This window comes from Corvus moneduloides, chromosome 5 (genome assembly GCF_009650955.1).
Source record: "Corvus moneduloides isolate bCorMon1 chromosome 5, bCorMon1.pri, whole genome shotgun sequence".
NCBI classification, from domain to species: Eukaryota; Metazoa; Chordata; class Aves; order Passeriformes; family Corvidae; genus Corvus; species Corvus moneduloides.
In genome coordinates, this window is record NC_045480.1 from 36,923,580 (window position 1) to 37,067,758 (window position 144,179).

The following is a 144,179-nucleotide window of genomic DNA, read 5'->3' on the forward strand; positions in this document are numbered from 1 at the left end:
GAATACATTAGCAAAGACTCAATCTCTGTCTTCCAGCCAAAAAGCCCTCCAAGCCATTTAGAAGGTAGTATTGTATTTTTCCTTGGTTAACACAGTATTTAGGGAGAGTATTATTCAAAAGGTGTCAAGTAGGAGCAAATGTCTCTGTCTTCAGGTCCCAGGAGATTGTGATGGCATTAAGAGAAATTTAACATTTCAAACTGCTCTGTTAAAATCAATTCCTATAAACATGTACTTGGGATTATAAGTGTAGAGAAACCACTCAGAACAGAACACAGGAAAGGACTGACAGAAGGAGTCTTCACAGCACCTGCTGACTTTACAGAATACCAAGTTAAAGATTCAGGGATAAAGAAGGGCAAAAGAATCACAGTATATTGTGGTATATCAGGCATTGCAGTACCTGCGGGATGCAGAGTATTGTTGCTTTAAAGCAAAAATAATGTAATTTTTATTTGACCGGATAAAGTAACTATCTTTGCAGAGATGCACCCTCATTTTTATTCATGCTTCAAACACACAGACTAAAAATCACAGTCATTCCATTCCTGCACAGACTTCGGCAAAACTGCCCTAGAAAGTTACACAGACTGATTAATAACCATCTCCCACAGCTGCCTTTGGCTGTCCCAAATGGCTTCTCTCCTACTGCAAATGAAGATATTTAAATCTGTGTTAGAGAGGGCCAAGGAGTCACTCAGTACTGATGTGGAGTCCTAAAATTCTTGTTTTCTTTCCTACCTTCCATAGGCATAGAGGTGGGAGGCTGAACTGGCCTGCAGTTTTAGGGTTTTGTGGCTTTCTTTTAGTGCACCATCAAATAATTCAGATTAAAAAAAGAAAAAAGAAGAAAATAAAATTTCAGCTGCTCTTATAATAGTCTCATTTCCTGGTTGACAGGTACTGAAAAAATCCCCTAAAAATCAGATTTCATACTACTGCTGTGTCATGCACAACACTGCATATCAGAATACAATCCTGTAAAGAGCAAAGACCAAAAATAGTAACTTTCTTTGGATTTAATGTGGAAAGACACCATACTTTATACATCCCAACAAAGTAAAATCTTGGAACAGAGTACATACCTACAACCATGAAATATTGCTGGTCTGGTGACGTGCATGCTTGTGCACTTACCTGTGCCAAGCCTTTGAGTTTGCTACTCATATGGTAACAGGCACAAAAGAGACTTCAAAATTGTTATGAATTTTATTTTATTTATATATGATCCTCATATTTTCCCATTGTTCTCATTTAGAAGATACACCTGTTTGCTTCTGTGTGGGTAGCATGAATTAAAGATGCTGAATGGAGGCTGAAATGGCACAACCGAGTGCTGAGACATGAAAAAAGCATCCTAATATTTAGTCCTGCAAGATTTTGTTCAATCCAGTTTCATCCAATGTCATGCATTTAGGAAGTAATTGAAGTTACACGTGAGCTCAGGGCAATTGTGGTCTAAGGGGAAACGGAATTTTCCGATGCCATATCCTTGTGTAGAAGTTACATTTATCATCCACATTCCCCTTGAGATGCACTGTGTCTTTGAAAACAGAGGAAAGTACATTTATTAATGTTGCTGTAAATAACCGCAGCCATTTTCTTTGCTGTTCTTTAGCAAGGAATCCTATCTTGATACTAAATTTATGCAAACTCTGTAAGGGAAGAAGAGCAGAGTACAGCAGAAACAGTAGAAAGTGCCAAGTTGGAGGAAAACAATTTGAAATTATCTTTCTAGCTTAGCTCAGAAAATCAGAAACATCATTTAAGCCTGAATTTCCTTAACAATATTAAGCAAAGATAAAAAATTGCAAACAAAACCACAGAATGTTAGACAGACTTTCCAAGTTGCTTCCAAAGAAGCATTTGCTAAGCTTGTACACACACTTCTTGCCTGAAAGCTCTCGTGTTTACACAGATCATGACAGTGCACACTCCACACATAACAGGAGCTAATTTTTCATTTTAAGCAGCCAGCACACAAGATAGAACTCCAAAATGACAAGTTCATGTAGGGTTTTTGGTTGGTTTTTTGTTTGGTTAGTTTTGGGTGGGGTTTTGTTTTTTGTTTTTTGTTTTTTTTTTTTTGTTGGGAGTTCTTTTTTGGGTGGGGGGAGTGTTTTTTTGGGGTTTGGGGAGGTATTTTTGTAACAAGAGAAGACATACCATTGAACCAAATATTTCTCACGTGAAGAAAAGACAACCATGAGGAAGAGTTGGCCAGGGAGGTCAATAAGGCTCTTTCAACCTCATTAAAGTCAGGCGCAGTTCACCCAAGATCTTAATGCTGAAGTGGTGTTCTAGAATAAGTATGATGCACAGGACAACAGACAAACATGATTTCAAGGATGTAAAAACAAATTAAATCCTGAATATGCTATTTTGTGAAAGAACTCATCATGTTATTTAAAAGTTTGGTACATAAATTGATTTTAATATCATAATTTACTATGGAAATTAGAATTATGATTGAAAAGTTGTGAAGGAAACACACTGTAATTCTATGAGGAAGCAGACATAAAATTTGCCCCATCTATCTGCTTTCATGGGGGTCTCACCTATTTTTTAGTAAATATGCTGTTTGGCCAATTGATCAAATAATTCTTTTTTTTACTGTAAATAGAAACTTATCTCTAGTTAAGACAGTCTCTCCCCTTTTTTTTGGTCCTCCTTTAAATTCTTTTTTTAGTCCCCAAAGATTAGGACTGGTTTCAGTCCAACCTTACGAGAATCCTTTCATGTTACTCGTACTTGTGTGCAGTAATTACATAAAGATTTTCTTAAACCTTAACCACTGAAGAATTAAGAGCAGCTTCTCCATGATGGAGGTCAGTCAGCTGTTCCTCCAGACCACTTTCTAGTGTCTTTTAACCTTGTGTCATTTGGACTTCCCTCTCCAAACAGATACATTTCAGTAAGTGGCTCATTAGCATCACACAGGAGAAGAATCCTTATTTTTTTCGTTTTAAAACCACCATATCCTTAGCTATCTATCTCTGGTGTTTGTACTGATATTACAGCCACTTCAGTAAATTGAAGCTCTTCCACAGATCTCTACTCCAAATCAGCGCCAGCCTCAATTCTTTGGCTGAGGCAAATGCCAGACGTTGTTTATACAGTGGTAATCAACATGGTAAATTTAGAATATACCAGAATAAATTATGATAAATTTGCTGCCTCAGGATAAAGATAACATACGGGTAGAGTCAGTGGTTATCTCTTTAAAAAAGGGGAAATTGATGAACAGACATTTTTTTTCCTTCCAGGCTATCAGAATAAATGGGTTTTTTTCCCCTCTGGGATCTGTAGAAAAAGAAGATGGGACATGTGGATCTCATGAACTCTGATGCTAAATACAGCTACAACTTTTGAAAAACTCTGTTCCCTATATTTCAAGTTGAACTCCATATTCGTTCCTTAGCATTAAGGGTTGCTTTCTTTCTTTCTTTCTTGTTTTTCCCCTGTCATCTCTCCAGAGGTCAGGAAAAGAACTGTGTGTCATCAGAGAGCAAAGCAGTATAGAACCCAGGGGGCCTGATAGCAGTGGTGCTTTTTTTCCCCACCTCAGCAGCTTGACTTGCTGTTCCCAGAGCGGGTTTCAGAATCATCAACCAGTGAAAAATCAGGGATGGTGTTGGTTTGGGGGGTTTTTGGTGTGTTTTTTTTTAACCTAAGAATATTTATTAAAAACAAATAATCCGTAACACATCTCTTCACTGAGTGTGGGATTTCACTTCACTTTCTTTCTAAAGCTTTGTTCCTGAGAGCCTTTTTTAGCAAAGTTTATTTACCTGGAGATGAGTTTCCAGAAAATATACGTTCCAAATGCAAGCTATCATTAGAATAGACTGAAATTTCTCTCTCTGCTAAATACTTGCACTGGGCCCAAAATTTGGGGAAGGAAAAACACATTCTTGTGCCTAGCATGTAACTTTGGCAAATCATCTGGGTAATGAAGGCAATTAGGATCTAACTAAATCCTAATCTACTTGTGAAGCATGGCACTCCTCTGCAGTAGATATTAGCTGTCTGTATTAGGATATTTGTGTAAGTAAAACACCTCAGCTAGAATCCACACACAGCGAGCGTACAGTCAGTCCTTTGTTAAACCAGCAGGCAGAGTCGCATTTCTTCAATTTCATTTTCCACCTCTGCCTTTCAACTCCACCAAACTTTAAGTATGTGTTTAAGTCCAACAGGCTTTAATAGGATTTAAACACATGCTTTGCCTCACTAAGGAGGAAAGGGGTTACTCATGTGCCTGCTCAGATTATGCACTTTGCTGGATGGGTGACTTCATGTCCTTCTACATCAGTATTTAGAGAAGACGTGGTGGAGGCCTGAAGCCTGGTAACATTTATTTGTCCATTCTCTCGGTCATGGTGAGGACAATGAACAGATCTCACAATGGTGAGGCAGCAGACCTTCATCTTCCTCTTGATACATTTTTTGAGCAGGGACTATCCCAGGCAGACGCCCATGAACTACAAAAACTCTGTGTTCCCCAGAGCTACCTAAAAGATAAACTGCACACTGCCAATTGATAGCACAGGCATCTTAGAAGCTGCTATAGTGTTAATTTTAATTTTCCAAATGATAGCAGAAGAGCAAAATTCCATCATCATGCCTATTTGTGTTAAGTAAAATAGTCTTTCCCATTTTCCAGAATATCCTAAGCCATTAAGAAAATATTTGCAGAACACAACATGGTATGGTTACGGTACCAGGGGGTGTCTGCTGAGGACTGCAGAGGACCCAGTCATACTGCTGTGCAGAGAAGCACAACTCCTGAACTTGCCTGAGTTCACCGCAGAGGGCTGCAGTGCTGACCATCTGCACCCATTGCAGCCCAGAGACGCAGAAAAACCCATCATCAATCACTGAGCCTGTTGGAGAGCAACTAGAAGCACTTACTTCTCTGTATCAGACTTTTCAAACTTTTCCCACATGCCTCGTTCTCTTTTTTGCTCACTCGCTGCAGACACACAGAACATCATAACGTTTCAGAAAGATATTTACAATCTCAGGCATCCAAGTGACCAGCATTTCCCTGTGACCTTCTCACCCCATCAGTGAGCTGTCGAGCTTTTCTATGTTATGTCCTTACAGAAATTTTTCTTAGGCTTCTGTTGCTTAAACAGAGCCATTCCAATGCTTGCACATGGAAAGTTTACATTTGTCTGGAGTGTGACTGCTCTGTGGGAGAAGAATAGCAGTTACCTGGCACAAGTGCCTAACCCTGTAAACCACAGTTTAATCTGGCAGCACAGAGCACTTGGGAAAAACAGCACATGACTGAGCTGTAACAATAACTTCACATATCCATTGATTCCCGTCTTTAACCAGGAAAATATTTCAGTTGGCTACTACCACTCCTAAAATTAAGGTATTTTTACTTTTCACCATATTGAAACACAACAGATGAATTTAAACATACAACTTGATAAAGTCTTTTTCTTGTGCTAATCAAGAAAAAATACCATTGCATTTGGAAGATGTGTTTCCCACTTAAAAAAATCCAAAAAACTAAAACAAAACAAGAAAAAAACCCCAAAAACAACCAACCAAAAAAAATCCCAGAGTTTAAATTTACTCAGAAAAATGGCTGAAATATGATATAAACAAACCACTTAAAGTGTGCTTCAAAGATAGCTATTGCATTAGCATATCCAGGACATTCAGCAGAAAAAAATGTCTCTGGAGATAATTAAAAAAAAAAAAGATGCAATATGCAAAAATCTAATATTAAATTGATCTTCTTACTATATCCTATAGGAGTGATGAACTTTGAAACACTTGAAGAAATAATGCAAGAGAACACTGAAAATTTTCCCTGTGAACCGGGAATTTTGACTACCTTTTCCTGATTGAAATGTTTGTGTATATACATATATATCTAGGTAGAGAGATCAATTGCATTTAAGTAAGAAAACTGGAATTGCAACCCCCTGATGGTTCTTACTGGTTCTACTTTCCCTCAGGAATTGCTGGAGATACTACTGTTCCTAGGGACATCAGCTTAGCTACTGTCCTGCAGCTGCCAAGCAAGCATGGGTACAGGATTGGCAGACAGCCCTGATACACTCACTGCAGTGTACTGTCTCTTCCATCAGCTGTGTTCATTTTTTAGGGTAGAATCATTGCAATTGCTCATTCTGCAATTAGAAGTTTCAGTGTGAATAAGCCACACTCAGTTTGAAGAATGACCACTCACATTGGTTTCCTGTTCTATTTTACTGCTTGAAACGTGGCAGCGACTCAAAGTCTAAACCCAGTGCGGGGCCTCCTCGTCTTAGCTGAGGTAGATCCTCTTGTGAGAGGACAGGCTGAACCTCCAAGAAGTTTCAGTCTTTCAGAGGGATTTGCAGAGACAAAAGCCAGGTAAGTGCTTTGCTCTTCCTAAATTCCCTCCATAAACAAGCACACGACAGGGAATACAAGTGCTACCGTGGAGCATGCTATTTTATCGGTGGGCAACTGAGGCAGAAGAGTATTTTAAAAGTACCTCTCAAAGTGTTTTAAAAGTGTTGAAAATCTGAGCCTAAGTGAACTGGTCAAGGTTACAGAGGAAGGCTGTGTCTGAATGTGAAAATTAATGCATGTCTCTGAGTTCCATGTCAGGCTCCCAGCAGCCCTTTTCCCAGCCAGTTTGTGCATTAAAAATTTTCAGAAAAGCCTCCATTTTTAGGAAGTCAAAGTTTTAGATGGGCAATTCTTGTGACTGAAAAACATACCAAGTCCAGGGGAATGAATCATTCACCAGAAAAGGCAAGTTAGCTGCATATTCACACAGTAAAGATAGAATATATATCAAAGCCTTCACACTTTTTTCCATTCTGTAGTTTGCTCCATACTTTTAAAATGTGTTTAAACTGAGTGACCACGTATGCAAAGGAAAACTTTACAAGCAGATAAGTCTTCTAGAGCTGAGTGTCTGCCAAGACAAAAGTGTGTGGTTTATTTTAAAAGGAGGAGTGGTTATCACTCAGAACACACTACTTCTGTTGAAGCAGTGAAGGCAAAAATTAATCCCTGCAATTTTTACTTGTCACTAAAATAGAACTTTCAAGAAATAAAATCACATTTTTTAGCCTATACTGAGATATAAAAAAAAAAAAAGAAAAAATTGCAAATTTTATGGAGGAAAGCTTTTAACACAAGAGGAAGCATATTTTGAAATAGTGTTTCATGGAGAAGCGAAACTCTGATACAAGGAGCTCTTACATACAGGTGTTATGTATTATAATCTACATTACAGTACTGTACTATCCACATGAGACCAGGTACAATGAAAAGCTTCTGGACTTCATTCAGGTTTGTGGGTTTCAGCCTAATTTAATTTACAGCAAGTCTTACTTCCATAGACATGAGTACCTCCATTGGCTTCAGGGAAACCTCAGACTTTATAGTGGCATAAGTATGAGGTATCGAGACTCTTACTCATTTCTATTTTAACTCTCAGATGTTACTGTGCAAGGGTGAAAGCCCAGAAAATCTTTTATATTTACCATTATCAAGAAAAAGTAAAGAAGACTGAAGACTTTATATTTCTCACAGTTTATCTCAACATACCAACATGAACTTCTATTTCTTTTTATAAGAGTATGAGTAGGTTTTTCTCCAGAGATAAAAATGTAGCAATTCAATAGCAATCAGCGAGACCTTCAGGAGATTAAAACTCAGGCAAGACAGAATCACATCAAGTCCATATCACCTGTTTCAAACAACAGCAATAACAAAAAGCACATTTGTATAAACCTCTCTTTTTCAGAGTAGTGCTCATTACTAAGTTACTGTATGGTTCTTAATTTATGTCAGCTGGGGGAATATCTTAGTTATTCAAAGAATTTTTTTTTTTTTAGTCCACATAATGAGGAAATTTAAATTAATGCTTTTTTTTTTTTTTTATGTCTAGAAAGTTTAAAAAATTGCACCTCTCTCTCTCTCTCTCATCAGTTAACAAAAACATTTGCTCCTGTCAACTGAGAAGCTTTCGGGAACAGGAGCTAGTGCACGGTAGTGCGCAGGGCAGGAGAAGGGCTTGGGAGCCACTAGGTGGCGATAGAAACCCCTCAAATAAACTACTCCTCCTCACTTTTTATGCTATTTGACAGCTATTAATTTCAACTAAGAAAGTGTTAAATCGAAAGGAAGCAAGCAAAATTTCATATTGGTGCTTAAACCACCTACAATTTCAGTACAATTTTCTGTAAAATTAATAGGAAACAAGTGATTTATCGTTGTATTATGCTAATTTCTTCTACTTATCTTCGTATTTTCTCCCAAGGTCATTATTTAACATGTCCTGCGGTAGAAAAAATATTTTCAACTATAATTTCAGCATTATTGAAAAGTTTGTGACAATTTCAGTTGTGCTTAATAAATTTTTCTCTCTGCCATCGCCACAGAAGTCAGATGGCTGAAATTATTACTTTTCTGAGTTTGGAAAGCATTAACAGACTTAAACTACTATTGGATTAGCTTCTGATTGTATTAATTTTTTTTTTCTCAAGGTCCAAAATCTTGGTGACCCTTACTGGGGAATTAAGAAGAAAACTAGTCTTCATATTAGTTTTGAAGTTACATTTTAAAAAGTACCGTAAAAGAAGAGGTCATTGCTTTGAATTTAGCACAAGTGTTTCTGTGCTGGAAAGTTCCTTGTTTGTATGTGTGGACCTCACCACTATGCTAAAAATTTCACGGTAGTAACTTTCAAAACTTGTGAGTTAGCAAAACTAAAAGTCACATGTTAATGCTGAGACACATTATAACACAATTAAGAGTGTGGAGTTCAAATTGTAGAAAAATATGAGCACATAAGTTTGGTGTTTCCATTTTCAAAGCCTAGATTTTTCAATTTTAACATCCCTTTAATGTTGCTCTTGTATACAATTTTCAGGATTTGTTTCTGTATGGGCAACAAAACCTACTGCAATGAACTCCTCCTTGCCATTATCATGGTGGTTCAGCTGCTGAGCATTGGAACTGATACCCTAAAGTGCCAGGCCTGCAGGGGCAGGACCAAGTGCTGCTTTGGGTTTGGTGATGGCCACCAGCTCTCTTGATTTAGCCTACATTTTTTTCCTCCCTGTTTCAAGGAGAAGGGGGGTATCTGTATATGTAGTGCCCCAAGACAGAAAAAGAAACTGGGAGGAGGCTGATTTGGTTTCTGTCCCTCCAAACCACTTTCTTCCCCAGCTCTCACTCATTCCCCTCTGCTGTGTCTCCCTTCACTGTGCAGCAGAGGGATCTTGGGGTTACCTTACTATGTTAACATTCCTGGATGCCAGCATTTCTCCAGGGGATTGCCAGACAGGGGAGGGAAAGTGTGATAAAACTAAAATTCACCTTGAATTCAATTCTAGAGGAAAAGAACAGAAAAGTAACTGCTCTTTAGGTACTCCACTGCTGGAGGGTTTTCTTAAATGAGTCTTAACAGACACAACAAATTGTCTCCAAAAAAATAAATGCACTGTGGAAAAAACTCAGACAGCCTGCCAGGAAACATAATTTCTTATAGAAGAAGTTCATCAGAACACAAATACAAATACCCCAGTCAGGGAAATTGGTGTGACAAGCTCAGGTGTCAATTGTGTCAAAATTTCACACATTAATTTAATCCCTAAAAGAGGATATTGGAAAATAAATTATCAACTTTTGAAAAAATTGAGTCCAAATCTGGATTTTGAAAGCTCAGCCTGGTTTCTGTTTAAAATGCCTTTTGTTTCACGTAGAAATACATCTTTTTCATTAATATTTTTGCCTAACTCTTTGGAATACTGAGAAGCAAAATTAAACTCTTACTAAAATAGAAATATATTCACAGGCATGCAAATGAACACAGCTTGACATCTGCAGACTCTCCCTTAAAAATGTGACTAAAATACATATGAAGAAAATCTGGTTTAAAATTTGAAACCATTATTTTCCTGTCTGCAAGTGGTACAGAATCATACACTTTTTATTCTTTACCAGAAAAACTAATTCTAGGGAGGCTATGAAGGTGACATAACTGAGTAAGGCATACTTTACATGAATAACAAAAACAGGTTAAGGGATGCAGTAAACGCAGGTATAACATTTTATTCCCAAATATTTGAATAAAGTCTGCAGTGTTCAGGGTGTAACTCATTTTTCTTGTATTCCTCTACATTTATCATTAATAAGCACAATGCAAGAAGACCTTTTACATATCTTTCCTGCCACTGATTTTTTTGTTTAGTCCCCCTGGTTTCCCATGTCTTGTGGTTATGGAAAGATACAGCATCTAGGGCTCCTGGTATTAACCAAGGCAAAAAATTATTCATCAAATTTACTGCACAAGTGATGAATATAATGATAAACTGAATGTTAGAAATGTTGCTTTACTGATAGGTTATTGAGACAAAGAGTAGAAAAACCCCATGAAAGCAACATTTTCTCAGATTTGCATCAATCAGTTTAAAAATACACATATCTGACAAGTGGACGACAAGCCACACAAGGAGCTCTTGTGGACAAGAACTCATTGAAGTCTTCAAACAGGCTTGTAAATTCACTTCAAGGGTCACCTATAAACAGCTTTTGTTCAGCCCATGAACCTCTCCTCTGTCTGGGAGCACAAAGTAACTGACCCTAAGGAAAGGAAGCTTCTGGATGCTAAACTGAGATAAGCTGATATATTGTAAAAAGATAAGCTAATATATTGTAACTATATGAGATAAGCTAATATATTGTAAAAAAAATCTTAGAATTATGCCGATTCACACAACTCAAAGAAAGAAAAAAGAAGAGCAAGGTAATGCTGACCTTTTATATTAGCATTTCTTTTCAAAATGCTTCAAAATGTAGAGCCTGTTATCCCATTTGCTGCATTCACTTTGTTCTCTACCAGAGCTCTTGGAGAAATAAGGGTAACGGGAAATAAACTCAAGTAGTTCTTCATTGTTTTATATTTAATCACTGTTCCAGTAGGATTTCATTCTTCCTCAGACCTGGCAGCAAAAAGCAATGGCAGGAAACAGAGCAAGAAACAGAGAAGCAGAAGGAGCAGCTGTTGTCCAACTACCATGTAAAGATGCTCCAGCTGTGTGACAATTGGAGTGATCTCAGGTGAGGAACTTCTTTCTGCAGGTAGGGATGCTGACTGAGTACTTGAAGAGTCCCTGGTAAATAGGAGGTTTTGTCATGGGAAAAGTGTTGGCAGATCCAGCACATCTTCCAACATCTGATGTTTTCAATTTTTAGCCAGGTTGTGGCATTTTCTGCGAGCCCAAATGGTGAGGAGCTTTCAAATTTATGGGAGACTTCTGTATATGTCTTCTCTCTGAAGAAGAGAAGCTAAAAAAACCTTCTGTTAAAGAGAAACAGCCCACAGCAGGTAGGATAGTGAAGGAAACCTGAGCTCTGATCAGCTCTGTAGAGCGAAACCCTATAGAACTCTATAGGTTTTGATGCCAAAGCTAAGGCAGTTTCAGGGGTGACCACCCACCCACCTGCTTCTCTGCTTGGAAGCAAACCTTCGTCAGAGCAGAGCCCACCTTATCCACTACTGCAGCTCACAGCCCCTCATGTTAATTAAAACTAAGATCAAACTGATAACCAGCTCCAGCACACACCTCTGGAGTTTGGCTGGCAGCACTATGGATTTCATAAGACCCTTCCTAAATTTAGATTTAGAGACCTCTTTGCTGCTAAGAGGGTTTTAAAGGTTTTGATTTCTTTCCATTAGAGTCTGAGAGTTGTCACAAAATAGAGCTGTGTTCCTGAAGGAGAGGTGTACAGGTGGTTTTCTCTCAACTCCTGCAGAGCATTTTGCTTAAATGCCTTCTAACCATGCTTTTGCATCTCTTGAAGTTATTATTGGAATAATATCCTGGCTGCTCTTAAAAGGGTTTGTTATTTTCTTCTTTGCACTAGGTATAAAACAAAAGGCTCTTAATGTTTTATTCTGTTTATTTAAAAGTTTATTAATTTATTAAATTAAAAGTGTTTTCTCACCCAGAAAACATTCAGAACATTTCTCCAGATATCTGTCCAATCTTCCATTCTGTTCTTCAGGGCTAGCCCAAGTAAAACATGCCCCTTTTCTTGAATGATATGACCTTTAGTTCCCACTTCTTCTCAAATACATTTCTTTTCTACTTTGATTTATGTGAAAAGTAATGGAATGACAGCTTCCAAAAAAAATTATCCAAAAATCTATTGTAAATAAAGGTTATTTTCAGCTAAAGATCTTGAGTGCATTCTTTATATTGTCATTCCTATCTAATACAGTTCTTTAAATAGATAAAATTAAAGAGCACAGTTACAATAGAAGAACAACTAAAATATGTTGTTGGTTTTCTGTTTATGTCGGAGTGAGCAAGACTTGGGAATTTATAGAAGTTCAGATATGACAAAAAGATTTTTTACCTGTGGAGGAAAGAAGACACCTAGAAATAGTTCATCGTCAGTTTTAGGTAACTTCTTTAGCTATTGTGGAAGAGCTAAAATCCCACATATACAGCATTCTTATAGTTTACTTTTTATAATATACCCATTAGGATTGGTTTCACATAGTAGACTGTATTTCCTGAAACACACATTTGGAGAAGATTTTGCAGGGAGAAAATGTTAAAATACATTTAATGTACCTCTTCTAATACAGGTACTTTCCTTTGACCAGCTTTTCATAGTTCCTCTGGCAGTTCCTCTGGGCTGATTTCCCTTCACATATGTGTCTTGCATTTTGCATCCTCACAGTCTTTGGTGCAGTCATGCTTGATTTACATCACTTGAGACCAAAGGTGGATACCTGGGTAAAATCCAGGCCATGTGGAAGCCAGCAGCAAAGCTTCCACTGACTCTGACAGGGCTAAAATTTCATCCTTTTCTGTTTAAAAAAAGGCTGTCCCCTGCTCCAGCTACCCGTCATACCCGGGAGAAGCTTTAGCACCAGATCATCAGTTTCACAACAGTTTCACAAACTAAAATAGTCTGAAATATTTTAAAAGTGCAGGGAAGAAAGATAAATTATTTCAAGATATACCAAGTAAGTATGGCCTGAACTTTAGAAAGGTAACATTTACAGGCTGGCTGTATGGAAAAACATCCTGACTATACATTAATCAGTCCTCAATAGGAATATTAAACAAGGCCAACATCTTCAGGCTCAGATGCTTAAAGTTCAAGTCTAAAACCACATTTAGGAATTCAGATTTAAGACTACCTGGCTTGAAAACTGTGGTTCTAATCTGAATTTTTCTCTTTGGTGAACTTCACAAGCTAAAGAAAACTACTGATTTGACTGAACTCCTTACCTTGTTATTTCAAAAAAAATGCAAGAGAACTCACGTCATTTAACAGAACTTTCTCAGACAACTGAATAACCACAACTGATTCTCCAAACAGCAACATGCATGCATCAGGACTTAGGAACGTAGATCACTTCTGAGAAAATACTGCAGGGAAGAGGGAATAAAGGAGAACTATATCGTCATTAAAATTTTACTTTTAATCTTAGCTATGTAAAGAAACTCAGAACTTGAAAACTTTGTGGGACTTCTCTGGAATGTCTTGATTCTTGAGAATAAATACTATTTTATATCTCCTTTTAAAAATATTTATTAAACATATTGCCATACTACAGTATATTAAAGACATTTCCCATTTTAATAATAAAAATAACTCATATTAGTTTGAAAGTTGCAAGATGTTAACATCAGATGGGAAACAGTTTAAAAGACAAGTGCTAAAAATAACCTTTAAAATACTGTGTACATCAATGTTTCAAAGATGAGTGTAAGTTACACTTGGCAAGGGTGTTGGATCCTTTCATACACTGGATATGTTTAGCTTTGGTATTTTCTTAACAAATGGTTAGTATTGGGCCCTATGTCCCTGGAGGAAAGACATCACCCTACAGTGACATGTTTCTATACAAACATACTCAAACCAAGGTCATCACTCACCTTCCTAAACCCTCAGTAACACAGGCCAACAACTTAATTTACAGAGAGAAGCTGTATGAAGTGTGGGACTAGCGGATCCCAGGGTCTGATCAAGGTCTGCCACTGAATTAAGGGAACAGATGGAGTGGCTCAAGCTAGAAGAGAATTTTTTTTCCCTACTTCACCCATATATTTTCACATGCATCCCTAACTCATGCTTAACCCTTTCTCATCTAGGGAGGCACATAAACTGAAAGACATGAGCATTAATTCACTTTGTTTCCACACAAGTCCTGACATTGTCTCTAAGTTGGCGCCCAGATACAACAATGAATTTAAGCAACTTCATGACAGTTTGAGGCTCTGACCTCCCCATTGTAATTTGCAGAATAGCTTCCTATAAGCAAACCTGCCTGCTCAGATTTTCTTAATCAGATCTTAAAAAGAGCAACAAGATCCAAACCAGATACAGTTTAGCCATGATTTAGATTCCTCCCTTTTTCTTATTTGTATCTGTCAGGTACATATTTGAGTTTCCAGGCTATGTGATACTGCATGATGACGGCCATTGGTCACTACTTGAAAGTAAAACTATCAATCTGAATTGTTTTAAGTTTACCAATTTTTCAAAATTATAGCTACTGACAAAGCAAGACCAGAAATATATAAACTACTAGAAACATATTTCTTATGTTCAACTGTAGCTAACACCAGTGTCTCTTCCCACAAGAAAGAAATGACAACACTCGGTAATTAAAAATACACAAAATTGAAGTGATTTTTCCTTCTCAAATTGAGTGTTACTTTTCCCTTTAATACTAGATAAAACTGAAAATCAAAGTTGTAATTTGCCTGTTTAATAAACATCATTTATCTAGCTGGGTCTGTGAGTTTTATACCCTGACACTGAACACAGCAATCTCAGCAGTTCCATTAGATATAATAGGAACAAATTCAGATTTAAACTTCGGTTTTTTTGCTCGATCCTGGCATTCAGCATACCATATCTTTTCTGAAGATGATATTATTTGGTCAGAAAATACCAGTGATATTTATAATCTCTTTTGGTCTTCTGGCAAGAGGCTGCAATCTTTCACAGCACGAAACAGAATTCTGGAAAATAGAATTCTGTAAATAAACAGGTAAATATCATCCAGTTGCTACCTTCTTGCATATGTGCCCTTCCACAGGAAAGCCTGGTGGTATAGATTTACAGTGTCTGATTGCACAGAAAAGGAGGGGTTGCAATGTCTTTCTTTTATTCCTGTAACATCTGCTACTGGTCACTGTTACAGGCGGGGGTTTGATCTAATCCAGAATGGCTGTTCCTATGTCCTATAACTGCTTTCATAAATGAAAGCCATAGCCTTTTCCCTTGTCATTGCTGTTAATTATGAACACCATTTAGCATTTTTATATAAAAGAGGATATAGTTATCTGAGAACTATTGTATACTGGTGGACATTGTTGGAAATTAATTTTGGAATCTTCAGTCAGTGTGATGTACTTTACAAAGGGCTATAACTTTTCAGTCCTATTAAAGTATTAATTGTCTCAAATTATTTTGTAGAATTACTTAGTCGTGAACATTTGCTGAGAACTCAGAACCCTGTCTATCCACTGTACTTTGTCAAAGATCAGTAATTTGCATTGGCAATGGTCCGGCAATCCCCTCTTAATTTACTCAATATTGCACACTAGTAAGGAGTTATTTACCTCTCAGGAACTGTACTTCTTTGAAATGTGTTATGCACATGTAGTCCATTCTTGGACTGTACGTGCTCCCTGTGCCTGAGCTAGCCATGAGCACGCGCACAGTAAAAATGGACTCCATGTGGACAATTACTCAATGAAAAAAAGAAAGTTTTTTAGGTAGTAAAGTCAAGGAGCAAAAAATTAGGAAATGCCAAATTTACCGTTGTCTGTGCAGTGGTGACATCAGTGGAGAAATGCATTATTTACTGTCACAGTGCAAGAAGTCTAATTCCCTTTCCCAAGGAACAACCTCTGTCTTCTGCATGTCTTCTTGCCAAGTGCTGAAAATACATGTGGCTCAGACAGTGCCAGGAGTAGCATTTTGAAATTACTATTGCAAACTCAAAGGAAGTAGCTTGTATCCTGTGGGGGCAGGGGGATAAAACCCCTGGAGTAACTTTCACTCCCTCTCTATAATTTATGTTGCCTTGATTTGCATTCTGTTGTTTTTCAAATGCATAGGATTCATTTTCTATGGCTTTTCCTTCCTTGCATCCTGCTCACTAGCTAGATCATCTGGAGCATTCTCATCCACTGAAAAATGGGTTCTCTGGCAGGACAGGAACGTGCCTCTCTTCATTCAGTATAATATTCCCTCTCTGCTCTACTAAGTGAAGCCCTTTTCTAGATAAGATGCAGTTTTTCCACACACGGTGTGTTTTCTTCTGCTCCATGTACTAGGATTTTCCCCTCTTAATCTTTAATCTTTTTTTTGTCAAAAATTTACCCAGTTTTTACTGCATTTATATCCCCATCTCCCTTCTCTCAGCTGATTCCCTCTACTGCTTGTTATCTAAAATTGAATCTATTTGCCTTTCCTTCTTGCTTTATTCCCATGCCTGGCTGAAATTTCTTGGAAATCTAATATTCTTTATGACAGCACCTACATAAAGAATTTAGCGTACATTTCTCATTTACTCCCTATTCACCACGTGATAAACACAGTGTGAAAATTGAAGTCAGTGGTAGCATCTGCCTTGCTACACTGGGTTAAAGTTTTCTGGCAAACTTCTTCATCTTTATCATGAAATAGAACATTCATTCATATATATATATATATATATATGAAAAGAAAGAAATATTAATCAGTTAGACCTTTTAGAGTAGAATATTCTGAATTTGGTCGTAAGAGTATCAAGAACAGACATTCATTCTTTGTCTTGATTATTTAAAGAGAGAATTATGCTTAAGGCAAAATTGTGATTTATCATGAAAAGATACAAAACATGAATTTTTGGGTTTAATAATTTATTTTCTTGGCTTTAGAAAAGTGTCCAAACAAATAGATAGCAATTATTGTCACCCTGAGTTGACACAACAGTCCAAATCCCTTGCATGTGTTCTGATTGTGTGACTGGTGCCATCCACTGGCATGTAAATTCACATGCACAGGCCTGTGATTCATGCCCACAGTTAAGGTAGATGTGTGAAAATGCCATGCAGTGCCACTTGTGCTTGCACCAGGGACATGTGAGAGAAGCTAGAGCTCAGGATGAGCTGTTAGATCACCCTGTCTAGTTATACCACTCTTAACTTTGAAAGGCACTGCATTTCACTCAGCTTCTTCTGAGCGGAGTGCAGTTTGAATTAAAGCAGCTAAATCTTTGCTAGGACACAGCCCCCCACAAAAGTTGGCTGGTTTTGGCTTAAGGACAGCAAGAAAAGAAACAAGTGCAGAAAACACCAGTTCATTTGATAGATTTTCCTACTGGTCCCTCTTAGAAGCTGGACCTCATTTTTAATTTGAATTTGTCTCATTTTGCTTAAACTTTCTTAAATTCATTTTGCATTTCTCTAATATATGAAGTATTAAAAAAACTGTTTTCTCTCTGTTTAGGATCTAGTGTCATATGATCACTTTGCCTGTCAATCTTTTTGTTGTTGTTTTTTTTTTAAAGTAATGCAGATTGAACATTATAAGTTTCACATTGTGAGACATATTCTTCGTAATTTTTATATTTTAATTTTCAATACCTTTTTTTTAAAGTGGAAAATAGGACTAATTCCATTCTTCCGTGATCAATATTGTCTCTGCACATACGAAAACCGAGTAGCTTATTTCATCACAATGTTCTTCTGGGAATGATATTCTTTTGTGTACTCATTTTGACTCCCAAATCTGTTTTGGGAACCACTGCTTTCCAATACCTACTGTCCTGTTCTGGAAATATGTCTAGTTGCTAGACTTTTCTTTTAAAATCTGCACATTCCAGTGCATTTGTATTGTGCAAGAAAAACAGATTATAGTGAGATGTTTAGCAACCATATAAATATATTTCCAGCATGGATCAAGAGAAGGGATTTCTTTCCCCTGTAATTTAGGGCCTTCACTTAATTATTTAACAACTATCTGGCCATCAACTTTTAGTTGGGTAATAAAAGGCATTCGTTGTCACCTTGTGAGACTTTCAGTGGATGAAATAGGGTTTTTAACTCTGAAATTTAAAAAAAGGAAGAAGAAAGCAGATCTAGACAATCTCATACAACTTCCTGTGACTATTGCTTTTCATGGAAAATTCGGCAGAAGACACGGCTAAGATCAACAAACACTTGATTTTTTTTGAACTTGTCATATTGCCTGAGTGCTCTTGGGGACAGCCAAACAACCGAAGAAGGATCCAGTCCTGGGACAATGTAAGTTCTCAGCTAGTACTGGAATCTAACTAACGAAGGGAGCAATGTTTTTTCCTAGTTACGGCTTTAAAGTACATTTATCATGCATCTTATACTCTGGCAGAGAACCCATTCCTAATCTGTTTTAAAACAAATAGATTGTGTACAGCTGTCCCTATATCCAAGGCAAAATGATGATTTAATGTTGATTAAGAGAGAAAGCCTTTGAAGTGAGTGAGGCAGGAGCCCGTAATATGTCTCTAGTGATCATTATCAGTCTTTCCCTGAAGGGTGACTTGGTGCCAAAAGCGCTTTCCCCAAACTGGCTGAGGTGGATTCAGGAGCAAATGCTTTGTAAATTTAAAAAGACCTTCTCATTTTCAGGCCTCTGATGTCTTATTCCTTTAGCTGTATTAATGTCTGAGAATAAGCAGATGCAGTCTTTTTCACCAGTTAACTACGAAAAGGGGCAAGGTCCACTGCTGCTCCACAGCACTGTGGGCATCACAAGAAGAGCTTGCATCTTGCAGTAAAATCAAAGAAAAGTTGCTGGGTTTGTCTATTTCCCTTTCTTTTTTTTTCCCATATGAATAACTACCTTAGCAAAAGAAAAAGCATTTGGATTTAGCTTTTTACAGCTAAACACTTTTGTGAATAACTGCATAAAATACAGAAAAAGCACTCAGGTTCTCTCTCTCTCGCTTTTTGTCTGACATTGCTGGCCAAACACCAGTCACAAAACGTGTGCATATGTGGGCCTACACAAAAGCATTGCACATTATGTACATGTACACACACAGGCTTACCTTGCCATCTGAAATCAAATGAGTGGGAGCTCATTCATGCTTGCATCGCATTCATCTGCCCATCTGTCTGTGATTTGGCCAAAAAACTCACAGCACCAACCAGTGACATATAAGAGCAATCCCATGTTGTTTCATGTTAACAGTTGTAAAAAAATGTATTTCTCATATAGCTGAAGGGATGACAGCAAGAAAAAGGAGACAGGAGGCATACTGTGTTTCATTGATTGACAATTACAATCTTCATTCATTTAGAAAAATGCTGCTTTTTTCTCATTAAAAAAAAAGGAAAAAAAGGATTAGTAATTAACCTGAAAAAACTCTTGTCATCTGAAGTCATGGGAGTTTACAGTTTTACAAAACCAAATAGCCATCATTGAATGTTTATTTCTTAGCATTCCATAAATAGTCATCCTATATGCTCTGCAGGAACTGTGCTTACCATCAAAGACTTCATAGCTACTATTTATAGCATCCCCATTACTAACATACTTTCTCAAATATCATAGTACTAGGCGAAAGCAAAAATATGATTTCAAGCATACAGTGCTCTTCTGTAAGCATAACCAAGGCACTTTTTCCCACTGTGAGAAAGGACATTTTGCTATTGACTTCAGGGGGAGGGTGGGGAACGAAACCAATCCTTTGATGGAGAAGAGTTTTGTATAATTGTCTGTAATTTAAAATTCAGTAAATATTTTACTGCAACAGCTGCCAGATTGACAATTCTGGGAATTTAAGTCAAGAGCAATAGCATGGGTTTCTCAACATTGCTCCTTTATTGTGTTGAAAATCATGCCAGGAGGAAGATATGTCTTAAATATACATAACCAAGTGCAGAAGAGCACTTCGAGACCCATATTGTAAAATCTTAATTCTTCCTCAACCTCCTCCTCCCAAATAACCAAAACCAGACAAGTTTTTGGCTGAAAATATTTTGTTTAGGGGCATTTTCATGAAAAGTTGAAATGATAAACCACAGAAAAAGGTTTTATATGAAATTTTCAGTAATTCATATTTAGAACTTCTCTATCTATAAACATAAAATTTAAGCTTGTTTTATCTTTTCTCTTTTTCATGTGATTGATTTTTCAGCTTTAGTTCCTAATCTGTAGCAAAAACCACCAAAACATGGAAAAACTTGCACTTTAACATTATTTTCACATTGCCTTTCAAAGCAGCTATTTTCTTAATGTCTGACTATTTCATGGCTGGGTAAAATGAGGCATGGATAATACCATACAGCATCAAAATCTGTTTTGTGGCAACCTCCTGTAAAACCTACAATTGTGAATTTGACAGCTAAAAATTTCAGTGGAAGCAGAATTGCAACGAAAGGTCAGATAATTCTCCAAGCCTGCTTAATCCTTGACCTTGCTAAAGCTGATGAAGGTGGCAATTAATCCCAATTATTGAGTTTGGTTTTGCGCAGCGTACAATATAAAATTTATTTAATGAAGTTTGTCTCATAAATTAGGCCTAGATTTAGTTGCTGACTGATTAGCCAGTGTCTCTAGCAAGGTGCCATTATTAGATTTAGTAAAGGGGATTATCTGGTTTAAATACATATCCTTCTGGTTGTGGAATGACAGTCTGTAAACATGCCAGTCAAAAGTGGGGTTTTTTCCTGAATCTTTTCTCACCAAAATATCAGGACTTTTTTAACAAGTCAATGAGAATGTTGGTTTTGACATTTTCCATTGCTTGCATGTTTCTGTTTTGTTCCAGAGGGCAATAAAAATGAATGACCTGCAGGTTTGAGGTTTGTTTCTTTTCAAAGAAATGTGGCACTCTGCAAAACATCCACAATTTTTGGGAAACAATTTAAAAATATGTAAGGACCCCATAACAACTTAGCTTTTCTACTTTACAGCTTTCTAGCAATTAAAGATATTTTGAAAACTTGAGAAGTTATTGTTTCAGCATCAAACATAGTAAAGTATCTTATGTAGGTCTAAGGTATAATTGGCAAAACTTAACAGAAAGACCTCAAACAAAAATGTTTCAAGACAGAAAAATGGGAAACCTGCAAACCCTGTGCAGTTCTGCCAAAAGACCTGACCCTGCAAAAACTGTTTTTGCCATTTACTGCCTTGATCAGTTCTCTAGTAGTTGTAGGACTACTTATCAGAGTAGTATACACAATTCTTGGACGTTTAGTGGATTGGATCCTTGGTGTCCAGACATTTTTCTAAACCTATGTTCAGATTCCTTTTGTAATCTCATGCATAATTAATTGATTTTAGTCTATTATTTTCTTTTCATGTCTGTGGCTGAGGAGCTTCTCATTCTCAAATTTCACAGTTCTTGGCTTGCTTAAAAGAATTCTTTTATTCAGCGTCACAGTTGTTTGGTATTTCAATTCTCTAAGTAAGTTTTGGGCTAAAAATTGGTCCCATATTAAGCCTATATGGTATGCAAATTAAAAATACTTATTTACAGAGCGGATCCTCACAACAGGAAGAACAGCATAATCACACAGAGTAAAAGCCCATTCACCTTATTTAAATAGAGCTAAAAAAGAAGATTTGTTCATGCTTGAACTAAGAATTGGCAATTTTGATGTCTAAGAAAAATACCTGAACAGATCATTGTAAATGGCATGAACAGCAGCTCTGTGTTTCAAGCCTTCTGTCACTGCACTGTCCACTCTGATGGTTAACCGAGTTGATCTGATTTTTGCAATCCAAAAAATATGAAAGTCTTTTTCCATGCACAGCCAAAAGACAAACTCACTTTTCTAAATAGTGTGGTTTCAAGATCCCAAGAATGACCAACATTTGAAGGAATAAGACTAATTAGGTCTACTTATGGAAAAGACACATGATACATTCTTTAATGAATCATTGGTCACTATACTAAGGCTGACAACAGGGCCCCTCATAAGCAGAGGATCCACTAATTCTGAATTAATTAAGAATTAGCAGAGTGTGGAAAACTCTGTGACCTTCACCAGAGACTTCAGTTTCTTTCAGGGAAGAATGATGCTGGGATATCAGGCATGAATATAAACATTACAAATAGAAATAGTTAGGAATCCTAAATAATTATAATGAGTGTGGGACCACCACCAACAAAAAAGACCAAAGCTGACATGACTGTATTCTGACTTGCAGAAACTACATAAAGCAATCGCAAACTGAATGCCAGACGATTGTGTGAGTCTCCTGAGAAAGGTGGTTTGTAGAATTTCATGCAAAATGGTCCTTCTTGTCCCATTCTGTTTAAGTGACTTTTATCTCCATTTTCTCTTTTTCTCCCTTTTGCTATTTATAGTGTTCTGAGGATACATCTTATCCACAGAATTTTAGCCATGACTTTGCTGCTAAGTAGAAAACTGCCTAAAATATCTTGAGATATTATTCTATTAACTTCTTTCACTATAGCTGTGGTATCCAGAATACTACTAATAAATTTGGAAAAAATAGACTGAAGTATGTTGGTTATGAATCAGTTAAAAAAAATCAGCCAAAAATAACATCTGCAGCAGCAAATCTGCACTGCTTAGCATACGGTTTTAATTTAAAAATATTTACTCCTAAATTTTGAGAGCTGTGAGAGCTTTTAGATGTGTGCTTCTCATTAAAAAGATGCTGGCAGATAGTGTAGGCCAAATATTGGCTCTGGAGGAAGAAAGGTTTAGAAGAGACATAATATTAGACCACATTTAGCCATTGATTTTTTTAGGCAGAAGTCTTCACTGAGTCCTATCAGAACTCACTTTAAGAAATTTATATTAATAATTGAAGCTGTCTCTTGAGTTTTGTCAGATAAATGTTTAATTATGGTATTAGCTGGTACTTGAATGTCATATAGTAATTAACTAGAGCTAGACCAGTTTAGGGTCTAGTTGGTCTGTTGTTAAATGTTAAAAAAAATGTCCTTTAAATGCAGCATTAAGTATTTGAGTTTTTAGTTACTAATGCTGGCAAATAAGACTGACTCTTAATTTCCTTGACTGTGCCTAGCCTTTCTAGAGAGGTAGTTATTTCTAGAGGTCCCAGATGTAAGAAGCAACACAGGAGAGCAGAGCAGTGAGGCTGTGTGTCCACACCAGGGGTTGGGCAAGGGCTTCATGTGTGAATGTGCAACTGCACAGCTATTTCATCTGTTAGTCCAAAGCCAAAACTAGGACCCTTGCTTGTAGATCACAAGAACCACATTTGAAAGTGTCACTTGTGCCATCGATGTCTTGACAAGGATACATCTATTTACCATCTGTTGGACCTCTTTCAATATCAGAGAATTTGGGACCTTTCATATGTGTATTTTCACAGTGGCCTCAGTCTCTCCAGGACAGCAATGAAAGTCATACAGGACGCTCCTTGGTCTTCCAAGAGTTTCAGCCAAGCAGGCAGTCCTGAAATATCTCCCATTATATTTTGCCCTTGACTTAAATGGCTACATGAAAGACACGTTTACTTTAAAAATTCCTTTGAAATACCTAACATTTGTGTGCTGGGTTGCAGCCTGCCTAAATCACTATCCTGTTACTTTAAAATGTCTTTGTCATTAAAATAAAATACAAGAGAAGTAAAAACAAATTGACAACACTATAAAAACATTTTATGTGATTGGCTAAATTTAAATATTTCTGCAATTAAAAATTCCTAACATTTTGGTGATTTTGTTTCCTTTTTGTTGTATCTAGTTTTCAAACTGCATTAAAAAAAAAATTTTTAATTGTCCAGTGATAAAAGCTGTCCAGTAACAGAAAAGACTATGTATGCATCAACAGCAGACATATGAAACCTGTGTGACAAACACAATCATTAAACAATCTGATTTTCTTGTTGGGAGGGTTTAATGCTGTTGGGTGTAGTATTAAAATGTAGAATTTGATAGTGCGTCTTAAAATTTTGATGATGTGTTCATGAATATAAAACATACTTCCATCAGTGACTTTATGACTTCTCCTCTGCATAATTAGTGGTATCTGTTTTATGAGCTTACTGTTGTTGCCTTGATCCCATGAAAATGTGAAACCACTGTAATAATTTACACCATTCCATAGCTTTAAAGATACAAGCTGGAATTTCTTCCTCTTTTCTCATGGCATATTCCCTTGGGTTTAATATCAAAACAGAATATTAAGTGGCCTTCTTGAAAGCTGGGAAAGAAAAAAAATTCAAGGACAACAATTAATTTTAAACATTTGTCATAACAATGTATTTGTTGCCTCAATTAAATCTGTGTTATCTTCTGTTAGAGAATAAGACAAGCTCCTTACTTGTCTTATCTTCATCACTATCTATGTGCAAAGTTGGTAAATTTAGGTGAATTCAATCATTGAAGAATGTGAAAAATAAAATGTGACTACCAGTGGAAAAAACAACTATTCAGATAATAATGATTCTATGATCATAACTGTTAACTTCTGAACTTTCATTTATTGTACAGTCTCCCTCCATTCTTCCTCCTCCAAACTTCAGCAAGAACTGGACCCATATAAATAAAATACCATTTGATACATGAAGAGGAATACAGCGTTATGTTTAGACACATCAAATATTAGGCAAGAAGGGCAGCAGTTTCTTCTTTGGCTTCACATCTGTAAATCAAGGCTGATGCTGGTTAAAACAATGGTGGGTTATTGTGGCATTTAACAGGGATGACTAATTAATCTTCCTCCACTCAAAGAAGATAGTGAGGTTGTGAGCCATATTTGCAGACACATATTCTAAATGAACACACAGGCTCCTGGAGGTTACTCAAAACCAGAAAATATGTCATCGTCAATATTTTGTGCAAGGACCATCCACCATCTGATTCTGAGCTGTTTCCCTTTGGAAGTAAAAAAAAAAATTTCAGAATTAAAAAAAAAATTGACCCCCATGTAACAATGACAAAGAGTTTCAACTTTCTGTCCAAAAGGTCAAGTTTCTAAAGAGTTATGTAAATGCCATTCACAAACACAAGCAAACAAACAAAAAGTTAAAAATAAATGTTGAAAATAGGCCAAGCCCCTAATGATGTTTTGCTAACACTATTGACTATAACACTTGAAGCTAGCTGAGTATCTCACCAATTAAACAGCATCAGTTTGCTATATGTCTAGGGAAGAGAAACATAGATTAAAAAATGTACTCAGTGGAAATTAGCCTTTCAGTGAAAATTGTGTGAAGCATAAAAAAATTATTTTTATTCTCTATTAATTGAATTCCCTTCCAAAGAACACTGATTTGGTCACTTGAATCAAGGGAGGTTTTCATCTTTCTCTGAAGGTTATAAATGGAGATGCATCATTGTCATATAGGCTGTCATAGGTGTGAGAGCATATATGACAATGCTGCAGCAATTCCTGCTACACTTTCTAATATTCTCTCACCCCTTTGACCTAGATACAGTACATCAGTGTCTGAAATGAAAAGTCATCCCACCAGAAAACCTGGACATGAGAAGAATTTGGGCACAAGGCATATAGGTTACCATGCTCAAGAGGCAATGTAGCCTGATAAGCAAATGGAGTCAAAATAATCCATTCTTTCAAAATAATGTTCATTAAGAATTCTTCATTCAGAAAAAGACTAAAAACCCCAGTAAACCACAAAGCATGATGTTCCAAATTTCTTTACAATCTGGGATGGAAATAAATACTGGTGTATCAGAATACCTCAAGGGACCAAAGCTTCACTGCTCACTCAGTTATAGTGCAAGTAAGGTCCTGCTTATCTCAGCTCTTCCCATTTGACAAACATCAAGCAGTCCTGGCTGAAAGATCCTTGCTTCTCACTGCCTTTCAAAGTGTCTGCCACAGAAGGTCTTATCTCACCCTGCTTTTGCTCCCTGCAGCATGGCTGGATAAGTAGAACTCTGATTTACATCAGCCCCTTTGCTACGGGACTAACTAGTTAAAGAGTTAAATTAATCTCAGTATTTGGCACTCTAAACCAGCTCCAGTTTTGCACTCCCTATTTGAATTTTACTGGACTTTCTTCTGAAGAACGTTTCTTCGTATCTTACTTCAGTGGGAGGTTATCTCTTTCCTTTGAAGGTTATATTGTGATTGGCAGAGGGTCAGGAAACTTCAGTCACATTGGTCTGTTACGGAAATACTTTGAAAAATAAATGTGAAAGACAAATGTTAAGTAAAGAGACTCCTTAATCAGCAACAGCTCCATAAGACTTCAGACCCAGTGAGGTATCCGCAAAAGTTTTGTTTACACAGTTTATTAATACAGATATTTGGGAGCAACAGGAGGTTCTCTGTTGACTTTGATAGTCAAGCTTAAGATAGACGCAAGGTTCATGCTCTGCTGCCAGGATGTTCATAAAGTAACAGGCTAAAACACAAACACACTATTTGGCCACTGGCAAGATTTCATATACATTAGAAGACTTTTGTTATTAGGCGGTGCTGTAGGATTCTCCTAAGCTTTGTCTTGCCTCCCCTAAGCTTGCTAAAGGTAGTATTCTATCAGTTTATGACAGCATCAGCAAGATCAACACAGTACTGCTTGAAATATGTTCTCACAATACAGAAGGGATAAGATTTCTAATATTCTATTACATTTTAAAATATTACAATTTCTAGTTTTCTTATTTTACTCTCAATTTTTATCTGTATGTACTAAGAGGAAGTGAAACAGAAATTTAAGAACAAATTCAGTATGCATTATATGATACACAATCCAAGTACATATAATTTTGTTTTGAGGTGTCTGAGTGGACCTTGCACTTTCTAATGTATAACTCCAAATGCACTTATAAGTGGATAATAATATAAGAAATATTATAAATAATATCAAAGCTGGATAGGAGCCTATTGTTTCTGGATAAATCCATTTTATTCTCACCAGTAGCAAAGGGACCTGTGTGCAATCAGCAGAAGGTCATATATCCCTTGGATTTAAAGCTTGAGCTGTCTTTATTTGATTCAGTTGACCTTAGTAGTCATGTTTGCAGGGAGTCCAATTAGCAGCTGGATGCAACATACTGTACCATATGTGCTGGATCTCTAAGGCTCAAGTAGGAGCTTAAAGATGGAGGGTCAGGCCTAGCTGTCATTTTTATAAAAATTAATTTCCTCTAGGCATTTAAAAAGAAAAAATAGTAGCAAACACATTGGAATAGTGCTGCCTTTATGGGAAATGGCAATTTAAGCAGCAGCCCATGTGTTTCACTTTCAGTAGGTCAAAGTGCTACATGGCATGTCGTAGATTTTCTTCACAGTATTCTGGACTGTATCCCTGCTGTCCCCCACTGCTATAGGGTACAGTCAGACCAAGTGCCATTACCAGGAAGTCTTCTTTTGCACTGGTGCTTTGAAATCTGCATAAACCCAGAACAGGAAGTAAAACCCCTGTGAAGCACAGATTTGGTCTCAATTAATTAATTCAACGGCAAAATGTGAAATAGATGTCCATGTTTTTCCTGGTTTCATCTACTTTCTCGACCCTAGTTCCAATTTATTGCCTGCCCAACTGTGCTAATGCAACTGTTTATATGGCTCTGCTCCATGTCAGATCAGTGCACTGGTATAAAATGATATAAAAGACCTAAAAAAAAAAAAGGTAAAAAGAGCAGCAGTAATTTCCCCTTTCACTGACTTTCACTTTATAATTTTCATTTGGTAACTGAACAATTGTTTTGGAAAATTATTCCTTTTGAATTATTTCCTTTTCTTGTAGCTATATTTCCATTTCACATTTTTAGTTAGTTCTACGACTTATTTGTCTCATTGCACTTCCTTATTTGGGGATTCTAATGAGAGGAATAACACACTGGTGAAATTTCATCACTATCTATGTGCAAAGTCACCTAGGTTTGTTTGCTTTAGATGTATTTTTAAGCACAGACGTTTGAGGGAGGCTTCCTGACCCGCAGCTTCCATTCAAAGAGCTGAGATCTCACCCTGGGGCAGATTAAGAGGGAAATTGCTGTGGTCAAGTCAGTTGTCTGCCCAGCTCTAGCCTCTGGCACCCCTCAGTGCTCAGCAACAGGCTTAGGTTTAATCTTAAACTTAACAGAGAAACATCCTATTTACAAGACAGGCTTTCAGAAGGGATGAATGGAATTTATTTATGCCAAACAAGATTCTGTAATTTCCAAAAAGTTTAGTACTAGGATAGAGATGATCTTTTTATGGTTAAAAGCATTAACGTGCTCATTCTGGTTGGGGTTCCCTTATCCTTTCTCCCTACTGTCTCAGCAGGTCGCTAAGGTTCATAAACATACATCATGGAGCAAAAGAGCCTGATGGAGTTAATGTAACTCCACACCTGCACAGCTCTTAGCTTGGGTGTGCCCCACACACCTGCATGGTGGATGAGGGCGAGAAGTGCAACTTCTAATCCAAAGTCTACAAGATTTGTTGTACCTGTAAAAAGTTTTACTGGCTAACTGATCTTTTGAGCACATACTCAGGCCTTTCAGAGATGGGTGAGTAAATCAAATATTCTGGTAGTGCATGGAACTTTATGCAAGGCAAGGCTGTACTTCCCTGAAGGTGTCATGCCACAGCACTGGGGCCCAAAGCCCAAAAAGGAGCCCTGGACAGCCTGAATAAAGCCTGGTCTGGCAGCTAAAGATTTGCCCTGTGTCTGAAGGCAGGAGACATGGGAAGAAGGCAAATGAAATTTTCAACCAAAGTTTGTGATCAGTCACCTTACAGAAATGCAATTGTCTTCTAGAGGAACCTCTACTGGGCAAAAAAAGTAACATAATTTAGAAATCCAGTCCTGTATACGATCAGAGGAATGAGAAGGGGATGTATACCTCTCTTCTGTAGTTTCTTCCTGAATGATAGATTGATTCTGGATTGTGAGCAGGACTGTGTAACAGGAGGAAAGCAGCAGGATTTTGGTTGTAATGGAACTGTCTGAGATAAATATAGTACACATATATGTTCCTCCTCTGTGTGATGCTTTATAAGTAAATAGGGATAATGGGACCTTGACATCAATTCCTAAAAACAGCACAGAGAAGCATCTCACAGTAAAACTTTTTCTCTTTTGATAATGCATTAGGGTTTTTTTTTATCATAACTGCTATGTTTCATGAAGCAAGAAATATCTCGACAAATGATTAAAGATAATTTGACTCAAGATTAATCAAGAAAGATTTGGAGTAATTTATGACCTTATTGCACAAAACATCTATCTATACACACAACTTTCACCCTTTCAGATTCTGTCTGTTAATAAAGGGTTTGAATAACATCAAGCCATTTGAACTCTGTGAAGCTCAGACATAGGAATCTGATGATTTACATGCTGTAAAGAGAAACTGAGGCACAGGGCAAGGCTTACTCTTTTTACAACACTTGTATTGCTGCTTTTTAAATAATTGCTAATAAAGAGGGCATTAATCACAGCATTTACAGTCCCATTATCAGAATCTGTGAGTCCTTTACAGAATTAAAAGCCTTCATTTCTGTGTAACAAAAATAAATGTAATAATATCAGGAAGATCTGGGCAGGACTGAGACCAACATTTTCTAGCTCTTCATATCTTCTATGAATAAACCTGACTCCAGAGCTTCAAACTGTGGTTAAGATTTTATCTCCTGGTAGTCATATCAATGGAGTTTTTAATTTTCCTGTTTCCCAAATAGTTTCAAGTGATTTCATTTTGTTCATCTTTATTTTCTCCTCCTTTTAAGCAGTTATTAATTCAGCAATTATTCACAGAACTCCTTCAAGCAAATGGTGACAGTGCCAGTCTGGAGATGAAGCTGGAGAAAGGGGAAGATCAGACAACACTGGCAGCCAAGTGGCATTATATTCAAGTCGGTTTTGGTTTAAAATACATTTAATTTGTAGCTGTAGCACAAACTCTGTAGTGTTTGCAAGATGGCAAATGCTGGCTTTGCAGACCTAAATTCCAAGATGTCACTAAAATCAGAGATCTAATTTTAAACACTATTTAAAACAATAGAGCAATCATCAGTGCCAAAATATATGTTAAAACATGATTCATAATACAAGATAATTGACAATCTCTATTGATACCTTAACTTTAGCATGCGTGGATATATGCATTCATGATCAACATGGCATAAAGATCTTTCAATGTCAGGACATTCAGACCTTCCCAATAAAAAAGTAGCTGACATTTGTCTGAGGCATCCTTTAAAAACCTTCACAACAACCTGAGCTCACCTCATTGTTGTAAGAAACCAGATGAGTTTCCTCACTTGCAGTCAAGGAGAAAATATAGTCACTGCCTGAACTCTTACAATTTCCAGATGTCTATTGACATACTACCCCATCTTTTTCTTGACATTTAATCTCTCTGCCTGAAAAAGCTAGGAAAAACAATGTAACATATATAGGAAAATCTAAGACTGTATATTGTTGCTTGTTCAAACAGTGTAGTGTATATACATTATATAATAATATATACACATATATAATAATAATGTATATACACTATACTTGCATGTATACATACACACAATCATATATACATCACTTTCATGGCAGTGGCTGTTTAACTAAAGCAGACTGTACTTCTCTGCTTTATTCTAGTTTTTTTCACATCATTAAAATAAGTAATTTAAATCATTGTCACTAACATTTTTAAACAAAATATTGTGAATAGGATTATGAGGAATGACCCCAGCACTTACTGATGGGCATTAAACATTGAAGCCTCCTATGTTTCACAATATGGTTAGAAAATATGTGGAGAAAGTAATTCATCTGTTTCTCAGGTTTCTAAGTGTCTGCTGCTCAGAAGACAAACGGAAATGGTAAAAGGACTTGATTTCACATATTCTTCGCAAACTTCTCTACTTTTTCATTCATGTGAATATGTTAAAAGGGACTAGCCTTTCTTGACTTGTACAGAAAGAAATAGTAAGCTGATTTAAAGAAACAACTGTATTTAACACAGCTGTCTTAACATTATGGGACAAATTCTCCATCAGTTATATACACATGCGACTTTCATCAGTTTCTGAGGAAGCATATGGCTCTAAGCACTGCTCTCATATTTTGATTGCTGCCAAACACACATGCACACACACATACAGGCACAGTCCTGTCCCTTCCCTTAGTTCAAAGCTGGGAATGAGATGGTTTTGAGATTTCAAATACTTTCCTTGACTGACTCAGAGCAAAAAGTTGAAATCTCATAAATTTTCTTCAATGTGCATTCAAAACAAAAGCTTGGCTTGAGTTAATGAAAACACTTTAGTAGGGTTTTTATTATTTTTAGATACTGATATTTGTCCTAAAATGGGACACAAAAAAAAAGGAGAAAAATGACTTATTGAGGAGGTTTTGGTTTCTGTTTGTTTGTTATAAAAGACACAAACTAAAACTGATAATTTCTGTCGTTTTTATTTTAATACCTTAGCACTTCCTTCTAAAGAAGCTTAGAAGAGAAATCATCTGATCAGCTCTTACTCCTATGTTACATCAAAACTCAGAACTGTCATTTTTTGCAGGGCAAGGATTAAATCCAGTTTCTCCATTGGTGCTGGGACAACGGAGCAAGCAGAGAGGTCGTGGAAAGGTGGTGACTGGAGCAGGGGAAGGCTGTAGTCTCCACTCTCTTCCATATCATGCCACCAACTAGATACATAATCTTCAGCAGACTGGGTGGGTTTAATGCCTAAAGATTGGCTGTGGATGCTACCAGTATTTTGCTGAAAAAAGGATTCCTATTGTCCTTTGCCAGTGTAATGCATTACAGTCCTTCACAGTTCAGGAGTGTACTTCCCAGGGATTATACCTCTTTCTCTCCTCTGAAAAATTACCTGACCAGAAATTTGTACTCCAGGTAGAAGCTTCCTGTCTTTTTAAGCATGACAGGAGCAAGAATTGGAAAAGCATTTGCACATTGTGGTGTCTGTACTCCTGCATAATTACTAGCATGTTTGTCAGCAGCAGCTCAATACGAGTGGCTGATTTTCCAGAGTGACAACCATCGCCACTTGTCGACTGTGATGTGAGAAGTGGCTAAGCAGTTCTTTGGGAAACTAGGCTGCTCAAATGTGCTGCTTGAGAGACAGCAGTACATAGCAGCTTGGTTGCCTTGGTTTGCGTGGGCCTCTCTGATAAAATCCTGTCAGACTGAGGGGGAAGACTGTGAGGATGGCTCCCTGATTTTTTGTCATGACTTTGGATCAGTTACACTTATTTTGTGCTGTGCTGGTTCTTAATTTTTTGAGGAAATATAGGCTTGAGCAAAAGAATCTGGGCTCTTCCACACCTCTTAAAATATAACATTTAGAGAAGTTTCCAGTAAAGGAATGAGTGTTGTCAGCTAGTTAGCACAAGTCATTGGAAAAAATCCCTCAACTCTGTATAGGCAGAATAATTACACACAAATGCATTCGGAAATCCTATGGAAAATGTAGTCCAGTGACCTGGCATGGTTACAGCACAATTTAGCAAGTATGTTAGAACAAATTACTCCTTTTAACCATAAGCCATTCTGTTTCACGCTTTTAATGAAGGCCTGTGCCACACACTAGAATACTTCTCACCTCATTACTACCCATAAAAAGCAATGATCCATTCAAAGGCTCCTCATATCTCCCAAATGAGATGTAAAAGAGCCCACTCTTTCTCAATCTGGCACAAAAGAGAACGGCTTCTTACTTCAGCCTTTGATGTTGATCATTAGGATGTTTACTAGATAAAAGAACTGAAAAATTTATCTGTGTAACTTCACTGATGTTGTGTGTTAGCGTTCTCCCTGTTGGCCCCCAGCTCCCTATTTATAAATGTAAATCCCTTGTTGCTGTTTAGGGAAGGAAAAGGGTTTCAAGATTTCCCCAGAGCAATTCTTTTCTTCTCTCTGTATATATATGTGTGTGTATTTATATATAACAAATATACAACAAAAGGGAAGAAAAGGGTGGAGAGAGAAATACCCAGTGAACTTGAAAATATAACGAGGCAGTAAAACAGAAACTATGAACTGAATAAAAATTAAATGCGACATGCTGTCTGATAAGCAAGTTTAAAAAAATTAATCATGTGTGAATTTCAGCTAGTTATTGCCTAAACACATGCACACATACCACACACGCACTGCATATAGTTGTGTGTATTTAAAAATGTAAACTGCCTCCAAAAAAGATGCAAAATTTTAAAAAACAATCAAAATTTAAAAATATGCAGTGCTGTAAATAGCATTTTCTTAAGGAGGAATGTTCTTATTTCTCAGTAAGCCTATATATATTGCTTTGGTTTTACACTTTCTTAAAATAGCCCAGAAAGGACTTTATTCTGGCATCAATATTACTATTTTACTATGTCTTAGCAAACTGCTTTCTGACAGATTCTGCTTTACCTATTCCAGCACCATGATGGCAGTGACACAAGGCGGCCTAAGGTCTTCCCTGACAATCTGCTGGGGTTTCATCTATTCCCCCAAAATGGATGGGCAATGGCTAGAGGAGAGTAGCAGTATACCTCAGCTTGGGTTGTGGTACTCTTGTATCCATATCTATGCAATACTTGGGTGCGCTGTTCTTGTTCTGTTGGTGGGGATGGCCCCACCCCAAGTCTGTCACCAGAATTATTTCATTACTTTCTAATTCTGTCAAAGCAGCTTGGCTTACTTCGAGAGTTTTTAGCTAGTAAGGCTTTTCTTATTGCAATTATGTCCACTGAACCAAATCAGAACCACAAGGTTTTAAATTTTGTCAACAAATATGATAAACTGAAATACCTAAGGGCTCGGCAAGGTGGGACATGCCTTGGCCATGTGGTGTAGCCAGAGACAGGTATGTTGTACTCCAGTAAGACGTACTCAGAAAGTAAAGGGTTCATCTCCACCAGGCAATGAGGATCTAGAAACACACAAGGCTAAGACCTGCCATCCTTGTTGAGGCCAGCAGTTTGCTTAAACTAGTATCTTGTTCCAGCCAACAGTGTGTGATACTTCAAAGTAACATGCAAACTACCCCACAACCACCAAAAGTAATACCCTAAGTGATAACTCGCCTGTAGGAAAAAAAGTTTCCCTTTTAATCTCAACCACCTAGTTATGCCAGGAAGCTTGAGTATTTTAAATCCCTTGTATCTTATCTTAGGTAGGTATGAATGTTTTATTATCTGTATAAATGTCTAATCATATATAAGTTCTGGAAAGCCTATCTTTAAAGTGTTACAGCAGCATTAACTGATCATCCCTAAAAAGGGGAGGTGGGTAAGTATACTCTTGCCATCTCTCCCTTTTCTTAAATATACAAAAAGTAAAGTATGGAGTGCCTCAACTCTGTGTTCAAGCCAAACAATGACTGAATATAAAAGCTGGAGTTAAAATATTGTAGTTCATGATTCATAACACTCCATGTGTGCAATAGGTTTCAAAGTTCACATGCATATTGCTCACATTTATCTAGGAAATTTGAAGGTAATATTTTCTTGATTATTTTCTGCTTATCAACAAATTTATAGCAACTTATTAAAAATATCACTTGGTAGTGGTCAAAATATTGTATCTTGTCATCTTTTTTTAGAAGTAGCCCAAATAGACTCCATTAAATCTGTGATGATTCTTCACAGTTTTGGGGCAGACGACATTAGAAAAACAAAAAAAAGAAAGGCAATGAATCATTACAAGGTGCATTGAATAAGTACTGCCTTTTGTTGTATATCTGTCCAGTGACTGTCACAACAGCACTTCCATGAGCTCAGAAAACCTGTAAATTACAATAATAGAAAAGTAAGCATGAAAAACAAAAAGCACCCACCTAAATTTTTAACAGGTATGCTCAATTCTTATTTCTTTAACACTTTTTCCCAATACAGTATTCAATCACCTATGGCAAAGTCATAGGTAATGATATCAAACACCAAGAAACACTTAAACTATACTGCCTCTAAATTAAATTGCAGAATCTGTCAGAAACATGAATTTGGCTTTAAATATTTTGAACCTTTCTCGGCTGCATTAAAGGAACAACAACACTCTAAGAAGATCAGAAACTTACAAAGAAAAGTACTTTTACAAGTGTGTGGCCTCTGGAATAACAGATGCAGTGCTTTGTTTTATTTGGAAGCTTAGATTAATATTACTCATATACCTGGTTACAGATTTATCTATCTTGAAAATAGTAGTAAGTGGGAGGAGAAAGACCGTAGACCTGGTGACAGTGTTATTGAAACTTCTCAGTATCTTCCTGCATGCATAAATTTGACTGTTGTTTATAAATACCTTTCACATATAATTCACAGCTTCTGTTAACTTAACCTGTTGATTGTAAAATCTATCCAAAAACATGGGAGAACAATTTGATATGCCATAAATACTTCTTGATACCATACACTCATAACATTTACATCTGCACTTGAAAATTTATTTTTGTCTGGTTTTATTCTATCATTTATTTCGCAATCTGGTGATAAGAATGGAAAAGGCACAAACAACACCAACTTGAAGTGTTTTCAATCACAATTGTCATTCACTGATAAAATTTTAAAAATCCCCCAAAGCCAGTACAAATAATTGCTGATGCTCCTCTCTGTTTTGCTATCAGACTGCAATATATTCTTACATCGTGGTAGGCTGATGAGACATGCTTAGGTGGAAAATAATCAAAAAAATTCCTTTTGTACTTTATCATGGCTCAATTGTATAGGTTCCCAAGAGCAAGAACTTTTCATACTTGTTTCAAAAACAGTACATTTAGGTCTCAGCCTATCTTTTTTACAACTGACTTGTATATTATTTTGTAACAAAGAGACCTGTCAGCTGTATTGGACTGTTTATTGCTTTGACAACTTGATTTTGACTTTTTCTACATGATTTGCCAAGATTAGCTTTTATTTACAGGGTTTTATGTTCTAAGATGAGGTGAAAGTAAGAACAGCAAATATATCTTTTTCCCTGACATCTCCAATAATTTTACCTGGTCAAATGTTTGGATACACAGAGCTGCAGTAAAAATGCATGATTAGTACACTCCCCTGTGGATTATGAACAGAAAGCATGTGTTGGGCTTACACACAGACGGTGATTTACTCACAGTCACATATGAAGGTATTTGCTCTGTCTCTCCGGTGTCTTTAGTGCACTTTTCTCATTAAAGAAGACAGATACCATCAGATAATGAAACGAGTCTGTTCTGCAAAATACAGATCTTTTTGAAACAAACTTACTGACCGAAGTACTAGAAGACAATTTTCAAAGATGGTCCTACAAGACAAAAATATTTGTTTATTTGTGATCATTGCTACATAAAATATCACAGTGATGGATTTTATACTATCAGATAAAAGTATTAGCAGAAATTACTCTGTAATCTATTTTCAAATAATGGGTCTGGGGTTCCCCGCATGCCATAAAATGATAATAGCTGTATAACTATCGGCATGAAGCAGATTTTAAAAAAGGATTAATAGAAACTCCAGATTCTATAAAAATACAGTTTAAATTCAGAGTTAACAACCCAAATGACTACACAATAACTATTCAATTCATCCTGTCCTATAAGCATGTAAATAGCAGGCTTTCACGATGAACTGTGTTATTTTAAAGCACATGTGCCAAAATGATCTTTTGCATCATGTCCTTGTTCATCATAAGGCTGCTCCCTCTCACTTAGCACACAGCAAATGGAATAACATAGTAATTCGAACAAATGCAGCTCTTCCTGAAATGTCTTTTAATGAGTTTCATCAAATTCATGGATTTACTTTGGTCTTATGAGCTTTCCAGTTTGGCTAAGAGGTTTGTGTGAAAAGCCTGTGGGATGCAGGAGGGGATGTGAGTGCCTCAGTAGATGGCACCCTTCTCTCTGTCTCAGAGAAGGAAACAGCATTCAGCCCCTCTGCTGCTGCCCATCAGCTCCAGCATGGAAAAAAAGGAGAAAACCACATAAACAAGGCTATTGTGACTTTTCAGCAAAAGGGCTTGTTGCTGGGGCTGGTGTGGAAGGCATGTCGTGCACTTGGTGTGCAAACACTGTGAGAAATCCCAACGAGGCCTGTGAAGAGTCAGTGGAGCTCAATCGGTGCTCACAGTGCGGGAAGTTAATCACAAGGGTCAGCCCTTGTTAGAGGCATCTTTGGGGCAGAAAGTGGTCTGATTATGGCTATAAAGCAGGCAGCACATAGCTTATACTGCAACCAGGATTTAGTCCTTATTTGCTGATACCTCTCTACTCTGTAAAGGCTGCTCAGTACTGCAGATTGAAGAAGAGGGTAATACAGCAGTTGTTTGCTGCCCGTCACTGAATTATTAAGAGAGTTAGGGTTTACTAATGTTCAAAGGAAGTCTTTTACTAATCACTGGATTACTGAAGATTTGAAATTAGAATCTCCTTAAGCAAAGACATATTTAGAAATAAAATAGATGTGCAATTTGTTATCGTTTGTTTCTGTTAGTTTTATTGCACTCTCCATGTACCAGTCACAGTTTTTTTATCTGAGGCACTATATAGCTAATGCCTTCCTGACAGAGGTATATAAAATAATCAATAGTTTGATCATCTGGTTTTAGTAATAAGTGCCACAACAGTTTATATGTAAGGCAAGCATATTTCCAAACTAAAAAAGAAGCACTTTTGGGGCAGTATTTTCTACAGTCATGAACTGACTCAAGTGCTCTGTATTCTGGCTTCTTTCTTTGATCTGTCTGCCTGGGTCAGAAAAGCTTCAACTGGAGCAGATCAAAGAAAGCCTGAGCAATGCCTCTTCCTCCTGAACTTCTCCCTCCTTCATTTCCCTCTGCTCTATGGTACTGGAAATCACATTTTTTTAAAAAAGGGGCAATATAAAGTATCCCTCTTCTGCAGGCTACATCTCCAAACTCAAGCGTAGAATTTTATGATTTTGTCAGACAAGATCATCCGACCACCGGGCTCATTCACACTGCAGGGCTGTCACTCAACAGATTATGTTGGGCTTTGGACACTGAGTGCCCAGGAGCACGTGGGCTCCCTGCACTCAGGATTCTGCATCATAAGCAGGGCAAAGCAATTGAGTTAGGTGGGATCATTCACAGGCACAAAATTAGCTATATGGAGTGGTCAGTATGAAACAGGAATATAGCAAATGTGTTCCAAGATCCACCTGAAAGGAACACTAGGCAAAAAAAATGGGAATGGGGGAGGGGTGTGTGCCATCAGTAAAAAAAGAGCCTGCAAGGAAAAATAAATTGTGTGATTGGAAATGGGAAACTTGACATTTTAAGCAATTGAAAGAGTTCAAATATCAGAACAACTTAAAAACTCAGCTCTGTATCTATGAAATTGACTGTGATATCTGGTTGTTTTATGAAAAAGAAAAAAATAATTATAAAATGCTTTGAATTTTTCCAGTGAGACAGCCTAAGTAACAGTAAAGGTTTTCTCATGTAAATGCTCTAGCAGAAATCAAATCAAATATATTTTGGAAAGGTTAAGGGTATGTAAAAATCTTTAAGCAAAAGAAATTATATTTAAATTATTATTAAAAATAAAAGGCCTAGAAGAAAAGAGACTTGCTGAAAAAATATCCTTTCAAGAAAATATTTTAAATAATATTTTCAAATATAACAAGAAGAACCATGCTGACTTATTTTTTATATTTTCCATTCTAACTGCTAAATAAAATAGAAGTCTATTTAAATGAAAAAAAAAGAAAAAGGAATACTGTCAGGGTGCTTCAGATCTGTGAAAACCATAGAAAATGTTTGTAATATAACTTTAAAATGGCTTTGCTCCAGTCAGCCATCAGATAGCTTGACTGCTGGTGATAGATACCAGGTATCTCTTGCTGGCAATTCCCCAGCTTCAAGGAGCACCAATGTGCTATGGCAACACAGGGCTGATGTGACTGCTGGGCCAGCAGTGAAGCAGTTAACCATGAGAGGAGAATTGCCTGCAGGAATGGGAACTGTTAAAAGGTTTGCCACTACTTTAGAGAGGAGAATTCGAAGAAATGGACATTTCCTCAGCTCCGCCAGTGTTGAAGGCTGGTTTTATTTACATTGGCAATTGGTTTAATTTCTGTACATTGTTTTCAAAGCATCCTTCAATAGCAATGTAAAGAGAATTTATGAGCAATAATTCATATGTATAAATAATGCAAAACACCAATTTAAAGCTACTTTTTCTTTACATTAAATTTCAAATTTCAAAATACATACCCATTTTAGGAATCCTCCCAGTGTTATGCCTGTGTGAAGTCACTGAATCAAACTTTGCTCCTCTTCATACTGCTGTAAATACTGGGAAGTTCCATTGTAGTCAAAATCACAATTTGGTACATCCTGCCTCTGTCATTTGCTCTAAAAGGATATTGTGAGATTAAACCTCATTAAGCATGTAGCTTTGAAATAACAGTAAGACACAAATTGCAAGTATAGGAATGAAATTGCATGTTCCACAGTGATGTAAAAGCCATTTCCAGATGTTTCCATTTTAAAAATTATGTGGACGTCTCTGGCCTGGGAAGCTTAGACTTATTTGGAAGTCAGCACACAAGATGGGTGGTACTTGGGCTACTATTGTTAATTTTTGATAAGTTGGTAGTTATCCTTCTCTTTTGCTGAACAGCATTATGCTAGTTCCAACTTCCCTTTGTCTGCAAGGGATGGAGGAGGTAGAGCGTTCCACGCCTGATCTGAAATATATTGAAAAGCAAATTCTGTACTCTAGTCTATCTAAAAGATTATGTAGACAAAACACTTGAAAATACAGAGAACTCTATCTACATAAGGGAACTCAGGCTCACTTCTACTGCAAAAATTGCTGGTTTATAGTAGCTTTTTTCCCCAAGAGTTGCTCCTTCTCTCTAGGAGCTGTCTCAAAGGACATAAACTGCAGAGTTTCTTAGAACAAATTTAATAAGAAATAATATTTAAATCAAGATGTGATTGATTTATTTTGACTCTGAGTAAAACCTAGTAAGAGAGAGAAAAAGGATGCTCTATAATGATCACATAAAAATTTTTCACATGAAATAATTTTGTTACAAGTTTCTTTTTCACTTATTTCAAATTCTGAAAGCAAAGCTTACTGCTTGACTTGATTCTTAAAGAATTATTTCTTCTATTCTGATTATACCATTTAAAGGCCCCAAGAACATTTTACTTACCATCAGCATTAATGTCCTTTATGTAAGCATGATAGAGAGATAACAGATGTCTGAACACTCTTATATTGGATATGCAAACCTAATAGTAGGGAATATTCCTTACATACATTTATTGAATTCAAATTTATATGCACACAATTGGAAATTGAGAGATAACTCATTATTTTGTTGTTACTTCAGGTCTTTAAAATTACACAAATTTCTTTTATAGAAACACTGTGCTTATTGCACCAAGCAGCCAGCATATAAAATACTCGAACATTACAGAGAATAAGGATGTGATCCAGAGCACCTCCCTGCCAGGCATGGATGTCTCATCCCGGTCCATAGCTCATCCGGGTCTAAATGAGCTTGCTCTTGTTTGATTTCATCAGTTCTGCAATTCTAGATCTCTGGTGGTCCAAGCTCACCTGGAAATTTTCAGGCTACTCTCCAGACAAGTGAGATGGGGGCTTGAATCTTCTCAGGTTTGCGTTGGATGACAATCCAGTTCTGCCCCTCTGTAAGTGCTCTAACCACTCACCTGAAGCTAACAAACGGGTTTAGGCACCTTCCTCTTGCTTAGGGTGGTTCTGTTTTCTAAACTTAAACGATTGACAAGACATAAAATAACTTCCAGAAGCCGAATTGCAAGCCACTTTTGGGGGATTTCCCATTGTCTGGCTCCAGCACTGGTTTATCTGCATGCTTTGAGCCATTATGACTATAAAGAGATCCTTTCGTGAATTAGGAATAAGGAACCTGCTTCTCACACTTCTGAGCAGCTCAAGTTTTATATACAGCATGCTGACACTGTTCCCTCAGAAGTGTAATCATGAGCTCTTTCCCAGATACATACCAGCTAAATCTCCAGGGGACATCTGTACCACTTCAGGGAATGAGTCCTTAAATGAGAGGACCTGAGAATGCACTTGTGAAGTCTGCATTTGTTTTCTGAGAAGGAAACCTCAGAGATGATTTTTACAGTTTCTCTGGGCTGGTGACTGGTGTGTCACCAGGCAATTAAAGTCTTTAATTCTCACATGTTAAAGTAATTGGTATAGTTCAACAGTACAGCAACAATTCAGACACTTAGATCTCAGTATGCAGAGTCTGAGAAGCCTCAGCTCAGGCTGTTTCACTTTGGACTTCATGTTTTTTCTGCTGACTGATGGAAAGAGGCAAGCAGGATCTTGCGTCCTTTCCAGCCCTAACTACTCATGATTGCAGAGAGTACCTTTGATTCCCAGTGTCGGTCTACTGCTGCCATTGTGTATTATACAATAAACTGTTTACATAACAGCCTTTTGTTACAGGTTTTAAATCTCAGGCTGCCAGTGCGAGGCAGAGGCTGCCAGCTGGCAGACACAGAGGTGCTTGTGCTCCAACTGTTGGAGGTAATTAACAGCCCAAACTGTCAGAAGGTGACAGCCGGCAGAAAGTTCCTGCCCTGGGGTCACAGCTGTATTCCGGCAACTTGCTTCTTGATTTACCAGTAAAACTAATAACGTAAATAATATTGGTATTAAATTATCAAACAAGGAGGACTGAGCCCAAGTTATATTTTCTACCCTCAAATTAACTGACAAAGAAAATTAGCATCAATATCTTGAAGCAAATAAGTAAGATGAACTACTTTGAGGGGAAAAAAGTAGAAAAACTAGTCCAAACTAGAAGTTTGGTGGATATAAGTATTAGGATGGTTGCAGACTATAATGCTGTTGGGTTCACATTTTCCTGAAATTGTCGAAAATTAAACTAATAGTTAGTATTAGTATTCTGGACAATTATTATCAGCCACAAACTTTTAATCACTGTGTCTTTTGTTTTTATGATACCCTACAGCTATCTTCATCTACTGTAAGGCGGTATAAACTGGATTTTGGGAAGCTATGATGATTGATGCTAGCTGAATATTTGGCCAAGATGTTAATTTGTAAAACAAAAAATACAAATTGTTCAGCAGTAAATTGGCTCTTACAGTGGTTTATTTTGTGATCCCAAGAACTTTTAAGATATTTTCCTGTATCCTTGAATGATAACCAGCAAAGTAACACGTAAGTGATATTTTCCTACAGCACCTTCCCACACACACGTTTGAGAACTAAGTTCTGGTTGTGCTGTTGCTTTCTACCCAAACTTTGACGTGTGAATAGCGATGAATTAGGCTCTTCCTGTTTACAATGTGCTTTGATATGCAAGAAAAATAGGTAATAATAATAAGTAGTTTCCAAAATCATAAGCATTCCAAGTAGTAACAGTAAATCAGAAACAAGTAGAAACTCCGAAACAAACAGAAATGCTTAAAGACAACACCCATTAGAATAGAAGCTAAAGAAGAAAAGCAGAAAAAGAATCTAAGCACTGCTTTAATTTGCTGTTATATTTCTGTCTAAACTGTGAGTCTCTCGTGCTTTGGAGCCTTGCCTCCTTCACTGTACAGACTGGAAGGAACGACAGTTCCCTCTTCCCTGGTGTGGATTTCCCAGTGCACACTCAGATCATGCTCCAGTCTGAGGTTCAGGCTCACATCTCAGCCCAGGGATGGGGATGGGCATCCAGACCCCATCATTCAAGGTATCTATAGAAATCTCATGAACATGTGCTGCAATCTACCAAACACAACTGCTCCATGGACAGGTACCCATCCTGAAAGCAAAAGTTTCCTAAATAAAACTCCACGCTTCTCTCAAATGTCAGGAGGATGGGAAATGGGAAGCGATTTTGTGACATTTCCTGAAAATAATATAAGCAATCTAATTCACATTTATGTTCTTCGTCTTTATCCCTCCTTTGCCCTCCATTCTCATGCACCCTTTGGTAATGTCACACAACTCTGTAGGCAGAAGATGTCACTGAATCTTATAGAACCTCATAGAATCTAATTATTTTACATTATCCGTATCTTAAATTTACTGCTGTTATATGCTGCAGTCATGACCCTTTTCCAGCACTGCCCTGGGCCTTGGACAGATGACTTCAGAACTTGCCCTCATGGATGGATGTTGCCCAGAAGTTCTGAACAGGTGGCTTCTCTCCACAAAAATAAATTTTCTAAGCAATAAATTAACCTGGTCGTCAACAGGGATAAAAAGCCAACAGTACTGTCATCAGTGCTAGATAATGCCAAGATGGACAAAATGTTTAATATTCTTTTGGTTCATGGTTCACAGAAAAAAAATAGTGATCTGAGATTACAAATTGTGTGGTTAGCATTGAAAGCAACAGGGTTAAACTCCAGTCTGCAGTGAGTTACATAGGACTTAACAAAGATATCTAAAGGTGAAACAAACTTAGACTCATTAGAAATCATTAGAGTCATTAGAAATTAGAGAACCTGCAGAGGTCAAGGTTCTGGTGCACCAAAAAAAGAGACAAATAAACTGCTTATTCCTAAAAGTGGGGAAAAGGAGAGCCAATGAACCATGTCAGCTAGCCTGACTTCAGACAGTTGAAAAACTAACAAAGCATCTATTGCTAAGTACTGAAAAGATTAACCAGTGAAAATAACAGTCAAAAATAACGTGCTGCATCTTCACTTATTAAACAGTAAATGCTGCTTTGCATAAATATTGACCTCATTGGAAAAAAACCCCAAACAAACAGGAAAATAACTTCTTTACTTACACCTCTGTAACAAGGGTGCAGAAGAGACTGGAAAACAATATGCTGAAAGGCTGTATCAACTGGAGTTCTACTAAAATCTGTCTGGAGTCTGATACTGTGCAGTCATTTCATTAATGCCCTGGGAAGTACAACAGGCAGTAAGTTTATTAAATTCTTATATGATAGCAAGCTGGGAGGAGTGCAAGCATTTTGAGGACAAGGTTAGAATTCAAAATAAGGAAGACAAATGGGAGGTTGAAGCTATAATAAATAGAAAGCAATCCAATCAAGACAAATAAAATATTTAAGTAGGAACAATCAGCTTCACAAATACTCTCTGAGAAATGTCTTGCCTAGATAGCAGTCCTACAGAAAAGGATCTGGATGTTATAGTGTATCACATGAGTCAGAGGTGTCTTAACTCTTCAATAAAGGAAGTACCACAATGTGAAGTGTAAACGCAAGAGCTGTACATACAGCACCAAGTTTTGCAACTTCTCTGTCAAAATTGGGCAAGGCTCAGCACAGAGCAAAATAGATGATCAGACATCAAGTAAATGTGAATTTCAAGGAACAAGAGCTAAAAATTAATAGTTTTAGAGGAAAGAAAGACTAATAAGAAATATGACACAATATGTAAAAGATTATTACAAAGAATAAATGACTCCCTACATCTGCTATAGAAATGAAAATAATTGGATTAATTTGCAACAGCAAGAGTATTTAGCTTAGAACTTTTCTGCTATTATCTCTCCATAAGAGTACTGGAGTAGGTAGTGGAACAGATTACATGAGGAGGTTGTGGGATCTCTGTTTCTGGAATTTTTAAAGAATAGACTAGGCCAGGCTGTCAGGAATGTTTTAGTACTAGTTTATTTTTAGGAATACTTTGGACACCAGACTACATGACCTCTAAGCATTTCTCCTAGACTCACTTTTTATGAAAGTGTGTCTGTTAACTGAAGAGTTCAATGCATACAGTAAATATGTGAGATGCACAATTTACTATGCATATTTCAAATCAAAACAAGCAGTCATGTGAATTCCTACTGGAATTGCAAGAACTGTGTGAGTAAATTATGCTCAGTCTTGGATTATGAAAAGGGATTGCTCATCCAAAGACCTTGAATTCTGTACAATGTGAAAAAGGCAGCCAGTACAAATTTATAGGGCCAAGTCGGAATCCTATCACAGTCAGGAGCAAAGCTCTCATTGATTTGAGAGGGACCAAGACTTGGATAGCCTTTTATTTTTTGAGATCTGGCATCACATAATGCCACATGCCCATTGTTATTAAATTTATATATGTATATGCAAATATTTCATAATGATATTTTGTTGTCATGTTGTCTTTTGGCGGGATTCAGTGTGGTCAGTTCAACAAACAAGAATGGTACTAGTCAAGTAAATCTATCTGCAAGATATATTTATGAAGAAGCCTGAATCTGAATTCCCTATTGCCTTTATGTCTTTACAAAGTCTTATAAATGAGGAAACAGCACCAAAGATCTATTAGTAATAGTTATTTCCTAATTGCAGTGGGAAGCATCCTGCATGTTTAAATAAATATTGTTAACTCTGACCTCTTGGTTTGCCAGGACTGATAAGACAATTGTTTGACCTATATGAAGCACATACAGTATGCATGGACTGAAAGCAGCAGGAAAACAGGAAACAATAAATCAGAAATTAGAGCACTGATTGTTATAGCTAATTACATCAGACTTCTGCTTAATTTCTCACTCTGTCATTCTAACCTGATTTTCTTTCCAACAGACTTTGCAAATTGCTGGTGTCACGTACATACAGCATATAATAACCTTTAGTTACTGTGATTGACAAATGAATGAGAATAAGAACATAGTTTATTATGGAAGAATGAACGGTGACACACACCAGATACCTGCTCAGATGCTTTTTTAATTCACTTACCTAGATATGCTGCATGATACATTTTGCCAGGACCACAGGTTTGGCATCACAACATCATAACTGAATTTGTGTCATGGTTTGATAATGCTGGACAAAGAAGGAAAAATAAGGCTATAAAAGAAGAAAAATGGCATGGATTAATCTCCACAACAAGAGAGATAAAGTGGTAACCAGAAAATTTAAACGAATCCTGAAAATAATATGCTTAGAATTAGGCATATTAATCAGCATATTTATTCTTGATGTTATTTTCTTCATACTACACATCAGATAACTTGGTGTTATTATTATTGTCTATTTCTACATTACTCCACTTTCAAAATATAATGTCTTTCTTTGTCTTGTTTCATCACTGCCATCAGCATCTTCAGATGTCTTAAATTAGCACAGATATTTTACTGTAGCTAGAAATATTTGGTAGAACATAAACTATTAATTTGTAGGTATCTAAACTGCAATTTTGCCCTTCTGATCCAAGTAAAAAGTCATTAGCAGGCTTGTTAAGCCACTGTCTTTCTGTGAGATGGATGCTTTCCTTTGGACCAGCAGCTTGCTGACATTGTTTTGAGAGGTCAGGCCACTCTGTGTCACAGGTAGTTGTTGATGGGGAGACATGCAGCTTTCACTTTCCTCAATATCTCTTAGACTGCCATCAGCATGAATTCAATGCGAGTAGAGCCAAACAGACACACTGGAGAAGTACCAGAAGGATTAATATTATATCATCATTGCCTTTAACAGTCTGTGCCTTGTGTATTATGTATTCTGATACTACCCATATGATTTAGCATAGCAACATCTGGTAAAAAAAAGGAAAGAACTCCAGGCCAAGGTAATGTTTTATTCATGTGGTGTACCCATATATCATATCCCTTAATGTTATTTTGAGTTTTACAAATTTTTTTCTCCACAACCATTGTCATTTCTTCATCCTGTTCCTTTGGGATTTTTATTTGCATCTTTGTAAGGGTCAAGGCCTAGAAATCAAGCAAAAAACCAACATACTGATGTTTTTAGCTATACATTTGCAGACTCTTCCATTCTCTTCCCAGTGGGCCATCACATCACCTCAACTGACTGCCATAGTGAGAGTAGTTAATATTGATCTGCAGTGCTTGTCAGGTTGTAGGCCTTTCTCAGTGTTCTCCTCTCCCCTGACTAGGAATCATAAAATTCTCCTTCTTCACAAATTTCCTATACTCCAACAATGGTATCAGGGTCCTTTAGTGCTCTCCTTAGGGGTCGGTTTCTGGACAAATATACATTCATTAATCATTATGGACATTATGTGTTTCTATATGCAATTACAGATTTAAGTATTCAAGTTGGGGGTTGAGTTTTATTAAGTTATAATATTTGACAATCCACAAATCTTTATTCTTCCAAAGCCTAACATATTTGTTTAGCCATTCCTGCCTATCCTCCAAATTAATAATGGAGATTACTCTTTTTTACGACTGTTCTGTCCCTTTGCCTCGTTTCTACTTTTTGTATTGATAGGTTGATGGGCTTACTTAAAACTGGAAACAAAAACGAAATCTTATGTCCTAATTACTGACAGAGAAATAGGTATTCCAATGTCAAAGTATAATATTTAATAAGCATTCAAACTTACTGGAAAGACTTTTGCTTTACCTGTAGTGATAAGGCAACTGGCTTCCTAAAGCAACAAGACTGTGGCTTTATCACTACAGATAAGGCAATAACATTACACAACAACAGCTTTCTGTTAGCCATGGTGGACCACATTAAAACATTTTATATTGTTGGAGGAGCTAACTGAAAACATAGGGATACCCCCTGGTTTTTCAGCAATGTAACCACGAAGCCAGGAAGCTGCTCCAGCTAGCAGTAAAAAAACCTTAGGAGATATTAACAGTGTAGAAGAAGCCCTCTAAAAATTCCAGTTACTTTCTGATTTCCCTCATGTTATCTTGCTGAATTCCTGGTCTTGTTTCAGAGAAAGCCAGTTCATCCATCTCCATATAGAAGACAAGCACAGTCGTGTTTGTAGCATTGTTATCAAAGACTAATGCATGGATAAAGCAAACAAACAAACCCTAATCCAAAGCTATTTTAACTGCAGCATTAGATCTAGGAAACCTGCTGATTACCTCTTGTTATGCATGACAGCTAATGGGACTAATGAGGTATTTGAAGCATATTCTTAAAACTATGTGATACAGCCAAGTTTATTTTGAAAATGAGTGGGTCCATATCCCCTCTCATTGGTTCTGTTGTGTCCTAGTTGAAGAAGATTTAAGTACAGCAAATCCTGCTCTGTATTTTGACATGAAAGGAAGATAGAGAGTGAACAAACTTTGAGAAAATAGAAAACTTTCTTATAATGCAGAGTGCGCATAGAGTAGCCTAAGAGACAAACAGAGGAAAAGCTTTTAAAGTAGTTCCGCAGAAATGCAACCATCATAAGTTTACCATCTTTCTCTAGAATAAAATAATCCTGTAGCACACAGCAGGAATGTAGTTTTCTATTTTTCCTCACAACCAGTAAATATAGTTTTCTCTTGGAACTTGATACAATAACATCTCAGTTGCTTTTCAAAATGAAAAAATTAATGAAAACTGAGGAATTCCTATCTTTGCTGTATTTTTCTGTTTGTTGCATGTTAACTCCCACCTGTTTGCCTCTTACTATAGATTTTGACCTTTAACACACAAAAATCTGCAATCTGCCGCTCTGCATCAGATTCCGTACAGAAGTCCTACAAGTAGACCACCCCTTCACAGGTAAGGAAAGCCATTAAACCCTGTGAATTTTCACAGTGGATAAGCCTAGATTAATTTGACCCAGGTGTTTGTCTATTACTGTGCATGGGAACACTTGCAGTGTCCCCTAGCTCTTTCTCCTGTGGTGGTCCAGCCTTAGTACTCTCTGGACTCTAATCTAAACCATGTAAGAGAACCAGCTGGCACAGGACTTTGTAGACAGACTCTTGTTATTCTGTTTGTGTCACTTTGATGTATTCTTTTGCTTTACATATGAATACTTGTAGAAGTAGGAGGAAAACATGAAGAGCCATGTGCTGGAATTAAGTTACAAATGTCAATCTCTTTCTCCCCTTTACAAAAAACGAGTCCTTGATTTTATGCTACACATGCAAAGGGAAGTTTCATTGTGAGCAATGCAAAAATTTTGAGGTAAATCTGTCCTCATTTGCACCTCTGCAACCCTTGCTGAAGTGGGGTATTTGAGTAGGAGATGTCTGAATCTGTCCTATTCATATTTATTTGCACGTAACACATTTAGTTAAATTTATACATTATTTTAAAAACCAAACCATTTAATGAACATTAATGGCTAAGTAATTGGATGCTAAGTCAATATGTGTATGGATGTGAGAAGCCTGAGTTATTGTACCAAAAACTGCCCATAATATGAGGTATTTTACAAAAAACCCTCCATTGTTTCAGCACACTTTACTAGACTGAAATAGTGAGAAGAGTAACTTTTGCAGTTATTTAATGGGTAAAAATGTGAATTGCCCCACATACCCCAAACCTGTGCAACTGAAAACGTTTCTAAAATTAATCATGGCTAAAATACAGTACATGACTAAAAGGTGTTCTCACATGTCTGGCCCACAGGAGACACAATTACATATTGGCAAGATTGAAAATAATGTGCGTCACAAAATTTTTCATAAGGGCAAGATGAATCTACAAGGTCTGATTATCTTCTCACAGCACTACAGATTGGCAGCTAATAGAATTAGGCTTGTTTTAAACATGTATAACTGAATTGGGCCCTGGATAATCAGAAAGTTGGCATATCACAGACCAATTTTTTCGTTATGAATAACCCTGTGAAAATCCAGGGATACATCTGGAAACTCACATTGTAAGTGAGATGAGAATCAGGCCATGCCTGAAAGTTGTAATTAGACATAAACCAAAAGAAAAGACAATATTTTGAACTGACTAAAGCTGATGCATAGTGAAAAGACTGCTTATATCCCTTGGCATAGTAATGTATAAATAACTCTGTAGTCATCTTAAGACTGTTTATGAAGATGTAATGCATGCCATCAAGACTCATATTTTGAGCCAAGTTTGAGACCATACTAACATTAACATTAATGGTACAGATCAGAATTAGTCAAAACCATGAAGAGAACTATCTCAGTTACCACAAACTCAACCCAAGACTTTCAGAACAGTAAAACTTAACCATTAATATTTAAACACAAAGCTAGTAATCAAGAAGTGAGTAACATTTCACCTAGACCAATTAATAATGTAAGCTGCAATTGCCTCTAGACTGCTACATCTTTAGCCATCAAATTCAAATGTATAAAATTGTTTATAAACAATGGAGATGTCAAATGGAAATGGATTTCAGGTACTGCACAGATCAGCCTCTGACTACAAAGACTGGTTTGGTCCCATTTTGAAGCAGTTCTGAGGAGCCATTTTTTCAGGACATGTTTAAAGAAATTAATGATTTTATTTATATATTCTTAATTTTCTTATAATTCAAACTATTGCAGAGGAAAAAGCAATCTTTTCTATCTCATCTGAAATGCTAGTACCCAAAGAGATTTGTATTCCAAATTTATACCATCCCTTAAGTGAGATGCCTCATCCTGCCTTGAAGATAAGATTCCAGGCATTGCTCAGATACTTGGGTATAATTTATTGTAGCCACACAAAAGTCAGATCTAAATCCTTTTGGATCATGATGCCACAAAACAGCAGTTCAAAGTTCAAAGAGGGAGGCCGACAGATGCAATTAAGTTATCACTGTTGGGATAACTGTAACCCTTCCTGTGCTTTTAGCACTTCTGGGATCCTGAAGATTGTGAAATGTTTAAAAAAAAATTTGAAAAAAAAGAGCATTCTCTTCAACACTACCTATATTTTCATTGCATAAATCACAGCAGTTGGAATAAAATACATCCAGTGAATTACTTCCTGCCACTAAGGAAAAAAAATCCAAAATCTTGTTTCCTGATGACTACAAACTTCTCTTGACAAACCTCCAGTGCCAAATGTGGTTTCCATTTACTGTTTTGGGATTTATTTGTCTATGCCAAAGTTCAGGTGTGCCAGCCCTTTGTAATAAGCCATTTGGATGAAAGCTTGGCTAGCTCAAAGGATTCTGATGTATTTTATTGCTGCCTTTTAAGATTATTGTTCAGAAATACCAACTCTAATTTTGAAATCAATTAGCCATGCAGTCTGATGAGGTGTTGGCCCAGCTCAGGTTCACACCCGCTGTCCACAGATTATTGTTAAGTTGAGTCAGGTCCTTAGAGCTGCTCTGCGTTGCAGGCATCTGGTGTACACATGTTTGATGTCCTTACAAAATGACGCTGATGGCTTAAATGGCAAGGCTCTAATGAAGAAAGCCTAGCAAGTTTGCTGCTGTTTGCCAGCAAAACATGACTTTTACAGGGCAGCGTAAAAGTCTTTTTTTCCCTTGTTTAACTCTTCGATGTCAAAAGAATATAAATCTTCCCTGGAGAGTGGAGATTCAGCAGAGGTGACAAAAACAGGACCTGAGGGTCCACTATAGGCATGCAGAAGGAAAATCCCTCTGGGATCTTGCACCTTCCTGGCACCTGCATGGCCTGTACAGCCATGCCACAAAGCGCTAGCTCCAGAGGGAAGGGTGTCTGCCTGCACTGGTCAACGAGTTCCATGGAGGGAACAATGCTGCACAGTCGAGAAGAGGGGCTCCCAAGCCTCTCCAGGGAGAGGGAAGAGAATCACAGAATATTAGAATGCCTTGGGTTGGAACAGACAATGAAGATCATGGAGGTCCATCCCTTCTGCCATGGGCAGGGGTGGCTTACACTAGTCCAGATGGCTGAAATTTTCCAAAACAGTTTACATTGGTTGTGCCATTACAAAATGTCTCATGGTAATCCAAACAAAGGATGAGTGTATAAGGTTGTTTTCCATTACATCTTTGGAGGCTAGGAAGTTTTTCTGCAGTTTCTCCAGCTTTGTGCGCGAGGTCTAAGAATACAACCTCCGAGGCAAAAATATAAACTAAAAACACACATCAAAAATAAAACCCATCAGACTGTGTTCTTTAACACGTATAAGAGAATTATATTCTTATTCCCTGAGATTTATTCCAACAAATTCACCTGGAGGAGCTGAACATCAGCATTATGAACCATACTGGACAAAGAGCTGTAGCAGGGATGTGTGATGAGTTATTTGTGATCATTACTATGCTAGTCTATCTTGAATGATAGATGCTAAACTGCCAGTCTAATAATCTCAAAGGAATTTACAAGTGGCCTCAGAGCTGGAACCATTTATTAAAATCAGCCTTTTGTTCAACCTGCAACATTTTGGAGAATATTAAGTACATGCAAACTGAATTTTATCTACCTTTCTTTGTTTTTCAAAACCAAAAGCATTTTGGTTTTTGCTTACGTTAACTGTCATGGTCATTTAGAACCATTGTCCTCTATGCTAAATAGAACAGAAAGTTACATACAAACAATTAATCTAGCTCAGAACAATCAGGTATGAAAAATCTAGTTCTTATCTGGTCAACAAAATGGACGTGGCAGCAATATAAACATGTTAAATAGTTATGCTGAAGGAAAAGTCTCTAGAGTCCAGGAGTGGCCATACAGAATATCAATATTCAATACACAGGAATTAGGTTCCTTCCATCTGCAGTACCTCCTAATAATAATGCTAAATGTCTATGACAAGAAGAAAATGGAGGAAAGGAAGGAAGCACAGAAGAGTAAGAAGGAGAGCTGGTCTGGAGGACAGTTTAAGGAGATGAGGTAATAATCAATAATAACTGATGAGAATTTTCCCTTTCCTTAAGTCCTTGACAATTAAGCACGTCAAAAGGTTCATGGACACAATGGCTTGTATAGCCCAGTATCCCATCCCCAACAGTGGTCATGTAGGGATATAAAAAACAATTATGGAACAATCTGATACAATCTCTCAGCTTTTAGCAATCACTGAGCATTTTCCTACAGGTTTGAAAGTCACTGATGGATCCATCTTCCAGGAATTCATTTAGTACTTTTGGATTCCAAATGCTTTTGTATTTTGCTTTCAATAGCACTCTGTGGCTAACAGCTCAGTACCACAATACTCTGTGACCACCATTCAGTTATGTGGGGAGAGAAAAAGGCCTTCTCTTGACACTGTTTTCATGTGCTGAGTTCTCGTGTGAAGAAAAATAAATAAAGAGCTTAAATTCACCTCTTCCACATACTTCTTGATTTTTTTAATACCTCCTCTACATAGACCATTGTCCTTTTGGTCAGCATTCTTGCAGTCATTGTTCCATACATTTAATCCACCCTTATCAGTCTTTTTATCTGGTTCTGTTTTATAATTGTGGCAATGCAATGAACAGACTCTGTACACCAGATTCTTTTTTAACATGGATCTCAACATTCTGGAAACCAGAGCCTGCAGATCAAAAGCCTCGAAAAATCTTGCGTCCAGACTAGCCAGATCTGGCATAGCTCTGTATACCATAAACAAACAGCTTTTCTTTAGCATCCTGGAAGGTATATTAAGGGAAGTTCTGTTATCTAAAATCTCATAAATTTATGGATGACTGAAGGGAAACGTGAAATTCTGCCAAAATGCCACTTCTTTTAAATAATTAAATAACTTTCATTTTCATTGAGGCCAGAAAGAAAGGTGCATAAATGGAAGTAGTTTGGCTGCTCCTGAGTCAGCACTGGAATAGTTTGGTTCCAGCTCCTGTTGGGTCTATCAAAACTTGGCCTTTTTAATTAAGTTTATTAAGATGCTTTGACATTTTATTATGAATATATCCTATTAGACAGTAAATCCATTTATGTTTCTGTTAGCCAGGCATGTGATAGGTAACTCCTATCTGCCTATAACTGGAAGACTTATTGATGCCTTGCAATAATATTAATGGCACTAGTGCAGGTCAAATTGCTCTGGTCAACGCTGTTTAACATAATAGATATTATCCAATTACATAAGGCTTGAGGATAATTTGGTAAAATTAAAGAAACCCATTATGATATTTCCTTAGAAGCATTATTATACAGTTTGACATCTGAAAACAATACTTAGTCTCCAGCACATACCAGGGAGATGACCACCTGACTGCCTCTGTCATGAGTTATTGTTTGGATCATTAATGGTTGGAGCTTGGACTCTGAGCTTTAAAATATATGATGCACTTGGCAGATACCAGTGTATAATAATTATGGGAGTAAATATTTATATTTTCAGTGAGGAAAAAATAAAATTCTTGTCATAGGAAGATTCTTTTTATTAATTAAAATAATTTCTTTGTAGTGAGTGACTAAGTTTACTGGCTCCGCATCACACAGCAGCACTGATCATGCCATTAAGACAGATTTGTAAGCCTTGCCTATCTATTAGCTGTTGATATTTGAATGGAGATACACTGGGGAGATGAAAGACAATCTCTTAAATTGTTCATCCCACACTTAGTGCTAATCCAGTTTCTGGACTGTCTGTGACGCAAGCATAACAAAGTAAATAAGAAGACTAGAGTTACTCTTTCACCAGATTCTTGTTAATTCTGCTAGTCTGTAAAATGGAGTCTGCCATTTAGGCCGGATCTCAGGGCAATGCTACTCTTGGCCACATAAATCTTCTACTGTTCACGGGGGTCTTTTCTTCTGAGAATTCTGCTACAACAGGCTATTGGTTCCCTTGTTTCTACCTGAGTTTTTTGTCTACCTTCTTATACATTCCTTACTTTTATCTGGGATGTCTCAGGTGCTACATGGCCAGGTTTGATTTCTCAGCTTTTCATCAAAACCAATCTTTTCATGAGAAAAATTGTATTTTCAAACTGAATATGATTTTATTGATTTTTGGGTTTGGTTTTTTCAGTTGGTTGGTTGGTTTTTGGGGGTTCTTTTTTGAAACACTGAATGAACTGGGCTGCACAGACACCATCAGCATGCATCGTGAAGTCTTCCTTAAATGTTCTTATTGCTCTCTCTCATAACAGCTATTACCATTGCTGCTACTGTACTCTTAATGAGTAACATGGTAGAGGATAATAAATTGTTTAATCTGAAAACCATCACCTTTCTTGAATTTTAGAACTTCTTTGTAAAGAACTGATTGACTCTAGCAAATTCTACCTGACTTTGGCTAGTATGTGCAACTCTTCAAGACCTGTGTGGCCCAAGAGACAGCTTACCTCTATCTTATATATTCTATCTGTACTTATAGAATAATAAGATAAATACCAGGCAGTAAGCATTAAAAGGAGAAAAGCGTGTGAGAAATTAAAATGAAAATTTATTTACGGCACACCCTATATAAGATTGACCTTGCTCACATTGTAATCATTTCCAATCCTTCAATGATGTCAACCTATACAAAGCTGAGCCTCATAAAAATAGAAAACGTGAAGGTTATGTGGCAATACACTGACAAGTTTTAATACCACCTCCTTCATAGCAAATGGCCAACATAGGTGCAGAGCTGCCTGCTAGTGGTGTGTACTTACAGAACTGAGAGAAAGAAAGGCAAAACTCAACAGGTATAGAACACAGGTCGTGACACACACATTGGAAAGTCATGACCTTCAATATTATGGCAACAATTCTGTCCTTAACTCTCTGTATGTTAAGAACAACAGCAGCTAGAGTAAGGAACACTGTCACCGTAAATTGAGAAGTCAGAGAGTTTTGTTGCTTTCCTCCAACCGTAATGTTACGCGAATGCTGTTTTGTTGTGCCTTTAATACAATAAAGGACTAATTCCTCAGAAATCGAGGATATAAGTCATGTAAATGAAAACTTGTAAATTATGTCAGTAATCCATAACTCATACAACTGATTTGGAAACCAGAGCCTTATGGTTCAGAAAGCAGTAATTGCTTTATTAACTCCCATTTATCAGTATAAAACTGGCTAATTTAACTGACTGACTGATTTATATATTGATACCTTAAATTTAGCTCAACATCCTAACTTAATAAGGGGATCACATATGGATGTTTAAGAATATATTACTTTCTTGTTGGTTGATACTCTAAGCATGCCCTTATTAAGACAGATTATCTCCTTTCGCCTGTTCTTTTAAGAGAAGGACAAAACAAATTATATATGTCATTTATTCTACCTGACAGAAAGGCCATGTTTCCATATAACCCCCTCTCTAGTAATATATTGAATGCATGACTAACCACATCATTCATTCTCATTTTAACATCCATGATGTCATAATCTTCTGCAACAGTAAGGGTATACTCCTGCCTGCAGACTTTTGGAAATCACCACAGGGAGTCAGACTACTGAAGCACAGTCAAGCAATAAATCTACCAGCTACACTTGAAACAAAAGTTGGAAAGAAAAACTAATATGGATTTATACACCTCTGATTCTCCAATAAGTGAGGTCTTGTGTACATTTAGCTGACCCTAAATTATATGTTAAGAACTCAAGGGTTCTCAGTAACTACTTTTAAATCATGAAATCAAGGCAGGGCTGTATTACTTACTTTAAGTAAAATTATTGATATTGCCAACTATGATAATACGCTTTTCAGGGAGAGACGCAGGTTAGGAGCCTAATGAGCACAGTTTTTAGGTATTGGTATAAATAACTTGCAGCTGTAACAATCGTAAGTTATAATCCTTGTAAGCAAGGTTACAGACAGTATATGATGTACAGCCCTGACACTATAATGCACATGCTAGAAGTGTGAGCATTCAGTGTGTTTAACTTTCAACATTAACATGCCTATGAAATGTGGCACTATTAGGATAAGGCTGTGTGTGGATCAAGGTAGGTAGCTCTGATTCATCTTACATTCAGATAACTTGTTCACATTTCTATTGATTCAGAGCAGCCCAGACAAATGCACATTTTACTATTAATACGAAGTCTGAAAACTTCACTACTATCTGGGATTTTGATCACAGAATCAGCCAAACTCCAAATAATAGGTCTAATATCAGGTAAAAATTTGTGCTAAGTTATGGCTTGAATTGTCTTTTTCATATCTCACGCTATCATCCACCAAGCATTTTATTTCCCAGAACACATTTTAAAAATTGTGGATATTGGTTAGGAAATCAAAGCACTTTTATTTCAGCCCTTCATTCTAGTGATTTGAGCTGAAGATTCTTACTGACTTCAAACCCTAATAACGTATGACTAGAACAATGTGAAAATTCACTTCCTGACGTCCAGCGAAGTTCTAAAAGGACTGTTTAAGTTTATTTTGGAGCCTTCATTTTTTTAGCATAAGACAGAGTATGTGCTACTTAGAAATTATCAGAATGCTGTTTTGCAATACAGAAAATCTACTCCAATGCCCACACATCACAGGCCTGTCTCCATAGTGATTCCAGTTCCACATACTTGGCCTGAATGTGCTTTACCTCACTTGAAACTGGAGTTAAACACTACTATTCTATACAAGAATTAAGCCTTCCTTCTTTGTCATTTCATGGCTACAGAGGCATCTGATCAGTATGAGGGAAAAGCAATTTCAGTTTAGAATACTGAAAGTGAAAATCACTGGGGTTTAAAACCCTGTGTGCTCCTTCATCTTTGCAGCCTCACAATGATGAAATCATATAATGTAGCTGAATTCATTATCTATTATATTACATTATTATTCCTCTTTCATTCTCCCTATTTTATACGGCATTTATTATTCTTAGCCATATGGTACACACACAATTCCTTTAACATATGCTGTGCAACATTTTTTATGGAATGTGAAAAATAAATGTCTGATTAGAATCAGAAAGCCACTAATGAAACAAAACAGTAATTATTCCATACAAAATAATTACTGAAATGATGTCCCTAGTATGCTTCTTGAAGGGTATTTCCTCAGTAACAATAGGCTGATTGCTGATTGCTGAGATAGATGGGCAATTGTTCAAAAGATTTAATGGCCAAGAAAACAATGACATTTTGAGTTTGTTCTGAAGACAGCAGGAAGTGTTTGAGAGAAGTCTATAGTTTACTAGAAATATATTTGCTTTCTCTTTGTTGCAATTTTTGTTGTCTCCATATGCAAATTTACAGTGAACATAGAGTGCTGTTCCATCAGAGATAAGTCTACAACAGTACAGGCTTCAGATGATACTGAAGGCTTACAAGGAAAATACTGGCTCTGTCTGATCCCATCTCATCAGCAAATGTCTCACTCACATTCAAGTGTTTTTCAATTCAAAGCTGATTCTTCAGTCTCACAGCACTATTGCACTCACAGTGCAATGGACTCATCTTGTATTTATCAGGAGTGAATTGCTGCCAGAAGCTGAAAGGTTTGTGGTTTTAGTGAGCACACTTCATTGTAGCCCATCATGTATTCACTCTCCAGAGTAGCGAACATTTTCTTCCCTTCTCTAGAAAAATTGTTTAAGGTCAAAACAAAACAATTTGTGTCAAATTTGATATCCTGTATTACAATTTACAGTAAATAAATTTTGAAAAACAGATACTTTAAATTTAAATTTCCAAAGATTGTGATGAAGTTGAAATGGAAGCTATAATTTTTCTTTTCACTTGAAAATTATTTTTCAAAAATAACACATTTTAACAGATTTTAAAAAATTAAGAAAACTGGCATCTCTGAAAGGCAGGGGTTTTTTTAAAAGTAAACAAACCTGTTAATAATAACAATACATTGACAAATTGTGGGGGTTTTTCACACCTCTATTACTTTAAAGCACATGGGGTTTTCCTCCATTTTTATTCTAAAAACAGTTCAAAAATTGACCCATGAAAACTTTCTAATTGTTCTAAAAGCTCTCTGGGATCCCAGCATTAGAAGAATGTGGACCTGTTGCAGCAAATCCAGAGGGTCACAAAAATGATCAAAGGAGCACCTCTCTTCTAAAGGCAGGGTGAGAGAATTGGGACTGCCCAGCCTGGAGGAGAGCAGGCTCCAGGGAGACCTTATTATGGCTTTTCAGTAATTAAAGGTAAGAAAGATATGGACCAACCTTTTAGCAAGGTCTGCTGAAATAGGAGAGGGGATATTGGTTTTAAACTAAAAGAGGGTAGATTCAGACAAGAAAAATGGAACTAATTTTTGACAGTGAGAGTGGTTAAACACTGAACATATTGTCCTGAGAGGTGGTGGATGCTCCATCCCTGCAAACATTCAAGGTCAGGTTGGATGGGGCTCTGAGAAGCCTGATCTGGTTGAAGATGTCCCTGCTCATTGCAGGGGCATTGGATTAGTAGACCATGAAAGGTGTCTTTCAACACAAATTATCCTATGATTCCATGAATAACAGCTCTTGGCCAAATGAAAACATTGTTATATTAAGCAAAACAGGCTGTTATTTTAATTTGATTTACAATGTTTTTGTAGATTACTATATTCTTCTAAATCTACTTTAAATAGAAATATTTTCTCTCCAGTTTCATTGAATTCAAAATAGAAGGAAATTTGGTGAAAAGATCTCTTTTTTCAGAGAAGATATCTGTATACTGAAGTTTTGTTCAGACAGGTATTGCTTCAGACTATAGTGCACACTTCAGAAAGTTTGAAACAACTATTTCTGTTAAGACCATGATCCCATATGCTCTCATTATGTCTACAACCAAATAATGTCCTATACTTTCAAGGATGCCTGCACTAATTCTCAGTGCAGAAGCAGGACCACATTTTCTCTTTCAATCCACATCCTGATTCATATTCCATTGAAATTAAACAAAGATGTCACTGGCTTCAGTGAGCTTTGGACGAGTCTTCAAAGGTATTTTAAACATAGGAATACTATATATACCAATTGGTTTACTGCATGAAATACTGTACCTACTTAACTTGCAGAGCTGAAGACATACATATGTTGTAGAAGAACATCCCAGGAGAAAAGAAAATCACAATATTTGCTAGAAAAATATCAAGCACAGGCAAAGAAAGAGGATCTGTTTGCTAAGGGTCTGCCTTAGGACACAGAAGGGAAAAATTCAAGGCTTTGCTTTACCAGAGTCTTCCTGTGTGATCATATACTACTTTATGTGCTTCTGTTCTTCTGTAGGAAAGAGCAGTACTTCTGGATTTATAAAACCAAATGGATAAGTATTTTTTTAAACTGTGGAATGTTCTAATGTTGTGCTACAAGAAGCACTTAGGGTGGGATGTAAACACAGGCAAAGGTCTCTACCCACGTCAGTCAGCTGGCACCTACCTGCATCAGCTCCTGGTACCAAAACAATCACAGTCCCACAGTCTGCTTTGCCAATACCAAAGCTCTGGAAGCCTTGTGTGGTTCTAGCTTCAGGGGATTAGAAAACAATTGTGGTGAGGAAAAAGGGATCTTGCCATCTGTTTTGAGAAGCAATGAGGCTGGCATCAGCTGTAAGCCCTAACACCAGTTCTCTTCTGATCTGTCCCTGGTCTTGGTCCTGAACATTCACTGCTGGTCTGAGACAAGAGCATCACTGAGTTTCCTTAGACAGGACAGGCCTTCTTCTGGGGGTGATAAACTGAAAGTTCTGCAAGTTTAAGGGGAAACTAAATGTAGAACAACACCCTACCCACTAGGCAATATAAAAATGTGCACCAACACCATCAAACATATATCTCCTTGTAACATCCTTACAGTGAATTTTACTTGCTTTTTTCTTTTTCCTATATATGTGTGTATATATATATCTAATTCTCTAGCTACCATAATTTTTTGTGTTAAAATATTTTATGATCATTTTATAGAAGTATTCATATATTGTGTTATATGCGTTAACTCTGGATTCTTAATGTAGAATCCAGGATGCACCATTTTTATTTTGGCAGGTGTTGATAGCGTATTGATGTTTGCACTAACTGCAGCCTAGTCTGATGAAATTTTCACAAATGCACATGGGGCAGTAATCAGCATTTACCAGAAAACAATGACTCACGAAAGGAAAGAATCAGCCAAGGATACAGCATGTCCAGACAGTAAAGATTGCCCAAGTTGTTTTCCTTCAATGCCAGCATAATCAAAATTGGTTTATTTTTCATTTGGTCAATATTAACATAATTTATTAGCCTTGAAATTCTCCAGCAAAGAACTAATTCACTCTCTAGAGACATGCTGGACAAGGAAAGCAACAAAAAAAAGTGAATATCTAAAGTAAGTAATTTGAAATAAATTGGAGAAAGACCTCAAGCACAATCCTACTTTTCCCATATTGCTCTTTTTTCTTTATGGCAACTCTGACATGTATGTAGGCTGGCATTTTCTTTCCATTTAAATATAAAGAGCTCACTAATTTTACATATGAGTTAACATTTCTGGTCATGCAACTATCTTTGATATACACATAATGGCCAAATTTCTGTCTTTAAGGTTCTGCAAGTCTGATTCCTTTCCTCCATGAAGACCCAGTAGCCCCAGTGGGAGTCTCCTGTGCTGTTGATGCTCCCCCTGCTGACAGCCTTCAATCAGGAAAACACATTGCAAGGGTTTCAGGGGACAATGGGAAGAACAAAACACTTGGATGGGGTTAATACAAGAAATAGAAACAGTAGAGGAAATCACAGGGAGAAGGAGATGGGCAAAATCAGAGAGAAAGGGAAGGGGCAAAAGATCCAAAACCACCACATCACCTACAAGCCCTAAGCAATCTGCAATCAAAACATGATCTTTCTAAGCTGCAGAGTGGGAAGGCTGCAGAACTTACGATGGGTTTGAAAGAATTTACAGGAAAAACAAGAATTTCTTTGCTGCAGACAAACTCATATGGGATATGGGACATCAGGATTACAGGCCAGGTATATATCAGGCAGATAAGGGACTGAAACTGAGGGCCCAATAAGTCCTAAGGACCAAGTTAGTGATCATTTCCATGATAATTATATTTTCTTCCTTTTTTTAAGACTTTTTTTTTAACTGAAATTAAAACCTCACTGATTCTGTTAACCTTTGTGTTCTCTGCTGAAAGTTGTGTCAGAATCACAGTCTGCCTTTCTTCACTCCCCTCCCACCTCCCAACAAACTTTCACTCTAAGACCAGGTGAGTTCTTGAACCTTAAAATCCTATTACTTTCTACCAAAACCTATGAAAATTAAAACTTTAAGAAAGCTTCTTTAGTGATTCACAAACAGGATGACACCTCCCCTCCATCTGCTAACTAATAAATTAGTTCAAAGGATGAAGGACTATGGTATATTACTAAAGAAGTCCAGTAGCATTGATGAACTTCTAAAGGATCAGGCTTTCATTTTCAATGATCCTTTAAAAGCTTAAGAAGTTATACAACATTACCACTTCTCCTACGACATTCCACCCACAACAAAGAAACACTGCATTTGACCTCCATGACTGTATTTGTCATGGCATAGTCCTCAATTGCATGGATGCTTTGTACTCTTGTTTCAAACACTGAGTAATTCATTTGCCTCCCAACAGAGACCTGCATCTGCAAGACAGATAAAGCATGGAGTTGTTGTATTAAAATTGTCAGCAGAGAGCACAACACAATGTTTACTCCAATTACGCAAATCTACCCTGGAGATTTGGGTCTTATTCCCACCTTAGCATGAAGGGCTGTGGGCAAGTAAGCACCCCAAATTGTTGACAGCTGATCACTGTTCTTTCCACATTTGACAGGGAAAATCAAAGGTAGGATTTGTCAAGTAATTAATATTTATTTTGGGGAATAAATGACACCGTATTTCTCCCCACTGACATTTAACTAAATGTAAACACTCTTAATTCAGATGAAGACCTTAATTTCTGTTGTGCTTTTAGCTGTAGGATCTGAATTTCAGAGGTGAACACTCCCAAACACAACTGAAGCCACTTTCAAACACAACCAAACCCAGCACCTCTATATTGCCCTGGCACAAGGCAGCAGCATTTCATTATCCCAAGGATTCAGAGGGCATTTGTTATACCTGCAAAAGGACAAGCACAGTGGAAGGCTCAACTTAGTCGACAGTGTGGGTGTTAGTAATTTTTCTAATAAATTATATATAAATGCTAAGGATAAACAGAATTGTTGCTGCCTATAAAATCAATATATTGTATTTTGCATGTGGTGCCCTGGTGCATTTTTATCAACAGCATGCCTGTGCTCTGCAAGTAGTGTGATACAGGACACTAAATGCCTGTGTTGCATATTAATCCCTTTCAACAATGTTAGCTACCTTCATCTTGCTTTTTCATAACTACTGATAGCTTTGTTGTCTTTTTTTTCTTTTCATGTATAACTAGCTATATTAGCTATGACTGAAAACCTTACAAATGGAAATATTTTCAGTGAAAGTTGAGGTACATCATGAGAAGAGGTCAGTTTTTAATCAAACCACTTTAAAAATGGTCAAAATACAAGGGCTTCATCACCAAAACAGCACTGGTCCAGCCACGAGAGTAGTCAGTTCAGATCTAGGAGATCTTTTTTCAATGCCTTGCTCTGAAACAGGGCGGGACAGAACAGTAATTTGAACCTGAGCCTTTCACATTCCAGCTAAATGCCCAAAAATTTCCTGCCAGCTCTAATCTGTGTGGAAAGAGATGAAGAGAGAGCACATTAACTATGTGTGTTTGCAGTGAACAGTTTTATATATGGCAGTAAAACTGTGAGTCTTAGCTTAGACATACTTGACACAAATAGTCTAGTTTTGCAAAATATGACTTTAAGAAAAGGGAGAAAATATGGAGCTGTGTTGTTTTTACAGACCATTCCACAAATTTAGCCCTAAAAACGTTTGGTGGGAAAGGTAAAATCTGTCTTTTGCTGTCACAATACTCTGCTACCATCAATGAATTTTGTTTAGAATAATATGGCCTTAATGCCCCCATCTCCTGTAGAATTGCTCAGACTGGTAGTTGATTAGAGTGGAGAGAGGTGCCAGTATTATCTGTGTTAGTGCTCCAGAGGTCATCCTACACTAACAAGACCGCCCCAGTCAGGGATGAGAGAATCCAGCTGTTGTGCCTTCAGCTGAATGAGAAGAATCCACTTAATACCGGGGATGCATCTCAAAAGATTAACTATTCTAACTAGTTACTTTCCACCTCTGAGAAAGTGTCTGGCTCATCATTATTGTCCTCTTTTTAGCAGAGGCCTATGGTATACATGAAACCATTTACCTTTTTAACCTCCTGAACTGTAAGGCACCAAATACGCATTATTTTAAATGGATAAAACAAAGTTCCAGCCTCACTGATATCTGCTTAGAGGTGAGCTCATGTAACAGAGGGTATCACTCCATTTCAAAGAAATATGCATATGCACTTTTTAGATGTTGAAGCAGCGCACTAGATGCGCCATGCTCCCTCTGTTTAGCAGCAGTGAGTCCTGATTAGAAAGGTAAGAGGAACACAACACAAGCAAATTTGCAGTCCTTATATAGCACTGCTACAATAGACTCTGAAAATCTAACAAACATCCTTAGGTAGAGGCTTAATATTTCAAAAATGCTTTAATAAAAAGCTAGCATTAAATATTTTAGTTAGACCTTTTTTTATAGCATTCTCTGGGTAGCTTGAAGCTTTTTCCTGAGTAACACTTTCTCATATGATGTTTCATGGGTTTTTTGTTTTGCTCTTTAAGAGGATGCAAGTCAACATGGCTCTTGCTTCCAAGCTGCTCACTTGCTACATGTCAGCATCTGTGGGAATGTCATCTTGGCTCCGGTGCTACAGATTTATTGCTTGGCCAGCAGAGGGTACCAGAGTTTTCTAATGACTTCACAGACACGAAGGAAAAAACAATCCTGAGGTCAAGGCATGACTATTGTTTCCTTCCATTTCCCCCCGAAGCTGATTGCTCTGGGCTGTTTTTTGGTAAGGTGGTGGGGGTTTTTTGGTTCTTGAGTCTTCCATTAGACAGGACTGATTTACAGTTTTCTTTCCTTGAAGTGATCCTGCCTAACAGGAAAGACATTTAAAACTCATTTTATAGTTCAGAGTGGTTTAACATGCAGAGGTTTTACTGACATTAGAGTTCTTCAAAAGTTTCAACACACTTGGACTCTTAAATACTTGGCTTCTAGTGTGCTGAAAATGAGAAGGTATTTTCCACACTCAAAAGAAAATTTGTGAATTCCATCATAAGTGAACCTGAGAATATGAGAAAGGCCTCTGGTTTTCAGTAGGCATTATCATTTGTAGATTCATGGAAGTCCTATTTCAGAAATAGATTCTATTTCTTTTTATCAGTATTTTGATTTTGCTGATAAAGCTGATGCTTAAGATACCAACCCAGCATAAATTCCCATATTTATTGCCTGGTGATAACAGCATTAGAGTGAATGCAAAAACATAGATACGCATTCCCTCGAGCTCAATCCTGAAGTGGAATAAACACATAAAACATGGCGGAAATTTCACAGGAAGGTTTTCCTAAACTTTTGAGGGTTTTCCCTGATTGTTACATTGAAAATACAAATTATGCCTACAAAGTTTTCCCCAGAACCTACTTCAATGGCTGGAGATTGAGTGAAATTATGAAACCACAAGAACCCAGGAAGTGAAATTTGAGCAAATCAGATATGAATTCATCTTCAGTTATTCAGAGATTTTAGTGACATAAGGGATCGTGCCATCATGTAGTCTGACTTCTTACATAACAGAAACCATGGAATTTCTCCCTGTAATTCCTGTACTGTGTCCAATAAAAATATGGTTGAATTACAGCATAGTATTCAGAAAGGCATCTGGTCTTGATTTTAGGAATCCGGGTAACATGTTTGCTCCTAATGCTCAGGTCATTCTAAAATGGAATGGGCACCTAATTCACTTAGACTTTTAATATTTTAGTTCCCTCTTTGAAAAATGCCTGCCAAGATTGGTATGGAGCCATACCAACATACAATTAACATTGCCTAATGTTGCTTACAATGATTTTCATAGAGAGGGAAAACAACAAGGACCTACTGAAGAGCTTACTGTTTCTTTAGGTGAGGTAAGAATCTTCACCTCTCATTTATCCTTTCCAAATGCCATTTTTATTAGAAGAGATAAATAATAATTTCTTGCAGGTGTAATAAGAAAAATAAAAGTCTGAGTCAGCAAAACAGTGAAATACATCCTTAATATATATGAAGAATAATGATAAAAAACAGATTAATAGAAGACTCTAAACTTTGCCTCTGTAATGCTGGTACTTTGGAAAATCTGAGTACCAAAGTTTTTTGGCTGTGTAGCAGGCCAGGCAATTTTGAGAACAGTATCTACATCATCAACTAGAAATTCATGTACTGTGGTATCTCTTTCTCTATGTAGTTTCTAATGACACCTCTGCAGCCTTTGGTCTGAATTCTTAAAGCACTTTTGGCAGCTGTAGTTGACCATGCATATGTGATCAGCAAACAATATCTCTGAAAACAGTACATCTGAAAACTGGGGCTGGGAAAGGACAAGGTGATATGGGAGAAGATCTAATACCCTTTCTTATCTGCAGCGTCCTGCTGGATGATTTCATGTTGAGAAGCATGTGTCCTACACAGTAATCTTTGAATTCTGTTCAGATAGGGGAAAACCTATCCTTCTTCTCACCATCCAGTTAGGGCAGTCATCAAGGTACTGTCATTATCAAGTGCCTCTTGTCTGTAGGTACAAAGAACGGGACAGAACATGAGAGGCGTTGCCATCAACTTCATCATCTAACTTACACTTGGTCAAAAGTGCAACCAAAGAACACATCTTAAACAAGAAAAATCTGTAGCAGCATACACTTGAAAGAAAAAAAAAAGAAAAAAAAAGGTGAAAAGTCTTTTCTCCGTTCCTGTTGTAGCTGATGTTGAGTAGAAGTCACTACTGGAGGGCTAACAAAAGCATAGCGGGAGGAATGGCATCTGCTTGCAAGGATGTCAGCTGGGGTGTGCTGCCACATATTGCCTGCATCTAAGCTTCACCTTCCAGATATTATCTGAAGGTGCCACTGAAGATTGGGAACTAAAAGAGGTCAAATGTAACCTCTCTAGGGGAGCACAAGGATCTCACAGAAGGATAGCAGCACACACCTGTGTAGAGTGAGGGAGGCAGCAATGTCCGAAACAGTGTCAGATTATTTGTTTGCTGAGACAGAGCCCTCAACTGGTTTGTGCTTGAATTCTCCATCTACAATTGCCCATATTGAGGACATTCAATCATGAAAATAATAACCATGCCAAAGAGGGAGAGATCCTTGCAGCAAGGAGTAATAAAAGGCTTTAATTTCTTATTAGTTAGAAAGTAGCGTGGAAGGAAATTAAAGAATGGTTGTAGAGGAGAAATGCAGAGGAACCACAAATTAGATTAAAATAGGAATTTTCAATATGTAAAATAAGTTACTAAAATATCCATATCCGCAAACAAATATATTGTATCTATCCTAACTACCCTTCAAAATGAGATAAGAACTGAAATTGTTCTGGTTTTCGTTGATGGTTTTGAGGATTTAGCCAGTTATTTTCTTGGAGAATTGCTATGTCACCATTTAATCAGAAGAAATAATAGCTCCCAGAACGGGGAAGGTTTGTTGTTTATTTTTTTAAGACCGGTAAGAATGCAACATGATAAATTGGAAAATTAGACAGCTTAAAAACTTAGCTCAATAAAAGGCATCACATATTGTTTATGGATTGCAGTGAGGTTTTGCTATTATTTTTTTAATTGTTCCTGCATTACTTGTGGGCATGTGACATAATTTATGCTGTTATGTTGTCAGGCTTCTGATCATGGGAAGGACTATTTGTTTAGACTATGCAGCTCTTCACTTTAATTCACTCTGGCTCCAGTGTGACATGTTAAAACTACTATCAGTGGAAAATCCAAATTTCCCAGAAAGACTTAAAAGAGCACCCTCAGTGAACTGAAATTATCTCCTCTTAAAGCTAATTACCTTAGTATACTTAAGAAAGTAGCACTATAGGAAATCTGTTTCTTTAGACTTTCTTCTACTTCTTTAAATGCCTCAGGTCAGCATGAATAATTATTGTTTGCTTTTATTGCACTTTTTTTCATTATTCATCTACATGCCTGTGAAAGGACATAAAACTAAAATAATCCAACAAATTAAGAGTAATTTTTTGAGACACACATTCATTATTAAAAAACAAACAGAAAATATTTTCACATTTCAGTTTATTTTATTAGAAAGAAAGTACTGTGACGTTTCCATTTAATAGGAAGCTTTAAAGCATTAATGAGTCTCACAGGGCAGTTATTGCAAGTAAATATTGAATGTGTCCAAAATTAAATGCATTCGACAATTATCTGTTACCCAAGGGCTGGATTTAGGAAAAATATGCACCAAACGTTGCTTGCTGATGAAAGCACCACATGATTCTGCATTCTATGTCTTCTTTCAAGACAGTCCACCTAACGCCATGAGCAGTGTGGCAATTTTCCCAGTCCACAAGAGTGGCTTTAGAGTAGCTTCTTTATTTTGACTGACCCAAACATAACTTTGACAATCTTTTTAAAGCCCCACATCCCAAGGATTTTATGACGTCACTGGAGCTGCCTTTTATAAGGACCAGCCTGGGAGGCAAATCAAGAAGCTCTCATACTCCAATGCCTTCAGTCTGTACTGGAACAGATGGGCTGGCTTACCAAGATGAGAAGGACATGTGAGGAGAGACCTCAACACAGCTCGTTATCACCTTTCAGTAGTCATATATCCCACTTCCATTTATTCCTATGTAAATTAGGCACTGCTTTCCCAGACTTATTATTAAGAGAGTTCTTTCCCTATTAGCGCTGTATGATTCAGCTCATCCTTTGTGTAACTCAGTCATGAGTACACAGACTCCCTGTGTTCATCCCTCTCTAGATATGTATTATTGAGACCCTGGCATTTTGTTACAAACACCTTCTACTGATTTCGTTTTAGCAGTTAAACACAAACAGTTGAGACATGAAAATAAATAAGGAATTATACAGAAAAGTTTATTTATTTGAAATGAATGAACAATAGGTCAGTACCCCTACACCTTTTCTAATCCTGGATTATCCATGTGGAAAATAACCATTACTCTCTTCCATTGTCTATTTAGTACAAGAAAAAATTTTAAAGCAAATTTTTAGGTACTATCTTTTATTGTCATGGAAATAAAGAAAAATACTGCCACAGCAAATAAAAACTCAAAGCACCTTCTGCAAGCAACCATAATTGTTCACATATCTGCTTGTCTATTCATTGCCCCAGTATCATTCATCAAGGTCTTTGGACAAAGATTAATTTTTGGCCCAAAAAGCAGCAAAATGAAACCTCTAAATATCATGATAATTTTAGTAATCCTCCCAGTAATATTACTCCTGATCCTAGACTTTATTTATGTAGTTTTTCTACACAAAGCTATTGATCATACTATAAGGAGCTTGTCATGCTGAATCTCTCTCCCCTAGATTGTCTGGTTTAGAAATACTTTCCTTTTAAAGGCCAGTATTGATATTCTGGAAAAAAGAGAAAATAAATTTGATGTAGAAAGCCTGCTGTAGAAAAAGACATCTAGAAGAAAAGGGATTTTAAAATCTATGTTATTTTTCAGAACTGATCTGAAAACCAGCAGTCAAAGAGTTGCAAATCTCTTGTTATTTTAGCCCTGAGTACACAGGATGTTTTATATAGCCAAAAAATCTCTTAAGGAAAAAACTTGTCATGAACTCCTGGCTACAAAGTCATCTTGCAAAAGGGAATAACATTGCTAATTGCATAGGAAAATAATTCCCCTTATCTGTATCCCCTTTTGATTCTATTCTTGTCTTTTTACTTCAGGGATGAGAATGACTCTTCCTAATAAGCTGCATTTAGTATGCTTCCCAGTAGCATGATAATGGAGAAATTGATTGATTTTCTGTGCCTTGTATAATGAAGGCTGCCTAGTTTTTATCTCTCTGTTACAATGATAATGATAATCGTTTGCTTTAAACCCTTGTGACAATCCCTATACTTTATTCAATAGTATATAATGATGAGCTTAACAGATTTTGAAATATTTTCTTTTTAGATGGATAACAGTCATCCTTTTGAACACAATCAGAAAAACTTGAATAAGAATCAAAACAATTTGAAGCATAAGAAAAGTTTTGAAAACAAGAAAATTTAGACATTTTCTTGAAAGACAGTCCAGAACTGAAATGTACAAGCTAAAATGCTCCCTGCAGTAGACAAGCCTAAAATCTAGTGTGTAACTAGGGCACATTAATGTTTCCAGGAACCAGTCTGGGGGTTTTGGGTTTTGGTTTGTGTTGGGTTAGGGTTTTTTGCTATTTTGCATTAATTAGTTAAATCCTGTGCTCTTGTAGCAAACTTTCAAAAAATCCTGCAACAAAATCAGATTTTTTACCATACAAAAAACAACTGAAAAAAACTAGACTAGGGTAGACTAGGGAGTAGGGTAAATTACTTACCTGAACACAGTTCGGTTTTAGCAGTTTAATTTTTTATCCTTTTTTTTTTTTTTTTTTTAATTTGTGGGTACACACACAAACATTCTACATGCACATATCTAAGCAACATAGCACATGTTCTACTGATCAACATAAAGGTAAGCTTAGCATGTAATGTGTAAAAATGAACTAGGTTATAAACTCACTAAAAGTTATTGGAAATTAGAATCCGGTGGAGTTCTGTATACTAGAGTTGAGTTTAAAGACATGAGGAATCAAACATACACAGATAAACAAATCTTCAACAGGACTCTGAAGCTTTATTCCTTTTTCTTTCTTTTTAAACAAAATCTGAAGTATCCTGAATACGTTTTTGAGTCTTTTGAAAATGTTTTCCCAAGTATTTAGACACCATAGTAGGAAGGTTTTTTTCAAACCAAAAAAGAGCAAAGAGTAGATGGAACTTCAAACCTGAAGCAAAGCAGCAGCAAGAGATAGCTGGTGACATCTGAAAGTGACAGGACTGTTGATTGTCATCAAGCAAGTTGCCTAAATTTTAAAGAGAACAGAAAACCTGTTCATTCCTTTATTTTGGGGGGTTTTGTGACCTATTAAAATGTAGGGCTTTGCATATTTTGATGTCCTGATTTGCAGCTTGGACATACCTGTGCTAAAGACCTTGGTAACTTTGGGAAAGACCTTTACACACAATTCTATCAGGGCTAGCTCACAAAAATGTTGGTGTCTTGCTTTGAAGTTATGAATTCGTGTCTGACTTTGTGATTCTAAAGCTTTTTAGATGGAAGTGAAAAAATAACAGAGACATTCTGGAGTAATCTCTGGTTAGTCTTTGACTGACCTCTTGGAGAATGACTGGATTTCTCTTATGTGGACATTTGTGGTTGGAGCTGAGGAAGGGGCAAGCTTCCAGAAATGGGAAAGTCTGAGAACAGCTGGAATATGGTTCCATAGATGCTGTGACAGTATCCAGAAATATCTGTGGTATGATAGAAATGGTGGAGGAGTCATGAGATTATATTATGCACAATTATTACAGCTCTTTTTTTCTGCATGTCACCTTTACTTCTTGATGAAACAGAGCCTGGGGATCCATTGCTTTACAGTATTTCAAAAAGTAAAATACAGGATTAAATCATAAAAGATTTATAAACCATAAAGAAATCTCTGGAAAATGATCTTGCAGTCAACACAGGAAACATTTTAAAATATAAACTTTGTAAGTCCTATTTAAAATAACTTTAATTAGAACATTCTGGAGTCTAGATTTTCTAGTATCCATTCTTTAAAATGTTGTACTGATGTCCAATTATTTAAATGTAAATGCATATAGTTGAGCACAACAAATACATTCCCATATGCTTAATTGACATCGTCCTGTCCAATCAATTCAGGTTTCTCATTCTCCAGTCTCATGGGCAATCACATCATCTGGTTTCTCCCAAGCCTGGAAAAAACCCAGCAGCTTCTCAGTCCTTTACAAATTCTTTTGATCCCTCTTGACAAAGTACTGAGACCCCCAAAGCCAGCAGTATTTCAGCCCATGTGCTAATAGCTGTGTCACTGCTTAGTGACACAAAACCTTTGTAGTCCCAGCAGTATCGGGGCTGTCAGTGCTACAAGATACTTCTTCAAGCCTTGTTTAGCTGAGGCTCCTGCTACAATCGTATGTGAGAAAGGCAAACTGGTAGTTCTGTCCACCTATATTTATAAGCATTCTGTCCTTACTGTAATTAACTCACGTGCCCAAAATAATGAGGTATTTCCTGCTGGGCAAATGTCCTTTACTGAGGTCTCGAATAAACTTTTACACTGTGTTCAGCAATCGTTCTATCCAACTTCTGTGTGCTTTTCAGCCAGCTTAAGCTATGCTGTCCTACACTGCAGCAGGATAGAAATTTGGAATTTCTAGTCTACATCTGAAATTCTCATTCTCTACTTTTCTTTTCTCTGGGTTGAACAAATCCAGGATAAAGCCTGCAAATTATATGATTAGTCTCAGTTTGTTAGCCCTACTTTCTCCTCAATTTTCACGGTTTTTCATTATCTCACTTAATAAGATTAATGATGATTTAACAATTATTAGATTTTCCCAGAAGCTGTACTGACAATCTTTGAAATCTTCATTGCTCATGAAAGAATGGACCAATATTTCAGTTTATTCAGACTATTCATTCAGATTTGGAGCTTTCTACTAAAATGGAGAAGCTTTTGGCTGGGTCCTTCCTCTAGGCTTGTGTCAGATTTGTATTTGATCTTTGACAGTGGGATATTATTCTGAAGTTATTCAGTTATTTCTAATACCTATGAAAATCTAATGATTTACAGAACTTTTGTTCTATTAGTGAAATTTTTAAAAAAACTAATTACCCATTCAAAGAGAAAAAAATAAAAGGTGTGCTGCTGAAGTGTGTAAATGCCACAACTTGATGGAAATTTACTTTGGTAGGTGTTATACAAACCTCCCAACAAGTAATTTTGCTGCTGTAAGACACTGCCTAGGTTCTCATTAAAAGATTTGGCCTTGGTCTCTAAGGTCAGATCCCAAGAGGCTATTTGATGCCGGATGCACATGTAGTCTAACCTGCATCTAGTCAATATGTATACCTCTTTCCAGGAAAAGAATTTGGACTTCAGAATTTTCAACATCTAAAAAGAACGCATCAGTGAATGCAGGAAAGACGGGGGTGAGTGTGAGGCACAGTATTAGGAGCAGTGCCTTTGCTAAGGAGACAACTGTACACCTTGACAACCCTTATCTCTGGTGACACCATTGTCCAAAACTTGAGTCACACCTTATCATACGCCTGACTGACCCAAGCTTTTGGAAAAGTCTATAGTACAGAAGTGAGCTGAGAAGTAGCAAGGTGCCGAGACACAAGGTTGCATTGGAAATGGTTTGGAAGAGGCAGCTGTCCAGTGTAGGCTTTGGACACCAACAGATTCATGCCCGAGTAAAAGAGTTTAAAGACAACATAAAGACAATATAAACAGCTTGGAAAGAGGGGAATGATTTTCATTATGTTCTTCCAGTAGAACCTAATGTCCCTCTACTGCAGACTCTGTAAATTTACTCTTCTGGCTCATTTTTTTCCTAGTCACTAGGCTATACAACTTTGCTTTGAAACTATTCCCTGTAAATCCTATGCTATGGCACAACCACCCGTTGCTGTCTGGAAATGGGAGAACATTTCCATGAGCTGCAGATGCCAAAACAAGAGGAAGGAAAGGGTTACTTTAAAAATGGATGAGCAGACTCTGGGCTTAGATTAGGCCTACTAGAAGTAGGCAGAGGATTTTCCTAACTCTCACTGACAACTTTTATCCCTGGCCATTTATCCTCTGAAGCCACCTTGATAAAAGTTCAGACCTGCCCTTCTAAAAGTGGTACTGGTTTGGCCCTCTAAGACTGAACTCTATAGTGCACAACTCTCACAAAAGCATAAAGTTCTTGGACAGGTTGAGAAAGAGAAGGACTATAAGTGAGGCTCAGTATCCAGAGGAATGCACTGCATTTTTCATTGAGAAAAGATTAACAAATCCTGCCTTAGTCAGAGGTCTTCTGCAGCTCTGAAGCAAGAAGAGCAGCACTGCTGCTGTCTCATGAACATAAATGTCCTTCTATTCCACACTCAGATGCTGATGGCCAGCTGGGCCATGTCCTGTTCTCAGAATTTGGCCAAGTATAAATATTTCTTGGAATTTTCGTTATAGTTTTAAGACAAAGGTCAGCATAAGAGAACAGGCTATGTTTCAGTTCTTTTTCCTTCAGAATTAAATCTCCTTTGTTAGTTTGCAAGAATCTGACTGTGTAAGATTTACTTTTCCTATCTTCAACGCATGGCCATTTGGCACATAGGAATGGCTCTGTGAGTTCTCCAGCTGACTAATCTCAGAGAAACTCTGTTAACTTACTCAGTGCCTGTCTCTGACCAAACCACAGCAAACTGTACCCCATATACCTTACGAAAGAAATGCTGTAATAAAGGAGAGGGAATGATATTTTGTCATCTGTAAGCATCAACAGAAGCCTCTTCATTGGTACTGGAACTTTCAGCCAGCATTATATCAGCAGCTGGAACTAACTCCACTCAGAATGCTGATCTCAAATTGCAACTGCATTGAAGCAAACACTAGAAATCTGGAAAAGGCTATTATGGAAATGACCTCCCCTTACCTGCCAGCTGTATAAGAGCATGTGTTGTACCTGCACCATCTGTGGATACAGCTTCACTGTAATTTAAAGTGTAAAAGCCATCATATTTTTCTGTCAGGGTTCAGGACTCCCTAGTGTACACTAATATGTAAAACACTTTGTTGGTATAAGGTCCAATTGCATATGCACATATGTCAGCCTTTACTGAGGCTCACTAAGTCATTGTCAGGCAGATGTTGTTTTGCCAGGTGTGCTTTTGTAGAACTTACATCTGGATAATTTTCCCAGAGAGGATTTTTAAATTGGAGATGGGCAAAGTCAAAAGGTTTAGAGGTTCAATTAAATAAGCATCTAAAAATCTGGATGATTATCTGAACCAGCTCGAGATCCCCAAAATAGGAGTATAGGCCTTATAGAATAGACAAAAATTGTATTTCCCTACCATGATGACTTATTAAATTTGCAGACTATTTTAAGTCAAATTTTTTCAAACTACAAGGCTTTGTTTAAGTCTCACATAAGTCTTCAGGTCAGTTTTATTTTAGCCAAATCATTTTCCTAGTCCCTAGTTTAAAACTTCGTGGACCATATTGATTTCCATTTAACCTAGGTGGAAAATTTCCCATTATTTTGAATAAAAAGGGAAGCTTTGAGCTATGCATCTTACATAGTATATCCAATGCAAAAAGCAGAAACTCTGTATAGAAATAAGGCTTTACCTTTCCCATATGTGTCAATGGAAGAAATAGGACATTGCTGTCAATACCAGTGGTTAAAAAGTTTGTTTCTTTTTGAGAGAGAATTATATTCTATACACTTTCCTGCTGTAGGAAAATAACTAACCTAAAAAAAGGAGCAATTAAGTATTTGATAGACTTGAGCAATTTGGAAGATTGGATACTGTTTGCTGCAGAAATGTTTCGGCATTGTTTTTTCCCCCAACGAAACATAATTCTTCCTCTTCACACGTTAAACATTTTAAAGCTCTTGACAGACAATAAAAAAAAAGTTTGACCTGATGACTGGATTTGAGGGAATAATTAGTAATGGCTAATTCATTAAATAGGTAGCCCTTATTTCTTCATCTAAATGTATTCCTCCAGAGGAATCAAAAATTGGTGACGGAATTTACTATCAAGGTTAATAGAAAATTCTTTTCAAGTCAATGAAATGACTCAAAATAACTCTCTCCACTTATTGGTTATTTATAATTCTGTGGTTGTAATGTCTGATAATATTCCTTCATCATTAGTCTTTCAGTAAATTATTTTAAAAGTCCAGCATTTTTCCTGTGACTTATTTTTCATGTAAGTAAAGAAAAGTTTGTCTGATGGTAGATATATTTGTTAAAAGTATGTGAGAATTTCACAGAAAAATATTCTAATTCACAAAATTACTTATTGTGATATGCTACCAAATACTTCCAGAATATTTTTGTAGAATGGAAGCAATTAAACTGGAACCATTGCCAATGAATCAATGATTGGAATATGTAAAAATGCAACGATTTCTACTGATATAAAGAGTCATTAGAAGAAAACAATCTGGAAACAAAATAGATATGCAAATAGGAATTGCACAGTTCTCTGTACTTTTGACTACATTTGTACCTTTGCAGTAGGGCATAAACAGGCACTGTAGGACAACCTTTATTTTCCTACACAAGTTCTCAAAGATGTCAGTGCTACCACCCTTCAGACTGTGTATAGATGACTAAGAATTCTGTAGACCGTTCTCATTTGACAGATAAACTATATTATATATTTCATTATTCAGTACATTAATGTTGAAAAAATATGAAATATGATGGAATCACAGAATTATTTAGGTTGGAAAGGACCTCTAAGATCATCGAGTCTAACCTTTGACCCCGTTAACTAGACTGTGGCACTAAAGTGCCATGTTCAGTCATTTCTTGAGCACTTCCAGGGATGGTGACTTCACCACATCCCTGTAAAGTTTGTTCCAATGTTTAACCCTTTCTGCGAAGAAATTCTACTTGATGTCCAACCTGAACCTCCTCTCATGCAGCTTGAGGCTATATCCTCTCCTTCTGTCACTTGCTGCCTGGGAGAAAGGTCCAACCTCCACCTGGCTACAGCCTCCTCTCAGGTGATAGCAGAGAGTGATAAGGCCCCCAGAGCCTCCTTTTCTCCAGGCTAAACAACACCAGCTTCCTCAGCTGCTCCTCATAAGTCCCTTCACCAGCTTCACTGCCATCCTCTGGACACCCTCCAGTCCCTCAATGTCTTTCTTGCAGTGAGAGGCCCACAGCTGAACATGGGGTTCAACATTTGGCCTCACCAATGCCAAGTACAGGGGGAAAATCACTGCCCTGCTGGCCACATTATTTTTGATACCAGCCAGGATGCTATTTGCCTTCTTGACCACCTGGGCACAGCTGGCACTTGTTCAGCTGCTGTTGACCAGCACCGCCAAGTCCTCTTCTGCTGGGCATCTTCCCACATGCTCTTCCATCAGCCTGCAGTGTTGCATGAGGGTTTTGTGACTGAATATATGAGGTTAAACCAGAAAACACTGAAGGGCTGCAAAAATAGACATTTAAATCCCAAGAATGACTTTGCTTTCAGATGAGGATATGTGTTAAAAAGCAACTAAGGTACCATGCTGTCTTGAGAGCATGATACATCAGAGATGAGTCCTATTAGTCTTTGTCTAGCAAGGTGTTTTTAGGGGTTCTGTTTGCATGTTAATTGGTTTACACTTATTTATGTATTTTTTATCCTAAAGACAGACTTCTGTTAAGCAGCCTAGGTAAATCTCAAGATTTTTAAAGGGGATTACTATTAATGCCTCATGCAGGAGGTTAACAGAAATATCTTTTCCTCTCCTGAATGTCACACTTCTTGTCACGCTGCCAGGACTCTAATTCCTCTCTTGCAAAAGTTATGTGAAATGAAAAGCATAAGAAGATGAAGAGGAGGTTTCAGCAATTAGTACACAGAAACATCTAAGAGCAACTCTGCAGCCAATAAATATCCTGAATAAATAAAAAAAATTAAAAGTTTTTTTTAATAAAGTAAGCTAAATTGCTTTAAGATAGCTTTATTACAATAAACCTATGATACAAAATTTGTAAACATGTATTTGACTTTTCAGTTGGCCTGGTCTGTATTTCAAATTTATGATAAATTCCAAACCATGAAAATATCAAATTTTTTAATTGGCTTTTTTAGCCAAAACTTGGTGCTGCTGTGGTAATTGCTGATTAGTCAGGATATGAGGTTTGGGATTATGTTCAGTAGCCTGCATTTGGTTCTGATATTTCACTACCCATAATGTTAATGATAACTCATAATTTGTCTGCTATTTCCAGTAACATCAGAAATAAACTGTGATGCTTGGGTTGGTGGCATAGTGTTAGCTTCTTAAGGTCAGGTTGTAATAATGTTAAAACCTAAAAAAGGATAATACTCTCCTGTAGAATAAATATGTTGTGATCAATTGTGAGAAATGGATACTCTTACTCATAAAGAAGTCTGGATAATTTTATCAGTCATGATCTTATTAGTTCTGATTTATTAAAACTTCCTCTTCATGAGGATAATTTCTGACTCCAGTGATGAGATGTCTTGTCTGTAGCAAAGTCTATCCTGGAACTTCAGGTCTAGTTCTCTTTCATTAATGACATTTTCATCACACAAAGGTAAGGCTATTCATGGGGGAAAATAAATAAATTTTAAAAGCACCCCAAACATATATATATATACACACATATATATATAAACCCACAGTTGTTATGATAGGTGAAGGACTGACAATTATAGAAAAAAATATGCTTGCATTCTACTAAAAAAATGCACCAACTGTATTTGCTTCCTTTACAAAACAAAATATTGTTTGTTCCTTTCAGAGCTGGCCTTGTTTTTACATGAAAAGTGAACTTTAAGATAAGGCTATATTTTCAAACATAAAAGGATTTTCTTTATCTCGCTTCCTGACACTCTGCTTTAGCTGCTTTTTCTTTAAAATAATCATATGACCTTTGAAATTACTAGAACTGGAGATAAAACATTACAGAACCTTTGGAGCTGACAGACAACTGATCAAATAATTTTCAGTTGTTCTATCTGTATCTGAATGTAGTGGGTTGCAAAATATACCCACATTTGAACAGCATCAATCTTTATGTACAGAATTTATGTACAGAAATTTTTTATAGTCACAGAAGTCCTTGGTAAAACTGACCTGTAAAAGAGTATCTTTTTTCAGATTGCTATGAAAAAAACCCAAACAAAACACGGGAACTTCTCTCATTACATTAGAAATTAGCTCAACCACAAATCAGTGCGCACCTGCTAAAATAATTCTCTTTTTGGTATTTTCCATATAATACTCTTTTACTGTGCAATGCAGTGTAGGTCAACCAGCTATCTTTTAAGTAGACCTGATGGCAATTAAACTTGATGAATAGCTGCTGTGATTCCAAGGTATTAGTCTTTTCCTCTTTCAACCTTTCTATTAATATGAATTTTCAACCCAAACACAATTTTGTAAAATGTTGTGGAATCCGAAGACAGCCAGAAGATGCCTAAGAAGACAAAATGAGATTATAGGTCATAGATATCCTTTTAAAAAGTTGAATAAAAATGAATTGAGGTCCAGGAAGATCAGGCAGAAGAGCTCCATCTTCTCTTTTACCAGACCTGGGGTTTAGTCAGTGTCATGCAGTGATAAATTTGATTAGATATGCTGGCAATGTGGCCAAGATGATTCAGGTCTCCTTCTTGTGAGAGACTCTTACGATTTATGTTACATGCAAAATTTTGGTCCAGGTAAACTTCATTAAAAAACACAGCCCTACAGTTTAATCATGCCAGATATGTGCAGTGTGTGTCAAAAAGCACTGCAAAAAAAGCACGGACCACTAGAGGTCTGAGCACGCAGTCAGATGTGTGTTATTGTCTATCCACACAACCTCCAAAGAAGTTTAAAGGAAACACCTTGAGACTTGTGTGGATTTTTATTAACCCTGCACTGTGAATTGATGGGGTGCTGGGGAAAAACAAACATAGGCAGAGAAAACATGAGGCCTGCCCTGCACAAGAGCTCTTTATTGACAGTTTATAACATAGGCTTGGAGTGGCCCAATATTGCTCCTATGACCTTTGCCTCCCAAAACTTACAGGCATTTTGAGACTTTGTTCACCCCGTGAGGGCCTGCTGGCTTTGTCATTGCAACTTTCCTCTCAGTGTTGTTCTGAGGTTTAATCGTGCACATTGGAGACAATTACGCGTGATTTTTGCCATCTCTTGACCTATCTTTCTGCCAGCTTCATTTTCCTCATCTACACACAGACCTAGCTCAGGATTGTGGCAAGTTACACAGGGCAGATTAGTAATGGGGTCTACAGTTAACTAAAACTTTGAGCTGGCACCCAAATTCCATACCCATATTGGCCCAAATTCAAAATAGGTTTCAAGAGAGAAAAGGACACACACAGACTTTACATTTTTATTTTTCTTTTGGTCTTCCCAGGGGTAAGGAAAAGTATTGCAAGAAGTAAAGCTGTCTTGAGCTCCTTTGGGTTTTTGTTCTATGTTAGCTTGCTGTTGAAAAACTAAATTAAGAATGGCTGATCGTTTTAAAGTCTATAGATACATATCTTTTAGTAATGAAGAAACTAGTACAGTTGGTTTTTTTACCTATATGAGTATTAAATTTGTTAGGTTAGGAAAAGTATCTCCCTTGACCCCAGTATACCTTTCTGTATTGTGTTCTGTTAATTTTTTTTGCAGTAACTTTCTTCTCAATTTTTTCCATATCTTAAAAAAAATGTTAAGAAAGTGGACACAGAAAAAAAGATTTTGGCTATATGCTCTAAAGCCAAAAGCAGGCAAAATGTAAAAGATCAAGATGAAAATTAAACTTGCTTCAAAGGAAATCTAACACTGCTACCAGACTTCATGTTATCTAACAGGACTCATTAAAACAAAACTGAACAGAGCAGTAAAATAGATAATAAGTACACACTAAGTTCTAGGGCCAATTTTTCTGAGTGATTGAGTTCTTCGAGAGCTCCCAGAGATTAAAAGACTGCAATCTGTTTTCCTTACCAGAGTCCCACTGTTGTGTCTTGCCAATTCTGCCTTGAGAACTAGAACAGGAAAAACCCTCCCAGCAGTTGTATCTGTAGATCCCTCAACTTGGGCTTTTACTCACAAACAGTATTCTGCATTTCTGGGACATAGCCACATTTTTGCTCCTATTCAAAAAGTTCTCAAATACGACTTTGGCAATGGATGTTAAATATCTGTCATTCAAAAGAGCCAATAAAATAGACAATTTCAACCAAGCTGTTAAAATATGACCGCCAAGAAAGGACAGTCAGAAGAAAGCAACAACTTTTGAAGTATCAAGTCATGCATAGTAATAAATCCATACAAACTGTAGCACTCTTGTTCCCCGTTTTTTTCTTGCCTTCAGCTTCCACATTACAATATTTGCAATACAAGAAATTTTTTTTAATTGGTAAGTAAATATGTGGTTTCTAGAACAAGCAAAAATCACCTGTCAGACAATTCTACAAAGTGAGAAATGACAAGAAAATAGTATTACATACAATACTTATAATCCCTACTGGACACCTGGTCTCCAAGAGTGGAGCACCTTAAAAATCTTCTGAAAATGAAGATACCTTCAGAATCTGCTTTTTTTTTTTTAATTAAGGGATTAGCTAAGAAATCATTTCTGTATGTATAGTCACACCAAATAGTTGCTTCATTAATATGTCAAACTTCTCCACAAACCACAGACTTTTTTAGCATCTGCTACATTCTTTGGTAAAGAGTTCTCAGCTGATCTATCCATCTGCACTAAGAACCTCTTCTCTGTTTGTTTTGGTGATCCTTAGTTGCAATATTCAGAGAAATAACAAACTACTGATATCTTTTTAACTTCTCCATGCTAGTCTCAAGTTTTTGGCCTCTTTCATGTTCTGCCTCCCCAGTTCTATTTCTCTCCCAAAATACATTTTTTTCCAGGTAAGACTTTCTTTGCTTTGATGCAATTGTGTCCCCCCTCTCTGAATATTTTCCAGATCTCCTTTATTTGTTTTTGAGATTCAAGGTGTAAGCTGGATTTAGACAGTTGTACAATAAAGGTGATCTGCACAGAGCTCTTTATGCATGGTGTCATCTGAAATATGGGAAAACTACACCACAATGCCAAGTTATCCCAAACAATGCAACATTACAAGTAGTAATGTTGAAAACAAAATACTAAGTTCAGGTTTTCACTTTGAGCTTTGTTGCTGGGTTTTTTAAACCTTTTGCATGGTTCTTTCCTTTGGAGATTCAAAGTACCAAATTTAAAAAAGAACTTTGAAATATCAGTAAGTGACTATGAACCATTCTGGTCTGGAGTTTGAGAAACTGCATATTTTAATGGAGTCTGTACATATCAGTAAAAGTCTGCAAAAAAAACCCTCACTGCTCATATAAGAAAATTATACAACATTCAAAAACTTCCACAAAATGTCCATAACACTTAATTTTTTTTTCCTCTCTCCCTGATCAAGCCATTAGCTTCTGAATGGCATGGTAAAACAAAATCCAACACCAGCCCCAACTGCTCTTTTTATAAGATGACAGCCAGGGAGTGCTTCAGCTGATAAGTGCCAAAGTGTTCCAGAAACCCATAGACACAGATGCTTTGACTTTCATGCAATTTAAAACACAAGAAAAACCTTGCTTAGGGAACAGCTAGTCTCTCCAGACTGTTTAATTCTAGTATTGCTACTTTCTACTGCCTGCATACCTCAAAGGCAGCAAATTAGTCTTATGTGTAAGCAGATAATGGCTGAGAGTCTACTGAAAAAATAAAAAGAGTTTTCCAGAGCAGCCTGTGGGAAGAAACAAAAGCTTCAATGCAGGAAGACAGAAACAGCAGGCAACAAAGCAATGGCGGATGTGGGGTAAAGAGGAAGCAATGAAAGTGGATTTGGAAACATGAAAAAAAGGCAAGGACACAGAGAACAGAGCAGGAAGACTCAATGGAAAACAGAAAAAAATGTATAAGTAAAGTGATCCAGAGTCAAGATGTCAGAAGAACTAGCAACTTGGTGACCAGAATAAAAAAGGAGGGAGATACTGAAGATGAACATCCTACTTCTGTAACAGATGGAAGCTGGGATATCATTGATATACGGGATTCTTGGCACACGTACAGGAGTACTGTGAGAAAGATCTGGTGAAGGGCACCACTAGGCATAGAGATGTGAACTCTGATGAATGGCCAGGAACCTGGGCAAGGTTGGCTTCTCAGGCTGCAGAATAAATGCACAGTTCCTGTGGCATCCCTGTCTGACAAAGTCCTGAAAGGTTCTCCTAATCCCTACAGAGACAAATAAATAAATTGTTTTGGGAGGGATGGAAGGTGACACAGAGCCCAATGATCTCCACGCTAAGCTCTTCTTCACCACTCTGTGTCATGTCTTCTTGACATTAGGAACAAATGAAAACTATACAATAAATAAGGTGATTTTATAGCAAATGCTTCAGCTTGTTAAGTTTGTGGGTCAGCAGAAAAGAAAGTCCCACACAATGTATAAATTTGTGTTCCTTGTCAGCAGCTGTGGGAAGATGACTTAGGAAGGTCAAACCTCTGTCAGTCTGTGTATGAAGTGTAGTTGCCTAATTTTGCAGCAGCACCAAACTTTTTGGTACTGACTGTGAAGTGAGACACCAAAGAGCACAGAAGATGCTGACAGGGACAGCACCATATTCCATGTTCCACATGCAGCACAGCTGATAACTTCACATGCTAATGAACAACTGTGTGGTTGAGAGAAAGTCTGATTGCTTCACCACAGAAGTTGCTCTGGAGATGGTACCCTGTTCACATCATTATTTGTCTTTGGCCTAGCTGGTCTTTATTCAGTCACCTGCATGTGAGGATACCAGTTATCTCCTGAAGCTTCTGAGATATAAAGTGCCAGACAGTTGCCTTCTGCTTCACAGTAAAAAAATTACCCCATTTTTTTGTGTCTGGGAGTTATTGAAAAGTATAGGAACCAGAAATCACTACCAGCATGAAAACACTACTTTCACATTATATAATTGATTTCCACCTCTCAAAACTTCAAGAAGTTCCTTCTTGAGGTTAAGCAGCCTACTGAACTTCAAGGGAAAAAATACTCTTCATGACTCAGAAGTACTCTGGAAATGCAAAATTTGACATCAGAGTTCCGAGTAGCTGGGCATCTTGGACAGCACTTATGCACTGCCAAATGTCTTTCTTGAGTCACAAGATAGAATTTTAGGAATGACTATCACACAAACTGTTAAACAAAGTTGGTCACAGACAGCCCAGTTTTCCAAGCATTGGTTTTAGTGACCTAAAAATGAATGTTTATAGCCTATCATCAGATGCATACATTATATTGGCTTATAAAATTCTGGAAGAATCTACTACAGCTAAGCAGAATTTAATCATTAGGAAAGTATTTCAAGTCATTAGAAAAAGCATATGTGTGTTGGAAAACTTGATATGTAGAATTCTAGTGGAGGGAGGGGGAGAAACAACAATATTGTACTCATTAAATAACTTCTCTGATGTCATTTTCTATACTGTGCATGGATACACAGCAGTTCACGGAAAACACATTTGCATCAGATTCCAGGAACTGGATTCTTTTTAGTATTCTTTGATGGAAAAAGAAGGCTTGGCTGCTTACCAGATTATTCGCTCTATGATAAATGTAAAAGTTTTACAAGCTCTGAAGGATTGTGGACAATCATTCCTGAGAAATATGATCATCACTGAGGCTATTGAAAAAAACTGAAGAGATGCTACCAGCTCAGTAAATCCTGTAATTGAGATATGGATGTAGAACTTGCATGAGAAGACTAATGTTAAGCATACTTCTTAATAGTGAGTAAGAAATTCAATTACATACCTCCACAGCAAAAGGTCTCTTGGAAATAGCATGACAGTGGCACACTTTCAGGAGATCAGTTAACTTCAAACTGAGCTATCTGTTGCCTTGCTTGAAGTACACTAAATAGAATCTCTACAGTCAACACTACTTCCAAACTTTTATTTGCACCTCTCTTTCTGTCTCTGATATCCTAATCTTTTGCAACAAGCTTAAATACCTTCTCTTGGCATTAAAATAGGGAGGGATGTTATTTTAGCATCACTAGTTTCAAATTTAAGATTACTGAATGATATCAGTGTTTCCAGACCTCCACAATGTTACATAAATTTGGGCAGTTTCATTCCAGTATCAGAATTATTTTGTTCTTCTTTTATGCTGATTTCTGTCAACATGTTCTCATAGACATTTACAAAACAGCAGACTTACTTTGGGATGGAAATCTATGCATAGTGCTAGCAGTACAGTGAGCATATGTGTTGCAGAACCTTCACAGCAATACTTTCATAAGTGGATATTCTGAAGGCTTATACTAAATTTTTTTTTAGCAGTGGGACTGATAAAAGATTTTGTTTCCTACCCAGCCACATATTTTGACAAAACTGGGAGGTATTTTCATCTTTTCTCCTTCTGCAAAATTTTGGCTGAAATGGAAGTTATTGAAGAAGTAGAGGGAATGACAGCTTTTTTCTGACAGAGATACAGACATAAAACATAAGTTAATAAGATATTTCCTTAGGAAAATTCCAGCCTCTTTATCTCTCACTGAGTGAGTCACTTTTGCCCAAGAATGTTTATGTTTTCTCTGTAAGCATTTAGGCTCTCTTATCCTCATATCTCTCCTGTAAAGATTTACTGTCACTGTGGAAATTCATAGAGGAAATAGGCACCCTAGAAGAGAGAGTTTTTCAGTGGAGACTGCGTGTCTTCAGAGGAATGGTTTGCAACTTGCTGGTTGAGCCCAGAAACACACAAAGTGACCAATTCCTCTGCTGAGTCACGACAATAATGCATGCTAGAGCCCTGCACAGAGAAGGCAGTGAGGTGGGGGTTCCAGTGTGATTGTTGAGGGGTTATTTTAAGTAAACCTAATAGACAGATCCTAGGTCCAGACAGAGTTCAAGTGGGTTTGACATGTTTCACTCTGGGTCTTACAGGAAATGAAAAAACATAGACTGGTTGAATCAAGGGAGCAATTATATATTGACAGTTATTTTATAATTCTTGAAATTCACATGTTCCATTTTTTTTCACCACACCTGCCACGAATTCTAGCTACCCCCAGTGTTTCTGACAGAGTTTCAATCTAGCCAAAGAAGGTAATAGTATGCCAGGCATCCATGCAGCTTGGATTATCATCTTATGGCAGCATAGCTGACATAACTAAATTAATTTGACTTAAGAAATCAGAGAAGTCTTGAACTGTTGTCTTGTAGATGACAAACCAGTGCCTTATCAGCTGAGCTACTCAGATCCAGTCTGCAGTACTCTTAAGTGTGATTTCATCTAAGTAATGTGTTGCTGAGTCTAATGTCAAATGGATCTATCACATTACAACCTTTTCTAATTAAAGGAGAAGAAGATTAAATGTACATGAACAGTCATTTAAAAGTCTGTAGCTGATTAATAGCCAGCATTTTTCTAACAATTTCAAAATGATTTTATCATTATTCCTTTGAGCAGAAACAAATATATTTTATTAAATTTTTACAAGCTAAGTGAAGATAGGGCAGATTCTACTACATTTTCTTGCGAAAATAAACTGTAGCTCAATGTATAAGTCTATCAGTTCATTTCACTGGTTCTATTGGAGAATTAATGTTCAAATTTCACCAACTTAATCCCCTATGAAATCTTAATATTTCCCATTGGCTGGCCACAAACCAAATGATACAGAATTTAGACCATTAAAGATTTTGAGTGTGGGTGAGTAACCCATACCAAGAATATTTTAGTATTTCTTAGAAATAGGCTCTACTCTTCTTCAGGTATATTTGCACAATAAAACATAAGGCTCATCTGAACAATTTTACTTGAAGCTGTATCCTTTGGTATTTTCCCTTTTTGAATTTGCCATGGCCTGTACCACTCGATGGTGCCAACAACTGTGCTTTTATGAAAAAATTTCATGCAAATGCAGTACACCTCCTGAACTGCTGACTTTTGGTCTTCTAGCCAAAGTCAGTGCCCAGATACTATGGGTAAGACCATCATTTAGCATCAGAATGAAAGATTTCCATGACCTAAAAGTGCTTGTTAAAACTATATGTAACCTACTCTTTGGTGAGTGCTACCTCTTTCCAATGTCAGACCCTTAATTCCTCTCTTTGACAGTACATTACTTAAATCCTTTCCCAAAGAGATCTGGGCACTGGAACCACACTTCCCACTAAAACTAAAACTAAATAAGGTTTATGCTTCCCTGCCACCCTTGACAATATAAATGTTCCCAAATCACTTGAGCATCAGGTATGAGAAGGTAATGCTTCTAGCACTCTGGAGGTCTTAGTTATGGATATGAGTCCCATATCAGTCTAAGGTGGGTCTTAGTCCCACAGCTCTTCAAAGTATAATAGATATATCAAGCATTAAGGCACCTGTGCAAGGAAAATATCCTACCATATTCTAATTTTAAAAGGAAAAATGAACAACAATAGCAGAAGTTCCTTGTTCAAAACCAAAATTGGGGCACAGATTAATAGCAGACTTAAGAAATGGAATTACCAAAAGAAATTATTTCATCATTCCATTCACAGTGATAAAGAAAATTATGTTGAGATATTTTTTCAGGCTAGTCCATATGCTTTCAAAAAACAGCAGGCTAGTCAGTATGTTTTCCAAATTACCAGATACTTTGGTAATCTTTGTGGATTTCAAAAGCCAAAGTAGAAATAGTGGAATTTATCCCATCTCAGACAGACACTGCAAATTTTTTTTCACTGTACCTGTTGAAAACTGTCTTCTCTTCAGGTAACAAGAATTCCTTAAGCTTATAATTTTTTTTTAATTAAAGAGAAATTTAGACCTAAAAAAAGGCTGATTGTTTATTTACATGTACAAGCCAGAAACATATTCACATGCTACACAGAGATTTAATGCATTGGTTTCTGCAAACGTGTGATTAATTGCATTTCTTAGCTTATTTTCTTTTTTCTTTTTTTAATTCTTCTCCGTATTTGCATTTCTTCACACAGAAATGGTATCTTTATGTTTTGCTGAACTGATTACATCTCTCTTTGGAGTTCAGCACATCTTTAATTACTACCAGATCTTCAAATATTTTCAGAAGATTCCCATTAGAAAGACCGTCAGCCATTTCTATCCTCATTCTCCAAAAGAAACTTTGAGCAGAGGCTCTTGCCCAATAGTAACATTGACACATTAACTTTCCTCAGCCACCTCACTCAGACTACTTAGTCTGGCTCCACTACGGCTGGGAGCCTTAATCAGATATCATACTAACGAAAGCTATGTCAGTAATGATGTCAGATGAATGGTGGTCACATGGCAACAGTCTCATTTGAAGCAAACAGTGCCACACTTGTTTTTAGGCTACTTTATGACTTGGCTGAAAAATGACTTTGTTCGCAACAAAACACCACTAATGTATGAGCTGTTACCATAGGATTTTAGCACGTCTACTATTTTCTCAACATTCTTTTAATATACCTAGCTGGACAAACAGTGTAAATATCATTAAACTACACATATTATCAAAGTCATCAATCAGCATGCAAGCTAACCAGATGAAACATGGGCAATCCTTTCTGGCATTTTGAATCCTCAAAGAAATGGTATTACGGAAAACATATAAAGGAGAAAATATTTTAATTTTGCACTTTGATTTGGCTTATATCAGATTCACACATAGAGGAGAAGAGGGAGACAGTCAGCTCTCCTTCTAGGTCCCAGAAGTGTGTTTTTCCCTTCCCTGCTCTGGACAACAGTGGGCTGGTGGGATATACAGAGGGCAAAATAATGAGACTGAGCAGGAGGGAAGCATTTGCCCTCTGGCTCCACTCACATTGCGACAAAACAGAAGCCCCAAAGTCTTCTGTCACTTAAACTCCCTTTCCTTCCCTGGCTTCTGAGGTAAAAGTGCCCCTTGCTGTTTCTCATATGCAGTTAAGTTAGTTGTCTTACTCCCAGCATGGGATTACAGGCAAGCATGACTTTTTCATTGTGAAGTACTGGAAAGCCCACTGATTTCTCAGGGATTCTGATGATGCTGGAAGCAGGCCACACCAACACAGCAGTACAGCTTGGTTAAAAATTAAAGTTCAAATGACTGGTCATAGACACTTTCCTAGAGGAGATAAATACCAAAGCCAGCTACCAGAAATTACTGTAATGGAGCAAAACTGCAAGTAGCCACATCCTGAGGCAGGCAGCTGCATTTTCCTGTTACTCAGCCCACTGACACATGGCTGGTTTAAGATAGCAGACTGCCTCTGCTGACGAGAAACAAAATGCCCAGGCCAGTCTGCACTGCTCCTCCCAGCCCCTGTAGTGCAGGTAAGGGAAATGGGCTGCAGGACAAGCCAGAGCAGCATGCACAGCTCTCTGAATGCGTGTGCCACTGGACCAGGATGCCAGGACTTAGGGTGGGGGTCGCTGGCAAAGCAGGAAGATCAGGAGTGCCTCTCACTGGCACTCTGGGTTCATGCGGTCTAAATTCCCCACGAACCTGTGGTACTGGCTTGTAGTGAGAGCCTGATGTGGTCACAGACCTCTCTGTTTGGTCTGTAGTGCTTATTCCATTTAAACTACTGATCAGGAAGGAAAAGTGTTGTCTTTATGCAGCTGGAGAGCAGGAATAACAGCAAAGACAACAAAGAGAAGTTAACAAACAAAACCCTGAATTTAGGGCTTTGAGTGGTCAGAAAAAAATTGAAAAATTTGAAAAAAATTTCAGTAGAAATCTATCATGGATGACGGTGTGGAAAGCAGGAATCTTCAAATAGAAAGCAAGAAAAAACATCCAGATATTTTCAAAGAATAACTCAGTTACTCCTACCTAGTATGAGAACAGGGACTATGAATGCATGCTACAGCATATTCTGCCCATAAGGGAGACTTTGAATTTTAACCAGTGACCCTGGAGCCTTGTTGGGATAGAGTTTGGCTTAACAGAAAAGTCTGAAGAATCTGTCTTTTAAACCCTGAAGTTCCAATGAACTGTAATAGATTCTGGGCACAAACTACATATCATTCATACAGCTAAGCCTTTAGCACTGCTATTATTTTCTGTTGCCTTCTGGCACCACTTAGTAAGTTCCAAATGAATGAATTCTCTATCCACTGATATATAGTGGGGGGAAAAAATGCAGACTCTTTCCACTGAAAAATAACATGCATGCTTCTCTTACCTTCCCCTCTCAGCTCCTCTGCCACATAAATAGCCCTCAAAAAGATGCACTGATTTCACATTGCTAACCAAAAAAACAAATTTTCTACATTTCTGTGGGGCATTTGTTTTTCAAACACTTTTTTGTCCTTTTTTACAGAACATGCAAAAATTTTTGAAGCCAAAAAGGACTGTTCTTTCCCATTAGGCCAGCACAGATCCTACTTTCACTGGACACGTGTGGGACCTCCTGATCTACACGGAGTTCCAGGAGGCAGGCTGAGCATGCATTGACTGAGGAAAGTACTGTGGAAATCAGGAAAGAAAATATGTGAACTAAAAGAGCAATAGCAGTTTATACTTCACTTAGAAGAGTTTAAAGAAGGCATAAAATGAGATGGAGCAAGTGTCATCCAAATACTGCCCAGAAGAAGTGAGGTCTCACCAACATAACAACATAATCAAAATGTTATTGTGAATCCATGCAAGCTTTGAAAGGTTGTGATCCAGTTCTGAGAGAAGGAAGATCACTTACAACTCCAAGAAGGTTTGTTTGGTGAGTATTCTCTCAGATGACTACAAGAGTGCGTTGTTTTGTTTTTTGGTTTTTTTTTTTTTTGAAGCTAAATCATCCGTATTTCTCTTAAATAAAATACTTTTTCATTGGTTTTTGATCCTATATTTGGTTCTATCCTGCAAAGTTAGTGGAAGTAGCTGCTTTGGAACAAAACAAAATGAAACAAAAACAAAACCAAAAAAAAAATCCAAAATAAAAGGCAGGAATAAGCACACGAGCAGCAAGGATAGCCACATCAGGGCATACCAGAGGTTTACACTAGCACAGGATACTGTCTTTGACAGCAGACAGTGGCAGATGCCTAGCAAAGGAGATAAGAACAGGCGTGCACATGATGATGTCTCCCCAGAATAATTTTCCACCTTCCATTAAAAAGATTTGTACTTATGGTAGATACAGGATGGCAAAACCTCACTGAACTGATGCAGATGGCAGTGGGAAAGGCTACCGTCTTTCGTTGCTCTAGACACATTTTATATATCCTACTTGAACTTGCATAAGTTGGATAGCTAGTGAAGGCTACAAGAATTCCATGCTGTCTATACAGAGACTTTTCTGCCTTTTTTAATCTCAGAAGCATATAACAGGTTTGAGATTAGGTTTATGCTTGCACGATGAGTACAGTTCAGTTAAAAATAACATAGAATATTACTGATTAACAGGACCACTATTAAATGTACATTTTATGTGATCACTGGCTGTTCTTCTTGACCAGTATACCATGTAAAAATGGTCTTTTAATGGAAGAATACTGTACAGAGACCAAAATAGAAACTGCTAAAACAAACAAGATAATTATCTAAATTTTATAATATCACTCATAAAACGTCTGCCTTTTCCCTTTATGAGCTTGATAGATTAAATTTAGGGCAGATGTTTCATATAATTTACTCAGAAAACAGGAAAATTATTTTAAAAAAACTCATAAAACCTACAAAAACACAAATGAAACTAATCTAAAACATATGCAGTCTACAGATTTAAAGGAAAAGTTAGTTATTCCTGAAGCTATGGATAAGGATGCTTAAGAGATAAAACCATCTCTCCCACACATTTTATAGTATCGGATATTCTGAACTGCTTTAGACAAACAAAGACCCCTCTAAATTTAGGGTGCATGAGGTAGCTCTGGCTACTTTCCCAAAGACAAAGGGGAACTCACAGAAACACAAACCCTGTTCCTCAGTGCACAGAAGCCAATCTGTGGTATCTTAATTGAATTATAGAGGTACCTGCTGTAACATGAATGTTGTGGAAGAATACCAGGTAAAAGTATTACATATTATCTATTTTTGTGCTATAAAAGGAGGAAGAGGAGCAGGTGCGGTGTCTTTAATCTCTCAAAGAGAAAGAACATCTTCACTGTCAAGAGATACTGAAATCAAATACTGTTTGAAATGGAAGGTATTTATGGTCAGACAAAGACATATAGAGGCAAGTTTCATGAACATTTTGAAAGATTTTGTTCTGAAGGCTCAAAAGTCTCCGCACCACAAATGCAATTTTAAGAATGGCTCAGCTACAGAGATCCCAGGAAAAAAGTATATTGTGTGCTGTCTTGTTGCAAACTCTTTCAGCCCAAAGTCATCTGTCAGAACATAGCTTATTATTATCTGGGTTTATATATTAGCTGGGTTTTGAGATCCAGTTAAGAGAGCATAAGGTCTGGCAGTGCTTCTGGCAGTGCTGTTAGTGGAGGCAAGCAACATTTTTGGTTCCTCTTTAGACTGACTGTTAACTGCTATTCAAGGTAAAGGTCTCTAATTTTTTGGGTGTGAGATTCTTGTAATGCAGGAGGCAACAGAGATGTATTTTTGAAATAAAATTTTTCCTGTCTGTCTCTGTGTAATGCTGGTTCCTGCACTTGATGAGGGCAGGAAAAGGAACTGAAACTCTGCACTCAATTGAAGGCTTCTGAGTTATGTCCTAGGTTTGCAGTGGTAAATAAATTATTAAACAGAAAAAAATCATAATAATAGAAAAAATCCCTTTTACGTGATTATCAGAATGTATAAGAATACAGAATCCATCTATATATTATTATTCATTTATATATGAGTAAAAAGGACCCAACCAAAGAATCTCTGTAACACACACAAACCGTGGGAACAAGGTTTAGGCATAAAAGAAATACAGCTACTATGCTGGCAGTAGTCATGGATTTCATGATCAGAAGAGAAACAATAAATATTCTAAGACAAACTACATGCTTTAAAAATTCCTGAATCAGGTAAAGTATCCACTTCTCAGTCCCTGAAGTTCAGAGAGACAGGGTGCTGTGGTGGTTCTGCCTAAATCCTACCCTGCCTTGAAAGCAGATCAGCAGAGAGCAAATCCTGCTGCTGCTGGGTATGAACAATTTTTTGTGCAGAAGCAAAGCTTTCCCTTCCAAGCCTTTAGCCCATTGCACTTTGTTCCTGCTGGCAACACATCACAGCCTGTTTTTGTGAGTGTGATAAAGAGGATTTGGCATTGGAGATGCATCCTGTGTGTGAGATGCAAAATGAAAGTAGCAAAGGAATGGATGAAAGCTACCAAGTGTTGCTCAGCCACCCTGTGTATCATCTGAGAAAGACAAGGCAGCTGCAAACAGAAAATCAAACAAGTCTACCTCAAACTCTTGGGGTAGTAGCAATTAACTCAATTAACTAAAATGTGCTGATTCCCTCTTATGAAGCAGAGATCCTTCAAAGGCAAACAATTGTCCTCCTAATATTGAATTGAATGTTTTCAAATGTGTCACCTTAATAAAAGGTGTGGGACAATTCCTCTTTCAGAACACATCAGGTTGAAACAATGCAGGGAGAAATGTGCAAACGGTTTATGATGGGTAGCATCAAAGCAGTGCAGGGCAAACTAGCTCAGATACCTGATCTGAGGTAGGAAAAGCAACAAGTTTGCATTGATGTGGCATAAACACATGAGCTTGAATAGATATGGCCAAGGCTCAAAAAAAAGCTGCAAAAATAGTTAGCCTAGTTCACATGCCAGTTCTTCCACAGATCATAAATAAGCTTCAAAGAATTATAAAACCAGGCAGTAGACACCAAATGCATGCAATCTTGGAGTAGTGCTGGTAGAAGTACATCATCACCTCTCTGCGGCACAGAAAAATTAGGTAAATACTTCATTCATACATGCATACACACACTGCATACTCACATTCACTTCAGAGCATTTCTATAGTTTATTAGGTACTGGCACTAAATAAAGTTTTGTAAACATTTTCATTTCATGATTGTTAGCGGTAAAGAGAATATTTGTGGTGCATGGTCACTAAGCAAACAGAGTGAAAATACTTTTACAGGGAATATAAACAGTTTTATGGAGCATCAGAGAGCAAGAGGAAGCTGCAAATATAGAGCACCAGCAGCTGTTCTGGGGCAAGGCAGCTGCTCTGGGTCCGTCTAGTAGCAAGCTGTATTTGGGCAAACAAGTGGGTGGGGGACTGTGTAATGGAATATAACAACTTTTAAAGTGGCATAACTCATAAATGGATGAGAGGACTTCTTTCTCTCATTTTTTTTATTATTTTTAATAAGAATTGGGAAAGTGGCCCAAAACTGTTCCTGGATAATCACTTGAATAAAATACTGTATTTATTTCAGTGTTATTGACACCCTTTCTCAATCTATTTTCCATGAATATTCAGTTTAATGGTAGGAAAGCTTGCAAAAACAGACACTAGAGCTGGTGCAAGAATATATGGCATTTCCACATTATATATTTTTGTAAGATCCAAATCCTTAGAGATTTATTTGTTCTGACACAAATAAATAATAAGAACACTAGAAAATTATGCGTGCAGGCAAATTTATCATGAGCACTGAAGATATGTTTGCAGAAAGCTTTCAGCAAATACCTGGGAAAGCAAATATACTGTAGATCAGCCATGATAGCTTGTGGGAAATTTATCAATTAAAAAAATACATTATATTTATAAAATTTCATACTCAGCTCCAGTCTAACAAATATACTAGACTATTATGCTGCAGCCAGGGCTGCTCATTCAGCAAGCCGTTGTTTCTTCTCTTGAGGTTGCTAGAGTGACAATTGGTTGCCAACAGTATATTTTCATGGTAACTAATGACTACAGTTTTTTTCATCCTCAGAAAGATTTTTGGGTGCAAGCACCTATCCCACTGTGTATGTTGCCATGAGCTGCTATTTCACCCTGCACGCAGGGCACTGTCTGTGTGCCTCTGTTTAGAGGGTAGGACTTCAGTTGCTGTAAGTTCTTCAGCCTGTCCTCACCCATGGGTTTCCATAAATGCTTCTGTTTTGCCTAGCAGTAGATTTCTTTCCGTGACAACCAGAAGTAAATAGGTTATATGTTCTCCAGACAGCTGCTGTAACTTTTTGTGGAATACAAACCCAGCAGCATCAAAGCTGCCCTACAAGTAGTGTAACTATACTAACCAGAAGGAAAATTGATTTTTAACTTCAGATAGCTGAAGGGAGTGGATGCCACAATGACGTTTTCTGGTTCCTGCAACATACCTGCACAGTTCAGCTGGCCCTTTTGGCTTGGGTGAAAGAGGTGCTGCACTCTCAGGCTAGTCTGTCCAAAGTACAGCTGATCGGGAGGATCTCTCGTAATGATTGTGAGAGAAAAATATGCCTTTGATCCACCCTCATTGCCAGATCTCTGTGAACTGAAGCTTTTATCCAGCTGGGAGTCTACCTTATTTTTTGACAGGAGAGAGAGAGGCTGGTGGTTCTAATTCATGGCAGCAGCCATTTTTACAGCAAAATCATCTTCATTTCTTGTATTTGCATTGTTGGTATGGTTTTAATACACTACATTGGTAATTGTGATAAATTATCTCTATGCATGAGATGGCCCTTTGGGGATTCCTTGGAGACAGCTTTGCAAAGAAGCCAAGAATCATAACTGTCATCAACAAAAAACAGAAAGAGTCCCTTCCATCATTTGTTCATCTAAATCTTGTGTAACAAATGGCCAGCACACTCCATAGCTGATATCCCAGCTGGTTATCAGCCAGATTTCTGCCAAACCTTGCATTGTTATCCTTGGCCCATTAGCCTAGCGGTATTAAGCTCAAACATTTCAGTACAGCTCCTGCTGTATTCCAGCTGGAGAACAGTGATTTGTTCTTCCATTTCTCTCAGGAAGAATAGATCAGCTATGGGCATCATTTACAAAACCTAAGAAACTGAAGGCCTGCCTTCTTAGACTAAAGTGTTAATTACTTCTTTTTAATCACCTGTTTCTCACTAATCAATAGATTTCTTGAAAATTGGTATGGAGTAACATCAAGCACAGACTTGTGAACACTACTGCTGTACTGAATCTGCACCATAGAAGTATCCTTGTGCTGTACTTTCATAACTGTCTTTTACTCTTGTTTAAAAGAGCATAACTATCAATAATGCTTTGTTCAGTACGTGTGTATATAATAATGTATATGAGGCCATCATTATGGTGTTCACTGTGGAAATAATGCAGTCATACAAAAGACACATTGCTCAAAATAAAACCTAAGATAAATAAAGGAAGCTATAAAATGCTCTGCTGGGCCCGCTTCTGGACCTATTTAAAGTCAATGGCAAAGTTCCCACTGACCTGAAGCAGGAACTAGCTCCTTTTTCTCTTTCTAGATTTGTTTAGAAAGAACTACAATGACAGACTTGAAAGGTAAGGTGAAATATTTGGGGAGAGGGAGAGAAAGAAGAAAAAAAGGAAAAGAAACCAAAAGGGGACAAGGGAAAAGAAAAATCTATATTTTTAACCTTCCGCATAGGATGTAACAAGAATTGCTATGGGTGGAGTTTTTCAGATTTTCCGTGTTCTGGTTTTGCCAGAATACTTTGATATTTTACTGCTTGCATTTCTCTCCCAGCTCTTTCCACCCTCTTCTCCGTGGGCACTTCTTCTGGCCCCAAAAAAGCATGTGGTGCTTCACAAAACTAAAAATGTGTTTGCCATTAAATATAATGTGTAAAATCTTACAATGCTTTCAGAAAAATAGCGCTCACATATCCAAAATGAGGGGAAAATGGTACCTAATCATACATATAATTCACAACATTTATTTCACCGGTAATGAACATTGTCAGGTTTTTCCTATGTTGAGCAGCCATACCTGAGGGGCACAGCGTTAAAGGGCACATTCAGTGCTGACATAAATGGTAACTACGGCCACTTCAGTGAAGTTATCTCCAATTAAGCCAGCCATTACATTCACTTCAAGGTATGCAATACATTTTAAATGATAGAAACAAGTCCAGGAAATGCTGAGTACTTCTACGAACCCTCTTTTATGTGTGACTCCCCCTGGACTCAGACTCCTTCCCTAAATCCAGTGGTTTTGTGGTAAGTGCTGCCCGAGCAAAACACAGTGATGGTCAGCGCTGTGTCCTGTTTACCGTCGCAATTAACACAGCGGCATTCAGCGAGAGACACCAAAGAGCCTGCTGCACTTAAAGGGCTAAGGAGAGGTGATAACAGCCTTCGCTTCGTTAAGGCTCACTGCCCAACTTTACTGAAAATGTAGTGACAGATAAAACATAAATCAACATCCTTATCATTCTGGCTTCCTTGCCTGCCAAATGGGGGTTTAGTTTATCAGCGACCTGCAGGCCCACTGGCGGCCTTTACACTTACAGCTGGTCAGCGGGGTGGGACAGGGTGGAAGCTAAATGGCTGCTCTAAAACGCCTTGGTGTAAACAACCCAGGGAAGGACTTCCTTGAACTGCCAGTTACCTGAGTGCGATCCATCTCACTAAAGCGTCTGCTCCGAGAGGGGTAGTATCACCAGGAAAGAAAACAAATAAAAGACACCCAGCATGTTGCAGTGCAGGCACAGGCCGGGGAATGCTGTCCCCTTGAGGGGGTGAGGGATCCTCAACACGGTAAGCTCCTTATGGCATTGCTCAGGAGGCGGGCAAGTATTTTGGAAAAAAAAGGGGCTTCATCAACACTGCCTGCTTCCTCTGTTTTGTGACCGGAATGTACAGCCTTTATGCATATATGTATGTATACGTAATGTACAGTGTTTGCTTTGACTCCCTGTGAGCCTCATCATGGGAGCAAGGCTTTCAAAGGCACCAGTATCACCCACGGCTCAGGACAGGACTGTATTGAGGGCATATTCATCCACCCACACAAGCCAGCAGACTTCTCTCCCTGTGTTACACAGAGGTTGCTATATGTGTGGGGATTTTAAAAGTATTTGTCCCAATTCATTGTGTCACAGTTATATTTGCATTAAGTTCAGCTCGTAAAACAAAACTCATTTAAACTGGGCCTTGCTCATGTGGAGGGTATGAGTTTGGACAGGGGAGCCCCCAGTTTTTGCTAGTTATAGGACTACACTGACATAATCAGCCTCATGCAAACACTTGGTGAGGATGAAATTCTCATTTAGATCAGTGATTTATTTCTCCCTTGAGATCTACTGCAGCAATTTCTTAGGTATTTAAAGTGAGGCAACTCTAAAGGTGCGTTTATGTCACTATCAAAAGGAGTGTCAAATGCAGGTGGGTTTGACAGACACTAGCACAAGACTTGTGGGGTTTTTTGTAACTAAACCTGAATTTGTTTTAAAAGTGTTCATTTTTTCCCATCCTTTGGCTATAGTGAGTCAAGCTATGTCACTTCATTTAAACAGCAAACTACTCCATATTTCTTCAGGTTTTGAAACACCCATCTTCTGGCAACAACTCCATGGAAAACGATGTGCTGAACACAAGCAAATCACAGGTGGAAAGTGAAGACACAATGTTGCACCCACACAGTTGTGCAAAAATAATGCAAATGTACACACTAAACAGTGTTATATACAATGGAGCCAAACCTTCTGGCAAAAGAATGTACATTTTATAACGAAATTTTGCTTACTAACTCTTTTTTCACAAAGAAGCATTTTCTAAATTTGTTTTAAACACCTGGGATGTAAAGAAAGATATTCTCTTCTTTGCTTACTTATTTATATAGCAGTGTACTTTGACAAGGTTACCAAGGCAACAGCAACATGCTTGCACCTATATTTAACCAAAAGGCTCCACAAAAGCACACATTGTACATGCTCAGAGTGTACATAAAATAATTAGTTAGTCCCCAAGAAGTCTGTCAGAAGAGCATGTTTCGATCTAGAGCTACAAGGAGCTGAACAAGGAATATTTTGAAGGAACAGATAGCAAGGGAGTGGTCTCTGGAAAGGACAGAGATGAGAGCAAAGCTCTTCCACTCTCAGCGCACTCCAGGCAGAGAGGCAATGGAGTAAAAGGCATGGCCTGCACAGCCAGGACAAGTAGAAGGCATATTTGGAAATGCAGCAAGTTTATAGGAGTTGCAAAGATGAGAGAGGGAGGGAAAGAGGGTGAGAAGGGAACCAAAGGCAGAGACCAAAGTTGAAGTCAAAAAGAGAAGGGCCAAAGCCAGAGTGTATGAAAGGACGAATGCAAGACACAAGTAGAGGTAGAGGGAGAGTGCCACTGTAGGGATGCCAAGGAAAGACAAGAAAAGGGAACAGAACCAGAACAGAAGGTTGGAAATGTTGGTGAATGTTCTACTTTAGATAGAAGTTTCCAAACTACCTCTGCTATAAGCTGTGAATTGTGCTTATAAAAATGACTGGCTTTCGTCTAGCTGCTGAAAATAGCCCAAAAAACCACAAATCGCCTTCTACTACGGCTACCAACTGCTATGAGGCCAACTGTTCATTTGTTTAAACACAGCACAAACTAGGTTTGGAAAAAAATCTGCCTATGACATCTGTTGGTATCTTACACCATTCCACATGACAGAACTGACTCTAAGATGGGGCTTTTTTGTTGTTTTCAATTTAAAAAAAAAGCACAAGAAGTGAAAATACGTTTTAGATGTGACCACCCAAAGTCATAAATCTCTAGTGTCCAGGTTGTCCAGGCGACTTGAATTCCTCTCACTTACATGTTTCATGAGAACATGTCCCTATCATTTTTTCCTCTGCAGTTTATTCATTCATGCAAAATGTCTAACGTAGGAAGCCCGCTGTTTTCCAGGGGCTATGGATCACACGGTTTGGAAGAGGCTATGGTAATGGCCAGAAAATGTTCTTCCTGATGGAGGCCTAGCTGACCACAGGATCTGCTGCAGACCACAGACCAGCCAAGCACTACTAAACACGGCCCTCTAGGCTGGAATGCAGACCACAGTTTGGAAACCACTGAGTTATGAAATAAACAAAATAATATTTTAACCTGTACTGTCAAACATGCTCTTCTTGGAGGACTGTCAAGGCTGAGTAAGAAATAGGGTCATGTCTATAGGATTGTCACAGAAGCTTAGTGGAAATACTGTGAACTGTGCTCTTCTGGAAATCAGCACAAACACAGACAACTGAAAGAGAATGGCAATTTTTATTCTACAAAGCCTGTAAAGGCAATTCAGATGTTACCATCAGAATTCCTGAGTTTTGCATCATCAAAACCTTCATTAAAAACTAAAATGTAGATCAATGTTTGATAACCAGCACCACAAAGTATTATTTCACTTCACACATGAAATTGTCTCTCTGGATGTGTCACAGCCATGACCAGTACCAAGTTAATATTTATCATGCATCTAAATATGAGAAATTAGTGCCAAATAATTCAATATCATGAGTTTGAGCATTCATATGTGAACTTTTTTGACATTAAAGGTAAGGAAAGAAAAGGTTATTATAAAAAATGAAGACATTTCCTGACAAAGCCAGAATTACACAACTTTGAAAGATAATATTTAACCTTTGGAAAGGCCAAAATTCTTTGGACTGACGCAGAAGTTATAAAGACAGATCTTGCCAAATATAGAGTAATTTTTGAAGAATTACTCTTTTTCACAATGCTAATACAAAAATCCTTGGACATAAAACTGAGAACTCTCAAACAGGAAGGAGAAATGATAGATGTTTTAAAAAACAAGTCTATTTAGAAGCCATTTGTCTGAATTTTGTAATGTCTGCTGACAATAGCATATTTTCATCCTTGACTGTATTTTACTAGCTCGTTTCTTCATGCACAGAAACCAGTATATTTAGCCTTTCAAAATATATGTTTTAAAAGTGGATAGTGATTGCCTACTTCTATACTTTATAAAAGAAAGGAAAAGAAAAAGAAACTCTGAGAAATAATGCAAACATATACGCAGAGGACCACAAGTACAAACCTGTTCATACACTTATATTGAAATTGATTAACACAATTTTGAAGAAGTGAGTTTAACAATGGAGTTTTCCCTTTTCTGTAGTATTCCACTTTTAGTATAACCCCATACATATTTGTTTCTGCAGATGATAAATATGCTTCCTCTGAAACAGAGCTTCCTATGTAGATTTTCTGTTAGTAGAAACATTGAAAGCAAATAATCCTCTTATTTAACTGAATAACTTCTTTTTGGTTTTGTTGATGTTGAATTATTAAACCATGAAAAAAGCTAAAGCATTGCACAGTAGTAATGTGAAATCAAATTCTGCACTGCAAACTCCTAAAACTTGAGACTTTCTAGGGTGCTTGCGTTCAGGATATGTTGAGGAAAATTCCACACAAACGAAGAATGTCATAATAGCAAAGAAAAAAGGAGAGAAACAGGGAGGAAGGAAACAGCAAATACTGAGAACATAACATCTGTAAAATACACCAACAATTCCAAGCTTGCAATGGACTGTCACTGCACACGCAATGAGGAAATTTCATTTAAAAGTTACAAAAATGACCTTGCTTTGAACCAAGTGAATGTGATTATTTCTGAACTGAACGGAAAGTAAAGAAGTTTGGATTAAACGTTTTACCAGTGCCAATGTCCCAGAACTTTCTTTGGCTCTATATTCTCTTTTCCTATGTTTGTCAGCTGAATTTAATGTTCTCTTCTTTTTGTCTTCTGGTCTCTTTGACCTTAATGTGACATTTTAGTTGGGTGATTAATTACTATTAAATGGCACTGCATTTATTAAATGGAGTCCTTGTCTGTGTAAGAGCACAGTCACAATGCAACGATTCAGTTTGATAAGCTTAAATATACACAGTTAGATGTGGTAATATCTAATTTGTCAAGGATCTTGTGGCTAGCTTTTCTGCCACACAGCTAGAGAGAAGATGTGATTGCACAAAAAGCTTAATATTCTGAGCTTAAATCTTCTCAGTAAATTGATCTTCTCCATCACGTAATCTTGTTTCAGAGTGTGCAGGAGACAGCAAAGTTCCACACAAGCCTAAGTTGCCTTAATAATAAGCCTGAGGGTTCCTGACCATAGAAATAAAAGCTATGTGACAAGATTTGTGTGTCTCTTTTCAGCAGACAACAGCTGACTGGCCTTGCCAGAAGCTTTCTTTCTGGGTTAATTGAATAAAAAGAATGAATATCAGTAAAAGGATGAAAAGTTCATTGAGAAAGAAAATATACATCTATAGTTTGGACACCTAAGTGCAAAAGAGATTGTGAATATTTACCTTAGTAAGTGAAACACCAGCACCTAACCTTGTAATCAGCCAGGTTACTGTTCTGTCAGCTATATTCTCCCAACATTGCTTTACTCCAAACACTGCTTTACTCTTTGCTTATCTAACAGCTGATTTGGAACTTTTTTTCAGACTATAATGAATCATCAAAGCAAAACTTCTTGCAAGCAAAAGACTGGTTTTAACATCTGCTGGGAAAAAAATTCAGGCTGAGCAAAATAAAAACGTGAGGGAGACACAAAAAGCTCAGGAGTTTTGGGTACTCATGGGAAAGACAGCAGCTGTCTGTTCCTGCCTGTTTCTTATATCAATTCTTTTCCCCTTTGGTTAAACACAGCTAGGCCAGCAAGAAGAATAACAGCAGTTTTTCTCAGGTTTCACTCTCAGTCCTCGTGTCCTCCACTTCCAAAACGTCCATTCTTGCTCCTGCAGAGTCAGTGTCTGTCTCTATAACTCGTTCTTACTCCACACAAAACTAGAAATTAAAACAAAAAGATGAAACAGATCAGGTTAATATAAAAAATAAGAGGCTTTCAACCTTATCTCAAACCTCCAGGTACCTTCTCACAGTGCAAATTGCTGTAAGAGAGGAGACACTCATCTGAATTTAGGGGTTTACAGAGATCTTGTAGAGATACTGTGGAGTTGTGGGCAATGTTTGGGCATGCATCTTCAGACCCTCTTTAGACCTGAGATGAATAGCTTCATATCAGCGACAGTGGGACTCCAGATGCAGACCTTCACCAGAGACACATTTACACATGGTAAGGGAACAGCTCCCACATTTCTGCTGGAAGAGAGAATCACTAAAGTATAATATAGAGGCGTCCTCTTTGCATGAGGAAGAGTTAAACTGAACTCTATGTACAAGGAGGTACTTGAGCTTGCGTGTTCTGCAGGTTGGCAGACACTGTGCCATCTGGAGACATCGAAATAACCCTGCCTTGAGGCCAAACAACAGTAGTGAAGTGAATCTAAATGAACCAAGAAAGGCCATAATCTTGACTACCTCTAACAGGATTATATTGTTGTCTTGACTACTGATGACAGTCTAATGATAAGATTGCACAAGAAAAACATTCTTACAATTCTCATTAAGGATTAAGCCAGCACATTCCCAGTTGCTCCTGCATAGATTTGTTCACCCCCTATCTTCAATTATCAGCAACAGGAAAAGAGGCACATTCATGTTGCCTAGAATCCTACAGGCTCAGGATTAAAGGCAGGAAGATGCACCAGGTGTGTGCTTTAGCAGACTCAAAATATTAATCTCTTCAACATCCTGGATGCTAGAGATATGTTAGGAACTTCTTCCTGAAAACTTTATAGAAATAATATTCAACTACAAAAAATGCCATTTTAGTCTGGGCATAAAATCCACCTTAAAAGCACTTGATATCTACCTTCCTTGCAGAAATATATTTTCATTGGTCTAATTTTCTGTTTTTAGGAAACAAAACAAAGGCAGTTAGCAGTTTGTCCCCATGGTCTTCAGAACAAATTTCTAGAAAACATTGAGCAACTTTGAAAATACTATTATTTAGTCTCAAAAATAGTGTAACTATTTTTAAGTGACATATTTCTCTGCTTCTAGAGCCAATTTAAACTTACTTTATATGATTAATAAAAACTGGTTAATAGCAACACAATACATTTCATGCTTATCTAAATGAAATGTTTTAATTTATTGATCCAAAGGAAAATTTTATTTCAAGAAACTCTCAGAAATATTCTGAAAGATTTTACAAGTCATGAAATTCATTTTTAAACAATGCTTAAACTTTCATTTTGGTAGATGATGAAATATTATATTGTCTCCACTAGAGCATTTATGAGATTTCAAACTATTGATAAAACATACACAGAGAATTTACCATCTGTGAAAGACGTGGAAAGCTAAGGTTTTTGATCACTCAAAATCTAAGAACAAATCACAAGACATATTATTTAGTAGAGATTAAACTAAAAGCACAAACATACACTTCTTTCTATATGCAAAGAACAAACCCTCACAGATTCATAGTATAAACTGCTGATTGGCATGCTAATTTTCAAGTCATAGTTTAATGATCTCTTCTGTGCAGGCAAGCAATCAGGGAAATAACTGTAAAGAGTCTGTAAAATGGAGGAGTACAATATTATATGACAACACACCAGTAATGGTTTCAAATTACAAGCAAATCTGGGCAGGGGGAAAAAGTCTTCTCCCCTTTTTCCCAAACACATCCACAATTTCCTTTAGAAGAAAAACAAGAGAAATAAATGCATTGCTTGCTCTTTCTCAAAGGTATATCAAATGCTGATTAATTCTAAATATTCTGAATTGTAATATGACCATCAGAGAAAAATCTGGCCTTACACTGATTTCCTGTAACTCAAAGGGCAGTACAAAAGTGACTGTGTTGAAAGAATTATAGCCAAGGACATAACTGCAATGAAGTATTATCACAGACGTATAATATTATCAAAATATCAAACTCTACACATGTCAACAGTCACCCAACGTGATTAGAGGCAGATCTGGTTTTCAGTTTAGGTGAAAGTAGGCAGTTGTTTACGTTGGCAGATCAGGGGGGAAAGGAAGGAAATGAAATGCCCCCATACAGGGTGCCATGGCCTCACTGCCTGTTCTGAGGACCCTGAGAGAAAGACAGGCAGGGGCAGGAGCTGTGCGCCCCACCACCATCCGATCAGCTTGGAGAGGGAGCAGAAGGTTAATGCTTCCCTGCCCACCAGTTCCTAGTAAATCTGCTCCCTCCCAATAAATCCCTGCTTTATTTCTCCAGTCCTTCACATTTACCTCCGGGGATGGGGCAGGAAACAAAGCAACCCTCTGCCCACCACCACCTCCAGACTGGAGGTGGCTCCCTGGAGACCACAGCCAATTCCTTTCAATCCCCTTCCCTGACAGCTGCCACTAACCCAGAAAAGGTTTGTGGCAGGTCCCCAAGCCTGGTGACCTGCTCCCAGATTTGTGTCTTCTCTCAGAAGCTGCCAGGCTTTGCCCAAAAATTTTTTTTTGTCCTTTGCCCAGTGGCTTCCCCTGGCAAGGCCTTGCCTACAAGCGTGGGTGTTGATACACCAAGCAGGCAGTAATAAAGTGAAACACAGCAACCATTAAGCATGGCTAAAGGTGAGCATGTCTGCTGTCAGATTACAACCCCTCTGAACTGCAGCCTTATACAACTGTCCTCTATGCCTATTATTTATGAGGTGAACTGAGGATATGACAGCCTTGTCTGCTGATGTGACAGAAAAAGCACATTGCTCACTTTGAACCTTGCAGAAACGTGGAAAGCTTTCTTGCACTCCTTTCAGCATAGCCCCACTCCAAGAACCATATTGACTTGTAATAGCTTCTGTTTATGCAGTGCAATGAGCTGAGGTCAGTGGGAAAGTGTCAGCTGCAGTGTATGACTTTGCTTTCACTGCATCATGGAACTTGGCACAGCCTCGCAGTGACAGATAACAAACTGCATTCTATAGCTTTCAAAACCCTCAAAGGACATGTGGCTGGGAAAGGCTTGCAAATGACTTCTCTTGATTAATAGTCACAAAAATGAAGTGATCATAATTTAGTCCTAGCAAGAAGATGTACTTCTTTCCAGCGGCAATAAAGACACAAAAGCCCACAAACCTACACAATATAAAGAAATTGTCTTTAAAGAAATTCCCAGTCATCATGCCAGACACTAAATGAATTATTTCTCTCATTTCTTGTCTCACCACAGTTTCCTCCCACTTGGACACACATGTTAGGCATTCAGTTAACCTCAAGCATAGCTCTCCTGGCCCTATCACTGTATCTGCACTCCCCACCAGGAGGGTATGCTAGCCTACATTTTTGCAATGTAAAAAGAGTGACATCATTTTTTTTCTTAAAGTAGCTTGTCTGTAAGAACACTTCAGCTGTACTCAGCTCGGCTCAGTCCCAGAATATGCTTGTTCTTGTGCACTTCCCCATCCTGCGCTCAGCACAGCGTTCAGAACTGCTCTGGCTCGCAGCTCTGTGCTCTATACCCCGTTCTGAACCTCTCAGCTGCATTTGCTTCCCCATCTATAACTTTCATCGACCTTCTGCTCTTGCACTGCACTTCCTGGGAAATGTTTTGTTCATGGACCCAGCGGAGGAATATGTTATGACAATGGAGTTTTAAGGAAAGCTTTTTGTTTTGTTGTGTCAGGCACTTTATCCATCCCATTTTGTCATCTGGTGGTTTTCCTTTCTTGTTCTAACACATATTTCATTGCTAAAGCTGTTTCACAAGCAGCCTTGGAAGTCAATCCTTTTTCAGATAACAATTTTTTTCAGCTGATCCACCTTCCTATCTACTTCCAAATCCATCGGAGAGTGCTTTATTTGGCTACAATCCTGCATTGTATAGTGGAATATTTATAGAATAAGTTACAGTGCCATGATACTCTGAATGAATGATAGAATTTTTAAATCTTTTTTTACTTTCTTTCCAGTCAGAAAATTCAGCTTGGGATACTAACACTGAACTTCACTGACTGTGTAGACATAAAAAGCTAAAAAAAACCCTCACGTTACACAGGACCTTCGTTTGGGAAAGCATTACTTTTTTTCTTCAGGAAAAATTGAATTTTAAATTGTTCAATGGTTTTTTATATCTAATAAGTGGCCTTTCTGATGTTTTACACATTCCAGGGAATATGTTATGAAAATAAAAATGGATTAATTTCTTGTTACAGAGCCTCTGGTCATTTTTTGGAATCTCATGCTACAAAGTGCCATCATTCTGATTTCACTGAAAGAATTTCACCTGCATTTCACAGCCCTCCCCCTCCCTTCCTTTACTGTTTGGTCTCCTTCTCTTAACAGAACTGCCTTTCATATTGGGTTAACAAGCTTCAGTGAAATTTCTGTTCTTTCCTGTATCCTGATAATATATACAAGTAACATGTGGCTTAAGGTCTAGAAAAAGCTTTTAATTAAAACCAAGTGCTAGAATTATACTGTCTTCGGGTTTCCTCATGTTTCCTGACTTTTTTGTGTCCAGTTCACAGCAGAAAAATTTGTTGAGAGCACAAACTTTATTGTTAATCTTATCTTGTAAATACCTTGATACACAAACTATTTGTTTTGTTGCTTATTGTAAGACTACTGTGATGGATGTGCAGTTTTAGGAGACTGATTGTAGGAATGGGAAATGTTTATCCTTTTATAGATACCTCTGATTATGAAATTACTATTGAAGTACAGTAAAATAAATACTATGTTTACTGCCTTTTGTCTTCTTTTACAACATGGATTTTGTTTTAAACAGGAAAACAAAGCAAAATCCTGAAAGTAGGTTGCATAATCTAATGTGCTATATTTGCCTTCTGATAACCTTCACCAACATCTAAAAGTAGTAATTTGACTTTTAATGATAGCCGGTGCTCATGTTATATCTACAAATTTCCTTATTGAAAGAGCTGCTCCTCTTACTGTTGAGATACCACTGCTTCTGCATTTGCAAGAGCAGAGTGAGTATAGTTGGCCTGGATTCAGTTCTTATATAGCGTCTGCAAGGATTTAAACACATCAAAGTGTCAGCTAGATTGAATGAGCCAGAATCTATTTTAGAGTAATTGAAAGTTTGATTTCCATTTGCCCAAGGTCTCTATTTATTTTAACTTCGCTAAAATTTCCTCGGCGTTATAAAATTAATCACAGTCTTGTTATCTTTCCCTCTTTGCACCCTCTCAGTGACAGCAGACTCTGAAATGTTTCTTGAAAAAATGTCAACCTTAAATACCTGGTTTTTGTAACAAAACAGTGGGACCATCTTCTACGGAAGTTCCTGATTTTCCGTGTTCAAATGGGTACAATTCCTGTTTATTCCTCAACTTTCGGTAGTAATAAGAAAGCCAGGAGGAATATCTCTCACAGAAGCCTTTGAACTGATTAAAAAACAAATCACATTTACCTTGAAGTAATTTAAGAAAAACTTAATTTTACTTTTTTGATCCTACCATATGTTTTCAGGCCTATGACATCACCTGAAGAGCTTTCTTTCATTAACATTTTGTCACATTTTTTGAGATGAGATATACATCTCTCCAGATTTAGAGAATACAAGGCTGATCCAGACTCTATGTCCATTCTTTTCTTCCAGAAAAGTATGTAAAGACCAAAGGATCACTTTAGTGGCTTCTTGGCATTTACATCACACTACTCAGATGCTGGTCTTCTTCACCTGTTGCTTCCTATACTGTATTACCTCTTTAAGAGCATATGCACCCAACAAGATGTTTCTGCAAAATCTTTTGAAAGTCAAAGCTCAACTCTCTTGATTGCTATGAAAAAAAGATAAAATAACTGGATCCTTATTCAATTATTCTTATTTTAGGGAGTGTATAGAAACAGACTCTCATAACTAGGGGACTAGCTGAAGGCTGGCCTCAGAGTGAAGTCTGAAACTGTCTTTCTGAATCTCACATGTAAAGGGTTAGTAACATTTTTAACAGTCCACTTAAAAAGTATAATGCTCAGTAGGAGTTCTATTTGTATTTATTTTGAAAATAGTTACCTATATTCCAATATCAAGTTTATGCTTTGCCTGTCTTCAAGGTCCCTGAGACTCACGCGACCATACAACCTTCTGTCTTTTTCAACCCTGTCAGCAAGAGAAGTTTCAGAAATATTATATCAGTGGTTCAAATTATAAATGTTTGTGCTCAAATTCATACACAAGAGTAGAAGATATAAGATGCAGTCCCCAATATCCACCAACTAAATAATAAGTCCTTCCCCACCAAAAAAAAAAGGTGGGGAAAAAAAAAAAAAAACCACAAAAAATCCTCAAGAATGAGAAAAACTATAAAAAGCCTGCATCTACACCTAAGGTCTTCTCTTATTCCAGAAGGTCAAGGACTATGCTTTTTACAGTGGCTTGAGTATATTAACATGCCAGCCTCAATTCTGTCCCGTTAAAATCATAACGACTCTAACAAGTTCATTAATGTGTTGCCAAGGCATAGGCAAATATGTTCAAAAATAAACATGGCCTCTGAAAAAATTACCTTCTTCTCCACCATCCTCTTCAAGGCCAAGAATGTATCCATAATAGGAATTTTGCATTAATGGAAGCCCAAATTTTAATTTATCTGATGGAAAATTATGAGAAAAAATTGATTATTTAACTTCTCTAGTCTGAATCTTTTCTTTCCCTTTCAAACTCTCTTCAGAAAAAAACAAAAACCTTGCTACTCATATAATAGACAATCTCCCCTTCTATGTCTGCTTCTAATAACGTGAAAAATATTAATCTCTCCTACAAGCTGTGCTGAGAATCTCTTTTGGGAAGTAATGACATCTTTGCATTATTAATAGCTGATTCAATCTGACTTGCTGTAGTAACAGCTTTTACCAGTGTGAGATTAGGTTCAACTAACAGCCTTACAAATTTCAGCATGTCTTTATCTAGAAGGGTATTATAACACAGTGTCCTTCTTTGCCCAAGAAAAGTAGCCAAAAAGAAACCGTGCCTGCCTCATATCATCAAACATGAGCAAGCAATTCTCAGCTACACTTATCCCCTTTTTTAGGGAATTATTTTTGAATCTCAAAGGAAAAGACTAAAATAAGAGGGCAGACACTTTTGTGATTCTTCCTCATTTTTTCTTTGCTATTTCTTCAAATATCTTGAAGTATCTCTCCCTGCCTCTCACTAAAGAGTATCTATTTCCCACTGACTTCCTTGCAGTGTATTTTTCAATCTTTCTCCAACTTTGTTTCATTTTTCCTTTGAGAATATATTTTTGCTATCCATACTTCCACCCACTTGTAATTTCCCATCTATGCTGTAAGAATGCCTATAATACTATTGAGTAGATAGTGGGACTTCTTTCATAAATTTCTAACACCACAAGGGGCAGGACTGGAAGAGTGACATTTTGACCTCTCGTTTACTGCCAGATGAGCTATTGGGTGTTCTGGATACATTGGTTCTCCTTTTCCTGTCAGAGCAGACCATTCTTTTGCAGGTATTATCTCATCAGTCTTTCAGACAAGTGTGCACACTAAGCTGGTCTGGCTCATGAGTGATCATTTGTTTTCCTCTTTTGTTCATCTTCATTAAATAACTTTGGATGATACAAAAACTAAGCGTTTGAGGGCAAGGAGAATTGAAGCACTTGAGTCCACAAAAGGTTGCTGATACTATATAAAATAAGGAGAACTTCTAGAGAAGATTTAAGACACAATTTGAAAGAAACTGAGAAATAAAAGTAGCAGACAAATAGAAACTAGAAAGAATGGGAGCTTTGGGAACTGTCTTTTTCTACTCTAAGCTTTATTGGTTTTGTTACTGACACTTTATTTAATCTTAGATGCACATAAAATTTGTAATTTTATTTTCTTTTCTTTAAGGTGATTTTTTTCTGTTTTAGAAAAAATAGTAAGTGCCTGCCTTTAAAGCAAGAAAATGACCTCCTGAAAAGTCAAAGAACAGGAAATATGCCTAAAACAGGATGAGAGTATAGGATGAGTACTAAACTGATTTTAAAAAATGTCACAAAATCAGTCTGTTCCTCAGAGAGTCTGATCAGGATACAAATTATGGCTGGCAAGACAAACAAGGAGCATCTGCTGAGCAGCTAAGTCAAAACTAACCAAGCTGAATTCAGACCAACAACATAAAATAGAAAAGGTTTCTATGACTCCCAAAATCTCAGCCACCCATTTACATTTGCCCATTTTTTGGTTCTAAGCGTTTGTAGCTGTTGATATGTTGATCTCATCTTTGTAATACTAACAGATTTTTGGTTTAAAAAAGCAGAAACTGAGAGGAAAATTCCCAAGATGTAGTACCTTTTTCCCCATTTGCAGATTATTTTAACAACCAAGATTATTATAAAGAAAATTTTTGGTTTTTCTCAGCAGTATTGATAAACTATTAGCCATGTGTACCCCACAGGAAAATACCTGGAAACACTGAAAAGTTGTTCAAAAAGATCAGGAGAGATTATACCATAGAATAATATTTAGACTTTTCACATACCCCAACATAATCAGAAAATTATTATGACCATGTTTCAGGTTTCATAGTAAAGCTCTTTTTTGGGAGAAATGAGTTATTGCAGGCCTAAGAGCTATGTGGCTGCTGAAAGACTACCAACCTATGATGGTCCCTCCATTCAGATGAGTGCTATCAAAACCATGGTAAATCCTTAATATTGAGCTGTAAAACTCAAGGGAAAATATATTCACATGAAGTGATTATCTCTTATGTTTCTGGACATTCTAAAGATACATTACATTCTCCTAATAATACTTGCCTTCTTTTGGATATGATATTTTAGAAGAACAGCTTGCACTTATAATCAGTACAATTTATCACCTATCCCCAAAGTACCCTGCCGTTGAAATGTCTGACATATATATTAGGTGTTGTGGATTTAGCAAAAATTGAATTATAAATTGCCTTGCCAGCTTTTGCCTCTGGAAATAATGAAAAAGTGAGCTAAAGAAATGTTCTCCTGAAGGATTTATTTTTAGTGGCAATAGAGAAAGAAACAACAAACATGGATTGACCAGACTTTATCATTCTAAGGACTGAATATCTTTGTCTCAAGAAAAGTTTTCATTCTTTCTCTTTTAAGAAAAAAAAAAGACTGCACTAAGATTGCTTGAATATCCCTGAAAATAGCCCATTGAGAAAGGAAGAAAAAAATAAATAAAACCCAGCAAAACATTGATTTGTATTCAGTAAGCCCATATGAGAATTTCAAGGTCTCGTGCCCAAATGAAGTCAAGTTAAATGTCATCCAAAATACTTTCTTTTCTCTTCTCTTTTCTGTTAAGTGCTGTTTCTCAATGAATGAAATTATTTGCTGTGGCCTTTTAGAGTTTAACATTATCCAAATCCCCAAAATAATAGGGCCTTTAATGAGTTATCTAAATTGGCAGAGTGATGTAGAATCCCTTTTTAGCAGTATTTCAGCATCAAATGTGCATAGTTAACTTAAATTATTATAAAGGTATTCATAAACACAGTAAGCTTTAGTACTTCGGTTTTAAACCAACATCTAACATTTCTTTGTGAAGTCTGTGCTGTCTCTTAACTAGTTCCTGCCCAGAGAAAAAAGTAACTTGTGTTCATTTACAGCTACATAATTTAAAAAAAATAATAATCTGTATGAGCACACACACAAATATATAGTCTGCACTTTGTACTTCGGTGAATCTGAGCATAGGCTTTCCACTTATTAAGCTAAGTTGAAATTTTAGCTCAGTTTGTGTCATTATAAAAGAACATATGTTTTTACCATCTTATTAGACATTTTTGCTTTAATTAACTGATGCTTGAGCATGAGTGAAAAATCCTTGTTCCTTCATCAAGTTTAAATAACACCCAGCATTTTGGATTCAAGTGTTTTTGATATAAGCAATATGAGAATACAAAACCATGGAGCAGGGGATGGGGCAGGGAGTGGGGAGGGGGTAAAGGGGAAGGTGATTGTGCAAAGAATTTAAAAGTACTTATCAGTCAAATATTGTCCTTTCTTATATTAAATATCCTACTACGAAATTAGATGATCATAAAGTGTCATTGTCTCTTTGGTATTATTGGACAAATACTGTATGAATTGTCTTTTTATATTTGATGTATTCTACAATATGACTTTCAAATTACAGTCACATGAAGTTTACTCAGCAGTTTGACTGCACAGGTTAGTAAAATTTAACTCTCTATGCCATGCTGAGAGGAGTGCAGGCAAATGGAATCAGATGAATCTGTTCCTAAATCTGGTTGAGAATATAAATGATATAAACATTCACTCAGTTCATCTTACAAAGTGACTGCTATTTCTTAGGAAATGATATAAAGAAACTACCAAAACAAGAGGAAGCAGAGCTGTAACTTCTGAGAAGGTAGATCCTTAACAAACACAATTACTAGGATCCTTAACTATCAAGTAAGAAGGCAAGAATGTCCAACATTTTGTAGGACCAAGTGAATAAGTTTAGCAAAATAAAAACCAAACATATTAGAGAAAGGTGTAAAAAAGCTATTTATCACAAAAGTAAACTCTCCATGGAAGGCAGGGAATAAGTTTACAGGAGACCCAAAAACACACTTGCAGAAGTGGAGTGCACAGGTCTTCATCCTCTTCAAAACTGCAAGTAGTAACAGGATTTGGAGGAGGAAAAAACACAAAACACGCACACAAAAAAAGTCAAAACAAAACAAAAAAAAACCAGTTAAAAGAAAGAACACAAAATAGGAGAAAGGACGAGTTTCTCTAGTAGCTGTATTTACATTTTGTTACATCCTTGTTAGAGGGCAAACTTTTAATGCCCTGCCATTTATTTTTTCTTTGATATGGCTACGTACTTGGCTTCATTGGTCACTGTAGGTGACTGAGGTTAAGGAAAGAATTAAAAAAATTATGCAAGAGGTCATGATTTATTTGCATCTTATAAAATACATATATAAAGGTTTACACGTCAGGAAACATGCTGAAGAAATGTGTTGTCATCATATAGCCACAAAATATCCTGCGGATTAATCCGATGGTGGCCCTGCATGACACCTGTAGTATATGTGGGCATTAGGTCAAAATATTAGCTGGAGCTAATGATGGGCCCATTATAACCCTCCTTAGTGCTCATTACTTAGGGGACCTTTTGAAGGTGCTCTGTATCATTCTCTGGCTGACAGGCCAGTCAGGGAAGGTTAGCAACTCCTTCTGAAGTCCTGTTTCTCTATTGCAGCTAACAACCTACTTGGGGTCATGGAAGGCACACATGGATTCTTCACCTAAATGACAGAAATCGTATAGGAAATAATTAACATCTGCATGTGGTACAAAGATTTCGAAGGAAAATAAATTTACTTTTTTTCAAGGCTAATTTTTTTTCTGAATTGAGCATAATCACCACAACAATGAATCAACATTGTTAGCTTTGCTCTCAGATCAGGGGCAACATGAGTGTGCATGATGTGTTCAGAAGCCCAGGGAAGGAATTCTACACAGATGTTCACGGTGAAGGCAAGGGGTTAAAATAATATTCCCATAATCATAGATTATAATATTGATGAACAATGGGGTTCTTCACCAACAGCCCTGACACTTCAGAGCATCTTTACCTTAGAATGGTCTTCCACCTCCTTTTAAGCCTCCATTGCAATATCCTAGAGTTCATTTTTATTCTGCTTTTCAGGTTTAATAATCTACATTTGATCCACAGTCAACTTGGTTTACTATAAGCTTGGAGTATTCCTGTTCAGTTTAAAGAATGTATAACATGGAGGAAGAATTGTGCTTTTCCAACTTATTTTCTATTTCTTGCTTATCTTATTACATAAAAAATAATAAACACTTGAAATTTTCTGTCTGATCTTCCTGCCCCTGCAATGATTCTTATGCCAAAAAACCCCAACATATTCAGGGCTATGGGCCTGTTAATTCAGTCTTTTCTTACGCCCTACTTTTGAATCTGACTTTGCCTTTCCCCAACTTACATACCAGTTCCTGTCAGATGTCAAAACTGATTTTTCATATTTACTTTCCTTTAGACTTTGTTTTCACCCTGATGTTTCACTCAGATTTCTGAGTGATTATTAGGTGAGTTTGCATACATATTTATTCCATTATCTTTTTTCAGTCCTTTGCAAAATACAGAGATAAAATTACATTTACTTGCAATGGATGCTGTCCCTCCGTAAATAAAAACCTCTTTTGTGAAATTTATGCTTGTATATTTCTTCCAGGAAAAAAAAAAACTGTTAGCGTGTGCATCTTTTTTCCTGGCTAACACCTACAAGCAGACAGCAAGAGACATAAGCTGAATAAAACACACTGTAGCTGTGAACAAGAAAGCATGAATAATAGTGCTGTGGAAATATTGTACCTCAAAACCTGAATACTTTCCAGCAAAAAAATGCATCACAAACCATGGAGCTGAAGATAACCATATGGAACTGCAGCATAATCAACTCTTTCTCAAAATGCAGATTTACAGATCTGTCAAAAATGTGCATTGAAATCCCCAAAACAGTAATCTTTTTATGTGTGTACAATGTGAGTTCTGAAAATATAAAAGGAAGGAAGGAAGGAAGGAAGGAAGGAAGGAAGGAAGGAAGGAAGGAAGGAAGGAAGGAAGGAAGGAAGGAAGGAAGGAAGGAAGGAAGGAAGGAAGGAAGGAAGGAAGGAAGGAAGGAAGGAAGGAAGGAAGGAAGGAAGGAAGGAAGGAAGGAAGGAAGGAAGGAAGGAAGGAAGGAAGGAAATTAAAATCCTTTGAAAGTTTGAATCTGTTATCTGCCCAGTTTTAGTACAATATAACACATGGCATCAAGGAAGACACTAATTTGAGTCATGAAGCTTTCAGGTAACTCAAACTGAAAAAAGTCAACAATTTAACAGAGTTTAAAATATTGGAGTCTAGGTACATTTATTGTTCAAGGAAAATGAAAAATAAAAGCAAAACTAAAGGAAAGAAACATCCTCCATTGTATCAACAGTAAAATCAAAGTCATCCCTTCATAAAACAGTCCACCATTAAAAGCTCTGAATTGTGTTCTGGAGAAAGTATTTCTTGAATATAGATCAGTAGCAATGAAAGGCATAAGAAAGCAACTATTTTCTGAAAAGCAAGAGGAAATTCACCAAAAATAACAGTGCTTCAATCTGAGAATTCTGAGTGTCATTTACAGCACTGAAGATGAGGTCGTGGAACAGCTCTCACATCCCCAGCATCTGACCAGACCATAGGGATTAGTAGGCAGCCGAGGGGATGGGACAATGAGACCCAAGTTAGTCTATATTGCAGGTCTGAGGCTACAAAAATATCGATGGACAGCTAAGAACCAACCCAAGTCACTTCAATTGCTAGGTTAAATACATGAAAGTAAAAAGGTCAATATAAAGAAGTAGATTGAGGTATCAAAACACCAAGATTCTAACAGCCAAAGTTTCAACAATATTTTGCAAAAGCTGGAGAAATATGTCAGTGTGCATTGTTACCACCACAGAATTCACTGCAAAGCTACAAAAAACCAACTTTTATGTTCATTTTTTTTTACTCTATTACCCCTTCCTTACCCCAAAGCCCCAGAATCCTCCTCACTTGCATTATTTTAAATACAGTAGAGTATGGTAGGGGGGAAATATTTCAGGCAGCTCTTATAGCATTCAAAATATTTTGAAAACTAATTTATTCCCCACTCCAGTCAAGCAGTCTCCAATGAAGGAAATAATCTGTTTCTAACCTGAGATGACATTTGGCAAGTTTCAGAGCAAATATTCATGACAAAGTCATAAGCCTTTGTTAACTGAGCTTTCCACTGGAAATGCTGACAGGTCCTTAAGCACAGTGGTGTGAACAGCACCTCTGTAATAAGCAGTAATTTAAAGGCTGTGCACTAGTTAACTATTAATGCTAGTAAACAAGTCACCCTGATGGGATTTCAAATTAGAGCTTCAAGCAACTCATTTGATATTTAACCCTCATGCTTTCCCACCTGATGGCAATGAAAGCATTATATATCATAACAACATTATTTAGCTCCCTCAATAGAAATAGAAATCTGATAAAAGCAGATAAAACATTTGTGACAATAAGAAACACCAAATTTCAACAAATTCAGTCATTTAACATTCTTCTAGTGGTAATTACATCTACAGCTTTACACTGGCCTGTGTTGGCCGTGACACCTAGAAATGAGAAAATAGTGTGCTATCCTGTTCTGCCAAGCAGCAATAATGCATCAAGACCAACTTTAAAATAATCATCTTTCCTTTTGGCAGGGGACCTCTGTTGTGAAACACACCAGTCTTGCCACCTCCCTGCTCTGTGCCCTTTAAATAAGCCAGAAGTAGTCACACTGCCCCCCCAAAAAATTGCTGCTTCTTCCTAACCTGAAACCAAGAAGCCACAACTGACTCCCCAGGGAATGCCAATGACATGCTTAGAGTAAGGAAGAGCATTTGATTTGTAGTCTTTAAATCAAGAACTCTCCTGGTGCCTAAACAAAATAAAACATTTGAACACACATTTATATTAACCCAGAACATCAGAGAGGTCTTGTGTCATATCCTCAGTCACACATGCTGTGGTGTTGTATCATATGAGCTGTAAACAGCCCTGAAAATTCAAGGAGAGAATTTCATCACTGTCACTTGCATTGACCTCCTGCAGGTATATGAAGAAACCACAGCCCCTCCTCCTCCTGTTTCTCATAGTCAAATGCCGTAAGTTTTCACAGAGGTAACTCCTATTTGCTTTTGACTGAGAAGCCAGGAAGTGACAGGATATATATCTATTTGATCATACTCCTTTTCAGCTCTCTTAGGCCCTTTAACCTCCGATAAATTGTAAGACAGAAGGATTTTCACAGCAACCTTACCTTTCCCCATCTAGCTGCTCCTTCAATATTATGTCCATCACTGTTGCATTTGAATTCCAAGACTATACAGAAGCCCTTATTTTTCTTATACTTCAACACAACTCACAGACAACAGTTTTTCTGCACATGGTACGAATGCAGTTCACAAAGTTCTAAATGTGAAAATGTATTATCAAAGACAAAAATCCTATAACATTTAGGACACAAATACACATCATTAACTGAAGAACAACTACAAGAAGAAATACTAAGGAGACAATGAAAGTGCTTAGAACAAAATATTTCTACTCCACACTGCTAATGTTAATCAGATGTTTAATTTCCATTAGTATTTTCAAGAAAAATTTTACAATGTATTTTGGTCTCGACAGACAGTTTCACAATGGCATTTCTAAAAAAGTTAACTATTCTTACAGCAAGATACTATAAAAATATGGATAGCTGTCTGTTGTAAGAGTCATTTTCAGTTATAAGCAGATTTATTATGACTACAGAAGGAAAAATCAATGAAGCAAATAATCTCTAAGGAAGGAGTAATCTTATCTTCTTGCCACTAATTACAAAAAAAAAAAAGAAGAAGGAAGAGGAAAGGAACAGAATTTTTTTGCCTGATCAATGTGTGTTAGCTTTTTCCAAGTAGACACAAATATGTCTTTATTATCAAAACCAAAAAAGTACTACTATGTGTCTCTCAAATTTTGTATCACAAACATAGAAAGTCTATGACAGGTCCTTTAATTGTTAGCCAACTGTAATTTGTATACTAGAATCTAGTCACAGTTTACTATGATATTTTTATTTTGCATTTGATTTGACCTTTCTATGCTGTTAATAGTCCTTTATTCTATTTTTAATAGGTTTATTATTACAGAGAAGTAGTGACATCCAGAGGTAAAGGGAGTACCCTTCTTCAAGGTGATATTCTTGCAAGTGTTACTATAAATTTGGTATTTTCAGTATACTTTATTTAACTCTTTGCAATTAAGTATACCTCAAGTATAATGCATGGTACATTTAAGTACTCCTGAGGCTCTGTTATATTGCAATGTGGAAGAACTCACCCTCCTACATTTCCTTGCAACACCAATTACTTCTGCAAGAATATTAAAATACCTCCCCCAGTTGTTTCTCAACCTCCCTTTCAGCTAAAAAGAAAGTATTCAGAAAACTTCTTACCCTATTTCCTTGAAATCATTTTTCATGTTACCATGTAACAATGAAACAGCAGAAAAGTGCCAGCACATCAAACAAGAATATAAACATGTTTCCATGTCAGTTCACCAAAAGGCAAAATAACTTTTCTCAGAAGTTGACTCAAGTACTTTCTCGTAAAGTCAGGTACTTTATTTTTCCATTTTTCTCTTTTCTCCCAGAGATTTACAGATTTCACCATAACATGATGAAGTGTCAATCATTCTAAAACTGTAAAGTTCTAGCTGAAATATCAAATCCTTACAGCACCAAGTCAGCATCATTACAATTTGATACAATTCCACTGACTTCATCCCTGTAGAACATGGAAGTCTGAATTTGCTTCAGGAAGTTTAGGCATACACCTCTACGAACCAGAGAGATACATTCTTAAATTTGCACTGAACTACTGAATTGGTCATAGACATACACAGGCAGAGGTCTCTACCTATGTGCAGAAAAGCTACTTCCAGCACAATCAAGCCAGGCCAGTTGTACATTTATACTGATCAATAGGGTTTGATTTGAGCTAGGAACAATATAGTGCAATCAGCAGCACAAATGCGCTCTCCAATATGAGCTGTAGCATCACCCATTTGATGATCAGTCGAACACAGAGACAGTCATTTGGGAGCTGCAGCTGCCCCACAGCAAGGCACGGATACCTGTGCACACCCACCTCCTCATTGTATCAGATGCAGTGGTAAAACATTACATGCTCTTGTTCCTGCCATTTTAATCAGTAGCTGTGATTGCTTTCTCAACATGCATTTTAAAATTGAGAGAGCACAATAGTTCGCCTGTCTTTTGCCTTTTCCTGGTTCTGTCAGACCTAGTTCTGCTCATCCTCCTGCTGGTTCCAGGTATCTGCTGTGTGAACCTATGCCCTCTGTTCTGGCATGCCATTTCTGTCTTGTGTCTCCAGAAACTCCTAGTCTCATTACCAAATGAACACACTTAGCAAAATTAGTCATGTAGCCCAGCTGACTACTTTTTTACTTATAAGTGCATTTGAGTCAGTTTACAGTTGTAGTCAGGTGTATTAGATCAGGACACAGCAAAAGAGTTGACACTGTAACATATTTCTTTTTCTGTGTAATGCTTTAGAACAATAAGCCAAAATGAACTTTCATAACCTGTAAAAACTGGCTTTGTTTCTCATTCTTCAGTTTCTTCAGTCTTTGTTTTGTTTTAGGGTTTTTTGCATTAAGGTAAAGATCTAATCCCATGACATATTGAGCAGGCCCAAATCTCATTAATACAAGAGTCATTAAAAATATTCAGGCTCTCATTATGTCATTGGATATGGTCTTTTCTGAAAAAAAAAAAAATTTAAAAAAAGATTAAACAAACCAAACAGCAGCAAACCATGCCTGGTTATTTTACATCACTGTTGGATCACTGTTGGACATCTTTAATTCTTTAAATAAAATGGGATTTTTTTTCTTTTGCCCTGCAATGTTTATTCTAAAACCTCAATTTCCCTCTCCACATTTCCCTAGACTTTTCCCAAGTTTTCTCAGACTCTCTTGTAAAATGCAAGGGACTGTGTCGTTCATCCAAGCACACCTTGCAGAATGAGATACTCATTTACAGGATAAGGCTAGTCACTAGTCTCTTGTTTATAAAGCTAAAAACATAAGCATGTGCTCATTTAAAAGCATCATAAGAAACCCAAGTTATCATGACACATGACACATCATGTTCCTTGCTTATTGTGTTTGTGGACTATTTACCCTTCTGTCAGAAAAATTTGTCTTCAACATGTGCTTTCTATATAGCCTACTGGTGTAAAAAATAATTATAATGTTTATTAAATTAAAATAACGAGGTTTATATGAACTTTCAATAATGCAGACAGGCAGACTATAACTGTAAACCACATGTTATATACTTTGGACTTTTACGGCTTTTAATTTATCAAAGGAAATAATTAGCACACTTTGTGGCAGCCAGTGATGGAATTTATTCATTTGGAAGCCATGGGTTTCCTGTCATTAAAACTACATCATGTCCTTCCTTTTCTATTAAACTTCAACTGAGGGCAGTAAGAAGTCACTAAAAGGAAATGAAGAGTTTTTTTGGCAACATTCACATGCAATGATTTAATACTGCTAAAAGATAGCAAGCCATAATCTATGCCAATAAGGGATAAGGGTTCCAATTACCACATTATTTCCTTTATTTGCTGCTTTGTTTGTGGCTCAATTAACTGTGATTTGCAAATTCACTTCAATAAATTTATTTTCTCTTTGTTGACTTGCTGCATTTTTCATTCTTAATTGCAAGTGGGTGGGGTTTTTTTGGCAAAAAATGATTTAGACCTTTAAAAAATACACATATATTTATATGTAATAGAATATTACTTTTTTTCTTTCACAGTGATCAATTACATCTCATTAACTAAAAATTCATTTTGCTAATATTAATGCTTTTATTTTTCTTTAATACTTTTTCAAATACAAGTGGCAAAATATCTTGGGTTTCTTCAAGTCAAAAAGAAAACAAAAGTACAAATAAATGTACTCCCTTCTCCTTCTCACCTACACACACAAAATACCCTCTGCCTTGTGCACGCAGCTATAAATGGCTCCTGAAGACCTAAACTTGCACCACAGAAGTAGCTCAGCCCAGAGTGAAGCTGACTGAAGGACACACATACTTTTTCTTCAAAGGAGGTCTAAAATCGAATTAGCATAGAGACAGACTCACCCTCTCTTTTACAGGAGTGGGTGGTCCTTCCAGGTCATGACCAATGTACACCAGCACCAGCAGCATGCTGCAGCTACAGGGATTTTATTAAGTGATGCCAGGAAATGCTAAGGAATAGGTGATACACAGTACTGTAAGGTTTCTGGGGCTTAAACATAAAGACATTAGTTAAAAATTATTCAAAATACATAAAACAGGCAGAGCTAGTCCTCAGCAAATTATGATGAAAAAAAATCTTCACCTGCTTTACAGATTTATGATTTATGTTTGCTGTGCCCAATTCAGAAAAATTTCAGCATAACTTACATTTTGAATCTTCCAGATGCATATTTGATTTCTATATCTAGGATCTACCAGACAGCTTAACTGAGACAGACATTAGATATCCAGAATATTTATTATCAGCACCTATAAAATTGGGGGAGAGGAAGTCTTTAAAGCAATGTGCAGACAATTGTAAAAAGGGCCTTTATTGCAGGTCAATGGGAAATTGTTTAAATTCAAAAATATTTCCTCATATCCCCTAAAGTTGGGCACCGATATTGCTGCTGAGTTTTCAAATTAAGATGTAAGATCAGAGCTAGGTAAGATTGTCATATTGTCTCCTCTAATTTGGAAAAGTAGAAGTAGCCTAGAGAGAAACCCATAAAAGACACTTTATGACTCTCTTCAAGGCTGACATAGAAGCCAATGCTTCAATCCTTTCTCCCAGCCTCTCACAATTACATTTCCGCAGGAAGAAAGAAAAGGAATTAGAAACAGGATAATGTAGCTTTAAATCATTTCTCCTAGTCTTTGCCTTCTAGTGAGCTTTTTTAACATGCTCCTCATATTGTTTAGTGTGACATAACAAAAAGCACAACTTGTTTGACCCTTCATCAATAAAAAATCATTTTGTTCTGACATCCTATAAAAATCTGTGCATGAGCCTACTAAGCTGCAGTGTCTCCTCTAACTGACAAGGGAGCAAGCACTGCAAACACATACAGTAAAGATCCCTCACAGACACATTTAAGGCAATTCTGACAAAAGAATACATATCATTAATACTCCACGGTAAAAGACAAGCGTGTGCCACTGTGGAAAACAGTGATATTTACAAAACTGAGAGTTATTTCATCACCAGACTTTAAATTTCTTGAGTCATCAGGGGTATCTTGATTGGGTTATGTCACTTGTGTACATGAGCAGGTATGACATCGCCCTAAACTTCATTGTCACTGCAATCCAAACCTGGGAGTGCATCAGCATGGGCAGATCAGTATCCCAAGGAAGACCAGTGTGATAATACTTTTGACCTGACAGCACTAAAAAAAGCTAAAAAGTTTAGCTGATTGCTTATTCCTCCCCACCACTACCTTGGAAGCAGTGAAATCCAGGTATAAACTTGCTAAAGGTCACACTAGTTGTTAACACATACTGTAGCATTTTATATGTGAAGAACAATAGTATTCTGGAACAAGCATGTAGAAAGCTTTTTTTATGCTTACTGAAAAGCTCCTGAATAAAGATGCTGTATAATATTTTCAGCAGTAGTACTTGTATTCTATTTGTGATGCTCTTTCTGCAGTATTACAAAATCCTAATACCTGTAACAAGAAATTAAAATTTTCCTGAATTGAATACATACATAAATTCTAACCAAAATCCTCTTCAGTTCCAGAATTATGATTCTTCAGCAAACTTATTTAAACATATTTCTGCTTTTACAACAGATTTTCAAACAATTGTTACTCTAGTACCACACACTTTAACATTACTTAAGTTTTGCAAGTCTTCTTAATGGTGACTATTATTATTGTCTATTGTTAAGACCAATAAAATGGCAAAACTAGGAAAAATACCTAAATTGATTTTGGATGTCCAGTGTGAGATATCTCGGACCATTTTCAGACTGCATAACATTAAAGCTATTTAGGGAAATTAAACAGTGGAAAATTTCAACTTCTAAAGTAAACAAAATCTGAAATATTTTGGCTCGCAATTAAAATACTTCAGTAATGAAATACTACCATAATACCTCAGGCAGCTGTATTCCGTAATCTTGCTATTCCCATCTTCCTCTGCAGCACAGGCTTTCTGAGCAAAACAAGAGAAGAAAAGGTTGCTTTATCATAGAGTCCCAGATTGCAGTGTTGAGGAACACACAGTCTTGTTGGAGACTTCACCCCATGAAAGTGGAAAGAAAAGGAGGAAAGAATTCAAAGAGGGACAAGGAGGGGAAAACTGAAAAATAACAAAATTTTCCTTAAAGATATAGTGGATGGCTATCTCAACTGATATATTTTGGTTCTCAGGTATTTGATTTTAGGAAATCTATAAACAGCTGCTACACATAAGAGCAGCCTAGCTGACATTTCCCCTTTTCCTAACATAGGAAAAGTAACATTCCCTGAAGCTTGTACCTTCAAAGACAAACTCCCACCAGCTTCAGAAACGTGTAGGCACTTACCACTTCAGCAAAGATGACCTCAGAGACTCAAGTCAGGTGTCTCGAAAACAAGAGTGGGGATGAGGAAGAGTAAGGAGCCCCTTTCTCACCACAGAGCACAGTCCTTCAGAGCTTTCTTCAGTGACTGCACTGCTTCCTACATTGGCTGTCTTCAATTAACACCTCTGTCCCCAAACTTCTGTCTCTTAAGGACTGAAAGGAGCATTTTCTGCTCCCTTTTTTACTCGAGGCTCAATAGAAATTTCAGGCTTCTTAGCACACTGATCAATGAGAGGACACAGTAATGGGGTGCTCTCTTCAGTTTTGTTAATGTTTCAAGCTTTTTTTTTACCTTACAATGAAGACAGTGCTTGAACCTGGAAAAAGCCATTATAGTGAATGAAGGGAAGAGTCTGTGCTTCCTCAAAGTATATATTCCCAACTCTTCTAGGGTTCTGCTCGCCTCCTAAATTAGACCTAGTCTGAAGTAAACTTGCACCAACAATATATGGCTAAATATCCCAACCCTCAGATCTGTTCCTGTTTGATCCTACTGCTTGCTAACATGAACATAGCCTGAGAGGACCAAGCATCCCCACAAAATTTGATAGAAGAGTGATTGTGCCTTGAGTAATTTATAAGAAATGAGTGAATTGAGAAAAAATATCTGTTTGACAAAGAACTTAAAACTGTTAGCCAGGTCTATCTGTACAACTGATGAAAAATCTTTAGGGGGATCAAATACCACTGAAGATCACCAAAAGCAAGATTATCAAAGATTTCCCAAATCTGGGAAGGCAGGGTTTGTTTCTCTGGTATCATTTATGGGGAACTGAGGTGGAAGAAAATGAAAGAAAGGGACACGATGACTGCAGGTTCATTTGCTGCAGAAAGTGGGGGTGGGAGAGACTGTGTAGACAGCAAGGGGGAAAAGTGCTTTGTAGGCAAGATGAAGCAAACCTTTACCTTTAGTCAGTTCTTTCCTTTTTTAACTTTTGTGGTGGGTTGCCTGGCTGCACATTATGTAACCATGGTAAGAAGGAAGCTGTAGAGGGAAGAAGGGGTCTCTTCCATCCCACAGATAACTTGGTGGCTGTAGACACAAGTGTTCCCTAAACTGCCTTGTGTTTGGTGGACAGATTAAAATAGCAATGCTTGCAAAAGAAGGAAATCTCCCTAAAGTCACAGCATATGAAATCTGTGAGAGGCATGCCTTTGTACACCTGCAAGTACATCAGCTGATGGGGAGTATAGGCAAATCTCCAAGAAAAAGAGCTTTATGTATAATATGTAAGGTCCACAGTCCACCATGAGCCAATTCCTTTGTGAAATGGGGGTCCTCTGATTCAACTAAGTGAATAATCCACAATTAATTGCTTACAATGGACAGATCCACACCCAACATGTGAGACCAATCATCATAAAAATAGTTTAAATAACTAGTTAAAACTAGAACGATCAATTTGAATATATTCAGGACTCATCAGGAGTTGTTTGCATGTTTCAGAAATTACGATAGAGATTTAAAGAAAAGTGGGAGATGAAGAAAATTCAGAGAAATACACTGAATACATGCATGTAATTTGTCACTTCATTTAGTAGACCCTGCAAAATTTTCAAGAACAGGAGAGTATAAGAGAAATGACAGGATTCAACTGTAAAAAAACATGTACTTTACATAGTCCTAATATATCTGTAATAAAGCATAAATATGCATTACAATTCTGGAGATAAAGTTCCTGGTTTTCTTTTTAATCTTTATCAAAATCACTTTAATAGTGTTATTTTTCAAAAAGAAAAAAGGCAATGAAACTTAATCCCTTTGAGTATCTTTAGGCCAAAGTATTGTGCTTGACTTATATACTATTACCCAGCTTTCTTCCAGTAACTGACAAGTGCTAAATGCTTTATCAGCCTGGAGCTGACAACAGTTTTGCCACAGGGTCTCCCAGACTGCTTACTCTGCATAGATGCAAAAGAGGTTTAAGTGATCATGGCTAGGTGGAAATGTTAACCTCCTTCATGCCAGATCAATTACTTGATTGATCAGAGGAATCAGCATACATCACACGTATGTTTTAGCAAAATCCACACCAAGACTAACTTCTAAATTCATGATGTATTCCTTAGCCCTGCCATTCTCAAGGAACAGGAAGCTTTGTGCCCTGCTGCAATAGCATTTCACAAGATGGTAGCACGCTATTAGATACTGTTCACATAGAAGGAAAGACAGTCTATATGGAGGAGTGGAATTTGATACTACTACTTTGTATGCAGATCTTTAGCAGTTGTCTATATCGTAACCAGGTAATTAATGTTACAGATGAACAAACCTCTAGGAATAAAATTAGACCTAGACTCACTTCCCTTAAAAATACTTCAGAAACTCATGAGGTTACACGAGGCAAACTTTTATTCCTTTTCCAGGCTATGTGCCTTTGTACTTTCAAAGTCTGTGAAAAGAAATGTCAAAACATTTGAAAACTGAATTTCAATCTCCACAATGTTCAAATCCACTTTTTAATCTAACTAAACTTCGTCAAACAAAAACTTTTCTCAGCCGTAAGTAATGGAGTTTAGAAGATGTCCTATGTATAGATTATTAAAGTAAACAGTATTTTAGTCTGCAGATAAATTAACCTTGCATTGCTATTATCTTTTCATGTTTATAGCAAAATTAAATATAGGTGATTATACAAAAAATTCCCTCAAAATCATATGGAAAATTTTGCATGACTACTGGATAATTTTTGAGTGAGAAATCTTGGATTTCCCATTTATTACAAATTTTAAATCTTTTGAACTGAGCTGCTTGGTGAGCTACAAATACCATCGAGACCTGCCATTTTCATACTCTTTCCAGAACCTGGTTACATGGCTCTTGTTTTGCTCTAGTATGGCTGGATTTTACAGTCTTAGATATTGTACTGCTTGGTAATTCTAATACAGTGTGGTCTTTTTCAGTTTTAATGTAGATGGATATTTCCTAGAGTTGGAAAATAGAAATAATACAATTTAATTTTCCTTTTTTCTCTTTTTTTTTTGTTTTGAACTGATGTGCTCACTCAATAGAAATCCAACAGGAATGTGCATGGAAAGGGTACTCGTTCCTATAAGTCATGTCCCCTCAGTCTAATCTTGTTAATATATTTTACGCTGTTAAAATAATGATAGAGAAAGCAGAAATGTAGATATGAAATTTTAGAAAAATGCCAGTAAGAAAATAAAACCAATTAAACCAGAAAGTAAAAAAAAAAAAAAAAAAAGAAAAATCAATTAAAAGGCAACTTGCATTCCTTGAATTATACAAAATACTACAACAACATGATGACAGTAAGACATGAAAGCATCTCTACTGAACAGCAGAAGAAACAATGGAAATTGCTAAAAAACTAAATTCATGGTACTGACACCAGAAGGAGCAAGAAGGAAGAAGAAGAAAGCTTCCAAGAAAACACAATTACACAAACCAAAAGTCAGAAAAATTTAAATAATAATAAAATTCAACCTACCCAAACTTCGTTTGGTAGAGAAGGAAGATAGCAGTCCTGTTTTTCAAGCTGCTTGTATATATCTGCACAAAAAGCATAATATTATCTGTGTGTAAAACGGTATTACAATGTGACTGGGCAGCACCTCTTCAGGCAGAGGTAAATGTTGAAGCAGGGTGTTACACTGTGAGTTGGGGAGCTTCTTTAAATTCCTCTGATAAAGAACAACATCAGAATTGAACAGCTGCTTATCAGCCAGGTTGTTCTCAAATGCAAATTACCAAATCATACCACTGCAATAATGTGATACTGCATAAAAAATACTGCAATTGCTCCACAAGTATATGCTAATGTAGCTTTGCATTTGAAGTAAAATCATATTAGATGGAATGTTACAGAATAGTGAAGCAACATATATGAGATTATGAATTAGCTTAAAGACTTTATTAAAATCATACTGCCATGAGGACCATGCAGATTATATTCACATGAGCAGTTTATTTGAATTTTGTATCTTGGCTAATCCTTACAGAAAATGTCTTCAGTTAGTCTTGGAAGAGGGGGTGAGTAAAATTCAACTCCAAGTTACAACAGAGGCTAAGTTATTTCAGAGAAACCTAAATCCTTGTGACATTTAAAATTGTTCTCAGAGTCTGAATAACCACTTCCCATGGAGGAAAAACTTGGGGAACTCCCTTTTTCCTCTGGCATCGTATGATTCCATTCAGTACATGGTGCAAGTACGAATGCAAGCACGAGCCTGTAGGCTCTGGATTCCATGTTCACCTATGAGGCAAAGAGGCCCTCAGCACAGTAGAATATAAATGGGCAAATAAGTCTGCTTTTGCCATACAGATTAAAATAAACATTCCCAATAGAATCTGAAGTTCAGGTTTTTTATTGAACTTAAGAGCCTTAAGTTTGCAGTCTTCATCTAGAGTCAAATTCATTGCCTGACATGCATATTTAATCTTAGTTCAGATCTAGTTATTTTTGTTGGCAGAAGAATTGGTTCTAAAATCATAACACATTCCAGTTTTCTCATTCTATTCCACTTTGGTATATGGATTATCTAAAAGGATGTCCATATATATTTCAATGAAAGGCAATGGGTCAAGCTACAATGTCCCTGAAACTTTACTATTCAGAACTCAAAACCCTTTCAAACTAACTTTAGAGAATGCCTGAGGTATTGAGACACTAGTTTATTTGTTTAGTCAATAATTGTCCTCTGCCTCCAGAGAAGACCTAAAATTGCTTCTATGTTTAGAATCAAGATTGGTCTGTTAGGGCTGCTTGTCACAAAGTTTCACCTCTTTTTAGAACTGTTTATTCCCACTACCTTATTTTCCAATTTAGTCCATTATGGAGTTTGATTGATGTATCTGCCTGGCACAATATAGCAAGAACACTAGGATCCTTTATCAGACGCCTTAGGCAGTACAATTACTATTTAAGGGTTACAGTGACATTGTTTGTTAAAGGTTTATTGCCTGGCTTTCAGAACAAACATTATTATTTGTAGCTATTGGAGCTTTTACTGTCTCAATTTGGAGGAATAAGACTGTGTGAAAATATATCAATATAAGAAATAGGTAGAGACTCACACACTTGTTCCTTGGCAGACACATGATATTCTGCTGGAAGTTACTGCTGTTAGTGACATTCTTGTGAATGTGAAACAGAAAAATAGTTTCTGGTCTTGTTCAATTTACCAGAATAAGGAATGATCAGCCTCTTCAGTGATGGAAAATTGGGTATTACAGCTTAATAGCCAGTACTACAACAGATACTCTCTGCACAAGAGGTGAGTCAGAACAGCTACAGTCACAGAAAAATAGACTGGGAAGGGGACTTGAAAAGTCATCTGGTCTATCTCATGCCCCAGGACATGGTCATCTCTAGCTGTGTTATTCTTGAAAATGTTTGTTTGGCTTGTATCTAAAGACCCTCCAGAGCTGGGATGCCCAGAATTTCCCTATATCATGTCTTTTTGTGATTAACTCCTCCAAACTCACTACCTGGTGGCTGGGAATGAATCTTCCTGTCTGAATTTCAGGTCTGCTCACTCTTGCCACAGCCAGAATGGACACAGATTATTACTCTCTTTTTTGCAGCTCTTCATGCAGTATTAGTGACAGTGTAGCTCCTTTGGGGAAACATGGTTCCTTCCACTTCTGCTCCTTTGTGCCTGCAGCTTCCTGCAAGGGGCTACTGCACACTTTAGGAAACAGGTTAGGGATAGCCATGGTGGAATGGAAGAGAAGCAGGAGAGGAGATAAAATCTCCTTTATGACTGAACACAGTGCTTTAGTTCTCTTCATCCTGCTCATTCTATCCCTTTGAAGTTAAACATTAACAATGTCTTCAATGACTTATTCCTGTAGATAACTTCATACCTAAAGATCTGGCTAAAAGACATGCAGGAGCACTTAACTCTCACTTAAACTAAAACCGCAGCCTTTGCAAATATTAAACTAAACAGCCAAAATAATAAATAAATTCACAGGTGTATGCATAAATAGCATGAAGCTGGTTTAATTAGCATTTTGCTTTTCCTACACACTCTTTAAATATCTGCAAATCTCCATTAATTTTCATTATTTTAATAGTTTCTGGGAGTACCAGCATTTTTATTATCCATTAAACAATGGGTAAACAATCATATTCCATCAGAGCATTTTTAATATAACAGTTATAACTTGACAGACTTCATAGCTGTCTTCACAGCATTTACCAGCAGCCACTCGATTTGACAACTAGGAAACACAAATGTCTGCATTCCAGTGCAAATGATTTAAACTCATAATCACTAAATTATGGCCAATTCTCAAGCACTATCGTTGCCATTATAGTAAAAGAAAATACTCTGTGCTTTGCTGTAGAATAGTCCTAGAAAGGTTTTATTAAAAAAACACAGTAGGTTAAGAAGAAAAATTGTTTTTCAAGGCAGCCAAAATCTATACCAACTCCTGTACCACTGTACAGTGTTGTCATGTTAGTTTGCTCTGGTTTTTCGTGATTGTGACAAAACATAACAATTTTCTCACTGTGGCTTTCCATTTTAAATTAACATAGCTTCCTCTTTACTACTGGGGTTTTTTTCAGGTCCTATGTGAATTTCCTTTATTAACATGTCTTGGCTTCAAATTTCTCTTACCCTTCCTTTCCTCAATTCTCTTAGAAACTGTTTTCAGTCCCTAATTCCTCTCCCCATCCCTCTCACTAAACAGCACCTTACCTGACATGCTCTCCTCAGTTTCTATTTCCATGACAATGTTGGCCCTTTGGCCTTAAACTGAACTCCCATCTTCTGCATTTTCATCCTTTATCCTATCCATCAGAAGTGTTCCAGTTGTGCATGGGGAGTACACAGTTCCTGAAATTTGTGTCCTACAGTATCATAATAGGCTTTTTTTCTGAAATAACTGAAAAGATATTAAAAGATCAAATTGTTTAGACTCAGATATTAAACTTTCAGTCCATATTTCTTGAGATTTTCAATTTGGTAGGACTTGCACTAACATTTCATATGTAACTTCTTCATTTGCTTGTGTTTCCACACTTTGTATGTTTTGTAGCCAAGCAATCCAACAGAGGTCTGCTTCATTTGGTATCTCATCTGGTCTGGCCAGCATAAATAGATATAGAACTCTGCTTACAAAAAGAAATTTAATTTGGCCTTTGTCAAAATCTCTCCAAATTTCCTCTCTCTCCCCACTAGAATTAAACACTCAGTGAACCTAAAGAAAAGCATGAACCTTATCCATCTGCACAATTTGCAGAAATAAAAGTGATCGTGGGTTCCGTCAGCTGATGCAAATCAGCATGGTTTGCTCAGAGGCATTAGAGACTCACTAAGGTGATATCAGTAGCAGCTAAAGAGTTAGTCTCTGCATTTGCAAGATAGTTCTCAGATTAAATCCACTGCCTATAAAAGTCTGCAGTGTCTGTTCTGTTCTTGCCTTAATCTATTTCCTGCCATTTGACCATTCCACCACAGTCAGTGTGGGACCCTCCTTGCTGGAAACACTGAGATTAAAGGATATGCTATTCCCAAAAGCTGTTTGTTAACAGATCAAGATGTTCTACATCTACTAGAACTTGATCTAACATCAAGTTCTACAATTCCAGCTCTAGGTGGTTGAATCTTTTAAGTCTTTCCAAGAACCCTAAGTTTCTATTTCCATTAATGGAAAAAATTGACATGTACCTGAGTTCTCATAGGTAGTTTAGTGCCTCTGTTCAGAGCTAAAACAAAAGGCATGTTTTGACCAAGCGGGCCTTGATTGCTGTTTACTAACACTGGGACTTGTAGAAAATGTCACTGTTGCTGAGTGAGGTCAGTCAGAATTTCCTTTTCTTTCTAGATTCAACCCCCACAAGGAAAGCTTACCTGACATGTAAGGTAAGAAACTAGAAACAACAGTAGCAGGGAAACTATGCAAAAGATGCATATATATCTGCTAACTGTACTAAATTTTATACAAATTCATTTATCTTTGTGGATTTATTTCTGGAACACTATGTCAAATATTTAAAGTCAAGTTTTTACAAGGAAACTCTTTCAGGTTATATGTACCCACTTCATAAGGATTCTCAGCTGACTTAATTTTGGGTTCTATCTAAAAAACCTATTCTGTTAGGGTTGTGTATAAACACCCATGAACTGATTCATGCATCAAAGTTAAAATGGAAATTCTGCCTAATTTATAAACATAGAATCCAAGCATATCCTGAGTTAGAAAGGACATGTTAGGATCATCAAAGTCCAGCTCCTGGGCCTGCACAGGACCACCCCAAGAAGCACACCATGTGATAAGAGTGCTGTCCAAATGCTTCTTGGTGCCATGGCCACTTCCCTGGGAATAGAATATTTCTGTGCAAGTTCCAAAATTACAGCAGATCCAATGCACTAAAATCCCATTTTTGGTAAAACTGTCCTCTTATGTGCAGTTCCTTATTCTAACATTTTTTCAATTTCTAATGTTGCAAGATCAACACTTATGATATTCTTCTATGTATAGGTCATAGGAAAATTCTGTGCCATGAAAATATTTTCTTTTAACCTTGAAGTAAAGCTAATCAAGCTAATGTATAATCTTGTGCATTCTACAAACGTTTGTATCCTAGTTCAGATTAATTTGTTGTGGGTGCTGAACATATGTAAATATATTACTCATCTAAATTTTTGTAGTTATAACACTGCATAAAAATTTAAACTGATGCAAAACCTTGTCAAATATGATCTAGACAAATATCCTTAAGAAATCAAAAGAGATTTCTACTGGCAAGAAAAGCCTAGCAAATCCGCATTTAAGACAGGTACAGGAGAAATGACATGAGTAGTTTTTTAGATCAAGACTTTGATGTTTCTTTAGATTTCCAGTAGAAACTGGTGGACTTCTGCCTATAATTAAATGAACTTCTGAAAGACTTCACATTAGATAAAGCAGGCTTTAGATTCCTGATGTACCATTTAGATCCTTTATGGATTCGGTTTGTTTTTGAAGCTCATCTTCAACTGTCCATCCCTTCGTAAACACCAGTCTTCAAAGGACTGTGTTTTGAAATAAGGATTATTTGAATTTGGGTTCTGCTTCTGTTCAAGTCAGGGGTCATCCTTTGACCTTGCCCACATTTTACCGAAAGTAATTTTCTGGTCTTTCTAAAGAGATAATAATCACATCCTGCTAAGAACAGCTCAATTTTTTAGCTTGAAGTAAAGAACATGATAATGCTATTTCACTTGGTACAGTCTTCTCTTTCTTTCATTTCAACTGCAATTAATCAATGTCTCAAAGTACTACAATTCAGTTTATTTGTGTTATTAGGACTCCTTCTATGTAGATTAGAATAATAAATTTTAGATGATCTGTGTTCAGAAGCAGACATATTGCTGCCTAAATCTAACAGGGAGGAGAACCCTTATAAAAAAGGAGAAACTCTTGCTTTAAAAGGTCCTTTGTTTTAAGTGCTGGCATAGTTATTAAAAAGGTTGAATTTATGTTCTTCAAATTTCCTTAGATATATATTAAAACTTTATAAATTACGTTCAACATGTTTCCAGGCATTCTTCTATTTGTTTGTTGAGACTTTTGTATACCATTCAGCAAAGAAATCACCATTTCTTGTTTGGCTTTTAATATGCTTCTGCTTTCAGAATCCACAGATTTGAAACTGGTTTGCTTTTACATTTTTTATTATCATTTTAGGTAAGATTAATGTGTGTGAGTGCTAGAATGATAGTTATTGTATTAATTCTATAGTTGTTGAAACTCCTATTACCTAATACAGTAGGATATTAGAGTACACTTAATATACATATAGCCACTGTGAGATTTGGGGTTGCTTTTTAACTATTGTTAAGCCTTTAATTAAATCAAGCTTTGTGCCCTTAAAAAATTATCCTGCAACAGATTTCTTGGCAAAAAGTCTTGAAAAAAATATACAAAGGTGATTGTTCTCCTAACTAATCTTCACTTTTCTAAAGATGAAAACAGTATCTTCAGCAGAATTTTAAGGAGTGGAAAACAGTTTCTGACATTTCTCTTGACTTTCCTTTAGGTCCAAGGGAAGTCCGATCCTCTGCCATGGGGGATAAAATGAAGGTAAAGGAACCCAAAATAGTCCACTAGTTCTTGGCAAGAAAATTGGAGGTTAGAATGTTTCTGATGGTCAGACTAGTGTATGAGGTACATGTAGTACATATACACATAGTATAGAAAGTCTTCAACTTTCCCTGTCTCCTGGCATAGTTTATATCTACTGATTCCTTTTCCTTTCCAAGGAGCTAAGGTCAGCAGATGTTCCTATGGGACATAAGATACAAATATATTCTTTGACCAGAATGTTTTCTCAGCCTTCAGAAATCAAAAAGCTTAATCTAGTTTTTAAATAATGTTCACAAAGTATCTCTCATATACAAACTTTTCTTTATATATACATCAGTTCTTCATTCATTATGATTGAAATTAAATAGAAATCAGAGGTAAGGCCTTTATCAAGCTTCACACTCTAGTCAAACATATATACATATTGAATTTCGTCTTTAAGGCCCATGGAGACTTTTCCTTATCTATACTCTTTCCCTGTCATCTTTGTAGTCTAATAGAAATGAATGGATTACCTTGACAGCAGCCACCTGAACTGGCAAGCTTTTGTCTTGTAATTTGTTCTTTTTTTGGTTCAAAATGACAGGTTAGGGTCAAGCCATTCTGAGACCAGAGTAGACTGTAAAGAACACCCCCAATGGATTAGTCCTAATTTATTTGACCCAGGTGTTCCTGTAATTGTGACACACTGAAAAATTTCACAGTGTTTTAATGGCCCTTAAAGTTACATTTCCACCTGCTCCTTCTGGCAGTGTGGTATTGCTCATGTTCCTTATGTTCCTTTGTTTATTTAGGTGTGTTTCTTTGTTTCTGTATCTAATTTAGCACATTTTAAAAAAGAGGGAATAGTAAAATTTAAAAGGCTGGTAGTGAGAGTTTCTCACATTACCACCACATGCACTACTAACACACAGGTGTTCACCAGAGGAACAGGTAAAGTACGGTGTGAATGATATTCATAATGAATGTTTCCCCAGATGCAATTAAACATCTGTTATATACACTATGTAGCTCATTTCTTTCCTACATCACTATCAGAATAGGTTAAAGCAGAACCCCACAGGGAGCTCCCTAAAACTTGCATATATCCACCTATGCCTCTTTTGATGGGTTGAAAGACAATCTCATTTCACTAAACAACCTTATATCTGAGAATTTCAGCAGTAAGATCTTTCAAGATCTGATGCTAGAACCTGCTTATTCTGTGATCTGTGCTCCAGAAGACACCATTTCTGCCACATTTTGAAGATTGTTCAAGCAGTTCATAATGTGGTTGATGCAAACAATGAAATTTCTGCCAGGAAAACAGGCAAAGAAATGAGGCATGAAGAGAATTAAGGAACAGAAGAGGGAAGGGTAGCAAGCTGAAATATAAAACACCCACATTAGAATGCTTTTCCACAATAACTAAGAACCAAAGGGCCTGGAAGAATGTTGTGGTCAGTGTCTTCCTGAAAAATGTTGCAAAAAATAAGTCTCTGTGTAGTTGAACATTGCAGCTCAAAAATGCTAGAATCTGCTTATTAGTAATGCTCTGTATCTATAGTTTCCCCAAAATAGGAAAAACCAGCAAGAATCAGGGTTATCTTCTTACAGAGTTTCAAATATACATCAACTTATCTATTAAATTAGTTATATCTTTTAATCTTTGTTAAATCTTTGTAGCTTTGCTGGTCATTCTCATTGAGGACAATTTCTTCCATTAAGTCCAAATTTGATACTATGTAATAAACCCCGACCTAAGTGCTTAATTCTTGTCTCAAACTGATTTTGACTGCACTTCTATGTGCCTTTCTGTTGCATTTTATCCTCTCTCTTTTTAGCAGTAGATACTGCCCATGCCATTCTTTTCAGGTGTAACCAGTACTAAACACTGACCTTTAAATCCCCTTTCCATTGTACAATCGCAAATAATTCCATTTTACATCTTTCATTTTTCAGAAAACTGCCCTTTTTCTTCCTCCAACTGTCTCCAATTCAGCTGCTCACAGTTCATGAGGAGTCATTGGCACTTGATGCTGCTAAATGCATGTAAGAATTTGCTTACAGACTCACCACAGCTGCATTTCAACATTGAAAGGATTTATTACTTTACTGAATTTCATCTGCTTTGTCATCTTGGCATCCATGAGTCTGAATTGACCGAAGTCCAATGCAATAAAGAGTACCAAGCATGGGTCAAGCATGTCTGACACTTGCACGTTTTTATCAGCGGGCTAAGGAGTTTAGCTCTAGATCATCCAAAGTCATGTCTTCCAATTCATCTAACCTACTTAGTATCCAGTTCAAGAACGTGTTGAAAAGTGGCCATGACTGCCTTCTCATTTCATACTTAACACTGACCTGAAGCTTTTGTTTAATTTCTGTCACTGTTTGCCGTACAGTACACATAACTTCTATAGATGTAATTGTTCCCTGAGTGTTATTGCTGTACGGTTTTTCCTGTTATCCATCATGGGCTCCTCCTAAAGGAGTCTTTCTAAAATTAATGAAAATGTCTTCTAGTCCTATTTTCTTTCTTCTGTCTCTTACCCTTCCCCTCAGTTTTTGCTGAAGTTGACATTCTGGCTTGTGGCCAGAAATTATATGTTCGTTTTCAACAAGTTCATATCAGTTTGGTCTTTTGATCTTGTAGCTTTCTGAAAGACGTAGTGGAAAAAACACTGAATGAGACAAAACACATGTATAGAGATGCAAGTAAAAATGCTACAAATTTATTTTGGAATTCCTTCCTTGTGATTATTTCCTATTAACATAACCTCTGCCATCACCTGCATTTTCATAAACAGAAGTGCAGTAGACCAGAATCTAGCTTTCTAGCTAAAAGATAAAATACCAACAGCAGTTGGGCACACCACAGCACAAGGTACAGGCCCAAACCTCTTAGCACCAGGATTAGGTTGAGGTTTTTTCTCTGGTTTTGCAGTGAGTCAACACAGACTTATGTGATAGACAATAAAAGATACTAGGATAGTCATCACATGGCAGGGAGCATGTCACGTCCTCAAATTGCACACCTGCTGACAAATTTTATATCAAGGAAAATATGCTGGCAGGAGCTAAGTCTGTGAAAACTACAAGAGAACCAGTTCTCTTCTCTGCTTCAGAGGACAACTTTAGATTGTAGTGCTGAGCAGAGAGAGAAGAGCTGAATTTAGGACATACCACCTAGATTGGAGTTATTGTCCCCTTTTAAAAGATTGCATTTGGGTAACTTTGCAAGTGACACAGCTCTGTTGGAGCAAATCCATAGAGTACAAGAGCTGCTACTGAGGGTTTAATGCACATAATATATGCATTTCAGAATTTTCTCTTACTTTATGAGGCTCAGAGATGATCTCCTTCTCTGCTTACCCACTTGAAGATAGTGCATCTTCCAGAATTTGTGTTCCAGAATTTGAAAGGAACCTAGCACATGCTGGTCTGAGACCGCCTTGTAGACCCTCTGGAAAGTTATGCAGAAAAAGCCTCCTTAATCCATTTAATTACATCAGTATGGACACCTCCAGGGAAAAGTGAAAGCTAAAGACCCATGCTAGAAATCAAAAGAGAAGAGCAAAATATAAGGACTTTAAAGACGGGCAAAAGGAAGACTAGATTAACCATGGGGCTAGGAATTTATGTATTTCGGATAGTCCAGTTTCACAAGGGTCTTTGGTTCATTGGTTGTTCTTTTTTTAGAGGAAGTTATATCCTTCAAATAATTGGATGTCTTGTGAAAGTTTCTTATCTCCTTCTTCTATTTTTATAAGAGAATACATAAACTATGCAACAGACATGGAAGTGAAAAATCAGTTTTAACAGTGGTAATTTCCCCTTTAATTAGAACCTTTCTATATTTCCTCTTGCAAGCCCATTATTTTGGGGAAAATGGAAGAGAGAGAGAAGAAAATAGAATGCAGAAAAAATAAAGACACAGATTTGTTTTGGGTTGGGGAAAAATACGAGCAAAACAAATTTCTGTAGAAAGAAACAAAGATTTTTTTCCCTTTAAAAATGTTAGCTACTGTCCTCATATTGAAAAAACTGTTTTCATGTTTTTACCAGTTTGGACACCTCAAGCAAGTTTTTAGACTGTGTGTGTTTGCTTGCAGGTCGGTGATGAGAGAGGGGGAGAACATATTTTATTACTGTCCTTTCACATGTTAATGTATTTTTTAATGCCCATAAGAAAGTACTCAGAGAGCTTACTTTCTATTAAACAGAAAATATTTTGTATTAGTAAATTACATGCTGGAAACATTAATTAATTTCAATTATAGCTTCAGCAGTACTTCAGTAGCACTGGGTATTTTCATTTTTCATGTAAATTTTTTTTTTTTTAATATTTTCACAATCAGGCTTGCGTATCTTACTATGCCTAATGTTTCAGATCTTTGCCCTTTAGACAGTACCATCTTCTCTGACATATCATATCCCACTGTTTAAAAGTGTAGGAGCCTTTTGATGACTCATACTTTCGAGGGACAGAGTTAAGCAATTTTAGTGTTGAATTCACAAACTTCTGCATGCTTGACACTATAATCACCCTGACAATCCATTTGCTTTTGCTTTAGAATAGCTACATATTCTCACATGTAAATAAGTAGGTATCAGCTTGTATTCTATGTGCAAAATGGTGTACTCTGTTTTTCTTCTATCTCTGCTATATTTGCCATCTTGTCTGTTAAAATATCACTTTGGGGCTGAAGGGATTGAATAACTTCAGGACAACTTTCATTTCCCCTTTAAAATTTGAATTTTATCCCCTTATCTATGATTTTTTTTCTCTCCAAATGATGCTGTCTTATAATGCTCAAGTAACCAACATTCAGTCCCAGACTAGAAAGCTATTAAATTCAGATATCTCACAATACTATTGAATTGGGAATCAAGACTTCATGAGGAAAATAAACATCATTCTCACAATTCCCAAGGATCACTAGCTCTCCTAGAGTTTTAAATTATTATGTTCTGAAGCATAAACAAGTTATCTAAGGTCATTTTTGCAATGTGTCCCTGCATTATCCTCATGCATGCTCCTGAGCAAGTCTGACTGTAAGAATGAGGCAGTATGGAAAAGAGTTCCTATAAAAAAAAAGGAATTAATCTTCTGCAGTTTCTAAAAATTTGGTATTTTTGCATAAGATTCTCTTATATGTTCTATGCACTTGTATGTTATACTTTTAGCATCACTAATTGCTGATTTAGACCGAAAGCTTCATCCCCTCACAAATTACTATCCATATCTGTAATTTGCTCATACTTGTATCTGGGAGAGCTATTATGATATGTGCTTTGCACTTTACAACTCAAAGAAGGAAAAGAGAAGCTCACAGTCCATGCACACATACAGTTACAGAGCTTGGCAGAAATTACCATTATCCCGCACCATGTATAAAGCTTTCACTAAGAGCTCCCTTCATCCAGTAAATGAAGATGAATGCTTATTAGGAAAAAAAGGGCTTGCTGTGATCAACTTCCCAAAAATAATCAGAGGGAGGCACGCAACCTGAACATTAGGGCCCTTAATGGCTGCTTTGGAGTGAACTGAGGAAGGCTAAGGATCCTTGGCTGCTTGCACTGAGTCATAACTTTTTAAACAAGGCCCTAAGTCAGAGCTATCAGTCCTGTGGTGCTGTTTTCCTGGCTCAAGATAAGCCTGTCTCTTTCTATCCCAGGCTAGGGCCTGTGATTTAACATAGCAATGACAGCAATTGCTAGCCCCAAAAACATCCTTAGCAACTCTCATCTAATACAAATCACTTATTCTTTGTGAAAGATGAGTGAGTCATGCAAGTAACAGCCGGCACATTAAGAGTACATTGTTAAAGTGTGCTTTAATTAGTTATGTGGCATATAATGATGTGGGGTCAAATAATAATTTAATTTTTGTACACTATCCTTTTTTTGTACGTTACCAGTGGACCACCCTCTATGATGAAGGAACTCTCCACAACATACAGGATACTTAACAGGATACTTACTAGAGAACATGAGGAAATTCTTTATTCTTTTGCTACAATACCTCTTTACGTGTTTTTAAAGTGCTTTTTGTGTTATATAAGTGACTTTGAAAGCTGTGGCACAAAACTTTGTAAAATATCATTGGAAAAAGGAAAACAGATGCAAACCCCATGCCATAAAATTAAATGAGCTTTTTAGACAAAGTATAACATACCACTTAGCTATTAATTTTTACTTCCACATCATAAAAGCCTAAGGCTAACCCTTTATATATCTCTAAGCATACTGAAGTGGGTTTCTGGAAGGAAAATCTTTGGTTTATTTTTGTTATATCAAATAATGTAATACAGCACCGATTAAAAAAATCAACCACACTACCAACAACAAAAAACTCTGAAGTGACTCCATATAAGATGTATTTACTTTAGTTAGTACAGTAGCACATAAGAAAAAGGATTTTGCAAAAAATGAAAATAACTCACTCATAAAATAAACCTGCAAGCAAAAATGTAAGCAATAAACTCTAAGGTTTAGCTCTTCAGGTTTTGAGCTGAAGTCCTCTCCATGAACGTGGGATTATTACGTTTTAATCAGATCAGAATTACGGATCAGCCCACTGAAATCAGGGGATTATAGCTTTGTTGCCAACAAGATTAGATTTTTTTATACTTCATTTATACTGCTGTTCACATTCACTTTATTCACAGCATTTTAACATTTACTGAAGAGCAATGACTCGAGAACTTGGACATAAACCTGCAAATGTTTTGATTTCCGCTTCCATATTAGACAAATTTAAAGGTACAAGTGTTTGTGTACACACTCGTACATTTTGTAGAGTACTGCTTCAGCCTTTACCAGACAGCCTGACAGGTGACATCACTGTGACCCTGCAGAGAATTTGTGGCTCAAGCAGAACCCTGCACAGATGCAAGTAGTCACTCTGTGCAGCACCAATTACAGGAACTGAGTCCTGGGGAAAAAAAGGACAAATCATCATTACTATATCTCCTTAGGAAATGAAGTCTCACTTTGGTTATTCCTATTAGTGGCCACCAATGTCAGTGGTGAGACTGTGCAAGATTGACAAGGTGTCCTCACAAGGGTTCTAGAAGATGGAAATCAAGAAATTATAACAATTCCATGGTATGGGGAGCTCTCTTCTCCCAAAAAATGTGGCTTCTTTCCCATGCAATTTTCATGAAGCACATTTCTTTTCCATCTCATTTAATCCTTGGGCTGTCTCTTTGGCCGATGACTACATTTGAATGTCTCCCACATTCAGACCCAGCACAGCCATGATGAAAAGATGAATACTGTCACTGTCAACATGGAAATCCAACTCCTGCCATAGTAACCTCACATGTATTTCTCTCATTTACAAAGTTTGCCATTGTCTTCTACACTCTTATCATCCTACTGGACTAGTAGCATAGAGTTGAATTTCTTTACAAATGATCTTGAATTCTCGAACTGTCACCCTATGTATTTTATTATGTGAAAGCAATAAAGAAGCTTCTTACCTCCTACACGCTACTCTGTAATTGTTGCCACTGCGCCAACAGATCCATTTTAGAGTATTAGTCTTGACACATAGACCACTTCATAATCTAAAATGTAATTATTTGATTGATTGCTCCTTATGTTTCTCCCTAAATGTGACTATCAGGTTCTGGTGATAGGAATTTTCTCTTCATAAGAGCTATGAACTTGGGACCAAGACTTTCACATGCTGAACTTTTTCTGTAAGTCCTTTCGGTAATTCCTACAGCAGTCCCTGAGCAGTTCATTCCCTTTCCAAGACCCAGAGACAGGATTATATTACATCTACCTGGTACCAGCTTAACAAAACTGATTATTTTTTCATTAAAAACTAAGAATGATAATATCATTAAGGTCTCTGAAAGCATTATTTGACTTATATAGAGCTCCCTCCCAAATAAACATCTGCTACAGCTAGGATTTGAGGGTCAACAAGGCTATTTTGTAGCATGCACAATACTTGAGTTAGAACTTTAAAAGTTCAGCTTTCCAGTATCATCATTAATGTTTTTTATCATTGCTGACATGAACTAATGAAGTACTAGACTAGACTTGTACTAATTCATATTAATCAAATTGTCAGTTTGGACTGTGTATCCACTCTCCCATTTGATTTATAGATCTCATAATTTTCTTCATTCACAAATTAAGACATATCAGTAGCATATTAAAACAGAGTTAAAAGTCAGCTGGATAAATTCTTTAAAGTACTCTTTGTCATGATGTATTTTGTAATTTTAGCTAAAGAAGCCATCTTGAAGGTCTCACTCTGAGCAGTCAAAATTGAGAAATCAGTTAAATGTTAAAATGGCATTAAGGAGGTTCAGTCCATCCTTCATACAGGTAATTCCCTTGCTGGTATTAGAAACAAACACTCAACTTCCCTGTCCCTAGAGGCTTGTAACATGGTCTTGCAGGCCCATTAATGGAAAGTAAATATCATTTAAATCTTCTGAAACTTTTATATAACATATATAAGAAATAACAAGACCAGAGTAAAGATTAACATTGGTTGATATTCACAACAGTAACTAAAGATGGCTAATAAGCCTCCATTTAATTTACAGATGGGCACAGTATTTTTCCAGATAGTCATTCAAAGCAGAACCCTACTTTATTGATCCACAGTTCAATTTGGAAAGACTTTGCCCACTGAGTATAAGGGAGGCTGGACTCTTAAATCAGACCTCTAAAGACAGAATATCTATGTGAAATACTACATACAGAAGGATGATATCATAGAGAATAAGATCACTGAAATGGTAAGGGTATTATCACATAAAACTCCTATGAAGTTTGAATTCATGCATGAATGTGGACACTGAGTTCTCAGTTGAGCATCTTGTAGCTTTGCTATAAATAAATAATTCATTAGTATGTTGTAAACACAGTATTGGTTCTCCACAAGACTGTTCTGAATACATTTCCAAAGCATGCGGTTAGGCCAGTGGCACAATTTCAAGTCAATACATCACTCAGGAGTACTGAAAGAGACCTCTTATTCTATTATTACTCTCAAATTACACTACTCCAAAAGTTAGCTAATTAGCAGCCAAGTATGACAGTTTCATCCTGTGATGGTTTCCTGTCTGTGAAAGGATATCAGTTTAAGTAGTGGTTGCTGAGATTTAGTATTGTATATCACAGAAGTGGGCTTCAAGGCACTTGCAGATTGTCTTCTTGAGAACTCTAAGTGTTCTGCTGAATATGTTCCAAAGAGCCTGACTTTTCAAAAAAATGCGAATACTTAACAAACTTGGCCTTAACACACGCAGTAGTTTTTGTAACTTGATGATAATTATTTATATTGGTAAGATAAAAGATGGATTACTAAACTCAGTATAAAATAAAACTGACACAAGCACAAGAGACAAGCAAAATCCAAGATAGTCTGCTTTTTTAGCCTGGGAAATCCATCTGTATGGTACTGAAGGAGAAAGAGCAAAGGATGGTAGATTGAAAGAAGATTTTAAAGAAACATACAGAAAAATTGTATTGAATTATTTTAAAGAAAGTAATAGCTGTATGAGATAAATGGAAATTAGCTGGCAAGAAATACAGCCTAGGAAAGACAGTGGTAAGAGAAAATATATATTTCAGGAGGCTTCTAAATGGTATTACAGTTTGCTTTTGCCTACCTGGCTTTGTTGTAAAGATGACTCCACTGTCATTTGATAGTGAGCAGTAGGTTTTGCACATTGTTAAAAATGTAAACAAAAAATTATATTTTTGCATGAATCACTGCCAGATATAGCAGGTCACTTTAAATAAACAAAAGTATTTTACTTTTAATAAAGACTTATCAGCCACATCAAATAGCTGCATTGAGTTTTGATTGAGTTTAAGAACAATCATCAAGAATTTCTTGCCAGTAAGTTTGGAAATTGGAATTAACTTTTAAACAAAGAGTAGCTAAACAGAAATTACACCTCTTCCCTGAGGTTATCACATTACCACAGGTGATGCTCCCTGTATTTCATTTATGTAATTGTGCAATTTACATTTGCAGAAAATTTCATCAAAAATTTGTCCACTGTATAATAAATTAGTTTTTATAAGAGTGGTTTAGGCACAATAATTTTTCACCGCATATTTTACAATATGCAGGTCATAAATTATTCTATTATATTTTTTTAAAAAGTTATTAACTTAATAAATAAATAGAGTTGAAGATGTCTCATATCAGGTATGTGAATCCTGATAGCTTGAGTTTTATGGACATTCCTGGAAAGATATTTTCTTTTTAGTTTACTTGACTTCTTTTGGTTTCTAAACTGGCTTAGAGCCAAAAGTGAAGCTTTGCCAGTGTTATCAATTTCCTTCCAGCTTTGAGTCAAAGCCACTAAATACACAGTTTCAGTATAATCTCATAACTTTTGCTAGATTTAATTTATTTTTCTAGTAATCTTGATTTTTTTTTGCTTTACTAAACTTATTATCATATAACAGATAAAAGAGACTGTATGAGTCAGTCCAATTAGAAGTGGCTTAAACCATGAGATTTTGAAGTCTTTGTATGGTCTCTTCTGTGTTTTATCACTTGTTCTGCAACAGTCCATCCTCAATTTAACATCAGTAGCTATAAAACAGAAAATCTAAAAAGGCAGACATGAATATGATACTAAAAAGGTAGAGCTTTCCCTGTTGTTTACTGAAGAATACTAAAAGCAACTTACTGAGATTTCAAGAATTCAGATATCTTCGAAACCTGAATACTTTTGCATTTTTTTATAAATAATGCTAATCTTTGGGCTCCTTACTTGGTAGATGTCAGAGCTGGAAACTGCTTTTATCATCTGCTCATACTAAATTTTGTTGCTGCTTTTCCAGTGATTTCCCTCAAAACTTAATTTGAATAAAGTTGATTACATATGTGATTTCCTAATAGCTATCATTAATACCATAGCATATCTAGCATATATCTTACCTCTGTGTCCATTAGGGCAGCTTCTCTGAAAGTCATCCCTCTGCTAGGACGAAGATATGGCTTGATAAATAGAGGTTGCCCACAATCCTTTGAGATCAAATCTCCAAGTACAGGTATTTTAAATGTAAGCAAATGGGAGCTGCGTGGGAGTGAATCTTGGTCTTCTGCT